Raw genomic sequence first — 125,270 nt, 5'->3', positions numbered from 1 at the left:
GTGGTGAGGAATTCGGGGTAGGTTATTATTGGGGGTTGGGAAGGTGGTGAGGGGTTGTATGTTTGTGTTGGTGGAGGAGGAGGAGAAATAGGTGAGGTTGTGGGGGTTTGGGAGACCTGGGGGGGGGGGGTTAGTGAGAGGTGTAGGTGGTGGGTGGAGGGGCGTACTTGGGGAGGATTGCTGGCTTCCTCGTTCCGAGATACACCTAATAGTTCTTGTATCTCGTCACTCCGTAGTCCTTTGCCTTCTAAAAATGCAATCTTCTTGTCCGTCGAGGCATCCCTCACTTCATCTTCCCCAAGGAATCTCTTCGCCTGCTCCATGACCTTTTCTCGACTTTCTGTTTCTGTTTCTGTTTCTGTTTCTGGAGCTGGTTTCTCCTCTTCTTTGGTTGGTTTCTCTGGGCTAGCAGACTGCCATGAAGGCACACCTCCCTTCTTTTCTCCAGAATCCGAATCACTCATACTGTACAACGCGGAAAGTCAAGACAGAGAGTTTGGCGCATTCGTGTTTTGAATGTCGTCGGTTCCCCAGATTTCTGGGGCCGAGGCACGTGAAACAGGCTGACTAAGAATATTCGGCATCCTATTGGCTATGAGCTCACACCTTGTTCCGACACGGATCTGATTCTAACATCGAAAGTCACAAGTTGCGTTGGCCTCATCACCAACCATTGCTCTGCACTAACTTTAGCTTTATCAAAATATTCATTTTTAATTCGTCATACGTACATATACATATACCCGCCATCACATAAGCCACATTCTCTCCTCTCCTCTCCACTTAGCAACCACCGTCGCACATTGCAAAACGTTCTTCCCACCCCTGCCTGGATAATCATGTCAGGAAGAGCCGATCGGGCTAGTAAGAAGCAGAGGAGGCTCAGTACGGATTCCGAGGGCACGGAGGAGGGCTACGATTGGGCCGGCCTGAAAGGAGAACCATCAAAGGCTGGGAAAGCGGCGGAGAGGAGCAAGAACAAGTAAGTTGGTTGCGTTTACTCTTCCAAGTGTGCTTTTCTTTTTTTTATCATATATTCAATTTTTGAGAGGCAATGATTTGAGGGCGCTTAAACCCTGGTCAAGATTTAGAGTGTTGTGCTGTGTCACGACTCATGAATGGGTTGAGAAATCCTGAGGTACAAATAGAATTCGTGGATTGGTTGGACGACGCGTTTGCGGGAGGCAAAGAAAGCCAGGCGCGGGTAGTTCTTTGGATGTATTACCCTGCACGCGCCTTCCTCATCTGCTGCTTCCCGCGAGCCGTCACGACCGCATCGCATCTCAGCTTATCGAGGCGACGACCCGAACACCAACTTATCTCCGGCCGAGCCCCCTCCCAATCCTCCAGCCTCAAATCTTTTTATCCCACGTTCTATCCATTATGCCAGCCCGTCGCAGTCAGCGGAAGAGCTCGTCCGCAACAAAGGCCAAAGAGGTAATTGCTGATGTTATCATTGACAGACCATCGCGATCAAGTCGCAAGGCGGCGGAAACTTCTTCAGCTGTCGTCTCACGTGCTCCTCCAGGAAGTTCAACCCGGGGATTGAGTCTCACCGTCAAAACTTCAGCCAACAAGCTTAGAGAAGCGACGCGCTCTAGCCCGTTGAATCAGTCTGTCACGGTGAATAGCAGGGAATCCTTCACTGGGGGTGAGATTATTGAAGGCAAGAGGTCTAGAAATGTCAGAAAGAGCTATGTTTTGGAGTCGGATAGCGACGAGGATGAGGAAATGGAGGATGTGAATGATCAAGATGCCGAGGGGGATAGTCTAGAGGATGAGGAGGACATAGATGCCGAGGATGATGGATTAGGTGACGACGATGCGGATGGTGATGTCGATATGGACATCGCGCCGCCTCCACCAACCATCAAAATCTCCAAAGCCCAGTCCGGAAAGCAGACCATTACGGCCAAACCATCTTCTAAACCTGACAACAAAACTGTCGAGCAAAAGGAGGTCGAATTGGGCAGTGACGACGAGGAGTTGAGTGAACTGGAGAGCGACCTAGAAGAAGAGGTTGAAGAAGAGGGTATGCAAACGGGCAATGAGGAAGATGCCGAAGGCGAGGAAGAGGAAATCGAGGTCGAAGAGGAGGCTGAAGAGGAAGATGAACTAGATAGCGATCTTGAGACACCAGGAGGTGGCAGCCGTGCTTCAACCCCAGATCTCAACAAATTGACCAAGCGACAACGCGCACGACTTGAGGAGGGCGGAAGCGGGCATCTATTAGCCCTGCCAGATGGTAAAGCCCTAGATCCACTCTCCTATGATATACTAACAAACCACAGAGGTCCAAGTAAAGAAGCACCTGACGGCAGAAGAGCACGCTATGCGTCGTGCCGAAATGGCTCGCCGAAGAAAGAACTTGAGCGAGAAGCGCAACGAGGAGGAAAAGGCTTGCATACCTCCGCGGTCCACATCTTGAATACTACTAATCTTTCACAGATGGAAACAATCAACAAGCTCCTCAAAAAGCAAGCTCCCAAAACCAACGCTCGCCGCAAAGACCTGAATGGCGAATTCACCCCCGACGACGATGTCCAGAAACCTAGGCCGCAATTTGTACGATGGGTGAGCAACAAGGACGGCAACCGTATTGGCGTACCGGAAGAGTGGTTGGAAGCTCCGATCGGTAGTATGTTTCAGAATACTGTCAAGGGAGCTGGAATGGGTGGCAAGTTGATTGAAGAAGTGTCATAGATGAGAGTTTTGGGAAGGGCGTTTTTGGGAATCAACTAGCTGGTATTAGGCACCTGGTGGGAATAAAAATGTCAGATAGGGTGTGAAAAAACAAGTTATCTTCTCACTGGCATGATGGGTCTTTTACTTTAAAAGCTTGAAATCCCTACTCCATGCACATAACACGGTGAGTGTACTGTACCTCGCGCATCGTTCTCACTTACTGACAGCCTCCCAGTCTTTTGAATTTCTCCAAATTAAACCACATAGGAAGGTCAATGTTTCGCTATTGGATATCTAATACTCCGTATTCAACAACGCGGCAGATATGCCCCACTTTCTCCTTCCCAATCCCTCCCCAAGCGTGCAAAAAGTCATCCCACCCACTGCATCAATTTGTTTAATTATCGCATCACGTTTTGCACCCATGTTGCGGTACGCTGCAGCCGTTCCCAACACCATCCTCCTCCACGTTTCCAGATTCTAGCGCAGGAGGAGACAATCAGCGCTGCTTCAGCAACTGGCCCGTTGCTCACCTTGCGCTTGTCGGGCTGGGGTTGACTGGTCGGCGCGGGACGAGAACTGGAACTCGCGACCGTGGGGGCGTTTTGCGATGCTTGGTCTTTTGGCGCTCTTGCTCTTGCTCTTGTTGATCACGCTTTCGTTTGGTTAAACCATCCGTATCTTTAGCAGCAGCAGCTTCGTTGCCCAACCAAGTAATGATACATGTATCCATGAACCACTCACAATGCCACCGTCCAGACTCGTCAGCGTTTGCAACTTCCTCCACATGAAAATGAATGTACAAAGAAGTTCCTTGTATTGTGATATGGGAGCGTTTACTGCTCATTATTTTTTATCTATGTTTGTTTTTGAAGTAATGATCTCAAGTGTTCGGTCTTATATTGGAAACTTTTCTTTAGACACAATTCGTCACATAGAGAAACGCATTTGATAATTAGAGGTTCAAGTGAAGCTCTAGAATAGGTTCATTCCATCTGGCATTCCGCACGTGTTATGTTGACTCCTCCTACATCTCCATCTCCATCTCCATCGTTGTTTCGCTTTATGCCTGCTCGTAAACCACCACCAAGTGATCCTTGAATCCACGGCATACGATCATGCCAAAGACCCTTTCAGCTTCCTGCTGATTCTCCACGAGGATTCTGCACGACTCTTGTCCTCCTAAAGCCCAATTTACAGACACAGATATCAGCATCGTGTGTTGTCCTTGATTTAGACGTTCAATGGTCTTCCTGATTGACGGGAATAGGTCGAGGGTTTCTTTCGTAGGGTGCACGAGAGCGTCGATTTCTGTTTCCAGGTGCGTGAAACTGAAAGGCGGATTCTTGGGCATGTAAATAACTCCAAACCCAGCACCGAAATTGCTTCCGCTGGGGAGTATTGCTCTGTATTCTACCAGAATGTGATATTTCTCTTCGCCCTCGGCATGTTTGGGCTCTTTGCGGTGTTGGTTCATATTGTTTGGGTTTGGGTTTGAGGCAGGGGTCGGGGTTGTTGTATTTGAAAATAGATGAGTAGTTGCAGGGTGTGGATCTCTCCTCTCTTTCGTGACGCGAGGTGACTTTATATGTTTCGGTTTGCTTGCAAAGTGATTCATAAACTCCCCTACGTTATTCACGAATCAAGGCAGTTTACTCGTGAATCTTACTTTAGATTCACAAGTAAACTGCTCTTAACTATAAACCAATATATTCATGAATCACCCGGTCTACACGTGTCTGGATGATTGTTGTCATACGTATCATGAGAGTCAGGCGTGTTTCGTGCAAACTTAGAATGGGAGAAAATGAAATCACAATATCCATCAATTTGGTTTGTATCTGACTACGTATTCACCACACTTTCATGACTCCAAATTTGTGCCACATTATCCTGTCCATCCGTGAAGCTTCTCAACAGTTTCAGTTATACACTCACACGACTTTTCATCTAGCTCAAACGAGACATTACGCAAACCATCTTACAGTCAATTCAAAACACAAGATTGAATTTTATAGGGCATCAGAAGTCAAATACGAAATTAGTAACGGTTTTACATCCCCCTGAATTGTGTATTACTTTTCAGCTGCGAATAGTTATTTCGTTAGTATATGATTAAGTAAAGACTCTGAACGATTTCGTTTTCCAACCGCATTGATTGAGAAGGGGTATACAGGTGTGGAGGGTTCAGCAAGAAAAGATCACAGGGGTTTGGCAAAAGTCTATCTCCAGCCATGTTTTCCATTCATACGATTGTTTTCAGTGTGACCCACAGCCCTCAGTCATTCTATCTGCTCTGAGCCTGAAGAATGCCTCAAGTCCTCTCCTGCCGTTGCGACCCTTTCAATGCTCTGCTTCCTTTCCCTTTCCCTTTGCATTTCCACTTGCTTCTCCACCACTTGAGCTTGAACTTTGCTGAGCAGCATCCGACATCGGATGGATGAGCACAAAATAGACGTGAAGCTCATCTCGGAATCCTCTTCTAGCCATAGCTGCCAGCGCCCTACCCAGCTCCTCATCATACACGAGTTCATTTGTAGTCGATTGTCCGTCTATCGAGACCCATCTCACGAAGACCCTATGAATTTCAAATACGACTGGTCCTATTCCGCTTTCGAAGTTGAAGAAGTCAGAATAAACCAAGTCTATGATTCTGCGTTTGAATTGGTACAAAGTGGCATCATGTGGTATAAAGACCACGCCCTGTCCCGACTGTTGGTAAGACACACCGAGAAGCCCATTCAACGGCAGATAAAAATAGACGAGGAGCGGATCACCAGCGGCAACTAGTATTGGATTCCAACCACGAAAGGGTTGAGGGTTGTTGAAGTTTCGGTTGCCAGGGTTCGGATTTCCACCACTGGCGCCTCCCGCATAGCTGACATTGGGGTTGCTGATATTCGATGCGCGGAAACTCGGGGGTATACGAGGTGAATTCAAAACACCCTGCATTCTGTTGACATCTGCTGGAGTATTGGGTGCGAGTTCGCGAGGCATAGCTGTGGGGGGAAACGCTCTAGTAGTGGCGTTCTGGGCGGGCTGTGTGGTGCTGGCAGGCTGGCCATCTGGGTTTGAAGACATTCCAGCTTGGGGCTGCTGGGATCTTTGTGCCGAAGGCATACTTGGACCTGGTTCGCTGAAGATTTGTTGATGGTCTCTGGGACTTGGAGACTTTGTCTCCGCACGAGCTCGTTTCCCTTTCTTAACTTCCGAGTCATCTTCGAGTTTGACAACTGGTCCCTGCATGGAAGGCTTATCTTTTGGTTTCCTCCTCGCGTTCTTTGGAGGCATTTTCAAAGTCTGGAGTCGGAATATTGGGTATCGAAGACGAGGTTCTCTCTGATCTGAGTATCCGATTTGGGTTTGATCGGTAGCGGATTTGTTGATCAAGGTTCTGACCGATGTGCGGACAAGCAGCTTTATTATATATCCTTCCAGCAGGCTGCATGGTAGCAATTCTAAATCTGATGTTCGGTCTGGAAGCAAGCACCGTCTTCTCTGAACAAAGAAGTGGAAGTGGTTCGGATGCCAGACTATTCCAAACTCTTTCCTCGCCTATCCGCTACCAGTATCTAGTGTTTCTCGGGGGTTCAAACGTCTTGGACATTCTACCTTTATTTGCGTAAGTCCTACGTAAACAAGGATGGTTTTGGTGATTCAGAAATCATTGAAATACCTGGTTGAAAGGAACAAAGCCCCTCCCTCAATGCCAGTAAACTGTATTGCTCCAAGGGGCATCGAAGTTGACATTGTGATGGTAACGATTGGATTGCTGAAAAGTAACATCAAGGGACGTTGATTTCAAAATGAAGCCCGCCTTTCCTTTTGAAATTTGTGTATTTTAGAGCAGACCTTCGAGCCGGGGATTCAACAGCGAAATCGAGCAGAGTCCACAGAGCCATACTTCTGCCAAGTTTTTGTTGCATATCGCACTCCGGTATCGCTCCTCACTAGTTAGATAGGTATGCGCATGTTGGCAGCATCAAGGTGGAAGGAGAAGGAACGAGTTTGCTGCAGATCGCGTCTCCGAAACCGGGTTCTCGCTTAACAAAGGGGAAGGAAGGATTGTTTTGCCGGCTCTTGCCTGTAAAGGGGTTTCTTGACTTCAAACGCATCGCTCCTTCTTTATTTAAAGAGAAATCACGGTATTTTGCAAAGAGGAGAATATTCGGGCTGATTCAACAATGCTGACAGCTGTTATTACTGGATGAGAGATACGAAACGCTATGGGGATACAAGAGTGAAACCCGACGAAAAACACGACCAATCCATAACAATACCAAGACATTCACCTCGTCATTTTTATGCACAGATGTCCATGTGTCTTCAACAGGAAGAAACGGTTTCCCAAGTGCCAGAAGAATCCTCTGCGTCAGTGCTCTCATCCTTCATATCAATTAGCAGTGGTTCAATTCCAACGGAACTGCCAGCCGCTGAAGAAGCGTCTTGTCCGGCTGAGGCCTGACCCTTCCCCTTGGTCCAAAGTTTATTGCCTTTCTTCTCACGCCTGAAGAAATTGGTGAACTTTCTCCACGGCGAAACTGGCAGATGGTCCTCGGTGAACCAGATCTGGAAGCAATCGAATGGCGAGAATCCCCTGTCCCGTAACAAGCCCACAGCAGCGCTAAACAGTTCCTCATTATTCCCCACAACCCGATCCGCCACTTCATTCCCCCTGTAGTGGACCTTGGTGACCGTATTCTTATGCTTGAGTTTCATGATGTCGAAGTCTTCATTGCCGGGTAGGTCGTAAGAGATGTACTCGTTGTTTTCCAAGGCTAGGTATGTAAGCCCGATGAAGAGGTAGGAATCGAGGGTTTCGTCGACAAATTTTGTAACGTAACCCAGAGTTCGCTCCAAGTGCTCATTCCAAATCTTGAGGATGAGCTCCACTGACGGGTCTGGTACCAGTGATGTCCGTGATGGTGTCTATCGTTGGGTTGCCGGTACCATCAGACCCATGGCTGTCATGTTGGTATTGGGCGGCGTGGATTGGGTGTTCACGATAGCGGGCCATATTTGGTATGGTATGATATAGTATAGTAGGCTATGAGTGTATGGTAGAAATGTTCCGCCGGGTATGGGACAACGACAGTGGTGACTGATAAGAAAGCTTTGAGCAACGATGGTGGTGTAGTGATGATGAAGTTGTGAAGTGCAGAACGGATCGTGAGATTTGGATATGCAGATTGAAGTATCATGTCCAAGGACAGGGAAGGAGCGAACAGTGCAAATGCAGAACACGGAAACCACTTACCTCAGATCAGAACCTCATTTTCAACGATTTCCCTCCTTGTTGTTTGAGATCCAGCGACTGCCAATTCTATATCTCTGCGGAGAAGTCTACCCTTCATTGCCACTTCACGGCCCTAATGATAAAGACAATCTGCATATATATTCGAGTTCAGCCAAGCCAGATGTTTTGATTCCCTGATATTCGGGTACCAAGTTGATATAATTGGTACCCGTACATTACCACTTACTCTGCGCCTCGCAGCTCATCTTCGCATCAGAGTAAAACCTGAGTTCGTCATTCCACAACCACCAACTAGTTCCCTGAGATACCTACCGCTCAGCGGTCTTTAATTCTACATAGCATCTAGGATTGGAATGGTTTTGGAAACCTGTTGTTTCCACGGTTGCGCAATCGATATACCCGTTTGCGAGTATGCCGTGATACCAACTGTTAGCTGCGAGTCTACTTCTCATATAAAGACTCTTAGAAAGATCAGAAATCCGGTTGCGCAGGTGATAGCTGGTCGATATTTGATGAGCTGACTTGAAGAATATAAATACAACCAGCCGGTAAAACAAAATACAAATCCACCCCGAAAAGTGAGGGGAGAAGTTCGGGAAGTGGGTTTAACTTCTAGAAGGCAGTTCGAAAGCGTAGAGGCCGGGCACTGATAAGTGAGCTGTCAGATATGAGTGGGGGTGTATGCGATGTTGTGTACTTGTTGGGAGTTGGTAGTAATTAATGAAGTATAGGTACCTGTTGTTCTTTTTATGAAAGAAGAGTATTAATTAGCTCCCCAGGCCCACCAGGCTGTTTTGGAGAATATGTACCCCGGACCCCGCACCCGCAATAACCCGCAACTAAGGCTTGATGCTCAAACCCACTTAGGCTGATTTTCCTAGCTCCACCTCCGCTAGAATAAAAATAGATAGATAGAATTGTAGACTGAAAAATTGGCCTGCTTGCTTGCGGAGTGAGCAAACTGATATTATTGCGTACTCCGAGTAGATAAAGAAGAAAATGCAGCATGCCTCCGGACTCTCTTTGCTACCTTTTCATTTGGGCTTACAAATATTATAGGAAGCAGAACTTATCGTCTTCAAAACACATGGAGTTCCACGTCATGGACATAGCATGGGGTGAAGGAATCCAGTACTGGCCAAGAGCTTAACTTCAATTATTGAAGTGCTCAGGAAGGAAATGCAGGAGGCTATTCTTGCCCTCAATAACGGAGGAACAATGGACAAATCCGCGAGCAGAATATAGCCGGCGAGGGCACAAAGCCGGTTGACGAAATGCATAGCATATATAGCCAGTTGGAAACGTCTCGTTTTGAATATCAACGGTCGTAATGACCATATCAACGTCTCGCCCCGTGTATGCAGCCCTGATCCGTGTCCAAATATATACAGCGCATTCGATTGAAATATATCCTAGATCACTAGCGCAATAAGCTCCTTCAATGCTTCGCCTTCTCCGCCTCCAACTCCTCCCTCTTAACCATGGCATCAATCCTCTGAAAAGTTGCAAACCCTTCCACAAAAGCACTAACAATCCACTTGAACCACAACACCGAGCCCCTCTCGACCCCATACTTCCGCAACCTCGTCCGATCCAACATAAATGCCTCAAAAAAGTGCAGCAGCAGCGTCGGCGCAAACAAGGCCTTGCACGCCCAATGGAACCATTCCGGACCGCCCGGGAACCACGGCAGCGCATTATCATAAAACCACGTCCCTGGCACTATCCTGTGCCGCGTCGCGAAGAACGTGAATGCCATGCCGCACAGCCCGAAGATGAAGATGTGGAGTGCGCTTCGAGGGCGCTGGTAGGAGGTTATGCGGATGCTGCTGATGTCCAATGCGGCGCGGGACTCGCGGTCCATGTCGACACTCTTTTGACGCGCTTCGGCGTAGCTTTTCATGGGGGGCGTGATGGGGATTGTGTGGGTTTTGCCGTCGGCTGTTTGGAGGGTCATGGAGGAGAGACTCAGGTCGGTCAGTGTTGGGGAACGGGCTGCGCGCGAGGAGAGTTGAGAGTAGTGGCGGAGGTAGTAGGACAAGGAGTCTTGGTGGCCGGCGTTGAGATGCGAGATGATGCGCTGCTTCATTGCGGCATCTTTGGCGGCTTGGTCTGCCATTGTGGAGGTCGTGTTGGGGGATGAGGGTATCCACAGAGGAAAATGTAGCGTTTGCCACAAGAGTTGGAAGATATAGGCGTAGGTAGATGTAAAAATATATAGAATGGACGGGCGAGGTGTTGAGCTTAGCTTGGGTGGACCCCGACCTCGGCTGCTGTCAAATATTTCTCTACCACGTAGAGGCGAGGTAAGCTGACCCCTGAAAGACCCCAAAACCTCTTATGAAAACCTCAACGTCAATATCAAACGTTCATACGTTAAGTACCTATAGATCGGCAAGTCACTCCCGCTGATCACAACTAATATGACTACCTAGGAGTACATAATATGATAGTGGAGTGATTAAATTCTTTTCGATTGAAGCTACATACTATTGTTCTTTTCAATTGTCCCAACCTACTTTCGAGCGTTACGTTTCCATTACCTACCGGTACTTCCTTTCTCAATGCTAAACTATCCACTCATAAAAATGATTCTCCTTTCAATAATGGTCGCATGCTGCCGTTCAATTCTCGAGAGAGTGTGAGAAGAGTCTAGTACTGTTCTGGCATCACGGGTTCGAAAACGGCACATGCTTAAGGTCTCGCGGTCTCATGGCACTGGACCTAGAGTTTATAGAATAATACATTTCATGGGGAATTTATTCCCTTGCATTAGACCGCTGCCACGTCTCCAACCCCAGATTTTCTTCCATTCCCGCTAGAACAGAAAACCGCAAATATAGGTTTCAAGTGGCTAAAAGAATCATGTTCACGGTCCACCCCCCAGTCCACGAGCTTCTCAATCTTTTTTAGCCCGCATAATACGGCTATTCGTACCCCGCTACAGGTACAACTTTTACTTCAGGAAATGGTAGTTACGTAAAAAGAGAAGGAAAAAAAAGAGGGTTTCTATTACAAGGCGAGGTTGTTAGTCACAGTCAAGCACGATTACATTTAAGACTGTGGGCGATTGGATCCTCCTCTTCTTGGCGGGGTGGGATACGGGAGCCGGCTTATGTCGTGCGTGTTGCACGTGGTAGGATGATGATGATGCGTAAGGAATTGCGATTGATATTCATTAAGGAGAGGGGGGTATAAGAAGACGTGATTGTAGAATAATAGGAGATGAGTTTATATCGAGGATAAAATAAAGCGTGGAGAGAAAGGAGTTGGATATATTTTGAGTTCGCTCGCTTAGCTTTCATGACCCCTATTCTAAGAGACAATCACTATCATATCACGGAGAGAAAATATGTCATCACATTCGCATTCTCGCTCTGCTGGTCATTCAGCTATTGAGCGGCTTCCTTGCGAGATATTGAGTGAGATTTTGTTCTCCCTTACTTTAGCTACGGCCAGAGATGCTTCAATCCACTTTGCCGACACCCTTCTAAGTACATACACTTCAATTCTATTGTCTTTCATTATCCACTAATAAAATACTCAGATGATCCCAACACCTCAGATCCTTCACCTCTAGCTCAAAGTGCTCTCTACTCATGTCTCCTCACATCTCGGACCCTCCACACAGCTGCACTTCCCGCCCTATACCAGAATATTTCACCTAGTAAACATTCCACCATCAAGAAGCTCGGCGCTCAAGTGAATCGATACCCCCATCTCGGTCATTTCATCCGAAGTTTTGATATCTCACGCCTCACCTTCCAAGAAGACCAAAAGGGGGAGCAGAAGAAGCAAGAAGATACAATTGCGAGTTTGCTAAACCTCCTTCCGGAATTACCCATGATAGAAATACTCCGTGGCCCCGGGTTCCGCAACAATGAGCTAGATCTCTATGTCTTGAGATGTGTGCTCAGAGGCCAGTTGAAGAGGTTGAGAGTCTTGGAATGGAGTCCTTATATCACAAATTCGATGCTCGAAGAGCTGGATGCTGCACCTACGTGTCCCGCAAACGCAATCAGGAGTTTGAAATTCCGGGGTGGTGATATGAATCTTACAAAGTTTGTGAAGAGATTTCTGAGCACCATGCCGGCACTTCAAGAGCTGGCAATAGACGTCGACGCGGAAGCTTTATTCGGCATCCCTGCAACTGCAAGGCTAGAATATCTTGATCTCAAATCAAGCGAGGAGGTCATGATGGGACTCGCGAAATTCATGTCTTCTCGTGCCGAAATCACAAGTTCACTGAAAGTACTTAACTTCGCCAGGTCAGTTCTACCACAGAGCCCGTATTTGGAAGAGGCTGCAAACTTCCTGGTACACATACCGAAGATGCTACGATCACTTAATTTGAGCTCTTGTGTTCTCTCTCCGGCGAATGTTTCTGAGGTCAGGAGATTATGTGCTCATCTTGAGGAACTTAGCATTGGTGCTGGACTGCGGCTTTTGGAATTAGAAAGGATCCTTCTGTCGGGTGTTGATATCCAGGAAGATGATGAAGCAGAACAAGAGGAAGGAGATACGGCTTTGAAATACGCCACAGTCATAACACCTATTGCTGACGCAGTCGCTATCTGCAAATTGCGCCGTCGTTTGAATATGGTTGAGGTAAAAAGTGAGAAAGAGACTCCGAGGTTGAGATATCTGGATATCAGAAGCATGGCGATGGAAGAGCAGAGGAAATTGAAAATATCTATTTTGCTTGGAGGATGTTGTCCGCATTTGCGGATTGTTGAGTTTTCCGAAGAGGTGTATTTGACTGACGAGAGGATGTCGAGGGTTTTGGGGGCGGTGGGGTGGAGGGTCAGATGCAGAGGAGGGAGATTTTGGATTGAGCGGAAGTGATGGGATGAGATACGTTTTGGGGAGTTTGGAAGTAAGGTGGGGAAAATAAAAACCGGACGCTGTTCCAAAAATAAAAAAGATTGGCTCTGGAACTTACGAGGGGAAACAAGTTCCAAGTTTGATGGAGTTTAGTAAGAGTGTATGGGTTGGGATATATTATATATAATGTTTCATGACCGTAGATGAATCTCGTATATGAAATACAAAAATGGATATAATAGTCTACTCGACGTCCAAGGGGCTTCGAATTTCGTCGTTCCTGGGATTCAAACATGAGTTAGAGCTAACTTCAGCTTTTCAACAGCAATCTAATCGCTGGTTTAGCCAGTATTGAAGGTATGGTCACAGCCCAAATCAAGCTCTTCAACCATTTCCCGAGCTTTCTAGTCCGTCAGAAACTACTTCGATAAGTTTCGTGAGGAAGATTGCGGCGATTATCTCAAGTGCATGCACTCAGATTCCAACTGGGCGATGTGTCAAGGCTCGGTAAAGCATCAATAAACGGATTTCATTAACTAAGACAACTACGAAGAAGAAAGCTAGAAGTACAGAAGCAGGGAAGTTGGGAATAACCTCAAGCGCACGGACCAAGTCCCTATGCGAGTGCGACCCATAACGTGACACGATGGTCACGGTGCACATCACATCCATTTGTTAATTAGCGCTTTACCTATTCTCGCCGTTGAGAGAAATTTTCGGAATATGCTTTACCTCTTGGTAGCTTTTTTATGCGAAGCCAGAAATTTGATGATTCTGAATAAAGGTTGTCGTTATGAGTCTAGGATAGTACGAGTAGGTAAAATGACTATTCCAGACTGGGCTAGTGCGTTCATAGTACTTTAACGTCTGTCCATTTGCCAAACCGATGTGTTATCAATCCCAAACTTCCTCTGAAAAGAAAAAGGCTTGATTGATAAATCGCAGGCCAGATCTCGAGATAGCATAAGAGATTTATCCTGTGAGGTAAACTGTTGCCTAACCGTGCCGTATAAGTGTTAGCGGGGTATATCTAGCCGGATCGTGATCAAGGCCTTTCTTTATCTTTATCAATCATTAACTCATACCTCAGGTGCCTTCTCAAATTAACGGTTGATTTGCGACTTAGATGTATTCATATTCAAATTCAGCATGCCATCATCGTTCCCTTCTTATGCTCTGCTTCATGCATCTGCTCGCCGTCGAAGCAATGTCTATGTCTCCTCTCCGCCGCTCAGAACTTGTTCCGTCTCTTCACTCCTCACCAATCAAACTCTCAAAGATGAGAGACCTACGCTCAGGCGGAATTTCCTTTGAGCGAACAAATGTCCTGCTCTTGCAGCATGTGCGACTGACGGCTCCCATGAAGTCCCTCGTGGATTTCTCAACCAATGGTCTTCAGCAAGTTTATATCGATTACTCTGACTCCCTGGCAATTGAAAGGTCGGAGCTGTTCTTGAAATACCTTATTTCGACAACGAAATCGAAGGATAGCATTTGGGAGGTGGAGATTAAGCAAGGATACGGTTGGGGTAACTGGCACTTGCTGTCGACTTTTATCGAGGGGCTTCCTATCATATCAACATTTAAGTGGGCGACCTCCTTCCCCAGCCCAGATATCGTTTTGAAGGCCATCGAACTAAACCATCCAACGTGCCGTTTATTCTATCTACGAGTTGTCCTCTCACACAGTAGATAATACCCAGCGTGCGGTCTTCGATGACGACGACGAATGGCTGGACCGGAACACTAATATGCATAAGGCATATCTACAAAAAGATAGCAGAGCGCGCGACGTTGACTCCATAATCAACTCCACCGCTCTCTATTCTATCCGCGCGGGTTTTGATGGTTTTGGCAACTCTGGTTCTGAGCTTGCATTAATACATCGAATGCTTACAGGCTGTCCAAACGTCCGAGAGCTAGATCTGCATCTTGGCCAGCAATGCTGTCGCGGGTGCTATGTTAATCAGGGACTGCCGGCGTTTAACTTTAGCGAGAGTAGCAAAACTCTACCCGCTTTGGAAGATTTAAGCCTTAAGGGATACAACTTTGAGTCGAATGCATGTGGACAGGAGTTGATGGCATGGGAAACACAACCAGACACTCTTCGTTGGCCTCTCAATATGGTCCCAACTTCGGTCATTCAGTTCATTGGGTATCCGTGGCTTGGGTATTTGGGAGGTCTCGTAAAGGGTGTCTCCAAACAGCATCCAATATCATGGGACGAAGTAGAGGAAGAGACTAACCTTGATTCTTGGATTCGATTGATGGATTGGTCACATCTTCATACATTGAAGCTCCACCAACCGTCCACCCAGCTTCGAAAACTCGAACGCGATTTTATACCTAACTTGAAGCACGTTGCTTTTAGTTAACTACCTCTCCAACACATCGGCGCTAGAGTCGTTGTCGGTGCATGATATCGGCTACTTCTCTCCAGAGCCAATCATCGATATCATTCTTGATAATCACTGTCCCACGTTGAGCAATCTCAGGCTTGATAGAACCTTCCTCAATTCTACACACCTATCTCAGCTTTCGCACCGATGTCCCAGATTAGATACCTTGGACATCAACATGGATAGGCAAGAACAATGGGATTACGAGTTCCTGGACGCCCTTTCCCAGAGCTCCGATCGCTGACTATACGGGTCGATCCTCGACGGATGAACGAGGATGAAGAAGATGCATATCTTGGTTATAGCTGGAGCGAGACTACCGAGCATTATCGAGATAATCTCCTTGATCGGAATGATGAAACTATATTATTGGCCTTGAACGCATATTTGAGTAAAAGGAAATTGGGAACGAAGTTTGAGAAATTCCGAACAATGATAGGAGGACTTGATGTTCCGCAAGCGGCTAATTGATTTTAATGCCTCTTTCTTCCAGAGATCTGCCCTCCAAGTTCCTACCGTCTTGTCGATCGTACTACCTCTTTGTCACTCGGGAAAATCTCTTTTTGAGGCATTAAAGGGTATCGGTAGCTAGTTCTCGTATGAAAAAAGCATGGAAGGATGGAATGATTGGAATCACATATGAAACGAGGTTAGGTAAGTCCGATGTACTTGAACCTACCTATTTAGTATATCCCTGAATAGTCGTATAGCTACTCCAGCTTAACAACTTCCTAAACGGATCACATAAGCCCTACTTGACTTTGGATTTAGCTTTAAGATTTTCGGCAGATTTTCTTCTTTCTAAATTCGGTCCGAGTTGCTCCTCTTCCGCATTTACCTAATCTGGTTGGCACATGCGATATCTTTTTTTTTGAACGCGATCGTTGTACTTTCGATGCTGGGATTGCCAGAACTCGAAGAGAAAATGCACGAAAATATTAAACTCGCTGAAAACTTCTAATGAAGGCCAGAGTGGGATTAGAAGGCGAAACAAGTGGTAGTGAATCTTCAACTAGTTCTTTCCACTTCAAAGACGAGCCGCCTCGATTTTGGGTCATCCCAAGTCCGCTGCTCCTGATTGATTCCCAGACCAGTATCCATACTCGCGCTGACTTTCCACTCAGTCCCTGATTTCTCCCCCACTTCCTTCCACATCTTCTCGAAAGTTTCTACATTGTGTTTATACATTTTGCTTCCGCTGCTCAACTCAATTGAACCGGCTTCCAAACTCCCGATCTGCTGTCCCAAAATCAAGACTCCTTTTTGGGGCTTCATTAAAGTCACAATTCGTTCACAGGCCTTGGTTTGTCCGGCCAAGTCGAAGAGATGCAAGAAAAGTCCAATCTCTACAAAATCCATCTTCCCTTCTAATTGTTTCAACGGTCCTTCCGTATCGAAAATATCTGCCTCCATGAAATGAGCATGCAACGTTTCTCGATCTCGAAACAGGTCGTATCCCAATTCCAAGAAATCGCCTTTCAGCTCTGCTCCCCACAAATTCTCTGAAGGTGCTCCATCATGTACCAGCTTGCGAAGATCTTGCGCAAAGCAACATCCTAGGTCGAGTAAAGATGCTCCTTCTTTAAGACGCTGGAGGACGATGGGATACGAGGGTGAGCGTGAAATAGCGAGGTCGATAAAGCGAAGTTGTCCAATACATGGATAGGGATGGATTTCCCAGGCTCGATCGCGCTGTTAATACATTATCAGTTAGTCAACCATTTTATAGGACTCTATCAACGATAAAAAAAGACGGAGTCGCCCTACCACTTCCAAGATGTGAGGGATCACGCGATTGGGTGCAATATGACTGTAGCTTTCCAACAAGTCCCTCTGCGCCTCGGTGATATTTTCAAGAGTAGGCGTATACCATCCTACAGATTTATCACGACTACCAATTTTGAGGGGTGCAATGGTAGTGCTACTGCTATTTATCTCGGCGGATGACATGGCGAAGTTATTCTTGTATATTGATAATAAAAAAGAATACGAACAAAACTCGAGAGGTGCGAACAGGGTTTCAAGTATATTAACCGTCTCGGGCTATTACGGCAACACCCCCACAAACGCTGGTATTTCTAGGGGAAAAGTTTTTGAATTGATTGCTGTATATATAGGGCCTTCAGGCCCTAGCAAGCCTATAGGCAGCCGCTATAGCCTGCCAGGCTACAGGGCCACTTCCACGCTACAACAAAAGCAAAGACATATTGCAACGCGTCTACTTCAATAATGCCGGTCTACCGGCCGTCAATAGTCACTTGGATTCCTAAATCGGCTCAGAACCACGAAGAGGCTGTTTGACCGTCGGAAAAGTTCCCCGGAACCCTCAAGACGGCCGACCCGACATAAGTGGAGGATACAATGCACAAGTTGGCTGTCTGTGGCGCAAAGGATAGGGAGAGAGAGTCCATCGTCCCGCTGCCGGGGAATAGAATCCATGGAAAAAATCAAATTCCTTTCATACTCCGTATGCGTGGGCTGTTTGTTGATGTGCCGAATGCAGCACTTTATCCACTGCATATGCGGGCGCGGAGAGAGCCCCCCCAGGAATTCCTACGTTCCACGAACCAAACTCGCGAGTTGAACTTCCCAACACCATTGACAGGATCGCTATCCCTGTTTCTGCAGAGTCCCCAGTAACAAGATTATAAACTCCCGAGCCCCGATGCTACATTTACGAGTTTACTGCCGTCTTGAAATCCGCCTGTTCGGTAAGGTGTGGTATACCCTGGAGTAAATTTCGGAAACACGCCACACGGCCAACGAGCGACTTGAAGATGGGCGCCACTTTTTTAATTCTTTTTTCTTTGGACTGCAGGACAATCCTGGTGATAGGGTCTTGATGGCGGCTGGCCATATTAAAACGGTTTGACATCGAAATTAACTTAAGGTCTTGACAAGTTCACCACCCTTGTGCTTGCTTTAGGGTCCAATGGACGTGGATTTCTTTGATGTGTGTGATATGAGTTGCATTACCAGCAGGGCAGTTGAGGTCTTCCGGCCTTCGTTGCTGCAGGGTATAGCATAAATATGCAGGATGCAAAGGCAATTCGAACAGGAATGATGGGCCGGTGCCAGGGCTGCTTGAGCCCTGTTGGAAATCCCCAGATCGAGGCACTTGTGGTTTAGAATTGGAACAGGCAATTTGAACTCGATAAATATATAATTGCATTAAAGATCTAAGTTCGGTCTCTAGCTGTGTATGCTGCTAAGAACGAATGAGGCATCGCTGCTGCTTTTGAAAACTCCTCGTTATGCTTGCTTATGCAGCATGTATATTTTTGTCCGCTACCACATGCTCTCCCTCTTCATCAGACCCCAGACTAAATGGTGTCCATGAGCGAATGACATGTCCCTTCCACATTAGGAGAATGAGGAAGAAAAATGCGAAAAGGGAGAAGAACGCCATCATGCCATAGAACCAGCCAATATTGGTCTTAGCAATCCATTGGGTTGCATAGAAGTTGATTGATAGTCCGAGGAAGAGACGCATAGAGTTAACAGGAATCGTGGCCTCGACGGTGTGAGATCGGAAGCACTCGGCAATGTAACTACATCAAATTAGAAGTGGATAGAAATATTTGGCCTGGAGATACTCACTTGACGGTTACTGGAATGCTAACCATGGATCCAATAGTAACGAAGATCTGGCCGAGTGCAAAGACAACCCAGTGCAATTTGTACATCAAGGCAGCACCCACAAGCCCAAGTCCCACCGGCATCATAAAGAAGTTGGTAAGCCAGAGGGCGTGGAGACGATACTCGGGTTTCCAGACTCCTCCGTGACGCTTGGCGATCCAAAGTGGGATTCTGTCACTGACAAATTGTCCATATACCAGTCCGAAGATAAAGCCAATCCAATGTACAAATGTGACTATAAGATAATCAGAATGGGGAGCTACTGTGCAGAAATGGATCACTTACAACAAGCATTTTCTGTAATGGTAAAACCATAACCACCATGTTTCTTAGGCTTCTGGAGCCATACGGGAGTCAAAGCGTTCAAGGCCACATAAAATCCAAAACTGATGGTATCAAAACCAGCCACTGTAAGTAGGACCGGAGACAAGGCGATTTTGAATGGCAAGATGGCAACTTTGGCCTGTAACATCTATTAGTCAAAACACGGCACAGAGGCTTTGTTATAGGTACCGTTTCAACCAAAGTTGTTGGCTTGATCACACTATTGCTTCCGGGCAGGAAAGGGAAGAAAGTTTGGATACGGTTGGCAATCCAACTTTCTGGTGGTGTCAGGTTGATGGCCCCTTCAGAGCGATCGAATGAGGTCTCTTCCAGGAAACAAAATACCAGAATAGCTGTAAATGCAAGCAAGCCCACAGACCACCAGTACTCAACTGGCCAGTAGCGGTTGGCGGCAATGAAGCCGGAAAAGGTTGGTCCAGCCGATGCGCCAAAATTCAAAGCCAAATGGAGGATGGTGAAGACTCGGCCTCGTTGATGAAGGAAGAACAAGTCGACCAAGTATTTTGGACCGAGAACACTGGTTACCATTCCAAAGAAGCCGGCAAGGAATCTGGAACCAAAGTAGGACCAGTAGTCGCCCTGTTTGGTCATCTTCGGCGCCCATATCTGGGCTGCGAGACATCCAAGCAACGCAAAGAGGATTACACAAGAGCGTCCAAACTTATGAGCAAGTGGCGAATAGAAGAATCCTCCACTTGCTAGACCTGCAGAAGCGGCCGAGTTCTAGATGAACGTTAGAAAGTACCCAATAGAACTTTAGACCATTCAATTACAAAGTAGGTGATTTGAACAGTTGTTTTGTGATAAAGCTTTGCTTGTTGGACCAAGTTTAGCTGGCCACAGAATGGAGCTGAATATCCAGCAAACATTGCAATAGATAAAACAGCAACCATTCCACATTTCTTGCGAAATGGCCAGTTCAAGGGATCTCGGGGGTCATCTAGAGGCGTAGGAATGAGAACGATGCCATCTTGTTGTGGTTTTTCGAGCTCAGGGCTTGGAGGGCCGGGGTGGACTGTCTCCTCGATGGACATTTCTTTGTTTTCCGTCATAGTGCTACTGGTAGGAGGTCTTTGATGTCGTCAAAAGTTTCTACCAGATTCCACAAAAGAGGTCTAAGATCCTTCGACCCGAGATTGTGGTTGGGACGCAGGTTGACGGTTCAGTTGAAGAAAAATGCAACTGATGGCTTAAAGTGTCACAAATAGAATACAAGGAGGGCAGGATGACAATAATAAGAAGTAAAAATAACCTTGCAATAAACGCGTGCCAGGGAGCTACAGCTTGAAAGAGCTTTGCAACCTTGGGCGGTATAGGTTCTGGAAGCAGAGAAGGTTTGATATCCTGGGGCTCTTCGATAGTGCTGCTACACTACAGTCAGTGCGTAATGCACTGAAGCACCCTGAAGAGTCTGGATTGGCCAGCTTGTGACCATAGAACCGCAGAACTCGCAGGGATAAGTCATTTACAAAGTGGTCCAACTTCCAAGACGCGAATGCAACCACTGCTTATCTCGTCTACGGGAGTAGACTCGTCAAATAATGGCTTGCATAGAATCCTGGAAGCAATTTGCATTTGATAGGCGGCGGGCCGCGGGGGATCACCTAGTCTCGATTCTCAAAATCTCAATTACGACAGCGGAGATGTAGCCAGTTCCGGGGCGATTACGGAGTAAGTCCCCAGGATGCGTTTCGACAAGGATGAGGTTGGACCACACCATTGATCCGAATCCTCATGCCCCGCTATTTGGCTTCCGGCCCGCATTTGATCAGTCCCGGAAATGTTGGTTATTTAATCCCTAAATTTGGGATTCCAAATGTACAGCGTATTCCCGACGAGGATCCCCACGAGCAGTATCCCAATTTTCATCATACTCCTAAAGCTATAACTCTAAGATATATAGGAGGTATTTTGCCTACTTCTTAGTCAGTCTATACTGTTAAGTCACCAGCTTGCTGCTTGAGGGAAAGTTCAGTTCTGGAAAATCGGCCACGGACAGAGATTTGTATCCAAATCGTGACGGGTAGGGTAGTCCCTGCATATTACCGGAACACTTCCGGAAATTCTATACGCTCTGACTGGTCAATAAGCCACCCGAAAAATGGCGTGCAAGCCAACCACCCCCCCCCCCCCCCAATTTGCATACCCTACCTGTACTCGAACGCATATCTACTTCTGTTTCAGTCCACAAAAGCAATCCATTTATGCAACCTCACTTTCTAGACGTCCTCTTCAAGTCTCTACGAAGTAGCCTTTAGTAGACGTTTAGGTAAGAATACTCGCAAAAGCCCGAAGTGTGGGGTTGATACTGGAAAAGCAAATTCGCAGAGAAATGCCTCCCGCACCAGTCGGATAGGCATAGGCATTGAAGTTCAATAAATGGAAGAGCGAGGTTTCGAGCCTCGTAACGTTTTAATTTACAATCCATGCCTCCAAGGATATTTTCTTGAAGCAGTTGTCGCTGTACCTTGCATTACATACCATCTCTATGTGGCATGTCAGCAGGACCCGGGCTACCATACGAGTACGGGTGAAGCCGTTGCGGCCATTCAAGCTTGAAAGCTTCTGAAATGGCTAGTGTTCGTGCTTTCTTGAACGCTTGTAGAACTCCAATCAGCAGGCCCCAAGACAGCCAGGTTTTAGTCGAACCCAGGGATCTTATCAAATGAACTATGGAGACAGAAAAGCAAATAGGCACATTGCGACATCTCCACACTTGCAGAAGTTCTGGGTAGTGTTGATGTTTCCGAATACCTCGTCTTTTTACCCTTGTCCTGCGTTATAACATCCCCTTAGACCCTCTCGTTGTAGTCAACTCATTTCTTGATGTAACCGTTGGATTTCCACACCCAGTCAGTCTACAAACAGTATCGTATGAAATCCATAGATTTCAGAATACGCACAGAGGTTGATCCTCACGCACAAGGCCGAAGCTCTTTTCCTGGAAGTTACGATCCGAATCCCCTGCCCCATGCCAGCTTGTTATAAGCTTGGATCCCCCAGAGGACAAGTTTGACATCGATTTAGACATCTCACTGCAAATCCTTTCCTATTGTTGCTGCCAGTTCCAGATATCTGTATCCACCGGATCGATAATGGAGTCATCGATCAAGCAGATAATCGATCGTGCTGCTAAAACGTGTCCGCCAGACAACCCATCGGATGTCGCTAATCGTCGATTGTTCGCTTGGGTTTCGACGACGCTGGTGCTGGTGCTTGCAATCTTGAGTTACGTGTTGCGCATTTGGGCCAGGAAAAGGTCTTTTCAACCTTTGAAATTGGACGACTATTTGATGGGCGTTGGGTTGTTGATCACACTGGAACCAGCAATCTGTGAATATATGCGTATGCAACCTCAGCCAAATACAAGGAATGAACGGAGTACTCACATGTTTGGCAGTGATGGCAAATGGGCTCGGCCACCATATTTGCCATGTCTCAGCAGAGCAAAAATATCATTTTTCGAGAGTAAAACTTCAGGATATGTCCAATTTCTGCAGAACAAAATCGCTAATATATGTAGCTCACATTTGCCCTTCAAAGAGCTAACCAGCCAGCCCTGGTCTGTATCAAGAGCTCGATCCTCTTGTTCTATATGCGTCTTTTCCCGTCGAAGAAATTCAGAATATTCGCATATGCCAATTTGACCTACACCATTGGCTGGGGAATCGCAACATGGTTTGTCAACTTGACAGTCTGTACGCCCGTCGCATACTACTATGACAGGACCATTCCCGGCGGACACTGCAAGAACCAAGTTGTCAGCGGGACTGTCAATGGTTCCTTGTCTCTGGTCGGGGACATATTCATTCTAGCACTTCCGATTCCGATGGTTTTTCAATTACAGATCAACGTTAGGCGAAAAGTTGCGCTCGGGGGCATCTTCTTGCTCGGCAGCTTGTAAGAATCTCAACTCCTCTTTAACAATTTTGAAGGCTCACTTTATACCAGTGTTTGTGTAACCAGCGCTATCCGAATCGCAGCTCTCATCACATTCACTCCGAACGACGCAACCTACACGCAAGTATATGCTAGTGGCTGGACCTTTATGGAAATGGGCGTAGCAGTTATTAGCGGCAACCTTCCTCTCATGCGGCCACTCTTCGAAAGATTTTTCCGTATACGAGGTGTCAATTCGTCAAAAAACGGCAGCAATCCAACTGGTTCCCATCAGCAAAGCAACAATAATCTTACTGGCAAGAGTAGGTTTGCGTCCAAGGTGGATGCAGATGGATTCGAACGGATCAGTGACGATGGAAGTAATGGACCCACACAGCCCAACAGTCTCCGGGATATTGAAATGGGCGACAGAACTATTCTGGTCAAGACAGACTTTACTGTCGAAGAAGAGCAGGCGCAGCCATTTCCAGAGGAAAACATTGGCAGAAAAGCGAAGCACTTTTCCAACCCCATGAATAAGTAAGCCTATCTGAGTATATGCCGTTATAAAGTTTTGAATATACGGACGGGAAAAGTTATCATTGGGTTTGCTGCTTTGTAAGATATTGATCACGTCGGGTTCCAAAAATAGAGTGTGCATATGAATATAGACATACAGCCAAATGACTGCACATAGAGGTTGATTTTAAGATAACATCTAGGCCGCAAATTAATTCTATGACTATTAAAATCATTGCACAGCTAGCCACTGTATTGAATTTAGATCAGAAGGTCCAGTCTTCCGTGATATTTGAAGGTGCTATAGATTGATAATTTCGATTCTAAATGCAAGCAAGCAGGTGGTGGAGATACCAATTTTCTTGAAAGATGACGGAGGTTGCATTTCAAAATCCAAAGCCATTTCCATTGTGCATGACATTTCGTGATATGCATTATTGAACGCGAAGACAGCCATGCAGAATTTAGCAACGTTTGAACCTTGTATGACGTTGCGTCTAAGAGTTTGAGCTTCCCACTTGCCACAAGGACTCGGGATCAACTTCCCCGGTTGACTGCCCGCATCTACTCAGGTATGCGGCACAAGACATCAACGTGAGTGCCACATGGGAGTCATTCTTCTACCTGGATACGAGTTCCGAACGTTGATTGCCAATCCTAATACCTCGGCGGTAAGCCATGAGCCTTGTGTAAGCAGTGGTCCATTAGACTGCTTTTCAAAAATCAAGTTGCTCCATGGTGCCTTTTGTTAAGCCGTATCTCTCCTAGTCTTCGTAGATGATGGTTGGAGATAATAGAGAGTCACGGTTGTCAATGAGCGAGATTTTTGTTCCTAACGACGCGCCCTCCTTTCTCAATGCAACCTAGTGGCTTAGATTGCACGTGCTCATATTGCTTAATTTCAACCACCTTACACTTCTTCTCTTATGAATATTCATCATAAGCCGAGCTGAGAACACCGGTACAGACTTTCCTTCCCTTGTAAGGCATACTCTTCGTCCTTCTCATCCTGTGATGTTGTGCCTGACAGTTCCTGACATCGCGCGGCTGACGGGCTGACCATCTTTTCGAAAAGTCCAGGCCAGACACATGCCGGATCATGACTTTTTCATGGAGGCGGCAAGGCATTGGAATGATCCGTATCACACGACGAAAGGCCAGCTTGCTATTCTTGGGTGGCTTAAAAGACTTTGTACAGATGTTTCTCCTTCATCGACATCGGGACGCTGATTCCGCATCCCCATCCCGCCTTTCCAACTGCTGCCTCGAAGTGGTGTCTAAATGCCGCGTCTGGTATAACCTAAAGCGTTCATGTGGTTGCTGCCTTCAATGTCTATGAATTAGTCAACAGTGTTGCCCGTTCATTAAATGTGGTATCTTACGAATCTCATACACTACCTGCCAAGACCTGAGTGACACTTTTCCATCCTATCATGCCCACCAGGTAGGATGGAGAGGGACGCAATCCCAGCTAGCCACTATGTTTTGCACGCGGCTGTCCATCGGAAATATGATGTTTGCGTTTCTATAGGTCTACTCGTTCTTTTTGCATGTCCGTTTTAATGCCTCCTTCCAATAATGCCAAGCAAAGGAGAGGCAGTGGTGTACTGATTAGAAGAAGATGGGACGAGATGCGGAAGCAAGAAGTCACTGCATCTTACATTTCGAACAGTTATGATGGATCTGAATTAGTATTTAAGCATTTCCAAGGTCCGCCTTCCGCCTACGCATCTACTATTAATCTTCTCAAAACCCCTCAGCCACAATCTATTAGCTCCAGCAGCGTCAACCTCATCATGAGTTACAAAACCTTAGCTATCTTGGCTACCCTTCTTACCCGTACTGTTCTCGCCGGTATTGATAATTGGCTCTCACCAGAGTGAGTACCTTTCAAACAATGAGAGTTATGAGCTAGTTTTAACTTGGAAATTTAGGTACAAGTTTATCTTCCAATTCCCACTTCCCATCCCCTCAATTGCGCAGCCCATTACGAGTTACAAGAATCCAAGCACGGGAGCAACAATTGACTACTTTGAGATTGATATCGTTCCGTTCGACAAGCAGACTTATCCAGACCTAGGCACAACATCCTACGTCGGTTACAATGGAACTGCTCCTGGTCCTACGTTTCATATGACCAGGGGCAGAGAGGCAGTTGTGAGATTCATCAATAAATATGACAGACCCTCTTCCATCCATCTTCATGGAAGCTACAGTCGAACCCCTTTTGACGGCTGGGCAGAGGACCGCACCTTTCCTGGGGAATACAAGGACTACTACTATCCAAACGCTCAACCAATGAGGTAAGGACATTGATCTCTTCCTGAGTTACATGCTGAATATATCAGGACCTTGTGGTACCATGACCACTCATTGAGTATTACCGCCGTCAACGCTTATTTTGGGCAGGCAGGATTCTATGTGAGTCTGGTAATTCCACCATGAATATCAAATGTTTACTAGAATAGATTCTTGATGATCCCGCGATCGATGCTCAACTGAAGCTGCCAAGCGGAGACTACGATATTCCCCTTATGCTGGCAGCCAAGCAGTTCCTACCAAGCGGCCAGCTCGTCTCCCCTGCAACTACACATGTAAGCTTATGGGGTGACGTGATCACGGTCAATGCACAGCCCTGGCCGTATCTGAATGTCGAACCAAGAAAATACAAATTCCGTCTTCTTGACGCTTCTGTTTCGCGCTCGTTCAGCCTCTTTCTAGTAGCAGACTCGGACCCAAACACCAGACTCGAGTTTATTGTCGTCGGAGCCGACGCCGGTTATTTGAGCAGCTCGGTTCCTACTAAGTCGTTGGTGATTGCTATGGCAGAGCGTTATGAGATTGTCATTGACTTCGCCAAGTACCAGGGACAGAATCTGACGCTGATGAACGAAAGAAAATTTCAAAATAACCCGGATTATCCCGCCACGGACCGTGTGCTTCGTTTTGTTGTTGGAACCCATGTCTCAAGCACTGATGGAAATGGTGATGTGCCTAATCAGCTCGTCACACTCAATAATCCAGAAAACCATCCCGTCATTGACAAACAGTTTACTTTCGAGACCAAGAATGGACAATGGCTTATCAATGGCGTTGGATTCGAAGATGTTCAGAATAGAGTACTTGCATTTCCGAAGCAAGGAAAAGTCCAAAGATGGGAGTTGATCAACAATTCTGGAGGTAAGTTACTTCTCATTTCTCATATTGAAGTATTGTGACTCTTCTAACATTCCCCAGGATGGAGTCACCCAATCCACATCCATCTCATTGATTTCCAAGTGACCAAGCGCTCAGGAGGGCGCGCTGCCGTCGAGCCATACGAAGCCACCGCATTAAAAGACGTGGTATACCTAGGACAAAACGGTACGCCCTCCACCAGTCCATTCCAGCTCCCCAACATCCTCCTTCGCCCTGCTAACCAACCACCCCCCAGAAAAAGTCGAGGTCGTCGCAAACTTTGCGCCGTGGTCTGGTGTCTACATGTTCCATTGCCACAACCTGGTGCACGAAGACGACGACATGATGGCCGCATTCAACGTCTCGCAGGTCGACCTCTCCGCTTTCGGCTACCCGGAAACCACCTCTTTCATCGACCCTATGACCCCCGCCTTCCGCTCCAAGCCCATCTCCTCGCTCCCCTTCCCCCAAGGCACCGCGCAGTACTTTGCTGATATCCCCGTCAGCGTGCTGAAGCGGTTCCAGGACCTGAACGCGTACCCGGATAGTAAGGGCGTGGAGAATGCGTTGAAGAGCTTTTACCTGACTGCTACGGATGCTGCCGTTGCGCCGGTTAGTACGGGGGGTAGTGGTGGTGGAGGGGGAGGAGGCAAGACTACGTTGAGTACGCAGACGAGTGGGACGAAGACTAGCACTGCGAGGTGATAGCAGAGTTTGTTTCCAAATGCCATGGAATACACGACTTGAAGGATTTCATATATCTGCTTCTATGCCTTTACATCTATTTCACCACAAACGTATACGCCTATCACAAGCTAACTCGCTACAACAAAACCACACATATAATCTTACATTCATTTCCCCAGAAATAGATTACAGTATAATATCCAATCAGGATTGTTGATAAGAGCTGCGTTTTTAGGTACAGTACAGTAGCCAAGTTCATGCTATGGGTTATAACTAAGATCCAGAGGCGATAGACTATAGATTTTCAATTTCATTGCATTGCATTGCATACGAGAACGAGATGTATGTCGTGATGAGATAGAAATCAAGAACTAACATACCAGCTTCCTTCATTCCTACCTACCATAGTAATTAATCAACCAATCAATTAATCGATATCGTAAGTGCGGGGTGTTATTTGGTAGGACCCCCATTTTACCCTCGGGACATCGTGATCCGACTCCCTGCACAGCGAAAATCAAGCCTCTAATTATTCCGCACTGCAGGCAGCGGTGTACAGAAGCATCTCCTTCCTCTAGTAGTCTAAGGACACTGAACTGCGGAGTCGCACGCGGGGGAAAATGGGGGAAGTGGGGTTTGTACTGTATCTAGGATGGGGGGTTTTTCTTTTCTTTTTTTGGAAATAACCATTTCTCTATCACTGTCTAAGTGCAAGTACAAGTACAGGTGCAAGTGCAAAAGCGAAGGCAAACGCGAAAGCAAAAACTATGCGTCTCCTTGCTACTCATTCGCGTTATGCGGTATTCTTGTTTCTGTTAAGCTCGGGTATATTGTGCGAAGGCTTGACTGGCAGTTCGTCTCCGGTTGTAGATCTGGGGTATGGTATCTTCGAGGGGTATTTCAACGAGACATCGCAGTTGGATATATATAAAGGGTAAGCAAGCAAGCAAGCAAGTGAAAGATGGAAGAAAAATAGAGAGACAGACAGGAGAAAGAGAAGACTCCAACTCTATGTCATGAATTGTCCTTAACTTCCAATTTGTTGAATGTTGGGTTGGGTTTCCAGAGTTAATTGGTTGATTGATTGCTATTAGGATTCGCTATGCATCGCCTCCAGTCGGAGAACTGAGATGGCAGAAGCCAGAACCGCCCGCTGTGAATCGAACAAAGGTTACGCCGGCCGTGACTTTTGCACCAAGATGTCCCCAAAGCCCCAATGCACCGCTGTAAGTTGCGTTCCAAGTCACCTCAATAAGCCCTCTGACTAACAATCTCTCAGGTCAGCGACATACAACTTCACAGCATCTGGGCTTGGAAATGAAGACTGTCTGTTTCTCAGCATCTACTCTCCTCAAAACGCTACCAACCTCCCCATTATGTTTTGGATCCGTAAGTCGTCTTCCACGCTGCCGCGAGAAGCTATATATATTCTCATGCTAACCTGGTTGAACTCGCAGATGGCGGCGGCTATGGCAGCGGCTACGGAGTAGACGATTTCTCCGAACTCGTCATGAGCAACGCGCACGGCTTCATCGTAGTAGTGATCCAGTACCGACTTGGAGCCTTCGGCTTCCTATCCTCTTCGGAAGTTTCGGAGTCTGGAGTACCGAATGCCGGACTGCATGATCAGCATTTTGCGCTGGAGTGGGTGCAGAAGTATATTGGAAACTTTGGCGGCGATCCGGCTCGCGTGACGGTGGCGGGGGAATCGGCGGGTGGGGGCTCGGTCATGTTGCAAGCGATGGCTTATGGTGGGACAGAAGGGACGGAATATTTTAATAACGCTATTGTTGCAAGTCCGTACCTACCAATGCAGTGGGATTTCGATGGGGTGGCACCTACGCAGTCGTACGCCTTGTTTGCACAAGCTGCTGGTTGTCTTGATGCAGCAGGAGGAAATGAAACAGACGGAAATGTATTTGCATGCCTTCAAGCAAAGGATTCTATAACATTGCAGAATGCCAGTGCTCAGGTCTCGGGACATGCAAAGTATGGACAGTGGGCTTTTTTGCCAGTCACAGATGGGGAGTTCGTACAAAAGAGACCAACGGAACAGCTACTTGCCGGAGAAGTCAATGGCGTTCGGATTCTCTCAGGGGTGAGTTCAGAGACTGGAAATTCTGATGATGTGCTAACGAGTCTAGAACAATGCTGATGAAGGTCCTGGCTTTGTTCCCCAGAGTATCGAAACGAATGAAGATTTCGACGTCTACCTTCAGGATCTGTTTCCACTAATGGACAATGAGACACTGTCTAAACTGGCTTTAATCTACAACATCCCAGCTACCATTCCAGGTCCTCTATTCAGCACCCTAGGTACATCGAACCCAACTGCATTGAACCAGTCGGAATTTGCAATTGGACAACAGCAGCGAGCGAACAACTTGTACGCCGAAACAACATTCGTTTGTCCTAGTTACTGGCTAGCAAGTGCATATTCATCCCAGCAAACAGGCCCAGCAAAACAATCTTGGAAATACCAATACTCCGTGCCGCCATCTGAGCACGGTGCAGATCTCGACGCCTATGAGGCTATTGGCCGGGAGGCATTGGGACTTGGAACACTCTCGACTGGGTTCCGCACTGCTGTGCAGAAGATATGGGGTCGGTTCATCGTATTCAACGATCCAACTCTTCCCGCTCCAATAGTGAAGAACATTGTCACTTTACCAAATGGCACTTTGACTGGGGATAACTTGACAGCAGCCGGGGAAGGATTCTGGCCGACGTGGGAGGGAGATAGTAATAACGGAGCGGCGAGTTACAGAATGCTGAACTTGAATATGACAGGTGGACACGAGACGCATATCTCTTGGGATAGTGCAGACGGGGTTACGATTAACGTGACGCAGTATGCTGGTCCGGGACTATCGGCCAGATTTGACATTGTTGATGCATGGAGTTGGGAAGGTGATAGAGGAGCAAGGTGTGAGTTCTGGGCTGATATTGGAGAATTAGTACCCGAGTAAAAGTAAGAGCGCACAATATCAAAAACGGGACGGTAGCTTTCAAGACGAGAGAAAAGGCACTTGTTTCATGAATGCTAGTGGTACCTTGCCTGTTGCACTTGGCTGCTTACATAAGCGTCTGTGGGATAAAACTCTTCATCTCGATTGGCTCGTCTTAACTGAATATACATAAAATTATCTGTCCATCACTTTTATACTAGCTCTGATCCCATTTGTCGTCCTCTCTGTGGCCAGCATTGTTCAACATACCTCAACAATGAGAATGGTCACGTGACCAAATATACTAGCTTCATAGCCGTGGATGCGGGGTGGGACTTTAAATGCTCCGATACATCTCTCTCTTAACGAACCCCTCTTCCAATGCAACCGATATACCACTTATCGCACCTAAATGCTTCCTTGGAATAAAGGGGACTAGTGTTAACAGCATGCTATATTAGCACTGGTCCACTTTTCAGAATCCGTAACGTCGATCTTCACCGGTGAGCCTGAATTGAAACACTTGATTGCCACTCTACAACTCTCTCTCACTCTGTTCTATCCCATTCTACTCACATCACTACTGAAACCAAGCTCACCATCTCTCCTCTCCTCTCGTCTAAGTCTTCCCTCCACTACTGCTCTACAAGCAGTCCTCTAGCTACGCGTGAATCAATCTCAATCTTGCTTAACCCTAACCCCCAGCATCCTTCATATAAAATATATATTAACATACCCAACCCTACCCCGCTCCCGAAAACCAAACACGCCATCCTCCACATCCGCCAATCACAACCCCACCATGGGCCCCGCACCCGCTTCCAGCCGATTGGTCCACCCCACGCCCTCGTTCGGGAGATCTGCACTGCACTGCACTCCACTTCTCCACCTCCACTGCTAAGCAAATAACGGAATGACCGATGCACGTACTATAAGATACCTACCAGTATCCTAGACGGTGCGGTTACGCAGCCTCGTCGTCCCCAGGAAACCGAAATCCAGAACGCGAGAATGAATTCCTTCATTCGTCGAGTGTGTGCTGCCTGGCCGATGTGTTTTGTGGGAAGGAAGGCTGGTGATGTGGGGGTGGGAGTAATTTGGGTGGGTTTTGATTTCTGTCTTTGCTTTTGCTTTATGATGGGATAGATAGCATGGGATGATTACATTACATGAAAGAAAGCAACGTTTTTTCATTTTTTCTCTCTCACGCAAGAAAGAAAGAAAGAAAGAAAGAAAGAAAAACCAAATACATACATACATAACAATTTACACATCTGAATACGCGGAATCCTCTACCCGATAACCTTCCATATACTAAATCCCTCCATCAGCTTTCCCTGCCTGCACCAGCCTTGATCGCCCCCACAACCCTCTCCATTCCTTCTCCCTGCCACGAAGCGCGTTACGCGTACGACACCTCCCTTCCCCATGTTCTCCATGCAATCCTCCTCCTCCTACGCCATCACGAGCTCTAGACTCGTCTAGGATTCTACCACCTGGTAATCCTCAACGCAGCCAGTCTACGGATGCACCATCCCGAATATCCCGGCTGATGTATCTATCGCTAAGGGCCGCTGGCATTTGCGTGGATGGGGATACAGTACGCAGCACGGACGGCTTACTTGGTAGTTCTCGCGCTGCTGTGTAACTTTTCGTCGGGCTGTTTTGTGTCGATACGATCGATTCCGCCGACTATGGGTGAGATCGGGACGTGCGCGCATCGATCGGTATGGATGTCGCGATTGCGGCGGGGTCGGGTGTTGATTGGGAATGCGGGTGCATGGCATCTATAGTGCAGAGGGATAGGATTGAGTCTAGCTGGCATGGCGTTGTGCGCTGCGGTAGCTGCGGTGGTTGTGTGCTTGATGGCTGTTGCGCGGTTTGCGAAGATGGGGTTGAGAGTTAGGGAGGGTTATGTATTGCCTGATTCGGATTTGCATTTTTTAAAGGGTAGGTTGTTTAGGAAAGGTATGGATTAGAGATTTGTATATGGGTAAAGATAGCGAGCGTTGTTTATAGACTTGCTTTCCCTTGAGACTCATATGGCATGACAAGCGCTAGTACACCGGCGAGGATAAAAAGAGCCCCGCTTGTATATACCGGTGCAGATGTCTCGAGATTCGCAAACATTGCAATGATAGGCTGCAGCGTGTTAGTGAAGTGCACTTTTAGATAACTAGTTAATGTACTTACTGCCATGATGCCGAAAATTCTGTTGGCCGATGCCGTCAGGGCATTTCCAGTCCCTCTGTCTTTGGTAGGGAAGATCTCCGGGGTATATGCATAGAGAACAGCGTACATGACGTTACTGCAGAAATTGTAGGCGCAATTCCACCCCAGCAAAGCATTTGAACTTAAAGCCGACGTAGAACCGTACAAGAACACCCCAGTAAGGGCTGTAGAAACAGCAAGAGTTCCCTTTCTTCCGAATCTTGGAAGTTCGATGAGGAAACAACCTAAAAGCACCCCGGGAATGCCTAATGATGCGATGATCATCGAGTCGCGATAGGTAATGTATGTAGACCCATCGCCGAATTTTGCTCCGCGAGAAGCTTGGATGAATGGGAGGAAGGCATTGTACAACGGAAATGCCAATCCGATGAGGGCCCAAATAAGCATGATTAGGGAAGTGGAGAATGCCAGTTTCGGCGTGGCGAAGAGTGCTTTGACATGAACTAGGCTTAGCTTTTCGAGCTTGCGTTTGAGTTGAGCCGCACTGTCGGTTTGAATAGCTCCACCAGCTCCCAAGGACTCGCAGGCTCTGAGATCTTCAATAGTCACTAGACGTCTGTCAGTATTGCCGTGAAATCAAAAGAAGTAGACTCACGGCTGGAAACCTTCCCATTTCTTCGTGCAACATCATGGACGACTCTCACCGCATCCTCATCTCGTCCCTTGCCCATCAAATACTTGGGGGATTCATGAATCGTAAAGAAAACAAAACGGATGATAAACTCAAGCATAGAAATCCCTCCCATAGCAATCACAAAATATCTCCATCCCATATTGTTCGACTTGGTGCAAGTTTCCTCTTCTTCACAAGTGAGATCTCCTAAGAGTGGCCAAGCAATGGCAGTAGCTATGAGTTGAGCAAAAGCCCAATCAATCGACAAGGCATTCAACAGCCATTGATGAGAACCCGGGAGGAATTCCAGGAAAACAGCCGAGTCAACTGGGAGGTTACCACCGACGCCAAAGCTCCACAGGGCAGCGAAAATGCCAATGGCGGCAAAGTTGGGGGACCCAGCAGCAATGAGGCCAAAAACTGCAGTCACACCAAGCGTGAAATTGAAAGCCCATTTTCTGCCCCAGATGTCACATCCGAAGCCCCAGAATACCGCCCCAGCCAGGAGACCGATATTCTGAGAGAGTGAGAGAAGCGGTGGGCGAGAGGGGTTGAACTCATTTGATATCGGTTTTACTATGATAATATTAGCCCGGTGTTCTTTTTCTTTTTCTTTTTCGACTCTTGTCTCAATATATTCCCGTGACGTAGTACGTACAGATCAGAGACGTGACAATGGGCCACATATTATCATTTGCCCACCCGAACCCCACCACGACAAAGAGCTGCCAGTTATACTTGCCCATTCCAATTTCCTGGATCTGCAAAACATCAGTATCATGCCATCATCACGTGCGGATACTGCGTGCAACCTACTGCGTGATTCAAGACTTTCGCTTTGGCCTCATAGACAGGATCAATGGTTCCCGTGGGCAGAGCAGCTACATCACCAACAGCAGCCAGCGACCCGCCCTCGCCCTCGTCCTTCGAATTCGCATTCGAGTTCAACTCCTCACCAACCATCGCAGTCTTTCCCACCGTATCAGTGTCAGGATCCTGCACCCGGGTCCCAGTCTCAGCTATCGATGCGTTATGCTCATGCTCGTGCGACATATTGAGTAACTCGTATGCAAAGCCGTCGTTCGGCCGACGATACGATCTTAGCATCAGAAACCTCGAAGGAGAAACGAAAATAAAATAAAAGAAGGGATGCGAGTGCGTGTCTATATATACTTATATAATAAATATATATCTATGTACGGCTATGTTTTAGTGTAGTGGGATGCAGAGGAATGGATTCGCAATTAGGTCACAGATTGAGGTGCTCGAGCCCTGTCCTACTCTAGCTTGTCTGGGGAAGGCGGGAGTTCTAGCCCGGGGTGTGAGTCGCACATATCCGTAATTCGCTCAATTGCGGGCGAGAACCTTCCTGCAGGATTGCAGATTTGCAGATCGTGTGGGGGGATTTTTACGGCTATACGAATAAAAATGTAAAATAAAAATAAGAACAAAAAGGTGGTATTCAGTCTCTATGTTTTATCTTAATAATTGACACTTCAGAACATCCGTGCCGCTGTCTGTTTTCCGTCCCGAGCGGGTGGCGTTGGGGCAAGTCCGTGGGTATTTACTGTCATGGTGGCGTTGGGACAAGTCCGTGTGTCTTTACTGTCACGACAGCGTATCATGCAGTACGGTTCCAGTTCTCCGCATGCCGAGATGGTTATTTCTGGATATAAGACAGGGCAGGGCAGGGCAAATGAATAGTGGGCTTGAAGTTAAGCTTATTTGAACGTCCATCTACACATGTCCATCCAGGAGAGTGAGGCTTTCCAGGCAGATTCATATCAATCACCGTGTTACCAGTACAGGCATACCAGTATGAGGCATTGATGTCCGATTTGACAATTTGTTGTCTTACATACAAATGACCGCAGTGCTCCACCCCTCAAGCTACCTCCACCACGCCCATGTTACTTCACACTCCATCATATCCACGCACTTGATTTCCATCCCCATACCTCTCGCCACTCGTTACATCTCAGAGGGAAATGCATTTAGCATCCAACGTAGATAGCTACTTTGTGTCAGACAAGCTTCACGTAATTATGAGACGATGTTTCAAAACATACCATTGGCGTAAAGAGCGTACGAGTCAGCATTTAGTACAGCCGAAGCGCTGGAAAGAGCAATGCTGGCACTGTATCCATATGCATTATCGTCCGTTCCTGGGCTGTATGTGGCAGGAGCATGCGTCATCTCGTGGAGCGAGGTAGTTGCGCGATCCTGAGCATGGCAGGTGCTGGAGAGTAGAGGGAGATCGCTGTAGTACAGTGGGCAGTTGACGATCTCATTGGTAGACGGGAGGGTGTAGGCCAAGACGTTGGATTCGCAGTAATCGTAGACATCAGTGCAGTAGTACTTGGTTCCTCCAGATGTGATGGACCCGCATTGAGTCGCAACGGCGGACAGACGGGCAGCGACGGTCGAGCGGACAGATGATGAGGTGGTTTTGAAGTACTCGCTGAACTTGCTGGATGAGCCCGATTTAGCTGCGGTTGAGGCAGCCCGAGCGAGGGAAGCGCAGGAGCTGAGTGCGGCGGTGGTGGCTGCTTTGTTGGAGCTGGTGCAACCGGATTGGAGAACTGTACGTTCAGCGATAGTCATTTCCGGGATTGCCTTGGGGGCGAGTTTGGCAGCTTCTCCATCAACGGCCATTGTGAGAACATTGGTCTTGTATGTCACAGCATTATCGGTAAGCTCCTTGGAGTCACCGATGGCGAAAGGAATGGCACCCTCGGCGCTGAATGAGTAAGTTCCGGACTTGAGGTCATGAACTGCAGCCGCATTGATGGTTGTGTTGAAACTTTCGCCGGCCGCAAGAAGTTTGAAGTAGTTATCTGACAAGTCATTCGAGTATTGAATGCTTCGGTACACTCCCGTAAAGGCGACAGGGGCATCTATACAGAATTAGAACTACGCTCCATGAATCTCATTAGTAGATAATGGTTTAACGAACTGGCTTCATCAACAACAGCCAGCTTTTGAACTGGTGCGGCGTCCAAGAAAGTGCCAAGAGTCAACAGGTTCAAGCTCTCAGCGCCAACGTTCTTGACCGTGGCGATCACATCCGCGACAGAACCCTCAGCAGCTGTGAGAGTAACTTCCAATCCAGTATCACGTTTCCCGTTCGGGATAGATGCAGCATTGGCAACGGCGGCCAGAATTAAAGAGGCCCGAGCAAAATACATGGTGAGAGGTACTGAAGCTGGCTGAGCTTTTTGGAATGCTTTACGGTTTCTGAGAGATCGTCCTTTGGATCTTGAATCGGCCGATAATGAGGGTTGATAGTAAGTAAGTTCTGCTCGTTACGGACTTGATGGAGATATATATACTTTTCCTGCGTTCTATTAAATCTTTGCGCGATAAGGTATAAGCAATGGCCTTATCCAATATGTTTGTTGAGGCTAGGCGCGGCATATCTCATACATTGTTGCTAGTGTAGCATTCAAGGTCGCTTCAAATTGGAAGGTCACAAATACTCGTATCGTTGCGACCACATGGTTGAAGTTCTGGGGAAGTAAACACTTGTAGCCGCGGGGTATAGTCACCAAAGAGGCAGCCAAGATTTACAAGAACCGTATCGAAGTAAATAAGTATGGTAGCAGCTCCGGTAGTTGCATGAAATGCACAAAGGAAAATGTCCAGAACATGGATTTCAGCCGGAATTGGCGGATCGGTCCTGGGTTGAACTTATGCCTCTGCTGTAACCCATGCAAATGTTCTAGCGAGCAAAGCTTTGGTATAGGGCAGAACAACCATTTTCAACGCGCAGCACTCGCTGTAGGGTACTTCTGGGAATTTACTTTAAGCGTGGCTCGAGATAATACTATTAACAGTAGTTAATATCGAACACAGCAACTAAGTGTAACTCATAATGTGCTCAATAGATCCAAATATCAACAATCAAATGTACGCAATATAAAATCAGAGGGGAATCACGGGATTTCTGCATTGCCGTAGGTAAACGAACAGTATCTGAAGAAGTGAAAAGAAGGTAAAGAACGAGTGTTAAGCAAAACGGGAAGGCGACAAGACGTCTAGGTTGCAAGCGCTCTTGGCTGCTTGGCAAGAGTGACAGCCATCAGAAAGTGAGCCCAGACTGAAGGACTTTTTTCCTCCATCTTTGACATGTAAATCGAGCGTCGTGGGATTGCCAAGGTGATATATACTTGGCTGCAGAATAGCTTTCATGCACCCAACGTTAATCAAGTTCGAGATAAAGATTGATGTACCTGATCTTGACCGGTTCGGTCCAAAAAGCTTATCGATCTAGCTTGGCGCAGCTATCACCAGTGTTTCCCCTCTTCTAGAAGTTGGCAACTTCTTCTTGAAGGAATGGCCCGTCTTGGCTATGGAAGGCAAATGATAATATCAGATTGCAATAGATCAACCAAATGATGGTGCCACATCGCAAGACTCCGATAGATCTGGACTCTGGAGGCTCGCGACGGGTATTGGTAGCTCGTACAGCACGAAGACGGTGTTCTCTCTCCACAAGAACCTTTGAATAGTCCAAGCCGTCCCTAGCATCGATCAAGCCGCCGATTTTGAACCTTGTGCTGGTACTTGGTCTCGGTTAGGAATTGTTGCCGGATAAATAAGACTCTAGATGGGGCTCGATCTTGATATTATTGTGAGTGTGGCTGCGAGAGGCTCGGCAGCTTGACAGACAGCCACCTTCCAAAATAAGCATCGTACATTTAATCCCTGACTAGTTGTGTGGGGTTCCTGAAATCGATTGCCGTGTCGTCATGCGGAGCATCTCCAGAATGTAGCCACTTGAGTGTGATGCAAACCAACTTCCTGTTTAGTTTGCTTCTAAACGTCGAGTTAGAAAAGTAAGTTGAGACGAACTCCAGAATTGATCGGGTTCTTCCATCAGTTAGTTCCAAACTTTGCTTACCTTAAACTGGACGCTTCGTTGGGATGTCCAGGCGTTGAGTTATCGAGTATTGCTGGACCAGGTCGACACATCTTCTGATTCCCTGCCAATCTTCACGAGGTCGCCAGCCCGTAGGGAAAGATCGATGTACCGCCGTATCTCCACCACCACTACGGGCGTACTCTTCCTTCTTCTCACAACAACTTATTTGTTCCTCTCGAGACCTCTTTCCAGCGCCGTCGAGCAAGAAGCACCCATCATGCGCTCCATACCCCTTCAAGTCAGCCTCTCCAAGGAAAGCTCTGCCAACTCAGACTTGGGATCTGCAACTATCCATGTGACCGTCAAAAACACATCTCCAAACCCAGTCTACCTCCTCCTTTGGTCATCACCTCTAGACCCTCGTGCTGTAGCCATGGGGACTGTGAAGTTTGTTTCGTCAAAAACGAATACGACAGCGCCGTGCTTGAACATCAAAATTAATCGCAAGGTCCCCAAGTCCGGATACTTCTCAATCGAGGATGATCATATCGTAATGATTCCAGCTGATGGGACTGTTCAAAGAGCTCTCGAAGCAAGAGAGCCAGAGGTAGCGTTGACAAAAGGCGAGAAGTATTTGGCCAGAGCGCAAGGACATTGGATGGGAGTCTGGACGCAAGGGAATGACGGAAATGAAGTCAAAAAATTGAGCGTGGAGGATGGGCTGACTGGGGAATTTGAAAGTAATACGATTGAGATTGAGATTCCAGCAGAGGGAGGAGAAGAACTATAAAACTGGGTGGTATACCGAAGGTGATTTGGATGCAAGTATTGCGCTATCGCAGGGTATGAAGAGGTACAAAATGCACATACGGTATACTTCAGCCGATGATAGGGATAATGATAAAGAACATAATTTGTTAAAGGGCTAATATATAAAAATTGTGTTGTTTTGGAAGGAGGTTGAACAGCTTGGTGACGATAAGTTTTATCTTGAGGTCGCTAAAGTTTGGACGCCCGGCCGCACCAGACCAGACCTCGTTGACTCCGAGACACAACATCAACAACACAAGGGAATTGTAGGTCCGGCCACCGTGTATTCGAATGCGATCCCTCTTGCACATGGGATGATCCAAAGTTGAAAGCTTCTCCCGGACACCACGTTCAGCAAATGTCCGAACATCGCGCACAAGCCCCCCATGTGGAGCTTGCTCTCCATCAATCAGATCCCAATCGACGGGAAGATTGGGCAGAGGAGAGAATGAACACGATTTATTGAAGACTGCGGAACCAAGAATATATACCCAGTAATAGAACTTGCCATTTTTGCAGATGCTGGCTCGAGAGCGGGCAGATACACTCAACTTTTGACCAGCGCGCGTTCCTATTCGCCCGGTCGTACAAATCAGGAAGGAACGGCATATGATATAGGAGAACTCATGTCATAAGGATTATCGATTACTGGGCGACGGTTCCAGGCTTGATATACTGTATTTTCTGAGGACAAAATCGCCTGGATGAACCTTTTCAAATGTGAGAGCGGCCTCTTTAGCATGCGTTCGAAAGGTCAACACACAGCGACAAGAGTCATCTTTCGTGTTCCATTAAGGGAAGAGAACTCTTCAATAAAGTTTCTCTAACACCTACTATAAAAGCTATTGGATATCTCAGGTATTTGAGACTTGGTCCTTCAAAGAGGCTCGGAATTTCTCTGGGAGAAAACCACCGGCCGTCAGATGTGTGCTTTGCTTTCTCACCAATTAATTTTCTTTCTCCCTCATGTACACAATCGCACTACTTCCGTTCTCTTGGACTATTTCAATCTTTAAACCAAATGTTAAGCTATCTAAGTCGGCTTTCTATTAGAATCACATTACCACGTAAGCATTTTGGTCGCACCATTCTTTCTCCCGTTATCCCTTTCTTACGTCCGTAGCGAGCGCCCCCAGAGCTGACAACTCGGGGTCTGGGGCAGCCTCACAACCTTAGCTGCATCAGCTGAGGCATCATTGGACAGTGTGCCTTGATTCGCATCGCGAATGTGGTAATTTCTACAAATACGACGGGCTGCTTCGGTGCTATTTCCACATCGGCTTGTTTCGTGCAGATATATATTGCTCCGCATCCGACTCGTTTTGCGGCTCGGATTTTACTTCCATGATCATGTCCTTACAAAATTTCTTTGATACAATGTATACTGATTTCGACAAGTTTGTCTAATGGCATTAGCACAATTCATACACTGTCATATACTTCGATTTAATGGTTTCTTGGTTCCATGCAACACAAGCTTTACTCTCATTGTTGGTGTTGAAGTCGCCGATTGCATGAGCTACAACAGCGGCCTAATATTTCGCAGAAATCATTTGCATACCAATCAAAATTGATAAGTTTGACATGCAATAAAGATGGAGACAAGCAAAAAGACCTCACAGACAAACCCCGTGGCAATCATAGAGCTGGACCCGAAAGAAGCAAATCTTCCCGAAGAACAAAACCCGCCAGTACTTCCAAAATGGCGATTGATTTGTCTGACAGTTAGGTATACTTTACCATCATGAACTCCAGGGCCCGTCTCTAATTTTCATCTTCTAGCGTTTGCTTTGGCCTCTTCCTCTCGCTACTCGATACCACCATTGTCGCAACAGCACTATACACCATTGGTGTAGACCTCGACTCTCTCCAAAAAGTCACTTGGGTCGCGCTCTCTTACACACTTAGCTATCTTGGTTGCGCCGTGATATTCGCTCGCATCGGAGATATTTTCGGGCGGCGCAACGCCTACATCGCCGCCTTTCTCATCTTCTTCGCCTTCTCCCTCGGCTGCGGATTCTCCCAAACCCTTGGCCAACTTATCGCTTGTAGAGCCCTGCAAGGAATAGGTGGCTCGGGTCTGTACTCCCTCACTTTTGTGATCCTGGCGGAAATAAGCCCGCAGGACGAGAAGATGGGACGGACGATTGGAGCATTGGCCGGGTTTGTGGTTGCTATTGCGGGTGTGCTTGGGCCGGTTCTGGGTGGGGTTATTACGCATTATACGACGTGGAGATGGGTATTTTGGATCAAGTAAAGTTTCCATCCAGTCATGTCCGCACTTTCAATCTCTAATTTTCTCAGTCCTCCTATTGGTATCATCCCTTTGATAATGTTCGTAATCGCCTGGCCTAACCCCCACCAAATGACCCCCAGCCTCCGGCGCTCCTGGAAACAGCTTGATATCACAGGCTGTATTCTACTCATCGCCTCCACGATCCTCATCGTCTTCTCCTTCCAACAAGCCGGGATCCGCTCTTCCTCCTCCTCTACCTCCTGGACTGAACCCATCTTCCTCGCTCCGCTGCTGACCGGCCTCCTATGCCTCTCCCTTCTTTTTATTTGGGAAGTCCTGGTAGCCAAGTACTGGGAAGATAGCATTGCAACCATGTTCCCACTGCGCCTGATGAGGCGTAGAGTATATATGGGCTACGTACTCAGTACTCTGATAGCAGGATTCCCGTACTTTATGGTCATGTTTGCGCTCCCCATCCGCATGCAAGTCGTCGGCCACAAAACCGCGCTGATGGCCGGTATATCGCTCTTGCCCATGCTGGGCACGATTGCGGTGGGTAGTATGCTCGGGGGCGCCATAAACGGGAACCGAGACTACAAATTCCCTACTCTCGTTGTGGGAACGATATTCATGACGATAGGCTGCGCGGCATTGTCGACGCTGAGGGCCGAGGGAGGGCTGCAGGGCGGTATTTATGGGTTTCAGGTTTTTGTTGGCCTGGGTTTCGGAGTGCTCATTTCGACTGTGAGCATGGCTACCAGTCTCGAGTGCGAGATTCGGGATAACAGTACGCTCTATTCATTACACCTTCCCTCACCCTTTCTTTCCCCACATCCCACAACCACTAACAACCCCACGCCCTACACAGCCGTAGCCCAAGGCATAATAGCCCAAGTCCGCATCCTAGGCGGCTCCCTCGGCATCGCAGCCTCGACGTCCATTCTCGGCCTCTCGCAACGCCAGCACCTCTCCCATCTCGATGCGTACGCCGATGCCTTTAGCGCCGATATGAAAGTAGCTGCCATTGTCGCTGGCGCTGCTGTTCTGGCTACCGCAGTTACGTATAGAAGGGAGAGGGTGAATGTACAGGCTAGGGTTAGGGAGCGGGTTGTGGAGGAGGGGGCGAGGAGGAGGGCGTTGGCGGAGGCGGAGGGGGTTTTGAAGGGGGAGGTGCTGGATGGGGAGGTAGGAAATGCGGTCGCTTGATTAGTATGATATATATGGGGCTGTTTTGAAGCTTGGAGTTAGGTGTGTTGCGAAGGCGTTTTGATAGAGGTTGGTTGGGTAGGTTGGTATATACCGTATCTATAGTCTGAATTCGCACGTACATGAACGTGGATTGGCGCGTTGGGATATTGGGTTGTTGGGAAAAGGAACTTAGGTATGTTAGGTATGCGTTAGCTTTTCTGGGTGAGCCAATTGTCGTTAATCACCGTTGAGAATTCCCCCTAAATAACGAATTTGGAATAAACCAGTACCATCTATCAATTCCGGCATGGCATGGAATCGAGATTTAAGAATTGTGTTGCGCATAGGTCTCGTGGGTCGAGACCACATCACGAACATGATTAGATTTGTAGGTTAATATATACATGTTTATTTTTCACTCCTATCACCATCAGACTTTACGTCGCCTCTTCGCAATACTCCCCGTATTCCCCGCATTTTCCTCCGTTTCCCCAGCCTGCTCATCAAGTTCCTCATCCGCTTTATCAGCAGCCAAACTAGCCTCTCGAATCTCCTCACTCCTTCTCTCCGCACTCCTAAGACTCGCGATGACCTTCTCGACATCGGCGGACATGGCTTTAGTATCCTTTACAATCCCATCCTCATCAATCTCAAAACCCACGCCCTCCCCGCGTCCCTTTCCCATACTCTGCCACCTGCCGCCAAAACCGCGTTTGGGATCGGGATTGAACATGATGGCATTGGCGAACATACGCATTAGCTCTTTTTCAAGTTGTGCGTTGTTGATGATGCCTTTGGGTGGGATGAGATCTTCAGAGATAGGAAGCCAGACGCTGGCTTGTGAAGCGTTTAGATCGTCTGGCGCAGCGGCTGTGGCTGCCTTATGACCAGCAACAATAGCGGAACGGATACTTTTCAAGTCTTGGGGGCGAAGAATGAGGTGCTTGTAGCCAGGTGCATCACGCTCTTTGATAGGTGCACCAAAAATGCTGGCACTTTTGTGGCCAGATATAGTTTCTAGTGCTGAAGCTGAGATCTTGACAAATGCACGAGTCCAAAGCACTTGACTCGGTGGAGTGGATACAGGTCGCGATTTGGGAACATTGCCAATGCTACTGTCTCGCTTTCGTTTTAATGTCGGGCGAGGAGAAGGCTCTGCTCTTGAACCACGTCGAGGAACAGCAGATGATTCATCGGCAGTGGTGTCACCTGCATCTTCAATGCCAACAGGAGTTGCAACTTCTTGCTTCACGTGATGATGGACATCATTGTCCATTGACATTTCTTCAGCGTGAGACATAACAGACTGGCTTCTGTGGGACCCAGCAATGACTGATGATGCGGTGCTGCCAGCTCTAGTGCGCTGCACGTTTCGGCGGCTTGGCTTAGCTGCCTTGGAGGACTCAGGTGCTTTGGTTTCGTTCTTCTGGGATTTTTCCTCAAGGGCATCCTTTTTAGAGTCTTGCTTTGAAGCTGATTTCTTAGCAGTACTCTTAGGAGGAGGTTTCGCTGATTTAGCTGAATTAGCTGATATAAGCACAGGGCTCAGAGGCTCAACAGGTGGCGGTCTAATGTCACTGTTGGGACGAGGCGTTGTAGGCGTCGCATTTGGCGTCCATCTCGTTCCACTGCCAGTAATATATGCATGAGGAATGCCCCGAGATAGTGGAGTATTTGGTAGACTTGGGCCTCCTCTTGGTGTTTGATTTGGCAAGAGCTTTGGCCCTCTCGGAGCTTGGTTGGCATTATACGGAGAATTGTACTGTCTGTTCTCAGGAGCAATAAGATCTGGACGTGGGAATGGAGCTCGGGGACTTGGAGGAGGTGCGAATTGCTGAAACTGTTGTGGGGCTCCAGGATACGGTGGAGGATATGGTAGATACTGGGCTTGTCCATTCACAGGTGAATGTTGAGGTTGATATTGTGGTGGGTAGGCTCCAGGAGGTAGAGGCCCTTGCTGCATCATAGGAGAAGGTGGACCGGCACGGTCCTGCTGGCCAGCAAGATGTGCCAGAGCATCCATTCCACTCACGCTCCGAGGCCTTCCTGGGGTATTTGGTGGAGGGGAGTGGATATTTTGTGAATTCAAAGGAGAGGGCGATGATGGTACATATGGATGCGGGGGCGGTAAACCTTGAGGCGCGGAGAAGCTTCCTCGAGGCGGTAGTGGGTACCCTTGGGGAGGATACTGCGGAGGGGAGAATTGAGGGGGGAAATGTCCAGGTTGGTATTGCGGAGCTTGTGGAGGCAGCCCATACGGCTGCTCCCATTTCCAGTTGTTCTCGGCCTGCTGAGGATTTGGTTGTAGGGCAAGCTGTCTATGTTGAGCTGGAGATTCACTGCTTTCTGGTCTCTGTGTTTCCATACTTGGTCGAATGGGTTTTGCTCCGTTTTGTTGTCGTAGATCAACTTGAGGTGAAACTGGCGCTGCGATCTTAGAATGGCCGTTTAAATGACCACTGGTTGGTAGAATTTCTGGTCGCGACTCGATCCGAGGAGATGGGGCTTCTATCGTAGAGACCTTTGGTGGTAGAGTCACTTCCCTGACAACATCAGCCGGTTTGGCTTCTGGAGGCTTCAATTCTGGAGCTTTCAGTTCTTGTGGCTGTGTCTTCGTCGAAGTTATGCCATTTGTTTTCCCACCTGCATCGTCCAAACCTTGCGAGGGTTCCGTAGATACAGACACGGCATTACTCTTGTTTGCGTCAACTAAATCCTGATCTTCCTTCAATATCCTCTCATCCCATTCCCCCCTCTCAATCTCATCTATCTGCTTCTGCACCTCCGCATATTTTCTCTCGTCCTCCCGAATTGCCTTGGTCATGTACTCTCGATACCTCGCATACAGGCGATCGACGAGGAGGGGAAGCTTGTCCTTGTGTTGCTGCGCATCCGCAAGACTTGGAAGGGGAGGACTCTGGAGTTTGCGCTTCTTAGATCCAGGCTGAGAGCCATCGTCCGGTGTTCCTTCCTTTTCGACTTCCAACTCTTCGTTTAGAAGCTGGAGATACTGTGCTCGCAGTGACTGTGCACTCAATCGCTGGGGATCAAAAGTTGGGCTTTCTGTGACAAGCGCGGTGCTGTTCATCAGTTCGGATATCTGCGAGAAGACGTCGTCCTGAGTACCATAATAGACGAGGGACTGGAATAGCAGCAGGCACTCGAGCGGCGTGTATGCCGCTGTCGTAGCCATTTCTGCATATGTCCCTCGCCACCGATCGAGGAGAGGACTGCGCATCTATTATTATGAGTATCTATGCTTTTGTTGGGGGAATCCGAGCATGGAGAGTGGTGAGCCGGGGGTGGAGGAGGCGCTCCTGATTTGTTGGTGGTTCGATGCGACCGACGTGTCTGGGGAAGACATAAATTGTTTTCCGATCACCACCGTAGCTGCCAAAATCCGAAGGTAATCGTTAGATGGGAACCAAACAGGCTTAGCACGCCCCACCTAACAATTCGATTTACTTAGAAGTAGTAATGATTGGATCTTTATACCGAGTTATTAACTTTATTATATGAATTATGGACAACTAAATCGATAAAAAGTTCTATTAAAGTTATTGAAGAATAGATAAACTTAGGATAAATTTTATTAAAAAGAAAAGCTTCCAAATTATTGACTAAATGTTATAATAAATGAAGCTTAATGTAAATTTCCATTGTTTATTTATCTCTGTAAATGTATAGATATATATATGATCTTTACATCTCTTCTGTCTCCACTATTAATACCTACTATAAATGCTACCTTATGATCTCCTTTAATCATGCTATGGCCTCTTATTATTCGCGTATCAGATTGCAGGCATCATGCTGGGCTCACTCCACGGTGCTCGACCCTCTTCTCCGTATGACGGCTAACTACCGCATAATAATAATATCCTTTTATATTCTCAAACTTAGTATTTCCCGCATGACATTGATATAATCTCTGCCTTTTCGTCTACTTTCCACAAGAGAAAAGGGGAAGAGGAGAAGAGGTCAGAGGGAAGGAAGGTGCTAAGACAAGAAGGCAGATGACACTAGCCCGCGACCCCTTATTATGCCAAATTAGCTCGAGGAGATCCGCATATTGAATTTGCCCAAAACCACCTCCACGTACCACACTTTCCTCTTCTTCCTATACTCATACCCTACTTCTATTCTTACCTACTACATCACTCATCCATCCTCATCCCAAATTGATCCTCCACTAAACTTCAAAATGTCTGACGAAGAGCTTGACCGCGAATGGCAGCCCAGCAGTGTCAGACCGCAATCGTACGCCTCAAAACACCCCAAAGCTATTACAACATCTAATAAATCCTCAGCACAATGGCGCGCTCCTTCTCCCTTGCCCTAAATGATCTCTTTAAAATCGACAACAGCCTAGCAGATCTCGATGCCGCCGTCTATGAGAAGTACGTTCCCCTACCCCTCACCATCGCATAACCATGTCTCTCACACAGCCTTACCAGGAAGAAAGCAGTAAGCACGCAAACCACCGAACTCGAAGCCCTCGAAGCGCGCCTGAAAGCTACCGAAGAGCGACTCAAAGCCCGCGGCGCGTCTCCCCTCCCCAATGAGAAAGTCCCCTCGGGACGATCGAGCCCTCGACAACGCGCCCCGCTCGCCGCAGACACGTTTACAGATACCAAGCCCGAAGACAGAGCGCCGACTAGTCCACTCTCTTCACAACCGCCAGCTACGGGAAGCAGACCCCAGACGGCGAATAGGCCAAAGACGGGGAACAGGGGTGACAGTGGTGCCCTGCCGCCCATGCCAGGGGCTTTACCACCTACACCTGGTGCTAGCGAAGGTGAATTATCCAGCTCCGAATCCGAATATGTGCTTGTCAAAGGCCGTACTGACCATTCTGGGGTCCAAGATGGCGATGATGCTGCTCAGCAATGAACACGATATATGTCGACTGCACCTGGCATAGATGGGGGAGAGTGGGAAGTAATAATTATGCGGGACGAGCATTTGATCAGTTAGATTACGGGCTTTGGTTTCGACTTTGCGTGTGGTCGTTTTGTTTGGGATGGGCGTAAAGCGGGATGGCATGGTAGCACACTCGTTTTGGATACGGATACACACCTCTGGCGGAATGGATGTGGGCAATTGCTTTTGTATATACCACTGATGAGCAATAGATGATCTTGTCTACAGACTTCTTGCTACTCTCTTCTACGGGGAAGCTAGCATTATGAGACGAGAAAGAAATTTACTCTCTGGACAATTGGCCTAGAAGCTTGAGGTTGTGCTACGCCAAATGTCGTAGCTCTTGAGATGCGCATAATGATACGCAGTCTTGATTGCTGACTTGTTCACCACGCTGTAAACCAGCAGAGACCGGAAAGTATTTAGTGAGTAGGCCCTCCTTTGCTTGTTTGCAGCTATTTCTGCTTATGTCCCATATCACGACTGCGTTTTGAGCATATGGAACACTCGAGCTAGAAAGTGCTCAACAATCAAACGGTTTTTGATATAGAGCGAAGCATCTTATACCTATTAGATCATACTGCTAATTCCAAGAGCGATACTAGAAAAATCGCTCTATCTTTGCTGGTGTACGTCTCATAGATAAAGTGGAGAAGCCTCCCAGTGCTTGGACTAGATGGCGTGGGCACGTGTTGAATGCGTGTGAAGAGAATCTTTGGCTTCCCGGTCAGATGAGGTCTGGAGTGCTTGTAAGTCACCTGTATTTGACATCTCAGGACCTTATGACATTGAAACTGACATGGGCACGTGCTCAGAAAAATAGTCCCTAGATCTTCCGTCTGGTCTGACGATACTCTTTGCTCTGGAATTGTCATACTTTTGGAATGGAGGTGTGTAAACACGACTTTTGCTCAGGAAGGAGCGAGTTGGGGGTTTCGACGGAAAGGGGAGGAACGGGTTAAGGAGCGAGCTTTCTTAACTTCTGCCGACGAACGTTCGACTCTTCAACATCAACTTCGTCAATTGGATCCAACACCATCATCAAGTGGTGACATTCAAAATCACTTCCCATTCTACTAAAACTATCACGATTCGAGACGCATTCAAGCTTCCTTCTTTCAGACTCTCCACAAGCATCTTGAGGATACCGAAGGACGAGTTATTGGCGAGGACTCGACTGTACCTGTTTAGTATTTTTCCACCAAGCTCCTAAACCACCTCCTCTTCTTCAACTTCAAGCAAGTCCAAGTGCAATCCTAGTCCGCCTCGACCATGCCTCCAATTCCGTTTCGAACGCATATGGGTCGCACGAATGTAGCCAACAACACGGGGTTGAACCAAGTGGTGAACCCAAGAGATCCCACCCAGGAAGCCAAAGAGATCTTACGCAATACATTCCAGGAAGCCTTGGACAAGATGTCTCCTGAGGACCGCGAGAATCTCGTGCAACTGGCTCTAGATGCTACACAGGCCGAGGAATCGAAGGAGGGACGTTGGTTTTTGACTCGTGGCTTTCCCGGGTTCTTCGCCTTGGTTATTATTTTCGTGGCTATTGTGTACTTCAGGAACGACTTGGTTGAGAAGAACCTGCACGCTGTTGTGGAGGTGGCCTTCAATATAGTATGGATCCACTTTTGGCAACACTACATAGCACATCTGCGCAAGGGTATGGGCATCAAAAGAACCCTGCAATGCTTGGTGTTCATCCCTACCTCTATCACTACTCTCCTTATCGTCTATAACGCCACAAACCAGAGGGATAACTAGGTTCAGGGCTGGATTGACCAAACGTATGTTTTCCTTTCATATCTCAGGGATCCTGGAACTAATTTCTGGTGCAGTCTCTCACAACTCTGATATTCTTCACTGTAAAAGAGCATTGTACGAATTTGCGGATTCAAGAACCCGCTACAACAGGCAGTCTGTTCCGTTTCCAATGAATCCGGAAACCTAGGATCCTCAACATTCTTTGCTCTTCCTTTCTACGAATCCCAACACCCCTTTCTGACACACAGCTTTTGCGCATGAGTCTTACACTTGGCGACCGTCAGACATGCAGTTAATTCGTCCCTATATTATGAAAATGGCTTCTACACGTATCCCAATACCAGCTTAATTCGATTCACGGTCTTTCCTTGCCAACTTGTACTACCCGAGCTCTACTTACCCTCGTTACTGAAGAACAGAATCAGACACGGCGTCAAACATGAATACTCGAAAGATGCAGCTTACCCCTAGAACCAGCGATGAATTGTGTAAAACCAACATCCACCGCAACTCTCGAGACATCACATATCTGGACCTGGTTCTGAGACGGTCGAAGTAATGAAATAACGAAATGATGTGGCACCAGGATAGGGTGATTAGGACAAAGGTACGTTGTGCTTGGGAGATCAAACACACTAGATTTACTGACCTTCTGTAGGTCATTGCAGCTCTATGGCTTGTGTTCCCTTTTGGTTTCTTTGGATCTGGACTACGACTGGGCAATAACTTTAGAGAGCAAAAAAGTGGGCGATCATAAGCCTGTTTATGGCTGCTCTGTAACGTAGCGAATTACAACCAGCCATTCTCTACAACTCCTCCATTGACTAAAATTGACCGCTCTATTTGTTTTGGGCAAGTTCTTAATAGAATCAAGTTATGTATTTACTACTCCTCCCGAGACTACCTGGTGTATCTTAGGTTATTGCCACACCTGCAGACTATTGCCTTCCCCGCCCCCGCCTCCCCACCTATGCCCCACTCGGGATTCAACACCACCATGAATCGATGCACGTCCGATGCACGACTGTAACCATAAAACTTTACAAAGATAAACAATTTGTTTATATCTAAGGGACATCATCTACAAATAAGTCGATCATATTTCTACCTCCTCCGCATTCTACGCAAATTGGTTTTCTAGCAGCCTAAATGACATCGACACAGCCTCTCGGGCCTTTCAAGCTCGTGACTGTAAACACGGCACCCGAACGCGCAAAGAGGTTAATCGGTCGTTTGGTAGAGGCATTGAAAGAGAAATATACCATTCTACATGTTGCTAATGTACAAGGTAATTAAAAAGTCTCGAGATATCTTTAGAGTCAAAGGAAACCCCTCACTGAACAAGCAATGCAGAGATCGGAGATGTGAAGCCTACAGTAGAAAAATACCAGCCGGATATGCTGGTAAGCAACTTCCTTCTGTTTAGGATTTAAGATGTTACAGTATGATAATAATTTGGCTCCAGTTCTGCGCATCTATGTGGACGCCCGCGCAAAGCTCCGAGATCCAAAGCATTGCGCGCTCAATCATCCCCGGCATTAAAACCATGGCCATTCCTCAAGGATTACAGGTGGAGAAGGGTCCTGATGCAATAGTCGAGTTTCTTCTTGAGAAAGTGCCGTTGCTTATTGAATCGCCTGGGACAGCTGCATTCCGCCAGTATTTGCCTGATCTGAATACACCGCGATTTCAGACGGCGAAGGATCAGGATGCGTATCAGTACGTGGAACATTTTCAGAAGACTAAGAGCCCGCCATGGATATATGGACTTACGAAGGCCTGGGAGAAATTGTTGGAAGAACCGTATAAAGGCGTTACTACTGATGGTGAGAGACACCTTCTTCAACTACATATTTGAACCAAAAAAATACGAAAAGCTAACTATGCATGTGCAGGAAATATCATCCCTAACTTATTCCATGTCCAAGATGAAGGCATCCCCATCGACAAAATCGTAACTTCAGTCGAAAACGTCCTCAACCAACTAACCCCCTCACAACAAACAAAACTCTCATACCCCCTCAACGCCCGCGAATGGCGCGCATGGTCTAACCCTGAGTTCCTCCTCCGGCCCCTCGGTCTCCGTCTCGAAGAACAGCCTGCCTCCATCTCCACATCAATCCTCGCCGTGCTCAAAGCCACGTTCTCGCCAGCAGGTTACCAGAAAGCCCTATCAGCGATGCGCATCAACCATTTCCTCGGCCAGCTATGCAACATACCCAAAGTGCTAAATGAGCTCTCCTACAATTTCCTGCTCTTCGGCGAGCCATCCACAACCAAGCCCTGGGGCTGGGCGCTCTATGGCCATCATCTATGTCTTAGCGTCTTTCTCCAGGGCCCACAGATATTCATCTCCCCCGCCTTCACAGGCGCGGAACCGAATATCATCGACGAGGGGCCGTTTGCAGGGACGCGGATTCTGCACAAGGAAGAAGCGCTAGGTTTGAAGCTCATGCAGAGTTTACCTGCCGAAAGCCAGATGAAAGCCCGCACGTACGAGCTGCTGAAAGACCCGGCCATGGCGCTCACGGGCGATCTGGCCGCCGATCGCTGGAACCAGGATGATCAACGCATCACCTGCGGTGCATTTCGTGATAACCGTATCGTACCGTACGAAGGGATCCTCATCTCAGAACTTACATCTATTGCGCAGAAACTAGTTCTAGACATCGTCGAGCAGTTCCTCCTCTATCTGCCTGACGGAGCAAGGAAGCTGCGGCTGGAGCAGGTGGAGGGATTGTTTGGCGAGACGTATTTTAGTTGGATTGGAGGCTTTGGTGCGAGCGATGCGTTTTATTATCGGGTGCAGAGCCCAGTTGTCGTAGTAGAGTTCGATCACCATTCTGGGGTGTTCTTGTCGAATCAGGAACCGGCGAGGTTTCATACGCATACTGTGTTGAGGATGCCGAATCAGGGGGATTATGGATGTGCGGTCAGGAAGGGAGAGGATATGGTTCCGTGATGAGATGAGACGAGAAGGGAAGGGAATCACATTTTATCTATAGCTTTGGGACATCTAAATAACTTAACTGCTGTACCTACCTTTTACATATATTTTACTTCTCAAGCGAATATCTGATAAACTTATAGTCATGTCTTCAAGAGTAATCGATATAGCACAGGTCAACTCGCTTACTCTATAAAAAGCTACCTCACTCCCCTAATAAGTGTCTCCCTTCATACTACTTTAAATACGAAAGAGAATAGTTCTTCATTAACACCATCGGTGTTGCTCGAATTGATTGAGTATAAATAGGATGTAGGCCCATTGTATGGCATGGCATGGGAAACTATTCTGTTCTACAAGTACTCGTCTCGTTCCGTTCCCCCAGGCCATGTACAAGCGAGCGGGTATAAATTTACCCGTAGACACTCGAAGAGTATTAGCTCTCCCCACATGGCCCCACAATTAAGTGCCCCTCACTTGTCCTCCACATCGGCATCTTTTCACTTACGGAGTGTAAACTCTTAACCTAACCTTGACCCCGCTCCATCATCATCACGAGTGCTCTTCTCCGAACTCCGTCTTTGAATGGTTGGTTGGTTACAAAATGTGTAAAAGGTTGTTTGTGTTATCGTGTCGGACCCGGCAAAGGGAAAAGGCAGATTTTGTTAGGAGTAAAGCTTTATTTTGCCTCGAGTGAAAGCCACCTTCCACCTTCCACCTTCCTTCTTCTACATATATGTATATGTAGCATACCGGTACACGCTTCGCAATGGTATATTGATCATACATATGCCTGACTTACTCTATCCCTTGTAATCCATTTACTTTATTCTCATCTTCAAAATCGACAGCGCTTGCTATCTATCGAAGCAGGCACAGGTTATATAAATATCCATCCCAAGATGACGTCTCCTCCTCCGCAGTCCACGCGTTCGCTGAAAATATGTATCATAGGAGCCGGTACGTTCATTCCTCCCTTGCTCCTCCAAGTCTGGATTTCGCAACCTCAAGCTGAGTCATGTGCCGTGCTAATCTCATGGCAACAAACAGGAATGGGCGGATTGACCTGCGCCCTCGCGTTAGCCAAGGAAGGGTTTCAAGATATACATGTCTACGAAACGGCCTCGGACCTTGGGTTCGTGGGCGCGGGAATCCAATTGGCGCCGAACATGTCACGGATTTTAGACGATTTGGGCGTGTGGAAGGAGATTGAGAATGAGGCGGTGGTTTTGAGGAAAACTAGCATAAGAGGTATTGTACAACGCTAAATCCCTGATGTTTTTTTTATTTTTTTTGCTTTTGGAAAAGTAAGATGGATAGATGGGGGACGAGATGGTATGGCATGGCATGGCATTGCATGTACTGTGCTGATTGACTCGAGAGGAAAATAGAAGGTGCAACAGACACCGAACTCGCGAATGTGGATCTGGGATATATCGAAGAGACATATCACTACCCGCACATGGTAGGCCACCGGCACTCCCTCGCAAACGGGCTCTACAACGGCTGCCTCGCGCAAAAAGCCATCACGTTCCATTTCCGCACCGGTGTCCAGCGCGTCCTCTCCTTCGCGCCCAAGCCCTCCTTCACAGCCGTGCCCCGCGATAGTCCGGATCCCTACACCGTGACCTGCGACATCCTGCTCGCAGCCGATGGCATCAAGAGCGTAGCGCGCGGCGACATGCTAGCCTCCCTCGGCCTCACAGCCTCTGTCATCGACTCCCAGCAAGCCGCATACCGCATCATGTTAACGCGCGAGCAAATGGCGAGCGACGCAGAGCTCCTCGCGCTCATAGACGCCGAGGCAGTAACGCGGTGGATTGGCGAGCGCCGGCACATCATCGCGTACCCGGTCTCCAACAAGCGCATCTACAACCTCTCGACCACGCAGCCGGATGTGAATTTCGCGGCGGCGCCGTCCGAGACGTATACGACGAAGGGGTCGAAAAGCGCCATGTTGGAGGTGTTTGGGGATTTCTGTCCAATGGTACTCAAGATGCTAAACATGGTTCCTGAAGGCGAAGTCTGCGAGTGGAAACTGAGGATCCACGAACCTCTCGAGACATGGATTGCAGGGTCCACGGCGTTGGTAGGAGATGCGTGTCACCCGACGTTACCACACATGGCGCAAGGCGCCGCACAAGCCATCGAGGACGGCGCCGTGCTCGGAGCCGTACTGGTGCAACTCCCCAGCACGTCTGCCGAATCCATCAATAAAGCCCTGAGAGTGTATGAGAAGATCCGGAAAGAGCGCGCCGAGATGCTGGTTGAGCTGGCGGCTGCGTCAGCGCGGAACCTGCATTTGGGAGAGGGCAAGGCGAAGGAGGAGAGGGATAGGATGTTCAAGGAGTTGAGGGACAAAGGGGGAAAGGCGCCGGTGCCGGATAAGTGGGCTGATGCCGATGTACAGAAAATAGTGTATGGGGTTGATTGTGTCAAAATTGCGAGGGAGAATTTCACGGATTTGTGTAATAGTGTATAGTTTATTCTCTGGTATACGGCTGTAGCACCAAATATATTGCTCTATACATCTTACTAAGCGTTATACCCCAGGAGAAATCCAAGGTATGATTTAGAAAAGCCCTGGCTCTCATCAGACTGGTTCGCTGGAATTTCCGTAGACTTGTTTAGCTACGATTGAGACAGTTCCTTTCCTCAGCTAACTCTATACCGGTTGAAACAAACCAACCTTGGTCGTTGCTTAGCTTTCATATTGCGTTACATCTACTCCCTGCTAGTGAATTTAGAAACAGAACGTCTTATCCTAATATATCTAGGTAGACCTGGCAAAATTACATGGAACCGTTTCCCCGACAGAAATAACTGTGATGAAATAACATAGGTGCAGCTTAAACGTGAATAGGGTTCACCACAAGGCCTAATAACCCATGGGTCCCTATGGGCGGGTCCTGAGGGATTTCTAGACCTATGAGTCGGGTCTTGGGTCCTTATCTAGGACCCATGAGGACCCATGGTGAACCCTAATCGTGAATGCTTGCAAGATACAGATTACGGTATGAAAGGGCTTGGATTCACTCTTTCTCTGCAATGAAATCTTGAGCAAAGAAGATCTAACGGACGAAGAAGTAGCTCACAGATACGGCGGTGAATTGCCAGGTTACGTAGATAATCTTGCCAAGCGTGCTCGGTGGTTTCTACCCATCCAGAATTACCTTTAACACATGAAGCAGTTTGGCTTCCGGCTGAGCGAGGTTCCCTTGAGATCTCCACGCGACGAACCTATCAGGTCTAACCAGCACACAGCCATCCTCACCCACCTCTCTCCTCTGCGCCCAGTCAAAATAGACATCCTCGTAGTCTTGCCCCCATCCAATAGAGTAAACCCTAATCTCGATTCCCAAAACACTGGCAACGCTGGCAGCAGCTGCCTTCCATGACTCGCCGCCAATGCCGGTAAACAAAGAGAAGGTGCAGTGTCCGGCTAGATCAATAGTCGAGATCTGCTTTGCGGGTAGCCGTGTATTTAACCATGCATGAGGCAATCGGCTTCCCGGATATGTGGTAATTTCATGCTCAAGAACCGGATCTTCAGGAAGAGGGGGCCTTGGACTTTCGTCTTCGAGATAAATTGCTTTCGATTCATACCGCTGGTTCATCTCTATGCCCACACCGTGAAACTCGCGCGCCGTTCCTTTGATCGCTGCTTGAAACCTCCGTCTCCGCTCAATGCCCGCGGGTGTGGCTTCTCCTAGTTCGGCGAAATGCTTCTTGCGAATATCAAGCGATGGATCTATCATTCCTAAAGCTTCCCAGACTGGGAAGTGGTCTCGAAGGCCTTGGTTGGCACGCGTGATCACTGATTCTCCCACAGGTTGCCGTTCGAGACTGTATGAGTCGAGCAGACTTGGGTTAGCTTTGCCTTTGGTCACGTAGGCAATCTTCCATGCTAGGTTGTAGGCATCTTGCACGCAGGTGTTAGATCCTAGGCCGTTGAGGGGAGGGTGGCGGTGAACAGCATCTCCGAGGCAGAAACTGGATATGTTAGGATAATTTGCCCTACACAAGGGGGATTGGAGGTCAAGAAACTTCCAACCCTTCTGAAATCCCCAGTGGCAGGGCTACCTTTTGGACGAGAGAATTACTTACATGTTGTCATCCGAATAATATTCTGCTACAGTCTCGTTGATGAACCATTTCGAGATTCCGAGAATCTCAAGAGGTATTGAATCATCTCCTACCATTGTCTTGACGCAATCAATATACTCTTCGTGGGACGGAGAAAAGTCAACTCCCGCCCCTGGCGCAGGGAATAAAATAAACATCCACCTGGAGGGTTAGCTAAATTCATCCACTTCTACTAAGGAACATATACTCGTTCCATGGCTTCACCATCCTAACAATGGCCGTCCATCCAAATGCTGGACGCTCTACATCTGGCTGCATCACCCAATGCAAATTCCCCATTCGATTCTCAACAACATGCTCCAGATCAACCTTGACCAAAACATTCGTAGCCAGACCTTGGCCGGGTTTCTTGACCAAAGGTATCTGCAATTGACGCAACACCTGGCTTCGAGCTCCATCACAACCGAACAAGTATTTTGACCGTATCTCATATATATGTTTTGTGAGATTATCCCGCACCTTGCTAAGAATCGTACCATTGGGTTTGCGCTCGAAGGAGAGGAAAGTCGTATCGAAGCGGCAAGAGAAGCCATTGTGAGTCGCATGGTGAACAAGAATAGGTTCGAGAACGGTTTGCGGGATATCGACGTGGCTGCAAGGACTTGCAGCATCATAATCGCCCTGTACAACAAGCCGGTCAGCCGTGCTACCGTACTTAATTCCCCAAAAGTCTAGTGACAACATACTGCCCTCGCGGGATCGTTCCCCCAAGAATACATCCGCGCGTATTCCTCACCTGCCATACTCCAGCACCACCTTGTATGTTGCATGCAATCGCCCTTCACAGCAACTCGAACGCACTCCTCTTCTAGGCCGATATCTCGCAAACATTCGAGAGCGGCCATGTTGGTGATGTGGGCTCTCGGTGTGTCTGCTGTGCTTGGCGTTGCCGCCAGCATGATGCCTTTCAGATCTGCATGAGATGTCAGGAATTTTATTTCCTATGTGGGCACATGAAGGTCTACCATGCTGAGCCAGGAAGCAGGCAAGTGCTGCTCCTGCTGGACCTGCCCCGATGATGAAGAGGTCCGTCTCAACGTATTGGAGTTCTGCTTCATCTTGGCAATGGCCATGTCCTCTGTCGGTTTCTCCGGAGTCGGTCAATGGGGAGGTCGTTGACTCGGCCATCTGTTCTCAACCTTCTCGAAGCTGTCTTCCACCGTTGCTGCTCGGAGGAAACATCTCGAGGCTCGCGCGCACCGTCAATCTTAAACTCTCAGGATATACCGGGCCGGGGCGGGCCTTCCTTTTAGCAGCTTATGAATTGCTTAGTGGCCATTACTTCCGGGTTACAAACTGTGGGGGTTGAAGCATCCTATCCTATCTGGCAGACCCACTGTTCTACTCCGCACTGGATTTAGATAAGGAATTTTTTATTCTTTTCCAAACTGATGATCAGTCAAGCCCAGAATCAACCTACACAACTGTTTACGACATGAGAACAAGGAGGCTATATGGTTGTTTCCTTTGTTCTCGCTGTGCTTCTACTCTTAGTTGAGTCCTTCCCTCTTTTCGTTTTGCTTACTTTGGTCGCTTTTCGGAGGGCACGGGTCAACATCAGGACGTTCTTTCGGCAACGAGAGTAAGATGCGAGATATGCGCCGGCGGAATACATTTCTAGCCTATCCCAAAACTATAACAAATCAACTAAATGAATGACATTTCCCCTCGCGTCCTTGTGTATCAGTGAGCGTTCTCTTTCAAAATTTCAGCCATCCAACCACCAGCCCAAAGGCGTCCGTGTAGCCATATGCTAGACACGCCTGTTGTTGCACTTGTCTCTTTCGCTTTCGTGGTATTTAGCCTGGCTTTGATAGCCAGCCTGCCGCATGGGCCTTTGGCCTGGATCGGACTATGAATAAAACAAACAAACAAACAAACTCACTTCTGCATGAGTCAAGGTGCGTCACACTCAACCAACATTCTTGCAAATCCCTTCACATCCCTTTGCTTCTATCACTATCCCCTTTTGATTCCATAGAGGGTGATTTCACGATGGCGAGCTTTGACATCGCAACAAAGGCCAACCTGGCATCGGTACTGCCAGCCCTGGTGATGGCAATCCATATCCAGCAGGAGCAAACGTCACTCATTCCTACTGTGTCGAAAACCTTCCACAATGGTGATACTCTCCCTAGCAAAGAGACAATTCAAATGGCATCTCTCGACGGCAAGACTTTATCTGGGAAGGCAATCATTCACTATCTTGCAGAGCTAGCCAGCAGCACGGAAGCCAAGGGAAACCCTAGGCGTGCAGCTTCTGTTAGTCCCTACTCATATGTTACTAGAATACCCGCTAACACAATGGATGTAGATTCAAGAATGGGTCGATAGAAGCGAGAGCTTCTTGGCTACCGACATGAAGATCTTGCGCAACTCCCTTTACGAGTTGAACAGTCATCTCACGTTGCGGAGCCATATCGTGGGTTACAGCCTGACTGTTGCCGATTTGGCCGTGTGGGCAGCAATTCGAGGCAATCGAATAACCCATTCCCTGATCAAGCAAAAGCCGATTCAGGAAAATGCCCATAGATGGTACACCTATATCGAAGAATCCAACCTATGGCTGTCAGAAGCAATCGCGGAGCTTACGAGCTTTGAAGTGAAAGAACGCGCCGCAGGAAGTGCTAAGGGAGCGAGTCTCGATATCGATATACCACATGTCGACGGACCCATGGTAACAAGATTTCCGCCTGAACCTTCTGGATATCTACATATCGGTCATGCGAAAGCGGCTCTGTTGAATGACTACTGCGCCCACAAAGGTGCTGGGACCTTACTATGCAGATTCGATGACACAAATCCAACGAAAGAATCCATGGAATTCCAGGATGCTATTTTGGACGACTTGAAGTTGATGGAAATTATCCCTGAGAAGACATCGTACTCTAGCGATTATTTCCAGGAGATGTATGAGTATGCTATCCAACTTATCACAGCCGGGAAAGCATTCGCGGATGATTCAGAATTGGGCAAAGGCGATAAGGACCGAAAGAACAGGCTCCCGTCCAAACGGCGAGATCTCGGGATTGAGGAAACTCTTGAACACTTTGGTGAGATGAAGACTGGCTCTGAAGAGGGTCGGCGATGGTGCCTTCGCGCCAGGATTGCATACGATAGCCCTAATGGCACGATGAGAGATCCTGTCATCTACAGATGCAACGTCACTGCGTAAGTCCCTCACTTTTTAAATAATGTGCCTCCTTTCCGCGGCCATGAGGAATTGCTGCTCTCCCTTTTCGTGATGCTTACTCCTCGGTTTTAGGCATCATCGAACAGGCACGCAATGGAAGATATATCCGACGTATGACTTCTGTGCCCCTATTTTGGACTCGATTGAGAACGTCACTGTTGCCTTACGTACAAATGAATATCGTGATCGCAATGTTCAATATGAATGGATGCAAGATGCTTTGGGGCTGCGAAGAGTACCCATCTGGGATTTCTCGGTAAGGAAACCACCCTCGGCGTGGCATTTCTGCGTACCTTATGGGACATGATAATGCTGACTCCTGATAATCCAGCGAATGAATTTTGTTCGTACTGTGCTTTCGAAGAGAAAGCTCACCAGAACTGTCGCTGATGGGAAGGTCTCGGGCTGGGATGACCCTCGGATGCCAACAATTCGAGGCATCTTGCGACGGTGAGTGCGCCCCAGTTCTTCGAGATACGTGGACCTTATATGACTATCTCTATTTCCTTTACAACATTTATTCTGCGTGTGGGGTGTGACTGACTTATGTTCACTTCTAGAGGTATGACAGTCCCGGCATTGCGCGAATTTATCCTCCGACAAGGGCCGAGTCGCAATATTCTCAACCTTGAATGGGGGGCGCTTTGGGCACTTAATAAGAAATACATCGATCCCATTTCTTCTCGTCATACAGCTATCGCTCAGGAAAATATGGTGACTTGCCACGTAGCTGGAGTGGAGCACTCGACCGTGGCTGAGAAGCCAAAGTACCTCAAGAACCTTGATCTGGGTACGAAGAAAGTGCTGTATGACAAGACAATCCTCCTCGAGCAAGTTGATGCCCAGAGCCTGGCGGATAATGAGGAAATTACCCTAATGAACTGGGGGAATGTCTACGCGCGACATATCCACCAGACTGAGCAGCCAGACGAGACAGGACAGCGTAAGGTTACTGGGATAGACTTCGAATTGCATCTGGAAGGCGACTTCAAGAAGACCAAAAAGATCTGCTGGCTCGCAGCTGTGAGCACCAACATGATTCCAGGTAAGTGATTTTCCTCCTTGATCTCTTTACGTCTAAGGAGCCGAGCTCTGGACAGAACAATGTGGCGGAGCTTGAGAAAGGCTCTATCATGCAGTTCGAGCGCAAGGGCTATTATAAACTTGATGAGAATTACAAGGCTGGGGGGAGGATTGTATTCTTTAACATTCCTTCCGGCAAAGATTAACTATTGAAGGGACTGCCCACTAAGGCATTGGATGCCTTCAGAAATATTGCTATATAAAACTGAATAGTACCTGCTTTTAGGATACGAATTGATATCATATACCCGACAATGATGTTGAATTGTAAAGCTAAATTATCGTTCCCGACTAATCGGCAGCTCCGGAAAGAATGTTAAATTTAGCCTCGATAAGTCCATCCTCGGTCACCATCTCGATTGTAGAGAGGCATAAACTCGATTTTGGGAATACGACTCGTTGTATAATAGATCATGTAATCTACAATCAAATTACATCGATTTATGAGGCATGCAAGGCGAGGTAAGTAGAAACTGATATCGAGTTATGGTTGCCAAACAGGCGCTAAGCGGGCCAATACAGACGATGCACTGCGCTGCGTATCTCATGCCTAAAGCAAATCACGTCGAGACATGCGGCTTAGCGGCGTAGTACCTAGGATGGATGACGTTAGTTCCAGCCTTATACATCTTGACAATCAGGTTCCTCCCAGCCATCAATCACTCTCGTCAACTCGACGTTCATTCATTGCTATTGTTGTCGCCCCTCGAATGCCACTCTCCCTCTGACCACTGAGACTTTGGAAAGAATGGCCACATATTACGAGCCTCTCGATGTTGACTTTTATGAAATTCGAATGCTGTCCATCTTGCCTGCCACCACCCACGATGCCGTCGTGAAATGCACGCTAGAGAAGACGAGCCTGCTAGGTCCGCCCAAATATGTCGCTCTTTCTTACTGTTGGGGCGATCCCAATTTCACGACCACGATATTTGTGAATGACATCGAAGTTAATGTTACAGTCAATCTTGCGGACGCTCTAAAGCACTTGCGTCTTCTTGAAGTCACGAGAGTTTGGGAAGATGCCTTGTGTATCAACCAGTCGGACCGACAGGAAAGAAGCCTTCAGATCCGACATATGAAGCACATCTACTCGAAAGCGGACGATACTTATTCATGGCTGGGCCGAAATGATGCCGATAGCTCAAAAACTGCTATGAGGTTTCTCCAAAAGCTTTTGCTTGCCGAAGACGGCGCACTTCCTACGGACTTGTCGAATGTACATTCGCCTGCTGTAAATGGCGAGGCATTGCAGCCAACAACCATGCCGATCATATCGGAAGTCTTAGCGCCCACGTCCATCGAAGAAGATATTGCAATAGCTGATGCTGGCGAACGCAGGTTGCTTGAAACGCTTTGTCGTCCGCTTCAGGACTTCTTTCAAAGACCATACTGGAAGCGACGTTGGATTATTCAGGAGATTGCCGTGTCGCCGCGGGTCCAAATAAGCTGCGATGGTATGCGAATGACCTTACATGAGATGGAAGCTGCAGTACGCCTTTGTCGAAATTCTTGCTACTGGAGTGCGGAAACCGAGACTGCTTACTGATTTATTGACCGGATATTGCAATTCCGTCATGATCACCAGTCAGATATGAAGCCTTCTCTTTGCAGAATGATTTATATGACCCAAGAGTCTCTTTCCGCAGATCCAAGGGACAGGATCTTCGCATTGCTCAGTCTCTGCCATGATGGGCCAGAGCTAGTTCCCACCCCAAACTACCGGCAGCCCCTCGTGTTAGTCGTGGCAGACATATCGAAGGCTCTTCTTCGGAAGAAAAAATATTGTGAGGTTGTCTTGATCAATCGACTGCTGGAGACTGGTAGCAACCCAGGTCCTCTTTCCTTGTGGATTTCAGATGAAGCCACAAAGGACGTAGCTGAAAGCGGCTATTCTTTCCTCAACAAGCAACTTGACTCAATGGGGAAGTTGTGCATGCTAGAGACAAGCAGGGAAATCAGTCTTTTCCTCCAGGTCGAAGGTGCCGTGATTGGAACAATCGTTGCCGCAACTTCGATACTAGGCTCTGGTGGCGGAAGCAACTCAGATAGAATCACGAGTGGCAGTCTCGAAGAAATGCTACTTACAGATCAGTCAACACAACCAACTGCGTATTATGCTTCCAGTGCGGAAATCGCTGCAGCTATAACTTCCTGCCTGACACAGAGATACGCCGGCGCGTCATGGTACCTCTACCGAAATTTTCCAAGTACAGCGCAATGGTTCGAAACTCATACTCAGGGTTTTTTCAGTGTTGACATAGTCCTGCATGCGGTTAGCCTTTATCTTGCAGAGTGTGGATATGAAATACCGGGCTTGACAAGACCCCATCACATCTCACGTTCCCTTGAATGTGGGGATGACAGCTTGGTGACACATGGATTGCTAGTTCGATGGCTTGAGGCCAACGCCAGTTTTCTCGTCCAAGGAATGGTTCTAAAGGACAGGATGAAGCAATGGTCCTCTGGGCTATTGGTATTGACATGGAGACTGCTTCGGGCGATCCTCGTTTTTGGTTTGACCATGTGCCTCTTGATATACATTATGATAAGAACAGTAGATGAAGTTTCTTTATTCTCGTTGGTAATTCTTATGCTGCTTATATTTGCCCTTGCGTCTTTTTTTTTTTAATGAAATACTTCTTTATAATGATTATAACGATCATGTCTCTAATCTAGTAAGGAAGATCTCATCCAATATGCCCTTCCTCTTGGAGATGCCAAGGAGACTTATCCGTTCCGACAAAGGTGCTATTGGGATGGCATGTGGTGCGACTGAGCTTGGGGACAAGATGCCTTCTCGCAGGTCGGACTTCTCCAATCATTCTGCGCAAAGTAGGAGATAGCGATCGCCTCCGATACATGGTCGTGGGGAATATTTACGTTCACATGTCGCAGCCTGATCTGGAGCTCTACAATGGATTCATTGACCAGCAGATCGATGACGTAGCATCGGCACCGGGGAGAGATTTTGAATGTCATAGCAGGATAATTGAGATTTGGAGGCCCGAAATTAGGTCCCAGCAATGCGTATTGGCTAGGGCACGGGCTAAGTGTACGGACAGGTACACGGAGGAAGGGATACTGCAGACTTTTCATCTAGTCTAGTAGATTTGATTGTTTAGTAGTCGAAAGAACAAATGTTGAGTACCTACACTCCCTATGCTAGCCGGTCACATTGCTCATTCGTAGCTATTATCGCTGCTCAACCTCCGGGACGGAAGCGATCATTGCTGCAAGACCAGCTTTCTCCTTGATACGTTTAACAAGCTTCCTCAGTTTGGTGAAAAAAAACCTCTCCTTGTCCTTGGTTGGCACTGTTGCGCGCGTCTGGTCATAGCGCTCTCGGCGATAATTGGTCGGGAGAAGCAGGATAACAAGGGAGGAGAATGAGGAGGGAGTGGGATGTTTTCTTCCGCAGCCAAGCCCAGTCATCACATGGAAGTCCAAATCTCGACCAAATGGTAGGTACAGTTGCTTGTGAAATCGGCTTCGCCCCTTTCGCTTCAAAAAATTGTAACCACTTGGTCCATTTTTGGCGTTGACACCTGTATGTGTTCGTCTCGACTGCCAGTTCTGGTTTTTTCAAGTACTTCCCTAGCTAAGTCAACTAAAATATTAGCGATACCCAACTCGCCTTCCTACTGGTACTAGAGTCTTTGCAAAGAAGACAGACTTGAGCATGAGGCATAGAATGGGCAAGAATTGGCTCCGCTCCTGCGATCACTATTAGCGGTACTTTGGAGTACAACCGGCTAGGGGTGCTTAGTTACAAGTGGACACTGCTAAAAAATAATTAACTAACAATCTCGCGACACCTAATTCGCCTTTTAACAGTACATTATTTGCTGATTGAGGATATGCCGCTATTAGCTCTTTCGTCAATCACGTAAATCTTCCTCGAAATAAACTAGCTCCATTTTTGACTTGGCGCCAGAAGCGAGCCCCTATTCAGCAGCCGAAAATGGCCCCCCAACCAAGCCTGAACTAATCTTGGACATGCAAATTCGATCATCCTCACGCCCAAAGCAGGAACTAAATGATAAAATGATAAGAAAACCGCAATGTAAGCACCAAATACATATCAAAGCCTTTGCTGATGTTAGCTTAAAGTCGATACAAATCAAAGGGAACCTGGGGAACTATCTTTATGGAGACGCAGACCTTGTAAGCATTGTGGAGGTGGACATTTCGATTCAACTTGTGCGACGGGCCGTATTCCCTAAAAGCCAGAGCATACTCAGAAGATTTCAGAGGAGCAAGAGAGGCACTTTGTTAAAATTGACCAAGATGGTGATGTTGTTATGGATGAGTGGACAAAGTGCGTGTATTGTGTATCAGAGTTAAGGTCCTCGGTCTTGCGACTTTAAGTAGGAATAAGACATAAAATGAAGCTCAAAATCTGAGGCCTAGAATTATAGCCAGAATTAGACTTTTATGTACCTTTTAAAACACCCTTCGATATGGGAGTCTCCTTTTGCCCTAGTCACAATCAAGTGACTTGAAAGTTTTCCAAAGTCCAAAGCAACCCTACTTTGTTTGGGACCACACACAATATAAACCTTTGTGACAACGTTTCATCACGTAAGTATCGACTTTTTGAGTGGAATTTCTCCCCTTATAGATTGTAGTTGATAACGAGAGGTCTGCTTTCAGGAAGAGGCTTGCAGGTCTCGCAAAGGCAGTCACAATTGCCTCTCCTGAAGGCGTTATAATTATAATATATAGTGATCTACTCACCGGCCTGATTTTTTCTTAACGCTATTACTTTAAATATCGACGTACTTTCTTATGTGCCCCTGGAAACTTTCCTTGTCTCGAGGCTGTCCAAGAACGCTTTCAGATCGGGAACCTGTAGTAGCAGCGATACGGCTGCTTCCACTGTGCTCTGCTTGATGACCACATTTTTATTATTGAAACTATGTCCTTTCGATTCTTGTAAGTCAGCAAATATGCGCTACAAGCCTTCCGAACCGTCATCTCGGAGTGTATCTGAGTCTAGAACTTAGCTTTAATTACTTCAACAAGTGCTGAGCTCCTTTGAGCTATTAATGAGTAAGTCCGTTGCAGTATCATCAAATTCAAAAAGCAGAGCAGGAGTGAGACGATATGTAAATGGGTGATGGGGAACTCTATGCTTATTAAAGTTAGCAGTGGGAGGTCATATAGCTAAGGTTGGCAGTGTGCGAACGTTAAGCTTATCCAGTACATAGCTCCACCAAGTCCCTTGTTTTTGATATAAGTAGCTTTCAGCTCTGCTTCGGCAATATTATCGTAGCTTATTAGCTCTTTAGTAGATGCATCATAGCTGTATGATGCCCCGATTTCAGGGTCAAAGTATTCAGTTGCGCCGGCTTTAGGAAGTACCTTGTCGTCCCACACTCCGTTCTCCTAACTTAAAACATCACCAAGCATAGTTGCTAGTAGCGCTGTAGGCGCTAGGAGTTATCTACTATTCTGCGGTTTATTATATAGCATAGGTTGAAGTACGGACTGGTAGCTCCCGCTGCCACTACTACCCCGCATACACCCTTAGCTCCCCAGGAGACTGGCTTGGCAATATCAGCTACCATATATCTGGTCATTTCCATTTCACACCTTAGTATTGCTTCCATGAAAGACTACTGGTGAGACTACTACTCCCGAGTATAAATCGAAAGCCAAAAAGCATGTCACGTTCAACGAAATGGTAGGATAATGCCCCTTCCATCTATTGTGTAGAGATGACAGAAACTCACCAAACTAGTCTTTTCTACACCTCGATACCGCTTTCAAATTATATTAGTCAATTCGGCTTTGTTCACATTCTACCACTCCCAAATCCCGTCCATATCTCCATCTCCTCCCTCTTCACCCGCCAAATATCCTGCAATTCCTGCTCAATAGGCGTCAGCTCGTTCCCCTTGGCCCACAACTTCGCATGAACACTCGCAACCCCCATTTCCACATCCCGCGGAAGCGGCAAATTGATATTCCAGCTATAATTGAGCCGACCCCAAGGCATATTACGATCCTCCCTGTGCGCATAATTCAAAAGATTCTGCTCGGGATACGTGGTATCGAAGCGGCTGGTGTTACCGAAGAGTGAGAGGTAATATGTGAAGAGCTTGAGCGATGGAGACATGACGAAGAACCCGGCGTTGAAATACCCCATCGGCACAGGCGGGTATGAGTGGCTTGCGGTCGTGACTTCGGAGCTGGTTCCGAAGACATACGATTCGGGAAGAGGGCTTTCGTCAGGCTCAATGCTCGCCTGTTGCAGAGTCTGCTGGATTTGTGCTGCGGGATCTGCGAATACGCCGTCGAGAGGTTTAAAAAGAAACGTGTCTGCGTCTAGGAACAGAATCCGATCGTATTTCAGGAGTTCGAAAAGCCTTAGCTTGATCATGACGTTCCGCCATCTCTCGTGCCCCGGCTTAATCCAATCTACATCAAGTTTTTCCACTCGCACGATAGTAGCGCCTTCCCGCTTCAAGTGATCGCATTTCCACGGAGGAATGTCAGACGTGACAAGGACAAGAAAGGGTATCGCGCGCGTTGTGCGTGTGCGTTTGTCGTGGAGGAGCTGGTAATTGAGGATCCGGGTGCTGAGGAAGTATAGGTCTGTCTTGCGGGAGGGGTTGGAACTTGTGTCTGGTAGCAATAACGTCGCGTAGGCCAACTTGGGTTTTGTATTCTCCTGTATCAGATTGGGAAGTTGCGGGGTAAACCATCGCAGGCAGAGCAGGACAATTGCAATAAGCGGAAGCAGATAGAGCGCTTTTGGAGACCTAATCGATGGTCCCATCATCATTCATTGAATGTCCCAAGAGAGGTTTCCTGACAGAATCCCTGCATGGTCATTGAAGATAAGAAAGTGGGAATAGAATTTGGGCACAAACTTTTGTTGCCAGCGTGGTGGTTTGACAATCAGTTTTGAAGGTGAGGCTAAATTGGGTTTTGGCAATATAGAAAAGCGGAAAAATGGATATGGGAGAGTGAGCGGTATGTGGCGTTTACGGAAAGAGACCCTCCGTTATTCTTGTGGAGCAGAACATGGTACCAAGACGTGACAAAAGCTTCTTGGCGATAATTAAAGTAAAGTGTGTATCTGAAGATGAAACATCTCCACGCAAAGGAGGATAATCTAGATAGCAGCTAATGGCAACCATTCCAAAAGAACAAACAGCTCAAGATATCAATCGATAGAAATTCTCTTCTGGACTCAAATTGTCACTCGACGAGAGCTTGAGGTTGTCAGGATTGGAACTTCATGCTTGGTGAGTTTCTTGTCAAATATGCTCCAGAAATTACACTGAATACTTTGTTCCACGCTCCTTTTCTTTCTTGGGATCCTGTTGCTCTCTCGTGCTTCCTTGTGGCTTTGTTGTAGAGTACAGTACTGTTCGATGAAAAGCTAGCCAGCCAGCTTATGCTTAGGGCCTTCCTTGGTTGATCGGTATCATTTCGAATCTTCAGATGTTTCTAAAATAGTTGTACGTCCTGTTGACTGCTTCATCTGGGGCGTGTTGATACTGGAAGGCTTCTGTGGTGAGGAAGTGCAATCACAACAGTTCTAAATTTGCCGAGGCCGGCCGGGCCCATTTCGGGAAGCGCAACTTCCACTCTGGTGAAATGACAAAACAAACCACTAAACTTCAGCATCACCAAACATCACACCTATATTATTGGCAACGAAGATGCAGTTTCTATGCTCTTGAAGTACAGCTTACTCCTTACGTCTGGCAATATTTTTATTTGATGTATATGCGATATTTCCATATTGAATTTATGATGTTGCCGGGCGATTGCGATAGCGAGGCTTAGAAAATATTTGACAAGTGCAAAGCTGATTGAAACGCATTTGACAATTTCAAACAGAGTGTCACTGCAGATATCTTTCGATAGATAAAACGTCTCTGTCAAATGGGCTTCCCTCTTGAGCTTGTCTTTGCGGCACGATGAAGACCCTCCGCCTCGATATGTTCTTGGTATCTGGGTGCCAGTTGGGGCATAGATATCTCATCGACGGTGACATGATTTCTGAATATGCTCGGCAATTGCTTAAACATCTATAGTTCTGTTTTTACTCCCGATTCCCTTGATTGAACTGGCATATTTCTTAGGACACTTCTCAATGCTACAAAAACCTCGTCAATGAGTGAGCACGACGGGCTTTTAAAAGAACGTTTAAAAGAACGTACCCTGCACTCCTGAAGATGTCTTCATAGCGGGATATGGGGTCACGTACCCCAATGTCAATATGTCTTGATTTTTAATCAGAGCATTCAATATCTCTTGTTGTGTGGCTGATATCTCTAGTTTGAGTTACAGGCCGTATTGATCCACCAGATTAACACTGCGAACGATCACAGTAAACCCAAAAATGCCAAAAATGTTCCAGCAACAACACCCAATCCAGGAACAATTTTCCTATCACTCCCAGATTTCCCAGTAGCGGAGGCTACAGCTTCAGAAGCAGCACTCGTCGCACTCGAAACCGCCGCGGTCGCCTCCTTCGTGCCCTCAGCCCCAGCTGTACTCACAACCGCGTCGGCACTCGATACAACACCCGATGCCTCTGATTGTGCCAAGTTGCCTGCCGTCGCAGCGAGGCTCTCGGCGGAAGCGACGACGGAGCTGACGCCTGTTGTGTAGGTGTCTGCGGCTGTAGCGGCGACACCTTGGGCGCTGGCTACCACGGAAGACGCATAGCTCTGGGCTCCATTACCAGCTGTGGCGGCGAGGGACTCGGCTGAGGCGACGACAGATTGGTAGTCTTGTGGTTCGCGGATTCTAACGTCTCCGGCTGTTGTTGCATCTCCCCCGGCGCTGGCTACTACAGAGGCAGCGTAGCTTCCATATCCTTCACCAGCTGTTGCGGCGAGGTTTTCGACACCTGCGACTACGGAACGCCAATTTTGGGGGGCTCGTTGATCGATTCGTTGGTTTTGTGCGGAGATGTACTGGGATAGGAGAGCCAGCGTGATGAAACATGTGAATTGCATGATGGCTTGGGTTGTGATGATGGAGCAAAAGTTATAGACAGTATTAAAGTATTTAGTTTGGAGTGTCGATATTCAACGAAAAGGAACAGTTGGGGATATATGTGATTGTCTGGTTATTTTGATGTTGAACAGAATACAAATGATGCAAAGTCCAATTCTTTCGGCATTTCTTTCGACACTTCTCTCAAGAAGCAGCCTTGTTGAGACAGTGCGAACTATGCATTGACACCGCCAGGAACCAAAGAAAGTCCTATGCTGAACATGAAGCATAATTGTGCGTAATATAAATGGAGCTTCTTACAAGTACTTGTGGTGGACTTAAAAAATGGGACTGATGAGCTAGCTATGGGCGCTTTTGGAACGCTCTCAAAATCAATGATAATTATCAATCAATTTAAATGATTTGAGATGTCCCCTTTAATTACTCCCGCTAGTATTATTTGAATTCCTCAAACATAATGCTGCTGTGCTGGCTTGCTCGCCTAGTAGATAGTGAAAAAGACTAATTCGTTCCCGCTTTTTCCAACCACCACCGCGCGGCTCTATAGATCCAGCTCCGGCTGCTAGCAATTCCGGTTCCTCACAGTGCCGATCCGTAAGGCGTCGGTTTGATTTCTAGCAGGCTGCTCGATGATGTCTTTTATTACTATACGAAGCCCAAAGGAGCTAGAGTGCTGACTTGGCATAGACCACGGCACGGCAGGTGCCCTGGCTGGAGATCTTCATTGCTGCAATGCCGATCATGCGTCGCTAAACCAGATATTGCCTGTTTCAGGCTTTCAGCTGCGATTAGCTTCGGCCTCTAGCTGCAAAGGGACGATTCGACGACTGCTTGGTTGGCTTTCCTTGATATTGCCTTTTCAGGCCATTTCTGTTTAGCGCTTTGAACTAGCTTCTCGTATTTGGCTGGATTCTTCCCGGCTGAACCTCCACAGCTTTTCTAGACGCGCATATCCCGTAGTGACGGCACGGCGTAGTCTTTCCTAAGCCTTCATCCTTGTTCCCCTCTAGTATCTGGAGGGAAATCAAATAAGCTACACTCTAAGCTAAGTGGAGATCAACTTGTAATCCTCGTCCTTACTTCTTCCGTTACTCGTCATGGCATTCTAATAAGCTGCATATTGAGCTGAGATAGTTGAGCCTCTTGTTGACCAAGGATCTCGGAATGCCATTATCCATCATTGATCGACAGCCAGAACCCTCGGGCGGCTTCAATTAGTCACTTCTAGTTTAGAAAGACTCACAAGAACACTGCCTTTACCTCTACACATGTCATGGTTTGCCCTACGTCAACTGCTAGGTAGTTTTACCTTCATATATCTTTCGTTTCCTTCCGATTGATGCTTCTATATTCATCCGCAAGCTTTATTCCTTTCACAATCCAAGACCTCTCCATCACACAATCAGCAATCATGCCTTCTATTCGAACCACCCTCGCAGCATTAGTTGCTACCTCTCTGGTAACTGCTGCTCCCACTGTTCAGCACCCTGTTCCTGGCTTGAGCGATTACTACAGCAATTTTCGTGGAAAGGGTGTTCCATATCCTGGCAATTTGACCGCCCCGATCCTCCCAACTACGAACGGCACTGCTGCCCCTGACGACCTCCTCTACCAGAACCTGCTTGCTGCAGAATGGGCAATCTTCAGCTTTTATCAACAGGGTGTAGAGATGTTCAACTCGTCCTCCTTCACTGCACTCGGGCTACCCAACACAACGTACGATCGTATCCAAGAGATTCGTGACAACGAGGCTGGTCATTTAGCAATCTTCCAAAGCCAAATCTCTAGCAATTCCATCAAGCCTGGGCCTTGTAAATATGCTTTTGGGGTGACGACTGCGGAGTCTTTCATCGTCACTCTCACCCTTCTTGAAATCGCATCCATGGCCTTCTTGACCGGTCTCGTTCAGCAAGCCAACACTGCCGTAACTCGAGGCGCGCTCACAGCCGTAGCCGAGACTGAAAGTCGGCACAACACTTGGGCTTTGATAGATATCTGGAACGTCAATCCGTTTGCTGGTCCAACTGATACTTCCTTCCCATACGCAAACCAGATCTTGGATTCTACAAACCAATTCATCATCCCTGGCAGCTGCCCACAAGCCAACCCCGAGTACCCATATCCCCGGCAAAACCTCCCACAATTCACGTACAACCCCAAGACAAATTCCTCCCTCACATCTGGCACGGAGATCCAATTTGTCTTCACCACTGCGCCTCCAGCGTGGAAGACAGGACAGGCCTACTATGCTGTTTTCTACCACGAACTTCTCAACGTCTCAATGCCGTTCAACACCACGACGAACACAACCATGATTCCAGACTTTGACCTGAACAAGGGTCTTATTGTGGGTGTTATTGCGGATGCGCCAGGTGCTCCGGCTATGGACACCGTCGTTGCCGGGCCAGTGTTGCTCGTTGAACAGCCAGCTGGGGCTATCAAGCTTGCTTAAATGGATCAGGGTTATTACAAATGTCGTTAGATTATATAGATGATAATGTACTGTTTAATATCTTACGTGTCTATCAATTACGTGCAATGCAAGACAAGAATGTACACAGAATCATGCCTTATGCTCGAGATTCTCCTGCGATGTTTTTCACCTTTTCCTAACTCCAATTATGACATCAATTTCCATGGTTCCATCTTCATACAGTACTGTACCTACCAATAGTCAGCCCCACATAAGATAACGAAATAGGTACTTACTAGACGTCCGAGGCTAAAGCTAGTGCGCGGCTCGGTAGGCTAGGGCTAGGGAGTGGAGATAGTCAATACTTCGTACTAAGTACGGATAGGCAGAGGGAGACTAGTAATAAGTAGCCTGCATGCAAGCAAGCCGTCCGTCACTACTAGTGCGCTTAGGCTAGCTCCACCATGGCGTTCTCTACCTCACGCTCATGCACCGGAAGGAAAAACATGCGAAAGTTGGATGACGATGCGGACCGACTACGCTCCGACCTACCTTGGTGTTTGCTTCACTTTCACTTTCACTGGGTATCTAGATATCTTCACTCCCTCGGTAGCTTGTCTGTTGTCCAGACTAAAATCGTTGAGCCGGAATGGACTGTGTCTAGAGCTATCTAGATGTCTATCTATCTAGGTACTTACTTGCCATACATACATACCCTTACACACATGTCTACCCCAACTGTAGCTTTAATTATACATTCAAGCAATCAACATCCCCACAAACATATCATCTCTTTTTTACATACCCAATCAATTCAACCCTGACATCTACCTACCTATTCATCACCCACTCTTATCCCACCCACAACAATGCCAGCCTCCCAACCACCCCCCCTCACCCACAACCCACAACCAACCCGTTCCCGACCCCCTCGCGCACTTCCACTCCATCCCCGTAAGAACAACCATTTTCGATTCTTCCCCATACCTATACCTCCTTCATAAACGAGAAATACAAACAAGCTCCCTATCCACCCCTCTCTCTATTCCCAAACCCAACCACCTTAGTAATCTTACACGAATAGGAAACAGCTAACCAACTACTCATCCCATCTAGTGGTGTCACGCCCTCCTCACCCACCGCAGCATCCTCCACACCGCCATCCCAGACCGCACGCCCATCGCCACGACCGAATCCTCGCTCGTGCGCGAGACGCTCAACACGCCGCGCACCGTGACAGCATGCCTGACCTTTCTGCGCTATGTGAAGGACGAGGCCGATAACACCGATAACACCAAGCCCAATAACACCGATAACACTAACGATAACAGTAACAGTAATTGCAATGCCCAGTTTCGCATGAGTGAGAAAGAGATCGAGGCGGCGATGAAAGCTAGGGGCGAAGACAAGGAGAATCCGTTCCTGGAATTCGGAGCCCTGGTTGATCTCAGGGACGGCGTGAACGGGTATGCGAAGACGGCGCACGGCGGGTTCTTTGGCGTCGTTTTGGATGAGGTTATGGGGACTGCGGCGAATGCTCAGGCTAGTATGTCTAGTTTTTCATCTCCTTTCAGTATTCCTCTCTCTCTTGTGTTTTAATTATGTAAGAGTATCTTCTATCTTTCCTCCTTCTCGTTTCCTCATTTCCTTTTTGATAGTGAGAGTCTTGAGAGAGAGAGATTCGACAGATGTGGCTAATTGGTAACGTACGTAACGTACGTATAGAATATGGAGCTTTCACGGCTGCTTTGACGGTTAGGTATAAGAAACCCCTTTATACACCTAGTGTTGTGGTGGTTAGGGGGAGGGTGGTGGAGAAGAAGGGTAGGAAGTTGACTGTCAAGGGGAGTTTTGCGGATGCTGAGGGAAATGTACTTGCGGAGGCTGATGGGGTTTGGGTTACGGTTGATAAGGATATTGGGAGGTGGACTGATGCTAAGTTGTAAGTGATTTGAAGAGTTGTCTTGTAAGTTAGGTGGACAGTTATAGGGGTTTAGGCTTTTGGTTGACAACTTGACCTTATTCTTGGTCTGTGTTATTTTAGCATGGAAATGCTATTGCAAGAGTCTAATCTACATGTATCCCTTCTCTAGTGAGACCATATATTTCTCCGTGGGGCTTATTATCAATAAACACAATCTTTTATTCCATCACGAACCCTCATCCTTGGTGCGACCCCTTTTTGCCCTTCACCCTTTCCCGTCCTTTCCCACCACTAGCACGCCCACGCTTCTCATCATGCATATCCCCGCTATCCCCATCATCACTCCATCTCCTGGCCCTCTTCCTCGTCCCCTGCTCCACTCCAACTCCCACATCCCCATCCGCCTCAACATCCCAAAACTCAACCCTAAAATAATCCCTCATGCCCCTCGCCACCATGGCCCTCAGAATCGGCGTGATCATATCCCTGCCACTCACCAGCGTGCTCGCCGGCTCCAGGACATGAGTTGCCGGTAAATCCTGCCACATGACACGCGAGATAAACCCGTAACGTCCATGTCCATGCCCGCCGAGGAACATGTCGCGGATGCGGCCGTCGAGCGAGTCGGGCGTGTCGTTGAAGTAGATGGGGATGCAGTCGTAGTGGTGGGATTCTGGTCGGGCGTCGCTTTTCACGAGGCGGATCACGGCGCTGGTGGGGGCTGGGCGGCGTGTTAGGTGGGTGTTTGGGGAGGGGTTTTGAACGAATGGAAAGGGAAGGTAAGGGAATGGAGGGGGTTCTTACTGAAATAGGATGGGTGCATGTGCATGGGCATTGGCATTGGAACTTGCTGGACTGGGGGAGGTGCTGGGTGCAGTACGGACTCGTTATTCCCTGTGGAATTGAATCATAATCAGTCTATGGTATCAGGGGACCTTTCAGGGAGATATACGTACATGCGGGTGGCATATTTTGATACGGATCAGATCTTACTCGTCCGGGTGCGGTGACTAGAGATGGATGATGAGCCGTCGGAACCTCGTAGTGTTGTCTTTCGAGATGAGATCTATAACTCGTATTTGAATGCCCTGGCATCATGGACGCGTTTTGTACCTGTCGCGCAAATCCTCCTCTCGAAATCGGTCTAGGTGCGTTCGGTGGGTAAGGGCTTTGCGTGTACGGCCGATATCCGTGTTGATTGGGGGCTGGCAGTTGTAATACTGGGTCAACTGTCAAGATGTTAGATATGGGATCCTTTCTTCCACAGCTGTGTCTACTTACGGGGAAGTTTTTCATCCGGTAACAGAACTGAATGCTTGGCTCGGGGACCCAAGGTGTCTGTCGAAACTCGCAGGCGACCAGAAGCCGGACCATGAGAGTCATTGACAAGTGCCCGTTCTCTTGCCCGTAGGCTTTGGCCTTGAGTCTGAGATGGTAATGGACGTGTGGACGTTGGTCTTGCTGCTGGTACTTTTACACGTACCTCTGGGGCTTTAGGACTAGCTATAAAAAAGTCAGTGGCATACTCATCGAGAGTGCAAGATTACCAACTTGCTTGATTTTAGAATTTCAGCCCTGACTTCCGGAATTTGAATGTCCTTCATTGGTTTGGATGCTCTGTCTGAATCCACCGTCACACTTGTGGAAGCCGTTGGTTCTGAAGTAGGAGTAACTATCAAGTCAGCAACAAACATTCGATACTCAAGCCTGTCTTACACACCTGATGTTTGTTGGTCCGGTGGGATATCAGCGCTTTGGTGGAGAGGTTCAATAGAGGCTGGCACTGGTGGCGCTGGCTCCACAGATAAACCATTCTTGGTCATAATGAAAGATTGATAGGACATGAATTTAGGATTTGTCTTTGTTGGTGTTGAAGAAAACTTTTTCTTTTCTAGCTTGGGCTTCTAGCTATATATATTCGCTACCGGTGACTCTACAAATCACTTTGAGATTCATTCACATGAGTGGAAAATGAAAAGGTGAATGGAGGTTGCCTTTTCACAAAGTTTTTGCTTTCAAATCTTAGTGTGAATTGACCACCTCGCCAATGAAAAGTTCGTTCATAAAATATGACTCTTTCCATAAAGAAGGAATGGCGGGAGAACTATATGGAAGGTTCCCATGTGTGATGCCTGAAGTGGGATGACAAATGAATATTGTAAACGACACCACAACTGAACCGAGACAGGTGACAAGCCCTCGTCATTTTAAAGGGGCTCACTTTCACTACCGAAATCCGGACTTCCGAACAACACACCTTAATATCTTCTTCAATGGGATGAATGAAACCCTAGGCTCGTGACTTAGTTGGAGGATTGAGAATTGCAATATACACTTGTAGCTACGAGTACACAAGCTAAATAAGCGAGGGTGTTAATGCACCTCATTAAGGGGGTCGTTTTAATATAAGACCAACACTTCAAATGCTGCACTGCTGCTATGGAACAATTAAAATCTCAGATATGATCCCTGTCAGTACAAATTCAATTAACATTATCAAAGGCATCTTAGAAACTATAAATAATCCCACAACACTTCACCTACATCCCACAATTCTCACGTATATTCCACGCAGTTTCCAAACATCAGCAAAAAGACAACTGCAGCTCTAGGAGAGCCTTATTAGCACCTCACAGGTTTCCACTTCCCTCTCCAACTCATCAATAAACGCAACATCATTCCTCCGCAAATCTCTTCGGCGCAACTCTCTGCCGTGTACTCCGACGGAGGCCTAGGTTCGGTTGCGGCTCCGGAGTCGGCGCGCTTTCCTTTGTAAAAGGTACAGATGCAAAAGAATGTGTGCCTACGAATTTATCGGGTGAATACATGTGGGCTGTTGGTGCCTGGAAGTCTTCGTCTTCGATATCCTCGACTGTGGGCTTGGGAGGCGGCCAATGCTGAGACTCGGTTGTCTTAATGAAGTGGCCATCAAAATATTCATCTTCTGAATCTGGAGGGACACGCGAGGCAGCTTCTGCAGCTTGGGGGTTCAGGTTAATGGACAATGTGGGTGCATCAGCATCAGAAATGAAGTTATCAGAGTCAGAATCAGAATCAGAATCCAATGTGCTGTTCCTTGTGCTTGGTATCGTAGGATCAACTACTGGAGTCTCCAAGTCAAACGTATCATCCAGGATCCCTCTCTCAATTTCATCTGGAAGTGTGGCTATCGCAGATTTGGAATGTTCGGTATGGTTTGCTTTGTCTGCCTCCCACAGCCTTTGAAATACAACGTCGACTTCAGAGTCGGGGGTTGCCGGGATTATATTCAAGTCTTTGTCTTTCTTTGCTTGAGATTTACGAGGGTACGGTAGAGGAAGTCCCGTGCGAGGATCGCGTTTGAAATTCTCTCGATACGGTGTGCGCTTTTTGATGGGCTTGAGATTTCCTCCTGGGAATGTCATGGTGCTGGTTTGAAAGTTTGATGGACTCTGAGTAAATGACTGTTCACGTTTTTTTTTCTCGAAGGGAGGACCCCATATGAAAAAAAATCAATTTCTTTGTTATGTGTATCAAAGGTTCGTAACTATAAACCATTGGATCTACAGGACTATAAATACCTTTCAGCGCCACCAGCTGCTACAACAAAGAGGTGATGAAAACTAGTCAAACTATCCGTTTAGAGAGATGACATGGTTGAAGAATCTTAGATGAGAGAAGTAAGGTCCGCCTCGTCCCTTTTCAACGAAAAAGAAAATTTGAAGAGCCAAGCCGTGAAGAGTCTGATACATGTCCGTAGCAAAGAAACACTTCAGCGCTTGACGCCTCGAGTATTTTCCAAGTATGACCTGCAAAAAATATTTCGAGTATCGATGATACATCAACCATTGCACTGAGCTCCAGATGAATGCTCTTGGGTTTACCCAATCGGATAGACATCTTATAGCATAAACAATCCTCACATATGGTTGACTATCAAACTTGGGCCATTATCACCCCGGATATTTTGGAGGGCCCAGGCTACTGACTCCCCAACTTGCGAGCTTCCAATCGATGCAAGGCTGGTGAGACATCCACCGAAAAGAACCATAAGAATAGAAATTTCTTGACGAAACGGCTTAATCCAATTCCCCATTGTGTCAAACCCCAAAACCCCCAATATTCCGTTCTTCCTGAGTATGTCCGACATGGTACTCTCGCCCAGCCTGTCCCTCATAAATACAGTGAAAACCAACTCCTGATCAATAACTGAGGTATCCGCTTCATATTCCAAGAGGAGTTCAACGGCCTTTCCATTGTTGTGTAGAATACAACTATATAACACAGCACGTTCTCTCCCTTGCAATGCCGGATCAGAAAAGGCTCGGGCTTCTGTGCTTGCTCCGTTTTCCAACAGAATTCTTGCGAGGGAAAGCGCATCATTTTCGGATATACGTCTATTGGGTTTGTTCCGTAGCAGCCAACTCAAAAGCGTGCAATTCGTATTGTAATCTGTATCACTCCAATAGATCACAGGTGTATCGACAGGGCACCCTAGTTTGATTAAATGTCGGACCATAGATTCTCGACTAGACTGAGACGAAGAATAACGTTGGCCAGTTGCGGCTACTCGGATTAGATATCCTCTGTATCCTCTGCGTTCATCTAAATCGACCCAATAGTCAGGTTTGAGCTCGTACTCAATCAAAGCTTTCAAGTCCGCAGCTATAGCAAAACCTACGAAAGCGTCGAAAGGCTTCATAGGGCCATGTGGATGTCTGGGGAACCATGTATTGATCCACATGTCAAATCGATATGCACTATCCGGTGCATCGGAATCCAACATGAAATGGAAAAGTTGACTGATTCGAGACACATTCACGGAGGTACATGTTTCAACCCGGAAAGCATATTCGAGCATGTGTCGACTGAGTTCACGAGCCCACCTAGATTTGCCGTAGCGTATTGAGCAATGGAGTAGGTAGAAATAACCACTCTGACATACAAAATCAGAGCCACTCAGACGTAGACCAAGATTGTTGTCGTTTTTAGCAATGAAATCCTTAACGGTCTGGTGGATGAACTGAACGGTGACTGCGGTACCGCTTGAATGCTCTGTCAGACCCGACTTTTCTGTAATGAGACGAGGTGCTTCGTATAGAATTGGTCTAACGAACGAGCCTTGTGATGAATTAAACGATTCGACTTTGTACGGTGCTTTTGTCGTTAGATCCTCAGAATCAATTGCTGTGATCTCTAGAAGGCCCCCACTTCTACTAATCAGCTGGCGTAACATTTCTGCTTCGGATGAATTGTAGTAACCCTCTGACTTGATGACAGAGGTGCATTTGATAAAAGTCTGAAGCGGGAGTGGTGAAAGACTACAAAGAGCGATTTGCAGCATAATATAAGCTTCATCGGCATATTCGGGCTCGATTCTCTCCAGGGTATGTCGATACAGATCTTCCAGTTCTTCCGGCATATCGGACACTTTTCTTTCCAATAATGATAGTGCTGTCCCATCCCTGACACCCTTAACAAGTTCGTCGACAACAATTCGGACCCATATGAAGACGCCGTGGGCTTTTGCATTGACATTTTCTGCGAGTTGGGCAAGCTTCGAAGAGAAAGTAGCATCATAATCCTCTCCCACATATCTCAATGGCTCCAATGATAGTTTCGTGGTATAGTTATGATCATTCTCTCCCAGACCTACCATTGCCCCCAACAATCTTTTCGTGGTATATGCCTGAATATCACTGGCGGTGCATTGGTGTATTGCAAACTGGGGACAGGTTCCAAAATGTTGCCCAAAAATATTCCATGTTCGACTTGCGACGCATATTTTGATCCTGACTGTTTGTTCATCGGCACCTGCAAGTAGCTTATAAATGAAAGCCGCAAGCAGGGTATTGTCCCCGTCGTGCTCGTCAAGAGCATCCAAGAAGATACACATTCGAAGGGGTACCTTTCGCTGTTCGGTAATGGCTAGCCATGCTTGGCAGAGTGAATCAAATGTCCAGACTGGAGTCGATGTCCGTTGTAACTTCACAAGCTCAGAGTATACCGGATGGATGTACTCTACTAGAGTCCAAGGATCTAGAGCTTGTGACAAGAGTTGGTGTAAAAGCGCCTGAAGCATGCCTACCATTGATTTCTGGATGTGAGAGCCACGGTCGTGGAAGAAGAAACCGAGTATAGCCCACTCTATGTGACCTGAAACAGAGCTAAGATAGTCTTGAGTTCTTTGATCTCGCATTGCAAACTTCATCAGAGTCGATTTCCCAGACCCAGGTTTGCCATTGATCCAGAAGATTGGGCGAGAAGGACCGACTCCGTTCTGATTTGCTTTCAACCAATCTACAAATGGAACAACCTCGTGATCAAATAGCCACTGAAAGGTTCCATCGTATGACGAAGCGACATTGTTATAGCGAGTTCGAGTTTGCGAGTTTTCTAGACTAGAAAGGCAAACTATGATAAAAGTGAGCTATATCAGCCAGATGCTGTATTCGTACAACTTACTCTCTAGCGCCCCGGTTTTGATTCCTGGTCATTTTAGTGTTGGACAACATCCTGAAGACAAGGCATATCGACACTGCTGTAGAGTATGAATTAAGGCAAAGAATACTGAGCACTTACCATTTGCTTCAGACTTCTCTTTGATTTCTTTCACCCATCGCCGCAACTGTGAGCTGACTCGATCAAACCCCACTTCTTCAGCTGATGTGAACTTTGTCATGTCACGATGATTTTTGGGTATTGATGATACTTCCTCTTCTCCATGGCCAATCTGAGCAGACTCATTGTCTACTATCATGCTGTGGAACAGGAAATACTTTCGCACTTCCCGATCTTCATAGAAAGATGATATCTTGATGTTCCACTTTTGTTGTGTGCTGCGGAATCTGTTGCTTATACTTTTCAGCGTATCAGAATTCTTCTCTAAAGATCTCAAAAGCTTAATATTTGGTCGTTTGGTGGCAAGCCGAGCAATCCGATAGACATGCTTGCCCATCGTGGCTGATCCAGACCCGCGATGGGGTGTTCCTAGAAACAAAACACCATGAGTGGCAGCGGCAACACCTTTGAGACGTTGAATCTCAGATTGAGATGATATATTCAATGCCTAATGAACAAGTCAGTAACGATCAGATGATTCCACGGCCTTGATGGAAATTCAAATATCAAAGGCTCAAGGCGGCATAGATTATTGTGGATTTTGAGGGACATGGAACATGGAAATTGGTGAGGATTTTCTGTACAAGACGAGAAGAGATCAATAACTCACTTCTTTGACAACTACTCCACCAAGACTATGCACCACGAATATTATGGGAAGTTTTACCTATAGATAGACAGTTAGGTAAGCCTCCTAGTAGAACTAAAGAATTTATCGCTGTCAATGCTTACATATCCATGTTTATCTATCAAGTTCGCAATGTCAATCAAGAGATCGTTCGCATGCTGTTCGACATTGTTATGTCCAACGGACGTGTTGAATGCGTCGACATCAGCGTCGTATCCCCTTTATAACAGATTAGTATGAACTTTCCCTAAAGGTTCTGGGAGCTTTATAGTTGGCAAAATCGATTTACCAGGTAAAGTTGCGTGTGTCCGGAAGCACAGTCGGAAGTATGGCCTTGAGAAGAATGTTAAATCAGCATTACTATCCTGGGAAACTTCCAGGATTGGGAAGTAAGGATCTCAGAGCCGTGGGACCACCGTTCTTACCACTGGCCAGAATACCTCACCACTGCGTGATCCAACTATCTCTGATGAAGTCACTAAATTCGAACGCGCGGTGTCGGATATCTGGCTCGAGTGTTCTAACTCCGCAGGATGAGCATTCGTAGTATGTGTTCTATGGGCTTCTCGGGCGATGTTCTGTTCTGGCTTCTGGCCTGTCCAGGTTCTCTGAGGGTGGCCAAATAGTCCATGAACAAAGACGAGTCTACAAATCAAATTATATTGATACTCACTCAAAATGCTCAATCGGGGTGGTAACGTACATCGCAGTAGCCTCAGTATCTTGTGGCGGCTTGTATACCTGAGTAAGCCCGAATCGCTGTATTGTCACAGCCTTGTGATCTAACAGCGACATAGCGGAGCGAGGCGGCCACAGATGTCAAGATACGGATGAATATAATGTCCGACTTAGGCCACGTCAAGTGATTGATTGCAGGACTTGGAAGAAGATGTGGGGCAGAGTCTCGGACGAACTCGAGTCGAGATGGCAATGATGAATGTAGGAAGGTGGCACTATGCTGCAGCAAGCCTATTCAGCTCTAGTGCATCAGCCCCCAGCATGTTAGTCACGTGTTGGCCCCCCTATCACTGGGCGGAACTTCCAGAGTCAATACTTAAGATACATTAAAACAAGATTAATTGTGTTCTACATAATAATACAGCTTATATTAGCACGATATTTGTGGGACTGTGGTACGTTTATCATATTAAAACCAGGTGCTGTGAATTAGTAAGACAGGATTCCATGAATGCGTGAGACGAACCTCCCTTCTACAAGTATGCAACAACGCGATCAAAACCTTCTTAGTAATTAAGAGGACCCGGACATCATATCAACTACGGTTCCCGGGACTAGGCCCATCTATACAGAAAGAAGCATCGGCCCTGTCAAGTAAGGGAGTTTTAGTAATAGGACTACTTTTAGAACATGCTCTTAATAAGTAATGCTATTCCGAAAATTATAGTAAAGGAGAATTAGTTAAGTAAAATCAAGGGAAATCTATCGGTGTGATAATTGCAATTACGTATAAGCCCTGAATGCTAATATAGAATGAAAACCTTATGGTAGAGGAAACAAACTTATCTCATGTACTTGCTAGAATTCTATAATCAAGTGATAAGAGTGACGATTGAATTATATATCTATTCCAGTTCATTCATAAATGTAGACGATTCATGAATCTCCTAGTTCATTCATGAACATTAGCGTAGATTCACGTATATCCTACTTCACTCGTGAATCTTAGTCCTATTCACAAATAAACTAGTTTTATAAGTAAATCCAGTTTACTTATGGATCTGCACTAAACTAAAGTAGGACTAAGCGCTGCAATTGCTTCAAAAATGGAGTTAAATGTATAGTCTATTGCTACTCAAATGCAGAGCATGACTGCAGCTACTCGCAAAGGAAGAGTAAGAGAGCTAGAGCTAATACTGCTAGCAATAATATAGAGTACTAAAATATATCCTCATTTTAACCAATTTGAGATTCACGTATAAACTAGTTCATTCATGAATCTCCTAGATTCACGAATGAACCGGAACATATCAATCAGCTGGCGCTAACGGTCGCTGGCCACGTAAGTAAATATAACTCAGCACCCTTCAATTTCACAACCAGAATTAGGACATTGTAACATCAGACATGAGTTCTAGACAACCCCATCTGCCGGATTATCGTGCCCGTCTTATATCTATCTACACCTCAATCCTACCCAAACCTCGCTAAAGCCCCTGAATAAACCACCCCACATCCTCCATCCTCAACTCAATCCAAACAACTCCAAGCTAAAACACTGCACCTAGATCTACTATATCTCATAACTCCACCTAACAGATCCGCACCTTTCCTACACAAGAAGCGAAGATTCATTTATAACAGTACGGCACTTTTCTTAAAGCTGTCTGCGTATAACTTAAAACCTTAACTCAAACCCCCCCCCTCCCCCCCCCCCCGAATTTCACTTTATACAAAACAGAGCCCCTGAAAATTGTAAATAAATTCTCTTATAAGATAATTCAAAGTGTTTAAAAATGAAATTAATATGCTATAGGCACAGTAGGCTTCTCTACTACGCTACTGTTAACACACAGGCAAAAGTCTTTCACGTATCTTCTACCACCCTCCCTCTCAATTCACTCTCAATACACATACACATACACACACTGCGAACCCATTCACATCCACAACTTCTTTACCTTGCATAAAAGAAAACAGCTCGCGAGCACTCACTCTCAGCACAGACCAGAAACATCATTTTGGAAAGCAGAGAAAGGAAGAACGTATCGATCGATCTACCTTTTTGGACTGGCGCACTAGCAGACAGACAGACAGACAGACAGTTATTCACACAAACCATGTCATGGCGTCTCCACAACCAAACCCACAGCCACACTCATATTCAAGCCCACACTCAAGCCCACACCTCCATCCACATCTCCACCTCCGTACAAATATAAAAAACACAACAACACCAACAGCGAACCCAGCACACCTCCGCGCTCTAGCACGAGAATTAATACCCTTGACATCGCCTACAATGCATGATCACGCGCCTCACGTTCCGCAAGAGGGTTGGGGCGCAGGGGATGTGATGGAGCATTTGCAACGTCTCGATATCAGTACCCCTACTCCCACGGTACCGAGAAGTGTCCAGGAGATACCCATCACTATGCCGCGAGAAGACACGAGCATGCAAGAGCTAGACCAAGATCTGCCATCTCCAACCCCGAAATTCTACACCATCACACCCCACCCCCTCCCTTCGCGCCCCATACTAGCAACACACGCCCAAACACCACACACCACTAGTACTCTCCCCGCCCGCCCGCAAACCTCATCCTTCTACATAGCAACGCAGAATCAAGCGCGCATAGCAGCCATATCCACGGATCCTGCGCTGAGCAAGAGGCAGAAGAAACGGCATATGAAGAAGCAGCGGAAGAGGGATCGGTTGGGCGATGAAGCTGAGACTGAGACTGCGCCGGAACGCGAGCCGGAACCGCAATTGTACTATAATGCGACGAATACGGATGATTTTCCGCTGCTGGGATCGAGTCCTCCACCTCGTTGTGCTGTGAAGGATAATGTAGGGGGGGAGGTGGAGGTAAGACGGATTGCTATGGTGCCATTCAAGATGGATCTCCCGGCTGCTCCGCGGCAGATACTCAGGCGCGGGCACAACACTTCCATTTCCAGTGGAAGCACCTTCACATTTACTTCCTCAAACCCACCCACGCACCCAGCAGCCATGAGAATGAACCCCCGGCCCCGCCCCGCCTCCAGCAGCACCGTACATCACATAGCCGGATCCTCCACATCCTGGGTATCGGGCGCAAGCGCCATCAAGGATAAATTCGAGCGCATCCAGAAGAACGCTGGTCATCTGGGCCTGTTAGATTCGACGGTTTTCCCGCAGACTGTAAGCGAGTACGTTAGGCATTTGGGGGAGGTGAAACAGGCGGGTATTGAGTGGGAGCATGGGAAGATTGAGAGAAGGGTGAAGGAAAGACGGGAGGCGAGTGCGAGGCGGAAGACAGATTTGCTGATGTTGGGGAAGTATGGCGTGGAGGTTTTGGGGTGGGAGGGACTTGGTGGAAGTAGAAGTGGAAGTGGGGGGAAGTATCAGGGGACTGAAGATACTGGAGAGGGTTTAGAAAGTGCCTTTAAGCTGGCCGATTGGAAGAATTCAGGAAACCAAAACGAGCGTCGAGTCGAGCGATCTGATCTCGGACAAAGTGAGATCATCCCAATCGACGAAACGACATTCTGGCACCCATCATACGAACAGCTTCCTGAAAAGCGCGGCGGAGCGTGGCACTTAAGTCGCGCAGCATGGCCGGAGCAGAATGAGTTGAAAGCCGAGGGCGAGATGCGTGCCAGGATTTTCGGGGAGAGGAGACTGCCGTTGCCGCGACGGGATCGGTTTAGTGTGGATGCGTTCGCGAGCAAGTTGGATGGAGGAGAAATGGCAGAGGAGCTGGCGAATGTTAAGGGAGATGATATTCCGTGGTTTGAGAGGCAACTGGTGGAGTTTAAGGGGTTGGATGGTTTGGAGAGTGTTGAGAGAGAGAGGGTTTCGCAGACCAAGATTTGGACGCATGAGGGGGTCAGTATGCCGGCGAAGCATCAGGGTCATGGTGGTTCGAGGGGACGGTTTAGCCACAGCTCCAGAGATATGGTTCGAGGAGGTGGCTCTAGAGACACGACGATGGGTAGTAGTGGAATAAGTTCGCCTAGTTCCGGGGTGGATGCTCTGGCCACCAGCTTCGCCTCTATGGGCAGCCCAGAATTTAGAGGCCATGGAGCCCAGAAATTGGCAGAGTCCTCCAGAGAACACAGATCAATCAGCGGCTCAGAGGCTGGGCGATCCACTTGGGGCGGTAGAGTGGAAGAATTATCAGAGATGTACGACCAGTATATCCATGCCCAAAGACGTACTCCTCCTAGCAACCCTCAGTCCCAACTCCGCATACTTGACGAACCCAACTATGAGTCCTTGGCTTGGGGAGCAGATGGATACGGAGACGGAAAGTCACCACCACCGGGCGGCTGGAAGTTTGATGAGGAGTATTTGAAGGAGAGGGGATGGGAAGATATCCTGAAGGAATTGTGAGCAAGTATTCCACACAGGCTACTGTTCCCGGTCTTTGTCATAAGCAAGCCTGACTTTTGCAGCCCCTGAGATTGATGTCGGATCTTAGGCCTCAAAAGGCATCCACACCAGCATGCTTGCGGCACCTGGAAACACATTCCTGATTCCATCTGTAGCTCTCTACCAGGAATGATCAGGGCAATCCCCGCATTTAGCATAGAAAGTTTCTGAATATACAGCGTTGAAGCGAACTCAATTCCAAAGTGAAATACAAAATCTGAAGCACAACAGCGACGCGACAACAAAACACGAAATCAATCAATACTGTAAGCCGTTTCCCTTGTTCCTCTAAGTATCTTCATTTGCCAGGACTTGCGGTGTTTGACGTTATAAACAGCACTTGCTTCAATCGAAATATGTGATGAAAGGTTGAACGAATTGAAGTGAGGAAGTCAGAAAACATCCTTGTCTGGCCTTATTGTCAGATCACGGGACCTGGTGGGACCAAAAAGCAATTCCAGGACATGGAGCTTGTGATCATATCCATAGCAATGCGATTTTAATCTACGAGTTCTTTGCTATATAAAAACAAAATCTCCTTTACATATAAAGCCTTTAAAAGGTTCCATTTCTAACGATTTATATTGAAGAACATAGGTATGTAAAAAACGTATTTAACCATACTGACTGTACTCTTATCGCGATAAGGGCCCCGTACCTGCCCTGCACCTGCCCCTTCTGCATCCAAAGCTCGATCCATATCAGCAAGCAAATCCCCACCTTCGTTTCGCCCTTCACCTAAGCCTTCCTTCATCAAGCGGTGTGACATGCAACTGCAAACGCTCTCTTCTACTCCCGTCTCCTCTGCATACGAGTATATTATTTTCCCGCGCGTGCACAGCACCACTCATACCCAAGGCAGGCAAGTCAGGCACGGAAACTTGCGATAAGAGAGGGAAGGAGAGAGGGAAGAGGAGAGGAGAGGAGAGATATTGTAGGACGGAAAGATGTTGGGTGTAAAAGCTGGCCCGGGGGTGGTGAGGAATAGGGAGGATATGTATAGGAAGACTAATGTATGTATATATTTACGTTTGTTATCATTTTATATATTTCTCGTTTTCGCCTCTCACATTAGTCATTAGTAGGCTTTTGTTTCTTGGTGTTGCGTTGGTTGTTATGTTTTATTCGTGCGTGCGTGCGTGCGTGCGTGATTGAGGTTCAAATAATCAGCTGTTGCGATACACGTGCTTGTGGCGGTGAAGACTGCACTGCCTAGGTACCTGATTACCGTGGGTGATCGGTTAGAAGGAATATAATGAGACCACAAACGCAGGAGCTCTAAGATTCAGGAACCCGAGGTTAAGAAGTCAACCCGTCGGATTGGTCCGTTGTTTGTGCTCTTTCCTGGCTTTGACGATGGATGAAAGAAAGGGAAATAGCTTTCTTGATGAGTGAGAACTTTCTTTGTTTTCAGGGAGAGAAGAAAGAAGAAGTACTTCCTATCAGCTGCCTTGCATGACTAGATGCTCAAGTACAGTATCGTGCAGTGCATGAGAGAGAGAATAGCATCCACAATTCCGTCTAGACCGTATCTTCAATGAAGAAAATGGAATGATTAATTGAAGCATTCCAGAAGCTATACGAATTCCACATATTACATATACATTATCCATCTGCAATACTGGGTGCCCCGAGTACTCCGTCTCCGTATCCTAAAAGGAGGGGCAGTTGGTGGTGTGCGGGGTCCACGGGGTCTATCCGATTGCAAGGAATTCCCGACCCGAGAAATAATGCTTCTTTCTCTTCCACATCGGCACCTCCCCCCACAATAGAACATCACCACTTCTCCAACATCACCCACGATTTGCTGAATGCTCCATGATTGCCGCATGATCCAATATTATCATCTCACTTTTCCCCTCTTGAAATCTGCCGAGACCTTTGCCAATTCACCCCTCAATCTGGCAGTCTCGAGTAGCACCCGTCCCAGCCGTTTCTTTCCGCTCTGCATTGTTTCCCCTTGACACCTCACGCGACCCCCTCCGAAAGCTTCATTACACGTCTCTCTTGCTTGGAAATTTCTCCTACCTTCAATCTTCTTTGCCTTCGGAACCTTCCTCAAGACAGCCCAACATGGAGATGATGCGACCCAGAAAGACTAATGGTCTGGGTGTGCAGGTGGAAGATACACAGATCTGTGTAGTGATGGTTGGGCTACCGGCCCGCGGAAAATCTCTCATTGCACAGAAAGGTACGAATTGCATCCATGCGCCCGCCCGCCCTCGCTGTAGATCCATAGCTAATATTCTGCGTGCCAGCTCAACGCTACCTTGCATGGCTGTCCATTGACGCAAAGGTCTTCAACGTGGGGAACTACCGTCGCAAAGAAACCGCACATCCTACCGCCGAATTCTTCGATACGAGCAATGCAGAGGGAGAACGAATGCGTCGGGCTGCCGCAGAAGCTGCTGTGAATGATATGATTGCCTGGTTTAAAAAGGGTGGGCTGATTGGCATTCTGGATGCTACGAACTCTACAAAGGAGCGCAGGCGCTGGATCGCTGAGGCTATGGACGAGCATGGTATTGAGACGTTATACGTGGAGAGTAAATGCGATGACGAAGATCTAATTATGAGCAATATCCTCGAAGTCAAGACCACGTCTCCAGACTACATTGGACAGGATCCAGAAGAGGCTGCACAGGACTTCCGCAAACGAATTCGGAATTACGAGAGGGTTTATGAGACGATTGACAAGGACGAGAGTGATCTCACGTATCTGAAGATTATGGATGTTGGAAAGCGGGTCATTATCAATCGCATTCAGGACTATCTACAAAGTCGCGTAGTTTATTACCTGATGAACCTTCACATCAAGCCCCGCTCTATCTGGCTCTCGCGGGTGCGTTTGTACCCTTGAAATCGAGGAAAATACTAATTGCCTGTTTAGCATGGAGAATCAGAGTACAATCTTGGTGGTCAGATTGGTGGTGATGCCGACCTCTCGCCGCGGGGTCATGAGTATGCCAAGCTTCTTCCAGAACTTGTCCGCAGATCAGTTGGGGTATGTACCATCAATTCATCACCCCGCAGATCTAGTACTGACTTTGACAGGATGATCGACCCCTAACTGTCTGGACCTCAACCCTCAAACGCACCATTCAAACCGCCCGGTACCTTCCTAAGCACTACAACCAACTACAATGGAAAGCCCTGGATGAACTCGACTCTGGAGTCTGCGACGGCATGACGTACCAAGAAATCGCAGAAGCCTACCCCGAAGACTTCGCCGCCCGAGACGAAGATAAATACAACTACCGCTACCGCGGCGGCGAATCGTATGATCCCCACATCCCCACCCATCTACCCCACTAACAGCCCCAACAGATACCGAGACGTAGTAATCCGCCTCGAGCCCATCATAATGGAACTCGAGCGATCCGAAGACATCCTCATCGTAACGCACCAAGCCGTCCTACGTTGCATCTATGCCTACTTTATGAAAAAGGACCAGACCAAATCGCCCTGGCTAGCCGTCCCGCTTCACACTCTGATCAAGCTTACGCCCAGAGCATATGGTACTATTGAGGAGTATGCGAGTTCGGGCATCGATGCCGTTAGTACGTGGAGAGGCCAGGGGAGTGTGGCACACCATGAAAAGCCGCCGGTCGGGGCAGAGGGTGTTATCGGGAATGTTGCGAATGGGGAGAATCCTCCTTGAGCTCGGGTCCTGGGTGTTCTTACGAAATCACCTTTTGTGAAATAGATGGATGGTTTTACGATTCTCGCATAGCGATGTGGCGTTCTACGGGCCTGCGGAAGGCTTCTTGGTTTTGGGATAGATGATTATGTTATGTTGATTATGACATATATACATACTCCGCTTTGTGTATAAGGGAATACCCACTTCTTACCTAAGGCTGCTGGGAATATCTGATTCGGCCCTTTGTAGTCACGGTACTGGGTCTGTGCATTGGCCCCCGTCAATGTATCCTTACAGAAAATACTTCATTTCAGTATCATATCCTTTAATCTTATGACAGTCTTGCTCTTAGGCTTTAGGGCTAAGCTAAGACACAGCGCTAGTGATAGAGACGTCTAATTATTTCCAGCGCTCGAGGTCCTTACTCCTAAGATATTGCAGTGGAGGCTGGGAAGAAAAGGGGTGCTGTGCTTGTAGATAAGAACATTACAGTAGGAATAAACACTGCATATATTGCTAGGCTCCATAGAGTATCTATCTACAACGCCCGGAATAATCATCCAAAAAATTGATAAATAAATAAATAAACTATCCGTAGTCCCCGAGAGTAAGATTTCCCTTGCCTTCGGTGCTTAGATGAGAAAGCCATAGCAGCTAAATCTAAATAGGAGTAAAGTGTTATGTAGAAGAATCCTTCTCCTGTCGCGCTAGCGCTACCAACCATCGTTGCAACATTGTGCGAAGGGAGTATTCTTGACTATCCGGGTCGGGGATGGATTCACGTGTCAGTCATGTGACCTTAGGGCGCGCGGATGACTAGGCATAACCTCTCCTCTTCGCTTTATTACCCACTCTAGATATTATATTATATTATTATATCACAAGCTACAACCACTAAACCCAGAGTTAAGTCTTACTAGATGCATGCATGCATACTAGCTGGTAAGAAGTGATCAAATCACACCTGTGATACTAATCATTAACGATCGGCTCGGCGTAGAGGCAGTAAATTGGATTGGTTGGGACTTGGAATAATGAAGGCTTATAAGTTTGTAAAGGTTGATGAAGATTACTTTAACGAGTCTTGAAATTATGCAGGCCTTTCATGTTATTGGGAGCGCAGTAGGAAACAGGCTTTCGATTCTGAAAGTTGTCCCCCCATCTTCCTCTTCTTATTTCCCTTTCATGCCACTCCCATAGGAAGCCGGCAGGGGGCATGGAGAAGAGAAACTCCGCAAGCGATAAAGGAATTCCAAGTCAGCTTAGAGAAAGTACCGCACCTAGAAAGGTGTAGAAAGAAATCTTGCCTATTGTGTCTTTCCTGTTTGCGAGTTGAAGCGAGCGAACGAATATACATTTGTGCTCCTAATTTAATGTCGATTGAAAATCTCCAAGCTTCTGATATTGACTCTGCGCCGGAGACCCAGCCCCAGCTCCTGCTGGACTTTGAATCGCTGCCTCGCAGGAATGAAATAGGCATGAACTACAAACATATACCTACACCCAGGAAGCAGAGGCAGAATGACCAAGGGTTCTATAATAGGACTCCTGTTCCACTCCTATATTTTCCACCACTCGGACCCCCGCCGCGTCCTCTTCAGTTCATGCCCACAACTCCTCCCAAGCCTTCAGATCCTCCGGCGACAGACTTTTCGCCCTATATCCGTTCTTCGTCTCCTCATATTTCACCCCCGGCAGCGCTTTCCCCTTGCCTTTCCGATCTACCTTCGGCTTCCCATTCCCTTTGCCATTGCCATTGACACCCACTATACTCTTCAGCGACAACTCACCCCCCAAACACCTTCCGCTTATCATCTCTCTTTCCTTTTCTCTTTCCCAATTTTTCCCCATCAACTTCCACCAACATCTGTCCCAACCCAGCCTCAAACTCCCTCTCCTTTCCCCCATCCCCCTCCACGTCACCACCACCACCATCCAAATCCATCCCCTGCGCCATCCTCTCCATCAATTCCCCCTTCGTCGTCAAGAACATCGCATCCGCCCTCATCCGATCCGCATCATCTCCCGCCTCCCTACCATGCATCCACAGCTCATCACCCCTCACCTTAATCAAAGCATCCAGCACAACCACATTCGGAGCACTCCCCTTGCTCTTTTCAACACGTTCAAACGTATAATTGCACGTAGCGCAGAGGAAAAGGCCACATCCCTCCAGGACGTTTCCGTTTCCGTTCGCAATAGGTTCAGCGGATGCAGAATAATGTTGTGAAGCGCAACACTTGTACTCGGCGACTGCAACGCAGATACTGCACCACTTCGTCCGCACCGCCAACTCCCCACCCTTCCTATCTCCCACTGCAAGAGCCTTGAAACTCGCCTCCAGACAGGCCGGTGTACAAGCATCGATATCAAAACCTGGAATCCGTTTTACTCTGTGGCCTTGACATGTCAAAGTCCGCACGCGGGAAAACGTGCACGCGACGCACATTTTACTACTCTCCTTGTTATGCTTGGAGTCACGGTTGGAAGAATGCCCACCTACTACTTCCTCGTTGCCAAGGGAGCCGCCCCAGGGGATAACTTCGACGCTTACTTCGCCGTGGCCCCAGAGCCCAAAGAAAGGGAATGCGCACCATGAGCATGGGTGTGCGCCTAGGGGGTCGGGAATGTAGTTGAACTTGATTGGGTGCGCGAAGCAGGTTTTTATCATCTTGTGTGGGATGCCTGCTGATATTGGCATTAGTGTTGGTGGTAGTGACAAGGAGGTACATTTCTCGCCTTTTCTTTTGCTCCGCGAGCTCTTCTTGAATTCTCTCTCTGCTTCTTTTCCGAGAATTTGCCACGATTTTTCTGATGTCGCAAGGCTGTCGGTTGCATATTGTACAGATACAGGTAAGATTGGTGTCCGCTTAGCTCGCTGATGCTTCTGCGAACCCTTATTGAACTTCTGAGTTTTCTGGGGTTTCTGAGGACGCTTGGCTTTAGATAATTGTGCAATTGCATTGCTATTAGACTCCAGAGCGAAAGTGCACTTGTCGCCATTCTCGCGGCAGATTTTGCATGGTCCCGGCTGATCTCTTTTCAATGAGCATCTCAAACCAGCTTCGCGACATTGACAGCAAGCAGTGAACATTCGGCCAGCAATCGGGTCGGTTACCGGTAGTGAAACTTTAGTGAACTTTTTCGAGTATGACGATTCCTTTAAAGGAGCAGCGCAGCAAGTTTCATCATCATACTCACATGCATTGCATGTATCGACGTCCTTTCCACCGTCGTCTTTGTAGGAGCAGGTGATTCGTCTCCTTTTGCATCCCTCGCAAGATTTCTTAAGCTTTGGCGGAACGATAAACTCGCATTCTAAATCGGCATCATCGCATGCAGCGCATGGATATGCAAACGCCTCCTGGATGAGGGAGCAATCATCATTCCCTAAGTGGAAGCAAGCTTTGCAACCTCGTCGTTGAGGATTACCTTCTGTTAGATCATCTAGTCCCAGGCCATCTTCTCTGTGTCGGATGTCAGCTACAGCATAAGAGAATTTTGAATGCGACCAACCTATTTGCAACAGCGCCAAGTCTCTTAGGCGCCTTGACTTTTCTGCGAGCCCTACGAGAACCACTACCAGAATCGTCGTCCGATTTCACGGTATCCGAGAACTCATCATCAGCGTTGATACCTTCCGAATCTTCTGAACTTGGAGTGATGGATTTCAGATAAGTCAAAGCTTTCTTATTTGCAAAGAAGAAAGACAGGGTCAAACTATAACCTGCTCGTCTGTATGTCCTCCGAGAATTCCGAGTGCTATTCTCGTCATCCCCTGCTAACTTGACCCTCTTGCTTCTTCTTACTGGGGGACGGATGCGTTTGGTGCTTGGATCATAATTGCCGCTCTTATCTTGGTCAAGCCATGCTGTTGTCGCTCCCCGAATGGGTTCTAGTGCAGCTTTGCGTTTTGAATTAAGGATCACGCCAAGGTGATGAATGCTGGAAGCGAGGCGACTTTTCGAAAAGTCTTTGAAGAACGCATCTTCTGGGGCGGCGGTTGCAGGGGCATCGTAATTGAGTTCAATATCTGATTCCCCTTCGGATTCAGCCGGAGTAAGACTGCGAGGGGTGAGTGGAAGTTCCGCTTCTTGGTGCATGGTGGATACAGCCTAAGCGGCAACAGTACGGGTAAATTACTAGTGGAACGTGCCGTTAGTCTGGGAATCAGAAGAGTGGAGCATGGGTCGTCGATAATCGATAGCCTGGTAAGTAGATGGAGAGCGGGTGAGGATGGCGACAGGTGGATTAAGGAGAGGCAAGAGCATATTTGTGGATAAAGAGCACCCCTAGTTACAACAAAGCGGTTGGGCAAAGGGAGCATTTCGAGAAAGGGGAATCGTGAAGAAAAGTTTTGTGGGATTGCGTAGGAACACGAATGGAGTTGGAAGTAGACGTGCATTTCAAATGGTTCTGTGGCGAAAGGCATGTGTGGAGAGAAGGTGGAGTTGACAGGACTTGGTAAAATCGAGGACATGAAAAGATGATGGTGGTGGAAGAGGGATGCAAGAGGTGCAGGATGATGCTCACTGGAGCGTGCATAGGTGTTGTGCAGCGGATTGTCTTTGGCCGGACAGGCGAGGCGAACTTCCCCAGACTTGAGTCAATTGATAAAAGTTCCACCAAAAAAGTGAGGAGGAAGTCAATTGCAGCCAAAACTTACAAAAGATAGGTGATTTAAACGTAGGAGGGTATTCACGCAAACTCCCTGGATACTTTGCAAACAAGCAAACTGCTGGTATTGATGAATTGGTAAAGTTGTGTTGGAAGCTGACTGGGGACGCTTGGGATTGTTGTTGAAGGAAGTGACGGCCCTGGCGACGCAGAGTGAATGGGTACTAAAACAAGTGAAAAGAATGACTGCTAAAGAATCCACGCTTTTCGTCCGGTTGAAACTCGAAGCTACGTATCCGCAGAAGTCCCGAATGGTTTTCGGAGAGTAAATATACGGATATGGTGGTGGTGATGAAGTTGTGTGAGATAGATCCACGCATGCTGGAAAACCAGCGAGTTGCGTTGGAGAAAACTTTCCTCTAAGCCTAACATCCGAGGTTGCAGAACCCACGAGCTGATGATATTCAATATGACTGCGCTTTGTGTACAGTGCCTGACCAGCTTGCAAAGAGAGATCGTGCAAGTACTGTCCGGAAGTTGGAATCCCGTGAAGTGGTTCCAGAGGTGAAGGTGTTGTTCGGGGACAGCCTGGGCGAATCCCGGGATGACTCTTCTTCCGAAACTTTGACCACCAAGTGCCCCAGACAAAAATGAAATGACAGGCGGACCAAGAAGTGTTTTTGAATGATACGGTAAGAAATCCAATCGAAGTAGAGGCTGAAGGACTTGTTAAGGGCCCGAGACATAGGGACACCATATCCGCCGGGTTGACCAGACCAGCGTCCCAACAACGTCTAAGACAAGCATCAGTACTGACATGTCCAGCGATTGGTTCGTGTAGCAAGCAGAAAAGATGCCCCAGGATATCCAAGACATTAAGAGGCGGAATAGAAAATGCATAGCACGATAACAACAACGGCCAACGAGGATTAACTGGCGAACAACCAGGGACGGCAGTTCGCTCCGATGAAACGATACAGGAAGAAATACTCAGTGTATACTTTTGCCAAAAAGTAATCCTCCAACAAGTTACGCTTTCGTCATATTTCCAGGAGCAGTAGAGTTGGAGTACCAGGTTAACCCAAGGAGATTTTCCACTGGATACCAGCCCTGTGAAAGCCAGGAAGGGTTTTGCAACCAAATAGTCACCCAAGTGTTGCTAACCACAAAAATGAGCATACAGAGGTGAAAATAAAAGGGGTTCAGACGGTGAGCGACACGATCTTGCTATTTGACAGGGTCTGGTTGAAAGATCCACCGGCAGAGCTGTAAGTTGCACCGGTAAAAATAGGTGGCAATGCCGATGGTAATCAAAAAGTCCAAAGTTATAAGAGAAGATGCCCATTCTGAATAGTTCGAGAAATGTGAGATACTTTCTCATCCTGCCGCTTCCTACGCCTGCTGGATATCTGAGAACCAATCTTGCGGCCCTGTATCAGCCATGATGACCTAGAGCTATCATCTATGCTCGTTGCGTCCTCGATGAAGCGGCCAGGAGCTGAATAACGTGTTGTTTGCGAGTATCTCAGATTTGTTTTCCTGGAGTTTCAGTCGGAGTTCTTTGAATTTGAATGTATTTCACAGGGTTTTAGTGATGCTCTTGTGATATTCAGGTGTCGTTATGATATTGAAGAAGCGGCGAATCATGTCTTGACTCCGCTTCCGCTTTACAGATGCTGACTAAGCCACGCTAGACCCCTGCCAGTGCTCCGGAGTAGAAAATAATTTTTCCTTCCCACCAAAGCTTTCCTCTTCCTCTACAACTCCGCCACCGAGCATGATCCCAAGCTGAACAACCACAACTGCCCTCTCCCACAGGGCGGGATGAGGTTATTCTTGATCAGACACGGCGAGACCGTCCACAATGTCGCAGGAGTCTAGTACGAACCTCCCTTTCCTGCACATTGATCTCTGGCTGACAATCCCAGTGCTGGCATCACAGACTCTGCCCTCACGAACCATGGAGTGCTTCAAGCTGCTCGACTTGGTGCTCACCTCGCAGCAACAGATGTAAAGGTCTCCCATATCTTCTCTTCTGACCTGCAGCGTGCAGCCAATACCGCCGAAGCTATTCGAGTCGCGCAATCCCCTACCCCACAAGCCGTCGTCCAGCTCCATCTGCTTCGCGAACAGGACTTTGGGTTTTACGAGGGCAAGACATTCAGTCAACGTCCTCGGGATCCGAGTGGGAGAGATGTACATCTCGATGCCCACCGGAACGATCCTGGGTTTCGAGACGTCGAGTCAAAAGAATCCATGATGGCTCGGGTGGATGCCTTCGTCGATGTACATCTTTTTCCACTATTTGCCGTGGTCCGGGACGAGCATTCAATCGTTGTCGTCGCGCATGGTATAATACTAAATTATCTTTGGAGAAGCATCTTGAAGCGATTCCCCCCAGCAAATGTAGCTATAGCTACGTCTGCTGACCGTGGTCTGAGTCTAGATTACATAGGAGGTTGGTCGAATACTGGGGTGTTGGATCTCGAGGTCAAACTGAGACCCGGGGTCATTCCAGTGCAAGAGAAGCCTACCTATGGGCCCCCTCTCGAAGTTCCCCCCACACTCTCATCGGCAGAAGCAGGGCCACCAGAGCTGTCGCAACAGTCTACAGGTGTTTCATCATCAGCTACAATTTCTGCCCCAGTCTCTCGCCCAGTGCTCTCACATATATTACTTACGGTAAAGGCAGTGAATAGCTTGGAGCATCTGAATGGGTTGAAGAAGACTCGAGGTGGTATTGGTAGCTTGAAGCATGACCCAAGCCAGAAGACAATGGATTCGTTCTTCAAGAAGAGAACGGATTGAGTGGCACCATATTGGTTGGCCACTCTACTACTTGTAAAGTAAGTTTGCTCTTTTTCTTTTGCTTTCCCCCCGGTGATATGATGAAAAACCTTATTCACAGACCTGTTCTGAATTATAATGTGGACACAAACCAAGTACCAACTGCTGTCTGATCACTCAATTATTTTACCTTTTTGGTTATAAAATCATTCTTTTGACATGATTGCTAACATCTATCACTAGACACTTGCTTTCACCAACTTGAAAGACGCAAAACGAAGACCTTGACGCTATGTTGGGTATTAGATTAAATGTCCAGAATACATAAAATGCAATCAAATATCCCAAACTCCTTCATCGCAAACGTGTCACATAGCCAGCTTCCCCTCCCTCCCATTCCTCCCTTACAAAACCAAAACCCCTATCCCAACAAACACCACCAATCCCCCCATACTCCTAACCACATTCACATCCTTCACCCCCGCACCACTACTAGAGCTTGAACTCGCGCTCGCGCTCGCACTCGCACTACTCGCCACAGCTGATGGTGTAACGCCTATTCAAACATCAGCCCTTTCCCTCCCTCATAGATATGCAGAAGAAAGTATACATACCACCAGCCCCCCCGCCCGAATGCTCCACACTCAACACACTACTCAAATACCCACTTATCTCCGCACTCCCAGTCCCACTTCCACTCGCACTCGCACTCGCACTACTCGTCGACGCCGGATGATTCAACCCACCCGGCGTAATCCCCGTAACCCTCGTATCCGAACCCGTAGCCGTCGTCGAGGTAGAAAGACCCAAGAGCGTGGTTCCGGCCGCGGACGAAGACGAGAGACCCAGGAGTGTGGTGCCCGGCGTAGAGGGCGTACTGGTAGGGGCTGCGACTGTGGTTGTCGTTGCGCCGGAGAGGATCGTTGATGTTGCGAGGACTGTTGTTTCTGTCGCGGCTACTGCTACTGCCGCTGCTGCTGCTGTGAGGAAGATCGGTACGAGGATTGAGATATGCATTGTGCTGCTGTTTGCTGGTATAGTATGTAGATAGATAGCGACGGATGGTTGCAATTACAGTAATTGAGAGTGATAGTTGGTTGTATTGTTTCGTCTTGTATGGTATGTTATTCAAGAAAGCCAATAGAATATTATTTACAAGTATAAAACAAGATCCCATCCAGATATTAATACATCCATCACACGTCCCGTCCCCCCATCCATGGGCCAACGCCAACCAAGCACAAACAAACCGAGCCGAGGCGGCGCATGCATGCATTAGATAGAAAGCTTGTCCTGCCCTGCCTGCCATGCCAACTGCCCTGCTTCAGCCACACCACCCTCTCCTCTCATTCGCCGCACCTCCTTACGCAAGATAACCACCAGCGGGTACACCAGGGGTCAAGACTTAAACGGGAAGGAGGATGTGGCTGGTGAGGGGAGACGTTGCGTCATTGGACAGGGGGTGGTGTTGTTCCTTGATTTCCTGCGGTGGTGGAAAGTACTCGGGAGAAAAATTTGAAGAAATTATAAATAAATTAAGTCTGCGTTGATATGGTATTCTGATATTCTTCTGTACTGGAATTGCAGAAAGATTACCGTGAGTATACCTCAGCTAGTTAGGATATATAAGGTAAGGTAACTTTGCATGAAGTTGAACTTCCTTCGAAGCTATGGTAGTTAGAGTCACGTGTCGCTGCCCAGTATTGCACAGAGTACATATATTTCGCGAAACCGTATTTGGCTCTCTGGAATGAATCCCTTACCGGGACTTTGAATGCGCAGAAACGTAACATAGGGCATTTTACTCTTAAACATGAGATTGTATAGTATTAAGAAAAGGCATTCGTGACACGTGATATTAGTTAGATTCAGGAAGTCAGTCGTTCATTAGCAGCCCCTTTCTCCATCCCCAACTTCCTCCAAATCCTTTCGCGCGCTACCTAGACTAGGAGCGTTGCCCTCCTTACTCTCGTCCAAATCAGCGTAGCTATCATTGCAATGGTCCATCATTCCTTATTTTTTTGCATTCATCATAACTACATCAAACGAACCAAGCCACTAATGCAAATAATCCATCTCATATCTGAATAACATGAGCAAACCCTAACCCTCCACATTCTCAAAATGAAAAGTCGGCACCCCCGGTACAGCACTCTCCGCATTCCCCGGCAACCCTTCCCTAATCCCACCCCCGACAACCTTTCCGCTCTTCCCCCCTTCCGCAACCTCCACAATATCCACCACCGAGAGTCCCGCCGCCTTCTTCAACCCAGGCACCATATTCCCCAAAGTCTTCAGCTCATCAAATGCCAACTTTCGCTCAAAGACATGCTGAGGGGATTCTCCACCAACAAGTCTTCTCTTCAAGCCCTGCACAAACGGCATAGCCTTCTTCATCTCTCCCATCTTCGCAATCTTGCCATTGAGCTCTTTGTCATTCACAGTCTTAGTATCCGGGTTCCACGCCTCGCGTACAAGGTCGATGTACTTTTCCTGCCACGCTGGAAATTTCGCCGCGGCGAAGATAGAGAGTTTCTTCGGCTTCTTCAAATCATAACCGATATCTTTACCCTTCGCCTTCTTCTTCTGCTGCGCTGCCTCTGCACTGGTTACGTTGCTGCTTGTATTACGTACATATTCTCTTTCTGCGGACAACGCAGGGTTGGCTGCGGGGACCTGAGGCCAGAGCGCGTTTTGGACAGTGGAGGGCTTTTGGAGGACTTCGAGCCAAATGTATTCTGCCCAATGAGGAGCGATGACTGTGAGGAGAAGAGCTTGCAGCTCGATGTATTGAAAGATGAGGTCCTTATGCATTTTGATCCCCGCAGCACCGCTAGCTTCGCGGTAGAAGTCTCGCGCGGATGTGAAATCGTAAAGTGCGGATTTGAGCGCGAGTTTGTAGTTCGTATCCGCATAATGCGTGTAAGCTTCGTGAACCAGGGAATTCATTTCGTTCTCAAAAAGCGCATCGAGGAAATCGTTTTTGGGGCCAGAGCGCAGGGAGGCTTGGTCTTTGACTTGATCCTCACACCACTCGCGAAGGGTAAAGAGGCGGAGCACGTTGTTGTCTGCAACATCTTCTTCGAAATTGGCGTCTGCGACTCCGTCGCCTGCATCGGCTAGGGCGATTCGGCTTGCGTCTGCGCCGTATTTTCTGACCATATCGTCTAAAGTCATGAAGTTGCCGGTGGATTTACTCATCTTTTCTCCGTTCAAAAGCAAATGACCGTTTGCACGGACTGCTTTGGGCCAGTATTCTGGAGGAAAGATCGCGAGATGAATGTAGATGAAGAAAGTGAGATGGTTGGGAATGAGATCCTTGCCGGATACTCTGAGATCCAACGGATACCAGTATTGGAACTCTCGTCTCATCGAACCAAGTGTCTCCTTTGAGATACCGCTCTCCGTGAGAATTTCATCACTCAACTCTCGTCGAGCAAAGACGTAATCCCACACCTCATCCTTCATCTGTTCAGGTTTGATACCAGCCAATCCAGGGGTCTTGCCGAAGATGTCCTTGTGAAGCAAATGAGCAATGGTGTAGTAGGCCATATAAATGGTACTATCACTCAAACTCTCAACCAAGAATTGAGGATCCCAAGGAAGCTTAGAACCAAGACCGTATGTTCGCGCACAAGCCCACTGATTGAGCCAATTCAGCACACCCTCGAATCCATTCTTTGTCTCCTGCGAGAAAGTGTTCAAGCCCTTGCCGCCCTCATTCCCAACAAACTTCAACGCAACCGCCTTCCATGAATCCTCTCCGTAATCAAGATACCACTGATCCATCAAAGCAACACAGCAATCGTCCCCTGATCTACTTACAACCTTTCTCTCCGGTTCTGAGTATGCGAAACCCTCACCAGAGTCAATAAGCTGCTGACGGACCTTTGGCTTGGCAACCTCGACCTTCTCGCCGCTAAAGTCACCGATCTTCATGATACCCTGATAGTATCCCTCCTTGTATGCAAGTTCCTTTGCTTCCTCGAGCTGCTTTGTATCTTTCGGCGAGGCAATCTTGAATTTCTTCACAAGGAAAGGAGCAGCAAGATCACCATAGGAAGGTGTGCCAATAATTGGGACAATCTCCAACTCAGCCCACTCTTTCTTGATGCCATAATATTCCGCCTTTTTCGCGAGATCTGTAATCGTAGCAAAATCATCCGGACTGTCTGAAGGTACACAACTGACAACTCCTGTACCCTTTGTAGGAAGGACGGATTCCATGGGAAGAATTCTGAAGCCCTCTTTGTGAACAGAAAGCGGACCAACAACAAGTGTACCGACGCAAGACGAACCAAGAACCTCTGCAACCTTGTCGACAACACCGTTTTTGGGGAAGATGCCCTGATATGCCATATTCCGCGCAGCTCGATCAGTGATAACGTAGAATTCGGATTCTGAAACCTTGAAAACACCATATTTGATCTTCGGTCCAACAAAACATGAGGTTTGTCCGTACATCGTCTCCGGTCTCAGAGTAGCTGGTACGAAGAAGACATCTGCGCCTTCAGGCACCTTGCCCTTGATCTCGGCACCAGCTTCAGGTGCCCATTCCTTAACTTTTAATTTAATAGCCGTGTATTCTTGGGGTCCAACAGCTTCTCCCTCGCTACGGTCGTGGTCCATACATGGTTGGCCATCTTTGGGTGAGTAGATTGTGTATCTTTTCCCAAACTTGATCTTCTTCAACTCCTTGAGGCGGTTCATCTGCCACCGAACAAAAGCATCATAGTACGGATTCGCATCAGTAGTGACAAACGATCTCCGCCAATCGATTCGTGCTCCGAAATTCGTGAGATCTTGTTTGCAGAGAGGAGGAAAGAACTCTAACCAGTACTGGGGGTCAGAAAATCTGTGGATTTCCTGTGTTGGAATACCGAGTGCGCGCATGATCTGAAACTGATATTTCATCTTGACGACCTTCGACGCCGCCTTGCCCTTCTTCGCCGTGAATTTCGTGACATCCTCGTGGTGCTGACTCGGCGCTGGGGGTGCATTTGTCTTGTCATTCAACGCCTCCTCATCCGAGTATCTCTCAAACTCTTGCCCAAACATCTTCACCTCGTCTATCAGCTTGTCGGAACAAGCTTTAATCGGCATTCCCGTGCAGTGGAAACCAAGAGGGAACAGAGTCCGCTTGCCTTGCATCCGGGAAAAACCGGCGGTAAACTCGATTTTGCTGGCTGTGAAGGTGTGTCCTGCATGTAGAGTACCGTTCATATAAGGATATGCCATGACTCCAAAAAATTTGGGGACCTTCTCGCGCAGAGCGGCGGCGGAGATGGAGTGGAGGGGTACTTCGGTCGTCGAGGGCGCGTCTGGCTCGAAAATGCGGTCCTTTTGCCATTGTGCTTGGTATTTCTTCTCGATTGATACGAGGCTATCTCTCTTCTCGGTCTATAGCTTCACGGTCAATAAAATGGTTTATTCTTTCGAAGTAGCGGGGTACTTGCGCCTTTCAACTCCTTAGTTTTGGAGACAGTGACGGCCTCCAAAGCTTTTGCAGTGGTGTCTACTGCTGCCATGATTGCGGGTGTAGGAGTTGCAAACTCTCCCTTGTTCCTCGCTCAATCTTTGTACGTGTATGCCGTTGTTGTTCTTGGAGTCGCTGTAAATATTCTGCTAGGACATAAATTTAGAGTTGGGTTGGTGGGGTTGTTTCTGCAAGGATGCATGAATGCCTCAGGGAAGCGAGGCATCAGTTTGAATGCAACCTGGAAGAGCTTCCCGAGGTCTTCAGAAATACATCAACACCATAGCAATGTTTCCCACAATAATTCGCAGAGCCGCCCAGAGAGGCGCAGAAGAGATCCCATTAATATACACGAATCCCTATAAAGCGAAACGATTATGGCCTCCAGACTTCACAAAGATACATCCCAAACACCAATTCAGACTCGAGCGCAGATTCCGTAGGAGATCGAAGCTACGATGGGCGCGACCCCGTTGGACGAAGGCAGTGAAGATGGTACAATTCGGGTCTGTTGTTTGTAGGTGCTTCTACGGCGTGTAATGGGAACAGCCAAGCTGATTGTGCTCTTGCAGTTGTGGCGGTCTATGGAGTTCTGTTCTTGGACTGGAATACCACAGGCAATCCAGAGAACCCTCCATTCCATACGGTACTATTTAGGATTTTCAAATGTTCTTGCTCGTATGTGCTGACACTAAGTAGATTCGAACTTGGTTCTTTGGGTTGACGGGGAATATTTGGGGTAGAGGTCAGGTTCGGCAACGCGACGAACCGGATGAAGCATCTCCTGTTTCTAGGTCTGACAGCTGATAATGTATATTTTGTTATTCCTTGTATTGTTTCATGTTCAGCCACCTATCGGCACATTTTTGGGGTTTCCATCTATCTTTGGACGGCGTTCGATGGCATGTATCACGGATTTGGGAATCTCAAAATTGTTTCTGAATACCTTTGAGCCATGCAACTCAGCTCGCCGAAAGTCATCTAAATAGTATTTGCAGCAAGGCTGAAAGGACATTTTAATACTGAAGATCCTTTGCTGTGTAGGAGTCTCGAAGAATACGACGCATTGCTTGCAGACTCCAGAGTGCATCTCTTGGCATGTCAATCTTTTTATCCTATCTGATTGAATCAAATCCTGTCTTCGCCGAAGCTATATCTAACTAAAGTTGGACATGCACTACCGGTATCATTTGATGGAAGATGTCCCGGTACCCTGCCCTACGTTATCGCCCAAAACTACCAAAGTATGTCCGATGGGACAATTTGGACCAACTACCTAAACTATTGGTAGTATAGATCTTGAGCACCTACTTGCCAGTAAAGTGGTCCGAAAGAAGCTGAAAATACCGTGTTAAGTGGAAAGGCCTCGATCAGGATTTGGACTGGTACTTGGCCTCTGATTTCAAATATACCCCGCATCGTCTGAAGGCTATCCATTTGGAGCACCCCGACCAGCCAGGACCACCTTGAGATATTATTCCGCCGAAAGGCGTTGGAGGAATCTGGGGAGAGGGTACGGGGTATTTTTCAGGGTGGCGAGGTTGTTTATGCTAAGGTACGCTTTGCGATGGACTGAGACTGGTTTGCGTGCTTTTGTCTACGGATAGACTGACTGGTCCCTTTAGGTTTTCGACGAAGAGGGTAGAGAGATGAGGAATGAGGGTAGAGGTGGCTGGGTTGCTAAGAAGAGAGGAGATAGTAAGAGGCAATATGGTGGGGGTGCAAATGAGGCCGATGCGGAGAGATGTAAACGGTGTTTCCCTTACTGATCATATGAATGGGCGATTTTCTGTTTGTTATTTGTGAATGAAAGGAAGATTGAGAAGAGGTAACGTTGTGTGGGGTGTGCTTTTGTCATGGGCCTTAGTTCAACACATATAGTACGCACTTATCATCAATGGTTTCTGATTTCTCTATTAACTTAGCATTTCCCCACTGGAAGTAAAATGTGAAATCCACAGCACTCTATTGTCCATGGATGGTGCTGAATTCGTCCTGTTTCTGGACGTGTCCCGAGACGCTCCGTAGGTCTATTTCCTCCATCCTCCGCGGTGTAGCTCAACCCTACAGCAGGTCTTCTATAATCAGCACCATGCTCAACAATACTGTGTTCCTACTTCTTCGCTGACCTGAAACAAGTCCCCTTGATGCCGACAATCCTTCCCCACTTCGGCCGAAACGAGCCTGGGTTCCAATATATCTATCTCCCATCACCGAGCAGCCCATCCAAAATTCCCACCCATCGATCCCATCGCCCCCCTTCCACCCATCCCCTCATTAACCGGCCTCTTCGCCACCTTTCCCTGTGCCCTAACCCCCTCAACCACCTTCTCCAAACCCGTCTCAATCACCACGCCCCCTACCACCATCTCCGCGAGAACCGCATGCAGAGTCTCGAAATTGAAGATCAGATCCAACTCGCACACATTCTCAAACAGGCGATCTAGGGCCTCCACATACACTTGTATCAAGTCTATTAGAGCGAGAGGTGATTCTGTGGATGTGGAGATGATGATGAAGAAAAGCGTTGCGTAGTGCCGGTAGGTTACAAGGCTGGGAACGTCGTTGGAGGATGAGGGAGCGGTGGTGGGGGTCAGGAGTGGAGGGAGGGGAAGGAAATTGCAAGATCCGGGGGCACGCGCGTTGACGAGGAGGAAGATTTCGGAGATGAGTCGTTGTTGGACTGATGTTTCCTGTAGATGGTGATGTTAGTATATTTTCACGTAATAGAGAGAGAGGGGTGGTAGTACCAGCTGTGTGTAGAATTTGGTCAGGCGGGGTTGTCCCGAGTTGTTGAACACAAGCACCGCGTTGATCATCTTGCTCGTCCGTCCTCAATTCCACGATGTGTTATCCTGGGGTTGATGTATAAAGGGACAAGAACATCATAAGGCTGAGTGGGTAAGGCTGACTTTTTGTGAACCCGAGGAAATACTCCGTACAGAGAGGTACATACAGATGTGGCATTATCGAATGATTCAGAGTGTCAGTATCAAAAGACCCCTGTAAATGTGGGGTAGCAACTTTAGCCATGAAGCTCTCACTCAACTTCATCAACATCCGGCCCAACACCATCACTCAATCCATACCTCAACCTCTTTGACGCCTTCAAGATGCCTCCCACTACCCTTCTAAAGCTTGTCCGTCCTTTAGCCCATCAAATCGCGCCACGCACAAGCTCCTCCCTGCTCCGCACCGCATGCCCAAAGCGCAGCTTCTACAGCACCAACCGCTCCTTGCAAACACCAATACAAACATCCAGGTCCTTCGGCTCCTGCAGACCTGTTCTCAAGGGCCTATCCCCCGAATCCGAAAACCCAACCCCCACACCATCCGCCGAAGCAAGCTCAACGCCAGCCGCGCCGGCAAACCTTACAGCGGAGCAATACAACGAGTTCAGCGATGCGTATATGGACGCGCTAGTAGCGAAGCTTGAGGAGTTGCAGGATGCGAGCGAGGAGATAGATGTGGATTATAGCGTACTTGCCCCACTTCCCAATCAATGAAAACCATTAGACGAGTAGTTATGATTACAATAGCTAATAAACTCAAAGGCAGGCGTTCTAACCCTCGTCTTCCCACCAGCCGGCACCTACGTCCTCAACAAACAGCCTCCCAATAAACAGATCTGGTTTTCCTCCCCCGTTAGCGGACCTAAACGCTACGACTTTGTCATGGCTAGTGAAGGGCAGGATGCGAAAGAGGGCACGGGTAGTGGCGAGTGGGTGTATTTGCGGGATGGGAGTACGTTAAATGAGGTCCTTGCGAGCGAAATCGGGGTTGATATGGACAATGCTTATTCGGCGATTGGGCATTTGGGGGAGTGAGAAGTTGCATATAGAGGATCACGAGATACGAAGTAGGGCTGAGGATCTGAAGGTCTCAATGGGAAGGGTCGGTCCGGCCTAGTTTTGGTTTATGTCGCAGCTGAAAAGTAAAGAAAGCGAGCGTTATGGAGCGAGTTTATGTTAGGTCTCTTCATGTATGTGTATTAATTTAGGTTATACAGACTCTCCCCCGGCTAGTAGGGGTATTTGATTAGTTTCTACCTGAGTGGCCAGATTGATATTTCGAAGGCTCAAAGAGAATGAACTGTACCATTTAATCACAACCTCGAGCTCGTATAGTAACATGTTAATTATAGCTTGCAGACACCAGATAATCCCCTTGGCGCTGTATTAAAAGTAACCATGATTTGTTATTGCTACACTTATCATACTCGGCCTCCTAATTTCTCTCTCTTGTATTTAATTTGAAGGTTGTTGGATTTACTTCGTAAGTTTTTGAGTTAGTAAGTTAGATCTTGATTTGACTTGTAAGTATGATACTAGGATTGTAATTAGTTGCCGTATGAATGAATTCCCAGGGCTTATATAGCGCAGGGAAGTTAAGCAAGAGCAATGCGGTCTTGTTCTAAATTTTAATCAGAAGAGAAGAGTTCTACGTAAAAACAAACAAATATTAGTTCAAAAGGGCGCGAAATAATTGCTCATTCTAAGAGTTGGCGTATATACACCGTACTAAACTTGCACGTCTCTATGGTATACTCCGTATGCATCTGAGAAGAATTACGGAGGCTTGTATGGACTTGGCTATCGGAAACGTTGGTGCTCGTACCGTATTCGAGCAATTGAAGGAATAATTAGTGAACCTCATTTCCTGCCTTTACCTATGCCTTACCAAGAATATTCCTCGACGAGTGGAGAAATGCTGATTTGGTGATGATACCCTGCCTATAGCTATACCTTTCTGGTATGGTGAAATTTTTTGCTTGTTTAATTACAAACAAAACATCTGTACTTCATGTGGCCTGACAGAGCTAGACGACTTGTAGAAATTTGGAATTCCCGTCCATCTTGGGGTGTTTGTTGGTTTGTAGGGCTGAGTCCCGATATGCAGTGAGTGGTGTGGTATGGCTGCGTCGTGGCCCGTGATGTAGTTTAAATAGAAATATGGAGCTTTACTCGTACATGTGGCTGAGTCATTGGTTGGTAATTGGCGCTACTCACAGCATGCCGTAGAAGGGGGAACACATCGGACGAACCTCCTATAAGTGTAAAAGCTTGATTTCTTTTATGGTAAAATCTGCTGAGCAACGGATGATTTGCATGCAGGGGTCGCTCTAATCCCCCTTTACCTATAGAGCTAAGCGCTGCGCCGTTTCTTGACATGTGCCACGACCACGACTCCTGCAGGAGTTTAACCAGAGCGCTTTTCTTATTATTATTATTCTATACATAGGTAGAATTGAGGGTTTTTGTCGGAACGTACAAACACATCCCAAAGTGAAGTAGCTCGAATCAATCAGGAGGGCAAAAATCGGGTATGCAGTATCATACCACTTAGAAGTTGGGATCAAGAAGGATTTGAATCTTAAATAAATAGACCAATTAAAAGCCTTGTCTGTCCATAACCCTTAGCCCCAGAATACCACCATAGTCCAAGCAGTCCTGCGGCGAGTCTTATGGTTTTGTGAGGCCCGCTTTTTAGAGTACCACCAGCATGCAATTCCTATGGAATTCCCATGGTGCTGCCGCCGTGTTTCTGCCCGAGCGAGCCCTAAAGATCGTCGTCGTACTTTCCTCCAATCATCTTTCCCTTTTCCTGTACCCCCAGTTCACTTGTCGTATGTTGGCCTTCTGAAGTTGTCACCAAACTTGTCGGTCGGAGAAGGATTTGATGGTTCGGTGCGTCCGTACTCGTACGGAGGTTATGATTCCGAGTTCCCAGGCTTTCCAATATCCCGAAACTTCCGCGTTCAATTTGCTAAGGAGCAGAGTAGAGACTCATGCTGCTGCAACTGGCAGAGGCTCATCCTGACTGCCAACTATATTCTTCTCTTCTCCTACAGGCTTTGGAAGGTCATCCTGAATTCGACCGCCCTGTCAGCAGTAATCCTGGTCCTGATCTAGGGATGGGGAGAACCCAGCCCGAATTGAGATCTAGAATCCATGCGGCGATCAGAAACAAGGGACGGGCAAGACTTACCACTTCAAAAATGACGCGTATCATCAAGCTGCAGCTGGGGCATACGGCAATGTCTTCCTGGTCGCGCAGGTCGGCTATGGCGATCTCAAAGCGGTCGCCACACGGGCACGGGTAGTGGTAGATTTCAAGAGTAGGATCGTAGGTCATGTCCTCAATCTCTATCTCGTCGTAAATATTCTCAGCCATCTTAGGGAGTGAGAGTGGAAAGTTGATTGGGGGGCGGGAATGTTAGGGCGGTAAAAATAGAGATGATTTTTTTTGTTCCTTTCATTGCGGGGGAGAAGCGGGAATGCGGCGCAAGTCTTAGCGGGGATTTAAAGTCTTGCGCCACAGTAGGTAGATTTAGATAGAGATATGACCCCGCTTAGCAAGCGAATGACAAATAATAGCCGCGCTGTTAAGTCTCCGAGGCCTCATAAAGCAGCAAAACATCTAAATAGCTCTCGGTAAAACTTGAAAGTAGTGCAGTCTGTCCAAGTATTTGATTAGTGATTATACGAAGCTTATATTGATGCTAATACTATATATTAGATAGCAAACCCGCATGCGATGGGAAACAGGTACAGACATAGTAGCCGCTTTAAGCCCTACTCGCAGGATTCATCTCATATTTTGTGGAAAACCTTAAATCAACGGTCGATGTCTTCATTAGCTCTCGGACTCGTATTATTGCCTTTCTCACAATGGCCCTTGAGCAAATTGAACACTTTATCTAGGTAGTGAGACTAGGTTAAGTTAAGTAAGTACTACGCAGTAGGATGCCGGATGCTTTAAGTATGTGTAGCTACGCGGCGCAAGCCATGCCGCAAGCCCCGCGGAACCCGCCCAGATAATGCTCAACCTATCTATCTGTACATTGTAACCTCTTCCTCGTAAATGGATGCTCATGGTTGGCTCCAAATACGATGAGACGTAAGTATAGGCATCTGCGTATTCAGCTTCCACATTGACCCAGGAACCAATCAGCGGGCCTTGAGCCTATCCTTCTATTTACTCCATCAAATTACCATGGATTATGCCTACCAAAAAGTGGGTTACCACAAGTCGACTAATTCGGCAATGCATAAAATGCATAAGTAAGCGCACGCACCACTCGTCACATTTTTGTAACTATTCCCAATTTTTAAAATGCGCAGCATTTATCCTTTTCTTATTATAGTAGAAGATAATATCGGTGTTAAAGGTTATGCTTTTAGCATTGCAAATTAATAATTTAAAGTGCTTAGAATCAATTAAATGTTTGCAATAGGGGGGGTTAGAAAAGCATATTATTATCTCTATATATAAATGCGACGATGCATTCAGGTTATCCTCGTTAGATACCTTAACTGCTCCAAATTTGTATGGAAATGGAAGTACCTGGCAAATCCGGATGTCTGTGCTGTGCTGTGCATAAGTTATGCCTTCCTGATTTGATTAGCGTAAGTCGACTTATAGTAACCACAAAGAGTGCATCGCCACCTGCGCCGTATGCTCCACTGCCACGATTCTTTACACGAGCAAGCCTTCACCATATGCCCCGGTACTTCCGTCCCAATACGGTACTCTTGTAGTAGCAAAGGTGAGATCGTCGACTCCGCCAAACAATCCCTTGGAAACAAGCGAGCGAGCATGTCTTGTGCCGTAACAGACAAGGATCTGGGGGCCAAAAATAATAGACTGCCCTCCTCAGTAATATCACAGCTTGCTACTATGCTTTATTTAGCAAATGAGAAGTTGTTTCTTGAATCTATAACAAACGATCAAGTCCCAAATGACTTTCGTTTACCCGTTCCAACAATACCCAAAACCTTAATTTGTCCCTACCACCGATACAACAACCACCAATACAATCTTATCTTTGCCGGTCTATTGTGACCCTCCACTCCATCCCTTCTTCTCCCTTCCCACTTACGATGAGCAACCAGCAGAAATGTAAAACCCCAAACACTTCAAGGAAACGAGCATCAACACCTCGAAGCAAGACGGGCTGCATCACTTGCAAGTAAGTGAAGTTTGTTTGCACAAGACGTCTTGAAATGTACAGCAGATATCACGGGTGGTGAACCCAGATTGGCTGCATTAGTTCTCATATCATCACCTTAATTTCGGAGCTAAGTGTTGCGTTTCAGAATCCGGAGGCTCAAATGCGGTGAGGAGAAACCAAGTTGTCTTCGATGTGTCAAATCCGGATGGCAGTGTGATGGCTATGAATACAACGGCACGGGCGAATCTTCTTCTAGGGGGGCAAATCGTTCTCTTATGCCAGCAAGTGACCATGTGCTACTGCGTCCTCGATCACGGTCGCCTCATTCTCCAATTTTACCTCGAACTCCTTCGCGAAGCCCGTCGTTGAATAGACCTCTAGACGAACACAAAGAACAGTATTTCCAGAAGTTCGTCGAGGAACAGTCAACCAATATTTTAGATCAAGATGCCTTTATATGGAGGGACTTGGCATTGCAAGAATCTCACACCAACTCTTGCGTTCGACATGCGATCGTGGCTATTGGAGCTTTAATAGCGAGTACCCAAAAATCACCAGGCGGACTCACCTTGATGGATGGTTCAAATGGTTACCATCGAGAATTCGCCTTGCAGCAATATCAAAAATCCATTCGAAGTCTTCGTGAGAGCATTGGAGACATGGACACGCCAGATGGTTCTAGGAAGACCTTAATTTCTTGTCTGGTACTTGCTTTCTTTGACAACTTCATCGGAAACGGCGGCTTTGCAGTTCAACACTTACGGTATGCCCGTAATATACTGCTAAACTCAGCACCATTGCGAATGCCACCCTCAAGTCTGCATCCACGAAATGCCGAAGACGCTTTATCGTATATGGTCCTACGATTAGAATACCAGGACATCACTGCCAATGGTTTTAGTGACAGTCGTGAATTTGTGACCCTAGAGCCAATTCAATCAAAAGTCCACTTGCCAGAGCAATTCGGAGATCTAGCAGAAGCTCGTTCATACTCCCTGGGCCTACAGTGGGAAGGTTACCACTTCTGGTACCGGACAGCGTATTGCAACTTCATACCTCGGGAAGCTATTGCTCTAGACATCCAAGAGGACCGAATCTATCTAATCGAGCAAATACACCAATATCACTCTAGGGTGGAACCCTTTATGCTAGCAGCACCCCCAGACTACTCATCTCACCCACTCCTCCGCGCATCTTCGATTAAATACCATACAGTCATTCTCCTCCTCCGCCTGAGCCTAAGCCTCAATGACCCAGAGACCGAAGCAGATAATCACCTCCACTACTTCGAATACATCTTCTCCATCGCCCGCGATGTAATTGAATACGAGATGGATATTGAATCGCCAACAGGTGCGTCGCCTTCAGCGGACTCTCCTTCTTATTACCTCTCTAGTACATCTCCCCCTACCTTCCACCCTTTACATATTCTAACATACCATTTTATTTTAGAAAACGAAGTCTACACTTTCGAAGCCCGTACCATCGACGCCCTCTTTTTCGTCGCCACAAAATGCCGCAACAGTTCTCTCCGTCGCCAAGCCATCTCCCTCATGCTCTCATCGCATCGACGCGAATGGATGTGTTCGTCGCTAGTCGCCGGCCAGGTTGCAGCTTGGATGATGGGCTTGGAGGAGCATGGTATGGATGAGACTGGGTATATTCCCGAGGAGAGAAGGGTGTGGGGAGAGTATTTGGACATGGATTTGCAGAGACGGACGGCGTTGGTCAAGTGTAAGCTGGGGATGAAAGGGACGAATGATTGGGCGGAGATGGCGACGGAGATTTCATGGTGAGGGCATGGGGACGTGGCATCCAAGAGCATTCTGAGCCAAGCTACGTTCAACTTAACCGCGGACCGATCTGGGTTCGCAAAGACCCCGAGAGATGCAAATACGTCAATCGGTTTTTCTGGCTGTATTTGGGTTTCACTTGCTTCTATATAGCATCTGATGGGGCGTGGATCAGCAATGGTATTGGGTAAATTTCAAACATTATACAAAGTTAGGAAGCGATTCATTGCACGGCGTTTTCCTCCATTCTAGACATTTACTGAATATCCAAATTATTTCAAGGGAATTCAAGTGACCTTTTTTATTTATTTCGTTGTGTCCTTTCTTCTTTTCCAAAAGTTATCAGTTGATTAAATACCTGCCAGATCAGGCCCATTTTTAGGGTATCGCGGCTACATAGCCCATTGTTCAACGATTCTGTGCTCTCTGACCCTTAATAAGCCCATAATTTTTGGCATAAAGCTCTACATATTGTCTATCGAATACCGTTAGAGAGCTGCCCACCACGCCATACACCTTTGATTTATTTATATCAGGCAAGAATCCTAGGTCCACTCATATACCTAAACTCACCCCTATTTATCGCCTTCGAGCACCCGTATTCTGTCATTGCCGGCAGAGCGACACACAAATCTTCGACAAAGCCCTACTTACGCATGCGACACATAATCTATACTTTAGTCCCAGTCCCAGCATCCATATCATATTCCTTACTCCATACTCCTCCTTCAAGTCGCTTACGGCCGGCCGTTCCTTTCCCACAGCGGCACAGATCAGATCAAAAGCTAAAAGTAACCCCAGTGGGCAAAACAGGACAGATCTAGCGCCTTCGGGTCGAGTATCGGCACCTGGACCGAATCCAAAAAGTCAGTACGGAGTTAGCCAGTATAAATATTCTCCTTTGTGTATCTGTCTCGGTCATATTGCAGGTTTGGTCATCTATTCATTATGGCGTCTGGCGTACAGAAAAGGGGGGTGGTGGGGCTACTTCGCTTAATTGTTTGGAATATAATCGCTATATCGCGGACCTCTGGGCTGGAAGAGGGAGGAAATTGCCGGTGGCTGTATTGAGATACCTATAGACAACACTTCAAAAAGATCTGGAAAGTGCATGCTTGAGGTAATACTTTTTGACGCGCCTGGCGTTCCTACACGCGCAATGACGGTCCCTGTATGGAGTTCATCATGCGCCGCAGGGACTAATGCTCAAAGGTCTATGAAATTCTAGTGTGTAGGGAAGAACAAGAAGAACTAAAATTTCACTACAGGTTGATTTTAGGGTGAATGAATCTCTGAATTGTCATTTTCGTATTTCCTGATCAATAACAGACTTTCTTTCACTTATCGGAGTGCACGAAATGGAAAGCCGAAAAGCCAAAACATTCCAAAGCACTTGCCGAGACCCAAAACTGGCAGTTCTCTCAAAATCTGATAACATGCGATTAATCAAGCCTTTGATATTAAGAGGTCTAAGCTTAGGTAACTACCTTAACCAACCTATGGAGTTAACTAAACAAAGATTATCGACATCGCTTAGCTTAGCGTAGAGGAATTTGCATTGCCCCATTCGAGCTCGACTCCTCTACCCCCCCCCCCCCCCCTGGCTTCCTCCCTCCTCCTATGGGGGCGGAGCGGATCTATTTCCATGTTGCACACGGTGGAAATTGGCACTCCGAGTATTTTCCGTGCGACCTGTGGCCGGAGGGAGGAAAGGAGGAGGAGGTGGCGTATTTGGTCAAAGGATTGAGGCTCGGGTACTCGTACGCGAGGATGGAAAACAGACAGCACGTTATTGCCGTGTGGGGTCGAGGCACTGCAGCAGCACTGGGGTTATGAGACTGATGTTCCCCTATTTCATCTTCGAAACGAGACACCGATATAGAGGGTAGAACGAATTGCATTGCAGGTGAGTGTAACTCTGTTTTCATACCGAGGGGACGTACACTCCAGCTACAGTTCCCGAAGCTTTAGAGCCGGGACACTTGCTGACCAGAGAAACCGTTACATCTGCAGACTCGAGCATTTCTTCTGCTACTTTATCAGACGCCCGTTGGGACTAAGAGCCATCCCAGTCACGCTGGGAAATTCTGGTGTGTCTCAGAAGTACAGTACAGCTTCAATTCGGCGGCGCCTCCACGAATTATATCTCCTTCTGCATCTATTTACCCAGACGCTTCTGACGCTCGTCAACGGCCCAGCCGTATTCGCGAATCTTCACCACGATTAGCGAGTGTCTTTGATGCCGAGTAGCAATGTTTCGTGACGATGCGGCTGTGATGTGAGATAACATGCAAGCCATCACAAAATTATCCCGTCTTACATTACGGACGGTATGCACGACTTGCTCTCCAAGCGCCCAAAAATTGGCGGACCGCCCCTGTCAGCACTGACAGCAGACGCCGCTGCACGCCTGCCTTGAATTTTTGGCCCCCTCAGCCTTGATATACTATAAAGTAGGGTGAACGCCTTCGAGGAAGGCGTTAAGGGCGCTTTTATCGGTCTTGTATCTATATCTGTATCTACGTTAAAACCCCTTTTTTTTTCACCCTGCAACCAAAAGTCTTTGTGTAAGGGGTTATTCTGCAAGGCAGTATGCAGTCTGCTATCTACACGATCTCGCGTGTGAGATATTATCACAGCATAAAGTACTGTAGGAAGTGCATCGCCCCTCTTTGTGCAACACGATTGTTTTAAAAAGCATGGGCATAGCATTAGGCGCAGTCGCTGCCTATCACATCTGACGCAATGGGGGCTTTCTTTAGAGCATCCTTCTATAGCAGCATTATTCTAGTATTGTTGCTGTGTTCTTCTTCCCATGTAACTTTTCGTTGCTTTCACTCAAAGTCCGTGTCTTTGCCATTTGTTATTTCCCATTCAAAGTATGTTTCCAAATTCCCGAGATCGGAACCAAAAACAGCAACATTACGTATCACGACCAGCAGCGAATGACTTAGAAACCGCGCGGCAGGCGACTTTATGGCCATTACCACTTCGAATTAGTGCTGGTGGACGGTTGAGAAAAGGGGTTGGAAACTACGAGAGGGATCTAAAAAAGCTGGAACATAAACAGAATTCGGATCTATTAGAGAATTAATTTTGGTATCAAGAGTTCGCATTCGGATCTTCACATTCTTTTCGTTTCTCCGAGGGCGATACATTTGGGACTGCTTTGTTCAGATTACGACAGACGCTGAAGCGCTCTCACCGGTCATCGAGTTCATTTCTACAGTTATGGTGAGCAGTCTACCCATTTTATTACAAAAAAAAAAAAAAAAACTAACAAGAGACTACACGTAGTATCATTAATACCTCCCCAGCATCAGAGACAATAGCATCATGGCCGTCGCGCCTAATTGCAGGTGTGAGGAGCCATTTAAATGAGCTGCTAGTATTTCCACGCTGGGTGATAGGAATCGAGTTGGAGCAAGCATGGGGAGAATTATGTGAATGTGCTTGCAAAAGCATTGAACGTGCAGAAAAATTGTTAAAGGTAGAGCAATTATCACATCCGGAATTTCGACGTCAGTTTCTGTCACATTCGTCCTCGCGTTGCAGCTGTAGGGATTTCAGAATAGCTGAAATCTCGCATTTTAGCACAGCGAGTTTCAGGGGAAGCCCGCTCTCAGATCAAGAAGGTCAGAAGCGATTGGGGAGTTCTGGACTGAGAAGTTGTCCTAAATTTTGGGTTGAGATTCCATCGAAAGGTTTGTCTTATGAATTACTGCCCGTTTTGAAAGCAAAAGCTGAACCCACCTAGGACGAGAACAAACTTCGTCCTCAGCAAAATTACAGCTCGCTCAATGCCAAAGAATATTTGATAGAAAAACCGCATCCTTCAGCTTTACTTGGCAGCGCACTGCTCCCAGATACAATGGAGGAATCGACAACTTCCTCTGGGAGCGTCACAGTCTTCCCCCAACATGTGACTACGCCGAGATATTCTTCCAAGACGATCAAACATCGCCTGCACCACGGATGGTTCTCATAACATGCAGCACTACTTCAAAGGCACCGCAGATATCTTCAATCATGGACGATCTGAAATATATATTGAAATCTAGGAAAGCGGACGATCCTAACATGTGGCCGTTCATTCTTCTGCTGCAATCGAACCCCCATAGCGATGGGTATAGCGTTCTTCCTATTTTCATTGTGCTTCAAGAGATCATTGTGGATACTGCAAATTTCTTGCAGCAAGCATGGGATGAGATCATAAAACTCGTGAGCCCTCCTTGCCCTGGCCTCCTTCACCTACTAACTATCCTCCTAGTCATTCTCAGGCCGAAACCACGCATCAGTATTAAAGGTCCAATACTTATGCCACCTCGACGACTGCCGCGAAAGCGCTCTCATGGGAGTAATCCACGCATACTCCATCACCAAAGACCTCATCTCCATCGTCAAACACCGAAAACCAAACCAAACACCCGCCACTATTGAAGAAGAATTTTTGAAGGAGAAACAGGGCGATATGGAGTTCTTGATCGAACAGCTGGAGGAAGATCTGAAAGATAGGATTCGTCTCGAGTCTATTCAAATGAAGGAACATCGGATGCTACTTCAATGCCGACAGATCTCCATTCTCACTTATCTGGCATTCATCTTCCTGCCCTTGGTTTTTGTAACAGTAAGTACCCTGATCCAATTTATGTGGTGAGAGGCTAACGAGTTAGGGTATGCTTAGCATGAACATCAGCAACCCCACATTCGTCTCCCACAACCCCAACAATTCCAACCCGGACCCAGCCCCGCAAACCACTCCCCGTTTCAAGCGCCAGGAACCAGTCATAACCACCACTCCCTCATCGACCTCTTCTTTGGGTTCAGTTGCGAGTTCAGTACTTGTCCTGGCGCAGAATATGAACAATATGACGACTGTGTTAGGTTCCAACCCGCAAGCTTACATATGGCCCTTCAATTTATTCCTCGCGCTAATCATCACATTTTCTATCATGTCGGCAACGCTACCGCTGATCGGACCCGGCTTATTACGGATTCTTTTGAGGCCTTATAGGAGAGGCACCAGCTCGTGAAACGTCTTCATATTTTATCTATTGCTTGGTATTCCTTAAATTCATGACCCTGGAATTGTTCGTTCATTTTTCTTTGGCGTCGAGTGGTTAAGAAAGATGTGCACAGGGGTTTGGAATGTTATGATATGATGATTACTGTGTACTATACGCATTCTGGGGCAAATATGCTGTACTCCCCGTTTTTCTGTTTTCTTCTAAAAATTGCTAAGCGGACGGGACTTTATCATGGCGCGTTTGTAGCGGTATATTTTGGCGTGCAGGACACTGGATATACCACTGGTCACAGGATTTGGGAAGGATTTTGGGTTTGGTATACTGGTATTGAGGCTTTCGATGACTCGCCTACAATGATATACTATAGCACTGTATTGGCTATTCAGGCCTGTTGTTTTATCTCTCGGAATTTTTAGTCGTCACTGGTGAAATTATAAAGGGGTTTTATTTACGAAACTGTAAAGATACGGTATTCGGTCTTGTTATAGTAGATTCCTTGTGCAAATTTAATGCTAGGTATATAAATCGACCATTTCATGTCTCCATTACAAATGCAATATGTTGAGACAAGTAGAGTAGTTCCATGTGCCAAACGGAAACTAGAGAGTGTGAAAAGTATCGGTAGTAGGTCTGGCAGAAAATTCGTTGGCGGATGTAGAGTATATTTGAACTGGTCTATTTATCTAGTAATCATTCTAGTCTACTTACTTTTCTCTAGGAAACTATAGAGTGACCTGTGTTGCGGCTCGGACCCAAAATAACAACACTTTCAAGAAGAAAGCCGCACTAGGGGATGTTTCACTTATCAAACCTGTGAATTGGTGTGGTTTGTGTTGTGTCTAGTGCATATGAGGGTAGTTTCGGGATAGAAAATATGTTTATATCTGACCGTGGGGGGAACTTTAGCGTCAGGACTGAGGATTCTGAGGTCATAAAGACCCTGAGTGTAGCTGCATTGCTACCTTTTCTATGTATTTATGACGTTGGCCTAAAGATTAGCGCATATTTAGACCACATACTAGGATTTTAAAACGTGGTAATGATGTTAGAATGAAGGGTCTTTATTTAGTGTGTTGAGTTACTAGCACGACTTGCACTGAGTCCATATACCAATTGGAGCGGTATTTAAGAATTTCTCACACACATAAACTCAATTATAGTTTAAAGATCTCTTGAAGTATTGGAAAATCATTCTTCTCTGCATAATCTTTTCCCTCGATAAAATATCTTCACCATGGACAATGCAGTTGCACGAGCAGACGCCCGCCTATCCAATATAGGAAGGAACGACCTGCTTATTACCCGCTTACTCCCCATCTTCGACCTAGTCTTGATACAGGTATGTGCCAACAAGGCACCCTATACAATCAAGCACAAGCACAACATTGAACACCACCCCAAGTGCCCATCATGCATTGGGACACGCAACATCCTGGACTGGTACCAACACAACTTTCAACAAGCGAAAATACCGGACGAGCCAAGGAAGAAGACGTCCAAGAGGATGCTCCTCACATTTTGGGAAGTCGTCTTCAGCATTGCAAGAGAGATTCCAAATATAAACAAGAATCCAGTTTTCAATCAGGCAAAGGAGAAAGAAGACCAACGCAATAGCAACACGCGAGATATTCTCGCTGGCATTCTAGGTGCAATTTTGAGATTTCAAATTGAGGATGAGGGTATTGACTCGCATCACATCGTCAAAGCAGCAATGAAAATATACAGAGGTAAGCGTCCCAATCCCTAATATCTTATAGTGTATTAACTTCTATTTTCCAGGTAGATTTTCCTCATGCTTCCGACTCGCAGAAGACCACCCACGCAAAGTCCAGAAAGACAAGAACCTCTTGGAATTCTTAGGAACGTGTACTAGGGATGGTATTCTCGACTTCTCTGTTGTCACACTCTTTACTTTTGAGGGTGCATTGGAAGAAGGCCTGTTGGCGGACTATGGAGATGGACGAGGCACGGAAACCGCCGTCGCGATGATCTTCAACGCACATCGCTGGATCACACTTTCGGCAACCACTTTATTCATGCACTCAAAAGAGAAGACTAGGATACGTGGTGTTTCATCAAGAGGGTTCTTGTGGCAGGGACCCGAAGGTTTCAGTATGGAGCGCTGGCATTTATGGGTTCGTAGGTTTGAGGCGATTGGGACAATTCGATGGCTTCCTGAAGGTACGAGGATGCTTGCAACTGAGACTGTGGGGATAATGCAGTGGTGCGAGCGTGAAATGGAAGCGATCTTTGAGAGGGAAGAACAAGAGCTAGAATCAATCCAACGTCAAGACGGGTGGCTACCGCTTAAGAGAGGACGAGGACGGCCACGAAAGGACGGACTACCAAACAATTACAAACAAGCCAAGCCATCGGCCCCACCGCTCAAGAGAACACTACCAGACAATCACGCCCAAGCCGGGCCATCGGAGCCACCGCTCAAGAGAGGACGAGGACGACCACGAAAAGAACGACCGCTTCCAGTTGTGGATGCTGCAGCAGCTACCCAAAACAATACCACCTTCGCAGCTCAAGCTCTGGCAGATCAGTCAATCTGGCGCCCGCCTCAAAGTCATGGACTAGAGCAGCCAGAGCAGACAAGCAGCCACAGTCTCTCATGATCGTGGAATCACCTCTTGGCGGGGGGATAAGCTCAAGGAGCTTCAATTGAGGGGCAGGAAGATAGGATCGTATTGGTATTTTGACCAGGTACTTACTGGTGGAAGGTGAGGTCAAGGAATTAGGTTGAAGGGCAGGAACGTGCATTGTATACAGTAGAGAGAGAGAAAACAGACAATAATAATAGAATAGATTGCAAGGTTGAAAACTGACGCCCGGATAAATTCATGTGAAGCTCCAGTACTATAAGCGCTCTGGTATTATGGGGACGCGTCTCCGCTCTACTAATGCGACACGTCGCAATACCATTCTCTAAAAAATGGCATTCCCCGATATAATGATTCTACAATAACATTTTGACTATAGACGTGAGAGATGAAGACGGACGGGTATTCACGAAAAATCCTCGCCTCGCCTCGCCAACTCCACCTCTACAGCGAGCGTCACGTGTGGGTCTCCAATCCACGATCATCACATCCTTCGCCCTCCTTCATCCTTCAATCCTTTAAGCGCTCGCACTTTCCGACCCCAAGCGCATGCACCAATAAACGTCCTCCAAATGAGCGTTTCGCTTGTCCAGAATGCCGGGCTCGTTTCAACGCACGGATGAGGCGTATAAAATAGCATCAAGGATGCGCGTGCGAGATGTGATGTGTGATGTTGGCTTCGGAATAGGAAGCAACGTGTTGGTCTGTACCAACAACGATCCTAAAGTTGGGGTTGGGCTTGTATATAGATATATGGTCTTGTTCGTTGCTCACGCTCTCTTCTTTTACTTCTTTCTATTAATTGAGCTTTTCTGCGAAAAGAACATTCAATCAAACACGTTGAGAATCATATTTCTGCCTGCTGGTTTTGCAATAACCAACACACAGTGTGTGAATAACGTCAATTCATTTTTTACTCTATTCGTTCCAGTGTTTATATTCCACTTCATCGTTCTTCACCTTCACCCAAATACAATATTTCCAACACCACAAACACAAACCAACAAGTCAAAATGTATTCCATCTTCCTCCTCCCCGCGCTCCTCCTCCTCAGATGCACATCCGCGCACCCAAACCCCTCACCACGTGTGGACTCCCCCCTCGACACCCTGCACCTCCAAGACCTCTACAACACCCACGTCCCCCAAACCGGTCTCGCGCGCCTCTTCCGCGCCCAAGGCCCCCTCATCCCGCACGCCTCAAGCGCACTATCCATGCAAAGCACGCTGCAAACGCTGCACCCCCTAACTCTGACCACCTCCCCCGCCGTCTGCTTGCCTCTCGCCCACGAAGTCACCTGTCTGACGATCGACTTGCTACTACACGTCCTAATCACCCATCCTAACGGCCTGACTCTACCTGATCCTCCGAAGCCGAATGCCAAATGTCACGGTGGGCAAGGGATGGCCATCGATGAGTCGGTGAGCATGCAGATGAATGGCAGAGATTACCGCGCTACGGTGGAGATTGCTGTTAATGGGACGATGGAAGGGGAGCGGTGGAGTAGCCTTGTAAGGTTACTGGGGAAGACGGTGGAGGTGGTTGATGTGGGGGAAGGGATGGGGAGGCTTGTGGTAGGAACTGTGTATGAGGGAGTTGAAGTTAGAGCTACTTGGACGTTTTATGAGATTGTCAATGGGGTGGCTGGTAGATGTGCCTGGGAGAATTAGATTAGATACTTTTTCATCATCTAATTAAAGCATTCGAATGTTCTTTTATGATGTGTATCTTTCCAAACCCGTAAATATGTGCAAAGTGATTCCTTCCTTCACGCAGCGCTCAATTCTGCAATCCTCCTCTCGATCTCCGGAACCTGCCTGAGCTGCACCTCAAGGTCCTCCCTCTCATCCTCCAGTTTCAACCGCCTGTCCGCATCGAGTTTCGTAAAAATATATTTCCCCTGCCCGTCAAACTGCAATATCATACTATGATACTTCCATAAACTGCGTCTATGGCTTACAGTCATGAGCGTGATGCCAAGCGCTTTCGCGTGCTCGTACATGACTTTCTCCATTTCTAGCGTAACACTCGACGTGCATTCGTCCAGGATAGCATATTTAGGCCTATTGTAAAACAGCCTCGCCATCGCTACGCGTTGCTGCAAACCCCCGGACAGCACGTCCCGCCATTCTGCTTCAGCGTCCCAGCCTTCGGGAAACGAAGCGACGAGGTGGTCGAGATCGAGGATGCGCAAGATTTCTAGGAGGTCGGAATCGGTTATCCCCTTACTGCGCATGGTGCGTAGGGAATCGGGGTAGATGATTTGTTGGCGGAGAGAGCCGGCGCTAAGGTAGGGTCGTTGGGGGACGTAGAAGACTTGGCTGAGAGGTGGTTTTCGAACTGTACCTCCGTATACTGGCCAGAGTCCACCAAGGATGCGGAAAAGTGATGATTTTCCGCAGCCGTTTGGCCCCACGACTAAGACGTGGTCGCCCCGCTTCATGGAAAAGGAGAGAGCTCTTACAAGAACACTTCCGCCTGGCGTGATAATGGGGCTAACAAATTAGAAGGAATCCTTCTTGCGAAGAGGGGACTTACACATTGATGAATTCAATATCCTCGCTCTCAATCACTGTTCCTCGTTCTTTCATCAGATCTAATTGCTCGGGGGATTCATCATCGGCAACAAGAGTTTTCTCAAAATGACCAGCCTTAATGTCATCCATAACATCCAATAGGGTTGCAACTCTTGATGTATATCCAGCCAGTTCTGTGATCTCCTTGTAGGAAAACATGACCCGACCAAAAGCATCCGAGCTTGACAATAACATTCGCCTGTTCGTGACAAAACTTTCTGTCCTGTCGCCCATTGTTGCAGCTGTAGCCCCGGGAATCTTGAAGAAGACGGGAACGCTACAGAGGATGAGTCCTAATGCACCCCAAACATATTTAATGACGAAGTCCTGAGAATCGTTAGCAATGTGCAATAGTAAAAGATGCGCATCCTACCTCCATAACGCCATGCGTGAAACGTCGCCTGAGAATATCTGTTCTGTCAGCATGTGATCGTTAAGCAAATGGTCAAATACGTACGATTAACGTGTTTGATAAGTGTGAAATAACCCTTGTCTAACGCATCCTTTTCCGCCTCATGCCCATGATATAGTGCAATTTCCTCACTGTAATCTATCAATCTTGAATGTTCGAACCGGAACTCTCCTTCTAGTCGTGCCTCGTCCGCCACATATTTTCCAAAAGGAGGGGTCAAGGCGCGCATCACACTCGCTGACAATTGTACCAGTAAAGACATGAAGAAGAGTCCTTCGCCACCAACACTTTTTGATAGCGAGTAATTGTAAATCAGCATATCCAGTGTCGGTTTTGCTAGATTTCCGTATAATTCTGCGAGGCTGTTGGCAAACTTTGAGACATCCACGGTTATTAATTGGTCTGCGTTCTTGATTCGGTCATCCAAGGCAGAGAGGGAGTAGAAGGTCATGTTCGATAGATATTTGTCGTGAATGTAGTTCGTTAATCGTGTACGGTATTGCAAGGATAGTTTGCACTGATGATAAGAGAGCTATTCGTATTCATATTAGCAGAAGAACAAGACCAACTAGATGAAGAATAAAGTACCATAGAATTCGTAAAAGTCGCAGGCACTGCAATGACCATCCACCAAACAATCCCCATCAAAAAGTCCCTGCCCTTCCCCCGCACAAGACTCGAGACCAGCGCACCATCCATCGCAGCGACTTTCAAGCTGATCAACGTCCTGATCACCAAGAATATACTATGGCTGACCAATAGCCTCATCTCCTTACTCCTCCACCCCGGTATGCATATTCTCAGCAGCCGAAACAGATTCTTGAAGAACTCCCTATTCAACTCAACCTTCTGTCTCTTCGGCGCCTCCCCACTACCCAGCGCAATTGAGCCTCGCTGCCGCGACACAGCTTGCCGCGCAGCAGCAGCTTTTTGTTCGGATATAGCATTGCGGATGCGGTTGAGGAGGGCGAAGAAGAGGGTTAGGTAGACGGTACGGGAGATCTTCGTGCGGTGTTTGAGGTAGAGGGTCGTGAACTCGGAGATGATGCCTTTGATGGTTCGGTCTGGTGGGAGGAGTCGAAGCTTTGATTGCGCTGCCATGTCGGAGAGATCACAAAGCTGGTACTCCGTATTGTAAAGAGTAAATCTGGGGATTGTGGGGAAGCTGCTGGGGCTTCAGCGCGCGGAGAGTATCCAAGGCCTCATGGCATGGGCAGAGGTTGACGAGTTTTTTCACATCAGGCAGAGAATCGAGTGCAGAACTGACTGTTCCGAACGATACTGTAATATCACAGGAACGGTTGGTGGTGGATATTGTGAAAAGTTGTACCTATGAAGCTAGGTATGTACACATACTGAGATACCTTAGCGGTTCCCCTCGGCATTGAGTCGTCTTTCACATGCGATGATGCGGACTCTCTACAGGGGATACAAAACCTTAGTGTTGGCCTGAGGCCTGCAGTATCCTCCCCTCCTTCTTTCTAATCCACGGTCTTACATGGCCCTTATGTTGTATAACATAGATTGCAAACTGAGTAGGCGAATGTATTCTATTTGTGGAAGTATAGTAAGCTGCATGATACATCTCGAATGGGTAAAACCCCGTTTTCGCCCATCATTTCTTCGGACTTGATGTTCTTTATTGTCCCTTAGCTTTCTGGAACCTTACTAGCATTCCTAAATTATATGGCTAATCAGGATGCACACTGGGGAACAGCCGCAGAACAAGCCGCCCATTGCATTAACAGGGACGCTTTATCCATCTGGGGCGGCTTTCCCAATATTGTTACCGATGTAGTAATTCTGGTTGTGCCGATTCCGGTGGTTTGGAAGTTACATGCTTCCACTGGAGTTAGAGTGGGTTTAATCATAACTTTCCTTTTCGGCAGCATGTATGGCCACCTCCTCTCTTCCGATGCCCTACATTAATTTTGCATGGTAAATTAGCTAACGTGGTGGTCTTATCACGTCTATCTTGCGGTTTGGGGCTTTCTACAAGAAGAGCTCCTTCTTGGACCCTACCTATGATGGCGTCGAACTAGGCATATGGACCGTGTGCGAGCTTGGAGATTATTTGATCGCTGCTTGTCTAATAGTATTCCGTCCAATACTCGATAAACTTGGGTTCTCCACGATTACCGGAAATACAACTCGCGGCAAAACTAACGTTATATCAAAAAGGTCGGCAAGTAGGATACCAATAGCACCGGGAGAAAGCGGTGGCACTAGAAGCATTGGTCTTACAACCATTAGCAGTAGAGGTTTTTCTCAATTTGATGATGGCGCTGGAGAACTGCTCAGAGAGAATGCAGGCATCAACACTACAACCAACGTCGAATTGACTTGGGAAGCAAGATACGTGTAGGTTCG

General features: G+C 47.4%; 30 protein-coding genes across 30 annotated transcripts; 17 read left to right on the top strand and 13 right to left on the bottom strand.

Moving 5' to 3' along the window:
- Positions 1–839: 839 nt before the first annotated feature.
- LHYA1_G004827 (uncharacterized protein) lies at positions 840–2,703 on the top strand (the record flags this gene model as incomplete). Its single annotated transcript, XM_031149782.1, has 2 exons — positions 840–982; positions 1,149–2,703. The coding sequence occupies 2 exons, from the start codon at positions 840–842 to the stop codon at positions 2,701–2,703; spliced, it is 1,698 nt and encodes a 565-aa protein (XP_031005588.1).
- Positions 2,704–9,380: 6,677 nt separating this feature from the next.
- LHYA1_G004826 (uncharacterized protein) lies at positions 9,381–10,061 on the bottom strand (the record flags this gene model as incomplete). The annotated part of the gene is made up of 1 exon (XM_031149781.1): positions 9,381–10,061. The coding sequence occupies one exon, from the start codon at positions 10,059–10,061 to the stop codon at positions 9,381–9,383; it is 681 nt and encodes a 226-aa protein (XP_031005587.1).
- Positions 10,062–16,173: 6,112 nt separating this feature from the next.
- Positions 16,174–17,115, bottom strand: ausD (Methyltransferase; the record flags this gene model as incomplete). Its single annotated transcript, XM_031149780.1, has 2 exons — positions 16,174–16,857; positions 16,933–17,115. The coding sequence occupies 2 exons, from the start codon at positions 17,113–17,115 to the stop codon at positions 16,174–16,176; spliced, it is 867 nt and encodes a 288-aa protein (XP_031005590.1).
- A 1,312-nt stretch (positions 17,116–18,427) lies between these two features.
- LHYA1_G004824 (putative MFS-type transporter protein) lies at positions 18,428–20,183 on the bottom strand (the record flags this gene model as incomplete). Its single annotated transcript, XM_031149779.1, has 5 exons — positions 18,428–18,716; positions 18,766–19,039; positions 19,090–19,267; positions 19,318–19,872; positions 19,923–20,183. The coding sequence occupies 5 exons, from the start codon at positions 20,181–20,183 to the stop codon at positions 18,428–18,430; spliced, it is 1,557 nt and encodes a 518-aa protein (XP_031005589.1).
- A 4,926-nt stretch (positions 20,184–25,109) lies between these two features.
- Positions 25,110–27,429, top strand: BLRO (Bilirubin oxidase; the record flags this gene model as incomplete). Its single annotated transcript, XM_031149778.1, has 6 exons — positions 25,110–25,426; positions 25,482–25,850; positions 25,896–25,968; positions 26,016–26,727; positions 26,785–26,910; positions 26,981–27,429. 6 exons carry the CDS (start codon positions 25,110–25,112, stop codon positions 27,427–27,429), a joined length of 2,046 nt encoding a protein of 681 aa, XP_031005592.1.
- Positions 27,430–28,178: 749 nt separating this feature from the next.
- Positions 28,179–30,380, top strand: LIP2 (Lipase; the record flags this gene model as incomplete). The annotated part of the gene is made up of 5 exons (XM_031149777.1): positions 28,179–28,345; positions 28,506–28,637; positions 28,691–28,800; positions 28,869–29,509; positions 29,556–30,380. The coding sequence occupies 5 exons, from the start codon at positions 28,179–28,181 to the stop codon at positions 30,378–30,380; spliced, it is 1,875 nt and encodes a 624-aa protein (XP_031005591.1).
- A 1,992-nt stretch (positions 30,381–32,372) lies between these two features.
- LHYA1_G004821 (putative MFS-type transporter protein) lies at positions 32,373–34,257 on the bottom strand (the record flags this gene model as incomplete). Its single annotated transcript, XM_031149776.1, has 5 exons — positions 32,373–32,501; positions 32,553–33,139; positions 33,187–33,780; positions 33,863–33,965; positions 34,021–34,257. 5 exons carry the CDS (start codon positions 34,255–34,257, stop codon positions 32,373–32,375), a joined length of 1,650 nt encoding a protein of 549 aa, XP_031005594.1.
- Positions 34,258–35,198: 941 nt separating this feature from the next.
- On the bottom strand, positions 35,199–36,392 carry LHYA1_G004820 (Neutral protease 2-like protein; the record flags this gene model as incomplete). The annotated part of the gene is made up of 3 exons (XM_031149775.1): positions 35,199–35,218; positions 35,274–36,101; positions 36,161–36,392. The coding sequence occupies 3 exons, from the start codon at positions 36,390–36,392 to the stop codon at positions 35,199–35,201; spliced, it is 1,080 nt and encodes a 359-aa protein (XP_031005593.1).
- Positions 36,393–40,473: 4,081 nt separating this feature from the next.
- On the top strand, positions 40,474–42,320 carry roqT_1 (Efflux pump; the record flags this gene model as incomplete). Its single annotated transcript, XM_031149774.1, has 3 exons — positions 40,474–40,607; positions 40,661–41,131; positions 41,183–42,320. The coding sequence occupies 3 exons, from the start codon at positions 40,474–40,476 to the stop codon at positions 42,318–42,320; spliced, it is 1,743 nt and encodes a 580-aa protein (XP_031005606.1).
- Positions 42,321–42,732: 412 nt separating this feature from the next.
- Positions 42,733–45,495, bottom strand: LHYA1_G004818 (uncharacterized protein; the record flags this gene model as incomplete). The annotated part of the gene is made up of 1 exon (XM_031149773.1): positions 42,733–45,495. The coding sequence occupies one exon, from the start codon at positions 45,493–45,495 to the stop codon at positions 42,733–42,735; it is 2,763 nt and encodes a 920-aa protein (XP_031005607.1).
- Positions 45,496–46,506: 1,011 nt separating this feature from the next.
- On the top strand, positions 46,507–47,195 carry LHYA1_G004817 (uncharacterized protein; the record flags this gene model as incomplete). The annotated part of the gene is made up of 3 exons (XM_031149772.1): positions 46,507–46,562; positions 46,613–46,702; positions 46,751–47,195. 3 exons carry the CDS (start codon positions 46,507–46,509, stop codon positions 47,193–47,195), a joined length of 591 nt encoding a protein of 196 aa, XP_031005612.1.
- A 2,946-nt stretch (positions 47,196–50,141) lies between these two features.
- On the top strand, positions 50,142–51,954 carry LHYA1_G004816 (uncharacterized protein; the record flags this gene model as incomplete). Its single annotated transcript, XM_031149771.1, has 4 exons — positions 50,142–50,280; positions 50,346–50,395; positions 50,458–50,818; positions 50,888–51,954. The coding sequence occupies 4 exons, from the start codon at positions 50,142–50,144 to the stop codon at positions 51,952–51,954; spliced, it is 1,617 nt and encodes a 538-aa protein (XP_031005613.1).
- Positions 51,955–52,841: 887 nt separating this feature from the next.
- Positions 52,842–54,421, top strand: OpS4_1 (FAD-dependent monooxygenase; the record flags this gene model as incomplete). The annotated part of the gene is made up of 3 exons (XM_031149770.1): positions 52,842–52,899; positions 52,990–53,190; positions 53,331–54,421. 3 exons carry the CDS (start codon positions 52,842–52,844, stop codon positions 54,419–54,421), a joined length of 1,350 nt encoding a protein of 449 aa, XP_031005614.1.
- Positions 54,422–55,094: 673 nt separating this feature from the next.
- On the bottom strand, positions 55,095–57,213 carry tfdB_1 (2,4-dichlorophenol 6-monooxygenase; the record flags this gene model as incomplete). The annotated part of the gene is made up of 5 exons (XM_031149769.1): positions 55,095–55,932; positions 56,047–56,226; positions 56,273–56,706; positions 56,772–56,998; positions 57,051–57,213. The coding sequence occupies 5 exons, from the start codon at positions 57,211–57,213 to the stop codon at positions 55,095–55,097; spliced, it is 1,842 nt and encodes a 613-aa protein (XP_031005615.1).
- Positions 57,214–58,080: 867 nt separating this feature from the next.
- Positions 58,081–60,681, top strand: gus1_0 (putative glutamate--tRNA ligase, cytoplasmic; the record flags this gene model as incomplete). Its single annotated transcript, XM_031149768.1, has 6 exons — positions 58,081–58,347; positions 58,400–59,256; positions 59,351–59,534; positions 59,610–59,728; positions 59,839–60,323; positions 60,674–60,681. The coding sequence occupies 6 exons, from the start codon at positions 58,081–58,083 to the stop codon at positions 60,679–60,681; spliced, it is 1,920 nt and encodes a 639-aa protein (XP_031005608.1).
- A 428-nt stretch (positions 60,682–61,109) lies between these two features.
- On the top strand, positions 61,110–62,682 carry het-6_3 (Heterokaryon incompatibility protein 6,OR allele; the record flags this gene model as incomplete). The annotated part of the gene is given in 3 exon segments (XM_031149767.1): positions 61,110–61,818; positions 62,011–62,636; positions 62,656–62,682. The coding sequence occupies 3 exon segments, from the start codon at positions 61,110–61,112 to the stop codon at positions 62,680–62,682; spliced, it is 1,362 nt and encodes a 453-aa protein (XP_031005609.1).
- A 3,479-nt stretch (positions 62,683–66,161) lies between these two features.
- On the bottom strand, positions 66,162–67,148 carry mug136 (Meiotically up-regulated protein; the record flags this gene model as incomplete). The annotated part of the gene is made up of 1 exon (XM_031149766.1): positions 66,162–67,148. The coding sequence occupies one exon, from the start codon at positions 67,146–67,148 to the stop codon at positions 66,162–66,164; it is 987 nt and encodes a 328-aa protein (XP_031005610.1).
- A 3,474-nt stretch (positions 67,149–70,622) lies between these two features.
- LHYA1_G004810 (uncharacterized protein) lies at positions 70,623–71,801 on the top strand (the record flags this gene model as incomplete). The annotated part of the gene is made up of 2 exons (XM_031149765.1): positions 70,623–70,648; positions 70,712–71,801. 2 exons carry the CDS (start codon positions 70,623–70,625, stop codon positions 71,799–71,801), a joined length of 1,116 nt encoding a protein of 371 aa, XP_031005611.1.
- Positions 71,802–72,226: 425 nt separating this feature from the next.
- On the top strand, positions 72,227–73,708 carry LHYA1_G004809 (uncharacterized protein; the record flags this gene model as incomplete). The annotated part of the gene is made up of 4 exons (XM_031149764.1): positions 72,227–72,346; positions 72,639–72,716; positions 72,879–73,308; positions 73,488–73,708. The coding sequence occupies 4 exons, from the start codon at positions 72,227–72,229 to the stop codon at positions 73,706–73,708; spliced, it is 849 nt and encodes a 282-aa protein (XP_031005605.1).
- A 3,876-nt stretch (positions 73,709–77,584) lies between these two features.
- SERAC1_1 (Protein SERAC1) lies at positions 77,585–81,709 on the bottom strand (the record flags this gene model as incomplete). Its single annotated transcript, XM_031149763.1, has 8 exons — positions 77,585–80,079; positions 80,131–80,154; positions 80,248–80,734; positions 80,897–80,953; positions 81,019–81,133; positions 81,204–81,247; positions 81,340–81,559; positions 81,618–81,709. 8 exons carry the CDS (start codon positions 81,707–81,709, stop codon positions 77,585–77,587), a joined length of 3,534 nt encoding a protein of 1,177 aa, XP_031005604.1.
- A 6,373-nt stretch (positions 81,710–88,082) lies between these two features.
- Positions 88,083–89,670, top strand: FBP26 (Fructose-2,6-bisphosphatase; the record flags this gene model as incomplete). The annotated part of the gene is made up of 5 exons (XM_031149762.1): positions 88,083–88,200; positions 88,268–88,851; positions 88,900–89,013; positions 89,064–89,287; positions 89,337–89,670. The coding sequence occupies 5 exons, from the start codon at positions 88,083–88,085 to the stop codon at positions 89,668–89,670; spliced, it is 1,374 nt and encodes a 457-aa protein (XP_031005599.1).
- Positions 89,671–96,093: 6,423 nt separating this feature from the next.
- LHYA1_G004806 (putative phosphatase) lies at positions 96,094–97,077 on the top strand (the record flags this gene model as incomplete). The annotated part of the gene is made up of 2 exons (XM_031149761.1): positions 96,094–96,149; positions 96,198–97,077. 2 exons carry the CDS (start codon positions 96,094–96,096, stop codon positions 97,075–97,077), a joined length of 936 nt encoding a protein of 311 aa, XP_031005598.1.
- Positions 97,078–99,159: 2,082 nt separating this feature from the next.
- leu-6 (Leucine--tRNA ligase, cytoplasmic) lies at positions 99,160–102,584 on the bottom strand (the record flags this gene model as incomplete). The annotated part of the gene is made up of 2 exons (XM_031149760.1): positions 99,160–102,456; positions 102,540–102,584. 2 exons carry the CDS (start codon positions 102,582–102,584, stop codon positions 99,160–99,162), a joined length of 3,342 nt encoding a protein of 1,113 aa, XP_031005597.1.
- A 406-nt stretch (positions 102,585–102,990) lies between these two features.
- On the top strand, positions 102,991–103,339 carry LHYA1_G004804 (uncharacterized protein; the record flags this gene model as incomplete). Its single annotated transcript, XM_031149759.1, has 3 exons — positions 102,991–103,027; positions 103,105–103,178; positions 103,232–103,339. 3 exons carry the CDS (start codon positions 102,991–102,993, stop codon positions 103,337–103,339), a joined length of 219 nt encoding a protein of 72 aa, XP_031005596.1.
- Positions 103,340–104,742: 1,403 nt separating this feature from the next.
- aps3 (AP-3 complex subunit sigma) lies at positions 104,743–105,351 on the bottom strand (the record flags this gene model as incomplete). The annotated part of the gene is made up of 2 exons (XM_031149758.1): positions 104,743–105,225; positions 105,283–105,351. The coding sequence occupies 2 exons, from the start codon at positions 105,349–105,351 to the stop codon at positions 104,743–104,745; spliced, it is 552 nt and encodes a 183-aa protein (XP_031005603.1).
- Positions 105,352–105,645: 294 nt separating this feature from the next.
- Positions 105,646–106,359, top strand: YFH1 (Frataxin-like protein, mitochondrial; the record flags this gene model as incomplete). The annotated part of the gene is made up of 2 exons (XM_031149757.1): positions 105,646–106,011; positions 106,087–106,359. 2 exons carry the CDS (start codon positions 105,646–105,648, stop codon positions 106,357–106,359), a joined length of 639 nt encoding a protein of 212 aa, XP_031005602.1.
- A 1,959-nt stretch (positions 106,360–108,318) lies between these two features.
- On the bottom strand, positions 108,319–108,706 carry dph-3 (Diphthamide biosynthesis protein; the record flags this gene model as incomplete). Its single annotated transcript, XM_031149756.1, has 2 exons — positions 108,319–108,399; positions 108,521–108,706. The coding sequence occupies 2 exons, from the start codon at positions 108,704–108,706 to the stop codon at positions 108,319–108,321; spliced, it is 267 nt and encodes an 88-aa protein (XP_031005601.1).
- Positions 108,707–110,415: 1,709 nt separating this feature from the next.
- On the top strand, positions 110,416–112,276 carry LHYA1_G004800 (putative transcriptional regulatory protein; the record flags this gene model as incomplete). Its single annotated transcript, XM_031149755.1, has 3 exons — positions 110,416–110,504; positions 110,632–111,839; positions 111,939–112,276. Coding segments are annotated over 3 exons (1,635 nt in total), but the record flags the coding sequence as incomplete, so codon positions are not given.
- A 3,339-nt stretch (positions 112,277–115,615) lies between these two features.
- LHYA1_G004799 (uncharacterized protein) lies at positions 115,616–117,312 on the top strand (the record flags this gene model as incomplete). Its single annotated transcript, XM_031149754.1, has 5 exons — positions 115,616–115,638; positions 115,874–115,983; positions 116,037–116,500; positions 116,550–116,906; positions 116,953–117,312. The coding sequence occupies 5 exons, from the start codon at positions 115,616–115,618 to the stop codon at positions 117,310–117,312; spliced, it is 1,314 nt and encodes a 437-aa protein (XP_031005621.1).
- A 4,368-nt stretch (positions 117,313–121,680) lies between these two features.
- On the bottom strand, positions 121,681–124,001 carry Abcd2 (ATP-binding cassette sub-family D member 2; the record flags this gene model as incomplete). Its single annotated transcript, XM_031149753.1, has 6 exons — positions 121,681–121,824; positions 121,873–122,407; positions 122,451–122,815; positions 122,862–122,899; positions 122,946–123,432; positions 123,489–124,001. The coding sequence occupies 6 exons, from the start codon at positions 123,999–124,001 to the stop codon at positions 121,681–121,683; spliced, it is 2,082 nt and encodes a 693-aa protein (XP_031005620.1).
- Between the last annotated feature and the right edge of the window lie 1,269 nt (positions 124,002–125,270).

The sequence above is a fragment of the Lachnellula hyalina genome, assembly GCF_007821495.1.
Source record: "Lachnellula hyalina strain CBS 185.66 chromosome Unknown contig00061, whole genome shotgun sequence".
Classification (NCBI taxonomy): domain Eukaryota; kingdom Fungi; phylum Ascomycota; class Leotiomycetes; order Helotiales; family Lachnaceae; genus Lachnellula; species Lachnellula hyalina.
Note: the sequence above shows the minus strand (reverse complement) of the source record. Positions and strands in the feature narration are given on the sequence as shown.